General features: G+C 46.9%; 4 pseudogenes; all 4 read right to left on the bottom strand.

Annotated features, from left to right (window-relative positions):
* Nucleotides 1–22,887: 22,887 nt before the first annotated feature.
* On the bottom strand, nucleotides 22,888–44,945 carry LOC147979433 (uncharacterized; annotated as a pseudogene).
* Nucleotides 23,300–41,645, bottom strand: LOC147979434 (protein FAR1-RELATED SEQUENCE 5-like; annotated as a pseudogene).
* Nucleotides 44,946–50,129: 5,184 nt separating the features above from the next.
* Nucleotides 50,130–53,301, bottom strand: LOC147979435 (uncharacterized; annotated as a pseudogene).
* Nucleotides 53,302–69,586: 16,285 nt separating this feature from the next.
* On the bottom strand, nucleotides 69,587–72,795 carry LOC147979436 (uncharacterized; annotated as a pseudogene).
* Between the last annotated feature and the right edge of the window lie 71,384 nt (nucleotides 72,796–144,179).

Here is a 144,179-nt window from a genome sequence, read left to right on the forward strand (position 1 = left end):
GAGTGCTGTAGCATATTTATCTTGATGCATTTAGATGGCTACTTGCTGTTTATCGCAGACCGGTGCCATATTTGTTTTGCTTGCCATTTCCAAACCGTGCATCCGATTCCGGCGATCTTTATATCGATTTCAACCGAAATCACCTCAAATTTCCAGTGGAACTCTTGGATTTCCAATTTGAGGCCAGGTTCAATCATTCTTTGCCAAATCTTGCACATGCATCACATACCGCATCCCGCATAGCATACCATGTTTGCATCTTGTTTGTTTGAGCGTTGCACGTGGTTGATTGTGTTCCTTTTGCTTGTTTATATTGTTTGGGTAGAAGCGGGAGACGAGTTTGCTAACGAGGAGCACGTTGAGTTTGCTTACGAGGATCAAGTCAACTCTGACAACTTTGCAGGCAAGATGATCATACCCTCGAAATCACTTCTATCTTTGCTTGCTAGATGCTCACTCTTTTGCTATGCCTATGCTACGATACCTACCACTTGCTTATCATGCCTCCCAAATTGCCATGTCAAACCTCTAACCCACCATGTCCTAGCAAACCGTTGATTGGCTATGTTACCGCTTTTCTCAACCCCTCTTATAGCGTTGCTAGTTGCAGGTGAAGATTGGAGATTGTTCCTTGTTGGAACATTGTTTATTGTTTGGGATATCACTATATTATCTTGTTATCTTAATGCACCTATATACTTGGTAAAGGGTGGAAGGCTCGGCCTTTTGCCTAGTGTTTTGTTCCACTCATGCCGCCCTAGTTTCCGTCATATCGGTGTTATGTTCCCGGATTTTGCGTTCCTTACGCGGTTGGGTTATAATGGGAACCCCTTGACAGTTCGCCTTGAATAAAACTCCTCCAGCAAGGCCCGACCTTGGTTTTACCATTCGCCACCTAGCCTTTTCCCTTGGGTTTCGCAGACTCAAGGGTCATCTTTATTTTAAACCCCCGGGCCAGTGCTTCTCTAAGTGTTGGTCCAACCCAGAGCACCGTGCGGGGCCGTCCCTTGGCAACTTGGGTTACGTTGGCTCCCGTACGCTTAGCTTATCCGGTGTGCCCTGAGAACGAGATATGTGCAGCTCCTATCGGGATTTGTCGGCACAACGGGTGGTCTTGCTGGACTTGTTTTACCCTTGTCGAGGTTGTCTTGTAGAACCGGGATGCCGAGTCTGATCGGAATGTCTCGGGAGAAGGAATATCCTTCGTTGACTATGAGAGCTTGTGATGGGCTAAGTTGGGACTCCCTTGCAGGGATTTGAACTTTCGAAAGCCGCGCCCACGGTTATGGGCAGATGGGAATTTCTTAATGTCCGGTTGTAGATACCATGAAACTTAACTTAATTAAAATGAATCAACCGCATGTGTAACCGTGATGGTCTCTTCTCGGCGGAGTCCGGGAAGTGAACACGGTGTTGGAGTAATGTTTGACGTAGGTTGTTCTAGGATCACTTATTGATCATAGTTCTTCGTTCGTGGTTTGCCTTCTCTTCTCGCTCTCTTTTGCGAACATGATAGCCACCATATATGCTAGTCGCTTGCTGCAGCTCCACATATTACCTTGCCTTACCTATAATCTTAAATAGTCTTGATCACGAGGGTGCGAGATTGCTGAGTCCCCGTGACTCACATTTTACTTCCAAACCAGATGCACGGACCGATGATTCCGTTCTAGACGATGCGCTTGAGCTCAAGTGGGAGTTCGACGAAGACTCTCACCGTTACTATGTGTCTTTCCCTGATGATCAGTAGTGGTGCCCAGTTGGGGCGATCGGGACCGTGTCACAAGTTGGGGTTGTTCTTTTATTTTGGTACCGTAGTCGGACCATGAGTGTATTGGATGATTGTAATGTTATTCATGTATTTGTGTGACATGGCAAGTGTAAGCCAACTATGTACCTTTTCCCCTATTATCTATTTACATGGGTTGTTGTGAAGATTACCTTACTTGCGACATTGCTTTCAATGTGGTTATGCCTCTAAGTCGTGCTTCGACACGTAGGAGATATAGCCGCATCGAGGGCGTTACAAGTTGGTAATCAGAGCCTTCCTCGACCTTAGGAGCCCTCCTGCTTGATCGAATAGCTGGCGTTGTTGAGTCTAGAAAAATGTTTTGAGTCATTTATGAATTATATATCGGAGAGTTAGGAATTCTTTTTACTCCCCAGTCCCTTCATCGCTCTGGCAAGGCATCCTGACGTAGAGTTTTGACTCTTCTCTTCTCAAATTTCACTAATTTTTTTTTAGGATCACGCGGGTATCTTGGAATCGTTCCGATGGTTTTGTGACAAGAACATTGTTCTTGGTGCCTCCTGTCATTTAGGGGTTGTGGCAGTGTCCCGGGGAGTTGAGCTCCGAGGTGTTGTCGTCACAATTTTATCGTTGCAGTTCTGGAATACCTGAGTTTAGGTTCGCCGACAACCAAAATCTCTTTTATGCAGTTGTTGGTGAGATAACCTCGACGCCACCCAGTACTGGGGTGGGAGTTCGGGAGTATTGCCATAACTTGTATAACAGATGCTTTTCGAAGGTTGAGGTAGACGATTTCCGAAGTTTTTCTCGGTTATGTGTTGAAGGATGGATACAGCTGGATGTAGGATTTGCTAGATTTGGGTGAGATATTATGCTTTCCCTGTATCCCCAACACCTGATTGCATAACCGGAAAGGTTCGGGAGTTTCATAGGTGGGAATTCTTGTAGCTCTAGTTCTTCTTCCACGGATATTTGGTTTGAGATTGGGTGATCCTTACCGAGTATTCGTTCTTGTTCTGTACCTTGTTGTTTTTCTTCTACCTCAATTCTAAGTGGCTTCTCAATTTATGGATATGTGACCATTTCAATTGGAATGCATTCGTTCATTTTGTTCGGATGTGAAGACTATTTGTTGCAATTTCAATCCGTTTGATTCAGCTTCAATATTTGTCTGTCAATGTGCTAATGGATGTCAACCTCTTCAGGATGGCTCCTCCAATGCGCACGACTCCGAATTCTGATCCGCCACCACCACCTCCACCTCCGGAGGCATGGCAAGCTGTGATGGCCGCTACCAATGCAAACACGCAGCTGATCATGCAGCTTCTTCAAGAGCGCAACCAAGGGAACCAGGGCAACAATCAGAATCACTTTGCTACACTCAACCAGTTCCTTGCTAACCAGCCAAAGACCTTGAGCAATTGTGTTGAGGCAACTAACGCTGATGATTGGCTCATGGACTTATGCAAGCATTTCGAGTGCAGTAACGTCAGGCCTGAGGACTTTGTCAAGTTCGCTTCCTTCCAACTCAAAGACCAAGCTGCAGAATGGTTTCAGCAGTACAAAGATTCCATAGGAGGCCGTGTGATTACCTGGGATGAATTCCGTCAAGACTTCAAAGCTCATCATATTCCTCAGAGCGTGGTTGAAAGCAAGCGTGAGGAATTCCTTAACCTGAAGCAAGGCTCTATGTCTGTCTACGAGTACAACAAGATGTTTCAGAAGCTCGCCCGTTTTGCTAAGCAGGACGTCCCTGACGAGAAGAGCATGATATAACAGTTCAGGGGTGGTCTTAGAGAAGAAATCCAGCTAGCTCTTGTCCTCTTTGAGCCCAAGAGGTACGATGAGTTTTACAACATGGCAATGAAGCAAGAGACTGCTCAACTGAAGTGCGATGCTTCCAAGAAGCGATTCAGAGATGCTACTCCTTCTTCCTCAACTCAAGTGGCTAAGCAGCAGAAGTATTGGCTTCCTCCTCCTCCGTTCCATCAGCCTTATCAGCAGAAGAGCAAAGGTGGCAGTGGATCTTCCCACCCACCCAACCCTGGCTTTCAGAACAAGACTTCGTCTCAAGCTCCAAGATCGAGTGCTCCGTATCACCGTCCGCTTTCAGAGGTCACGTGCAACAAGTGCCAACAGAAGGGTCACTATGCCAGCAAATGCTTCAATCAGAGGCGTCTCCCTCCTCCTCCTCCTCCTGTGAGATCGGCAAGTATAGCTGTGGTCAAGCATAACCCCAAGCACGCCAAGGTCAATTTGATGAATGTAGCTCAGGCAGATGACTCGTCAGATGTCATCATGGGTAACTTTCTAGTTAACTCTGTTCCTGCTAAAGTTCTTTTTGACACTGGTGCATCGCATTATTTCATGTCAAGATCATTTGTTTTCAAGCATGACTTCGTTTCGCAAATGTTGGGTAAACCTATGGGAGTGGTTTCTCCGGCTAAGTCTATGAGGGCTACTTCAATAGTCCCAGATGTTTCTATCATGATGGGTGATTTCAAGTTTCTTTCTTCTCCAATGGACCTTGGTAACCCGGATATTGATCTTATTCTTGGAATGGATTGGCTTTCTAAGCACAAGGCTCAACTTGATTGTGCTGCCAGGCAGATTCAATTGACTCATTCGTCTGAGGATGTAATTGTCTTTGCCGCTAATGACGATACCATCCGTCTGTTTTCTCTCAATGAGAAGGGTGAACTGGATGCCATCTCTCAAATTCCAGTCATTTGCGAATATCAAGACATCTTTCCAGAAGAGCTTCCAGGAATGGCTCCGCACTGGTCAGTTGAATTCGTCATCGATCTTGAGCTTGGCACGGAACCTGTTTGCAAACGTCCTTACAAGCTTGGACCTGAAGAGTTGAAGGAGCTGAAGAAGCAACTCAATATTCAAGAGCGAATGGGTCTCATCCGACCTAGTTCTTCTTCGTGGGGTTGTGGAGTTCTTTTTGTGAAGAATAAGGATGGAACAGACCGACTTTGTGTTGACTACCGTCCATTGAACAAGAAGACTATAAAGAACAAGTACCCACTTCCCAACATCAATGAGCTGTTCGAACAACTCAAAGGTGCTCAAGTATTCTCCAAGCTTGATCTCCGTATGGGCTATCACCAGATTCGAATTCGTGAGCAAGATATTCCCAAGACGGCTTTCAGAACAAGCTATGGTTCATACGAATACACTGTCATGTCTTTTGGCCTCGTCAACGCTCCTCCAACTTTCTCTCGCATGATGAACTTCATCTTCAACGCCTACACAAATGACTTCGTCTTGGTCTACCTCGATGACATTCTGGTCTTTTCGAAGAACAAGGAAGATCATGCCAAGCACTTGCATTTGGTGCTCGATAAGCTCAGAGAACATCAGTTCTACGCCAAGTTTTCAAAGTGTGAGTTTTGGCTCGATGAGGTTCTCTATCTTGGGCATATCATCTCTGCCAAGGGCATAGCGGTGAATCCTGAGAAGGTGTCTACAATTGTGAATTGGGAACCACCTCAGAATGTGAAGCAACTCCACAGCTTCCTTGGTATCGCAAGCTACCATCGAAGGTTCGTTGAGAACTTTTCAAAGATCACGAAGCCGCTTTCCAACCTTCTCCAGAAGCACATCAAGTACGTTTGGTCTCCGGAATGTGACATCGCTTTCAACACTTTGAAAGAGAAATTAGTCACTGCTCCAGTTCTGATTCCTCCTGATGAATCCAAACTGTTCGAGGTCTTTTGTGATGCCTCTCTTCAAGGTCTTGGTGCAGTGTTGATGCAAGAGAAGAAAGTTGTGGCTTATACCTCTCGCCAGTTGAAGCCCAACGAGAAGAACTACCCCACTCATGACCTCGAGTTGGCGGCAGTTGTGCATGCTCTTTTGACTTGGAGACATCTCTTATTGGGAAGAAAAGTGGACATCTTCACTGACCACAAGAGTCTCAAGTACATCTTCACTCAGCCTAATCTCAACCTCAGGCAGACTCGTTGGGTCGAAATGATTCAAGAGTATAATCCGAGTATCGAATATACTCCAGGTAAGGCCAATGTGATTGCTGACGCATTGAGCAGGAAGGCTTACTGCAACAGTCTGATTATCAAGCCTTACCAACCCAAGCTTTGTGAAGCATTCCGCAAGCTCAATCTGCAAGTTGTTCCTCAAGGTTTCCTCGCTAACCTTCAAGTCTCTCCTACTTTGGAAGATCAGATTTGTGAGGCTCAACTTCTTGATGCTATGGTGAAGAAGGTGAAGATTGGGATTGCCAAGAGTCAACCCAAGTACAAGTGCTATCGCCTTGATGACAAGGATACTCTCTTCTTCGAGGATCGCATTGTTGTGCCTAAAGGTGACCTTCGTAAAGTCATCATGAACAAGTCTCACAATTCACTCCTCTCCATCCACCCTGGGAGTACGAAGATGTACCAGGACCTCAAGCAGGCTTATTGGTGGACTCGAATGAAGCGCGAGATTGCTCAGTTTGTGAATGAATGTGATGTCTGCAGAAGAGTGAAGGCAGAACACCAATGACCAGTTGGTCTCCTCTAACCTCTTGCCATTCCAGAATGGAAGTTTGACCACATTGAGATGGACTTCGTGACTGGGTTTCCAAAGTCCAAGTGTGGCAATGATGCTATATTTGTTGTCATCGACAAACTCACTAAAGTGGGTCATTTCCTGCCTATCAAAGAGTCTATCCCTGCAGCTCAATTGGCAGAGCTTTATACCTCTTGGATTGTCTCTCTGCACGGCATTCCATAGTTGATCTCTTCAGACCGTGGCAGCATCTTTACCTCCAAGTTTTGGGATTCTTTTCAGAAGGCCATGGGCACCAACATCCATTTCAGCATAGCTTTTCATCCTCAAACTAGCGGTCAAGTCAAGTGTGTCAATCGGATTCTTGAAGATATGCTCAGAGCTTGCACTATCTATTTTGGTATGAAGTGGGAAGATTGTCTTCCATATGCCGAATTCTCTTACAACAACAGTTTTCAAGCAAGTTCGGGCAAGTCCCCATTTGAAATTCTCTATGGCAGGAAGTGCCGTACTCCTCTTAACTGGTCAGAGACCGGTGAACGTCAACTTCTTGGAAATGACTTGATCACAGAGGCAGAGGAAATGTGCAAAGTCATTCGTGATAACCTCAAAGCAACGCAATCGCGCCAGAAGAGCTACTATGATAGTAAGCATCGTGATTTGGCTTTCGAGATCGAAGACCATGTTTACCTCCGCGTCTCTCCAATGAAAGGTACTTGTCGCTTCGGTATCAAAGGGAAGCTTGCCCCTAGATACGTGGGTCCTTTCAAAATCGTCAGCAAGAGAGGCGATCTCGCCTATCAACTCGAGCTTCCTTCAAACTTTGCAAATGTGCACACGTGTTCCATGTCTCTCAGCTCCGCAAGTGCTTCAAGACCCCTGACCGCACCGTCAACTTCGAAGACATTGATCTCCAAGAAGACCTTTCTTATCGCGAGCACCCAGTTGCTATTCTTGAAGAGACTGAACGCAAGACTCGCAATAAGTCAATCAAATTCCTCAAAGTCAAGTGGTCACACCATTCCGACCGTGAAGCTACCTAGGAACGCGAGGATCACCTCCGTTCTGAGTACCCGGCGGTTTTCCAGTCCTAGATCTCGGGACGAGATCCTTTCGTAGTGGTGGAGTGTTGTAACACCCCGGATGTAATTTACCTTATATGTCCTCCAACTCTTGCTGTTTCCGGCCTAAGTTATTTTATTTTCCTCGGGTTTGGGTTTTTGTCTCTATGTGTTGTTGCCTTTGTCATGCATCTCATATCATGTCATCATGTGCATTGCATGTGCATACGTGTTCGTCTCATGCATCCGAGCATTTTCCCCGTTGTCCGTTTTGCATTCCGACGCTCCTATCTCCTCCGGTGCCCCTTTCTACCTCTTTTCGTGTGTGGGGGTTAAACATTTCCGGATTGGGCCGAGACTTGCCAAGCAGCCTTGGTTTACTACTGGTAGACCGCTTGTCAAGTTTCGTGCCATTTGGACTTCGTTTGATACTCCAACGGTTAACCGAGGGACCGAGAAGGCCTTGTTTGTGTTGCAGCCCAACACCCTTCCAATTTGTCCCAAAACCCACCTAAACCCTCTCCATCATCTAGAGCGTTCGATCACGATCGCGTGGCCGAAAACCGTGCTCAATTTGGAGCCTCCTAGCTCCTTCTATGTATAAATAGGTCCTCCCCATTCCAAATCCTGGATCAAACCCTAGTCTCCCCTTCCCCTCGCGCCGCCGGACACTTCCTCCACCGCCCGAGTTCGTCGCCGGCCGCCACGCCTCCTCGCCACCACTGCCCGATGTCGCCGGCCGCCGCTGCCACCATCGCCAAGCGCCGCCGCTAGGGAGCCCGAGCGTGCCGTCCCGGTCTCCTCCGCGCCCCCTCGTCGGATCCGACGTCCTCGACAGCTCCGGCCACCGCCCGTCTTCTCTGGCGAGAGGATCCGTCCACCTCGGTTCGCGTGCCCGCTGGATCAGGATCTAGCTACAGGAAACCCTAGGGGTTGACCTTTTTCCCCTCACTAAGTCTTTTCACGTGCACATTTTTCAGCATTGTTCATCGCATTATAACTTTGCATCCGTAGATCCGTTTCGCGCGTGTAGCATATCAAAATGTTCGACTCAGAGAGTACATCATTTCATCTCATTGCATCATTTTCATTCGAGCTCATCTTGATGCCCGAAATTGTAGCGACCTGACCCGAATGGATCACGTCTACTATGCTACGGTGTCATCCCTGGATCAGTAATGCTGACACCACACAGTACATCGAGGTTTTATAGCAGAGTTGCAATCACACACTTATTACATCGATGGCTCAAAAAGAACTTATTACAATAAATATGGCAGAAGGCCATATAATAAAGATAACAGCGGAAGACTCGGAAGATAAATGGGTCCATCAACTCCAGCGGCATCACTGAGTATAGAACCACGACCTAAACGCACCTCAATCGTCGTCTGAAAAGTCTGCAACATTAACGTTGCAGCCCGAAAATGGGTCAGCACATGGAATATGCTTGCAAAGTAACACATAGAGAGTAATGGAATGAAACAGCTATACTACATGCATATATGGCTGGTGGATAGCTCTATGGTTACAGTTTTGCGTAAAGCCAGTTTTTCCCTACTGCAAAGGAATAAATTTTATTTACTATCATGGTGGTTGTGAAACACTGAGAATGGTTGACAACATTCTCAATCCCAATTAAAAGTAATTAAAACCCAATAACATTAATTAGAAGTAACATGTTGAGATTCACAATGATATTCAAGTACTAGATACTCAAGTTGTCCATAACCGGGGACACGGCTAATCATGATTAGTTTGTTACTCTGTAGAGGTTTGCGCACTTTTCCCCACATGACTCGATCGCCTCCGTTTGTTTTCTCGCACTACATGGTGTTTGAGAAACGGATGACCGAGACATAGTCTTTCAGAAGCACTAGCACCTTACATGTGGGGTAGACCGGTACACCTACATCCCCTACATCTGCTAGTCCACCCCGTAAGAGTTCGCACAACTTAGTCAACTATGCTAGATCCCATAGTAGCATGTGGCTGCACACGGAAGTTTCTAGCATGAATTATCTTATGATCCCTTTGAGCCTGGGTGGCGGTCCGAAAAAAAAACAGGCAAGTCCTGATAGACATCAGGTGCCTCAATCCACCCAGATGTGTGTTTAAGTTGCCACCTTAAATAAACCATTAAAATTATCATCTCACATCTGTCATGGATATCACTCACCCAATCCACGTCTACTAGCATAGCATGGCATAATAAGCAAACGTAGAAGTAACTCCCAAAGGTTTCATAATAATACAGGTAATAGGTACTACCTCATCTACTTCCCATCCCACAATTTAATTAGATCCTAATCATGCAGTGTGGGAGGATTGATCTAATGCAATAAAACATGGGTTGTAGAAAAGGTATGATCAAAGTGTTACTTGCCTTGCTGATGATCCGCGAGTCCTAGGGTTTCGAAGTAACAAGCGGCGCAATCCGGGTAATCTATCGCAGACAAACAACAAGCATACAATAAGTACTCATCTAATGCACAGGTAAAACTCGAACAAGAGATCGAACCAAGTAGTTCAACTTAAGAACTCCGGTTGCAAAGAAAGAACGAAAAACAAACGGCGGAAGAAAACAACTCGGTTCTAGCAAGTTGAAACTAGGTCAAAATTTTACTGTAGCAAAAGCTTGTTCAAGTTGATTAGACGGAACGGCGGTTTCGAGACGAAACTCCAGGCGCTTGAATCACCTGATTCCGATAAACGAGCGAAAAGAAAGACTAGAAAGAAGATTGGATCTGAGATCGCGATCGCGGAATAAATCCGACGAAAAGAAAAAGAAGAATGGTTAAACAAACGGACGTTCGTTAACCTAGAAGAATCCGGTGATCACGTTCGTTAGGACGAACGGTCCGGCGAACGGTCCAAAGCAACTAAATCGGAGAAGAAAACGAATCCGATCTAGGGTTTCGGAGAAGAAAACCGATCAAAAAACCGATCTAGAAAACCGGAACGGTTTAGAGAAGAAAAGAATCGGAATGATTAGAAGAAAACGATCCGAGAAAAAGAATAGATGTAGCGCGGGGCAACCTTGGCGAGGTCTCCGGTGAGGGGCTCCGGCAGGGGCGGCGTTGGGCGGCGGCGGCGGCGTAGGGCGGCGGCGTGGGCAAGGTGCGGCGGCGGCACGGGTGTGGGGCGGCGGCGGTAAGGTGCGGCGGCGACGCGGGGTGTGGGGCGGCGGCGGCAAGGTGCGGCGGCGCGGCGGTGGTGACGCGAGTGTGGGGTGGCGGCGCGGGTGAGGCGGCGCGGCAGCGGTGACGCAGGGCGCGGTGTGATGCGGCGCGGCGGCGGTGCAAGGCGCGGTGTGGAGAAGGGCTTTGATTTGATGTGTTTAGAGGGGGGGTGCTTGGGTATTTATATTGGGGAGGGGAGGGGTTTACTTGGGGTAGAGGACAAGGAATTAGAATAGGAGTAGGAAAGATCTAGAAAATAAACGGAATAAGGAAAAGGGACAAGGGGGCGCCCTAGAATCCTAAAAGGATTCGGTCCTAGCAAGAGGCGGCGGCGGCCGACCGGCTCCTGGCTCGGCGCCTGGCGCCTGGGAGCGCGGCGGTAGGTGGCTTGGCTTGGGCCTTTGGCCCAAGGCGCTGCTCAATTTTTTTTTTAAAATAGTTTCCTCGCGCAGAAAAAAAAACAAAAAGGGATCTAAACGAACTCCGAAAAATCTAAAGTAAATTTTCCCCGACTCCTAAAAATGAGCCGAACAAAATGAACTTTTCTCCGGACCTAAAATGCAATTTTTGAAAACGCGCATTTTTCCCTATCCAAATAAAATGCAAATAAACACCGGAAAGCAAAATTGATCTATTTATTATATCTTCATTTTTCCTAAATTTGGGAAAGTCATATTATTCCCTCTCTCATATATTTTGACACCGGAAAAATTATTGAAGATAAAATAAATAAATCAAATGATCCTATTTTCAAAATTCGAGAGAACTCTCAAATATGAAAATAACGAAATCTCCAACTCTCTCCGAGGGTCCTCGAGTTGCGTGAAATTTCTAGGATCAACCAAAATGCAAGAAAATATGATATGCATATGATCTAGTGTATAACATTCCAAATTGAAAATTTGGGATGTTACAAACCTACCCCCCTTAAGATGAATCTCGCCCTCGAGATTCGGGTTGGCTAGAAAATAGGTGAGGGTGGTCTTTGAGCAAATCTTCTTCTCTCTCCCAGGTGGCTTCATCTTCTAAGTGGTGGTTCCACTGAACTTTGCAAAACTTGATAACCTTGCTGCGAGTAACTCTACTAGCAACATCGAGAATCTTGACTGGCTTCTCCTCATATGTTAGGTCATCCTTTAACTGAATCGCTTCTAATGGCACTGTATCTCTTAGCGGTACCTCCGCCATCTCGGCGTGACATTTCTTCAGCTGAGAAACATGGAATACATCATGAACTCCTGACAGTCCTTCTGGTAGTTCCAACTTATAAGCGACTTCTCCCATACGTTTCACGATCTTAAACGGTCCAACGAACGCGGTGCTAACTTTCCCTTAACTCCAAAGCGCTTAACTCCTCGAAGTGGGGATACTCGAAGGTAAACTCTATCTCCGGTTTCGTAAACTGTCTCCTTGCGTTTAGAATCTGCATAGCTCTTCTGCCTGGACTGGGCTACCTTGAGCCTATCGCGAATCAACTTAACCTTCCGTTCAGACTCCTTAATCAAATCTGGTCCAAAGAATTGACGGTCTCCAACTTCGTTACCGTTGTCATGGAACGAAACTGGTATCTGATACGATACTCCTCGGAACTCCATACAAACAAACGATCCTAGTCATGTATATCTTTGCCAACTTAGCACTGGTGTAAGTGGTCTTAACTGGAATGAAATGTGCTACCTTCGTCAAACGATCAACTACTACCCATACTGAGTCATATCCGGCCTTTGTCCTGGGTAGCCCTGTGATAAAATCCATGCCTATCTTATCCCACTTCCATTCGGGTATCGGCAGTGGTTGTAACAATCCTGCTGGCTTTTGATGCTCTGCCTTTACTCTCTGACATACGTCACAAACTGCTACATACGCGACAATATCCTTCTTCATTCCGGTCCACCAGAATGTTTCCTTCAAATCCAAATACATCTTGGTATTCCCTGGGTGAATCGAATATGGTGAATTATGTGCCTCCTGCAAAATCAACTTCCTGATCTCCGGGTCATTGGGCACATAAACACGGTCCTCAAACCATAGGGTATCGTGCTCATCCTCACGAAATCCCTTTGCTTTTCCTTCGCTCAATTTCTCTTTTATAGCAGCAATCTCTTTGTCAGATTTCTGAGCTTCTCTGATCTTATCCATCAATGTTGATTGAATCTCCAATGCTGCTACATAGCCTCTCGGAACTATTTCCAAACATAGCTTACGAAGGTTTTCTGCTAACTCCTTGGGTATACTTCCCGTCATTATCGTATTGACATGGCTCTTACGGCTCAATGCGTCAGCTACTACATTAGCCTTTCCGGGATGGTAATGCAATCTCATGTCATAATCCTTGATGAGCTCCAACCATCTCCTCTGTCGGAGGTTCAACTCCTTCTGAGTGAAAATGTACTTCAAACTCTTATGATCCGGGTACACCTCACAATGATTTCCAATGAGGAAATGTCTCCACGTCTTCAATGCATGCACTACGGCTGCTAACTCCAAATCATGCGTGGCATAATTCAACTCATGAGGCTTCAGTTGTCGTGATGCATACGAAACAACTCTCCCTTCCTGCATAAGCACTGCTCCAAGTCCTCGACGTGAAGCGTCGCAATACACCTCATAATCCTTGGTCTGATCTGGCAAAATGAATACCAGTGAGGTAACCAAACATTTCTTCAACTCCTGTAAACTAGCCTCACACTCCTCAGTCCATTTGAACTTAGTATCCTTCTTCAACAACTCCGTCATAGGCTTCGCAATTTTTGAGAAATTCTCAATAAATCTCCGGTAGTATCCTGCGAGTCCAAGAAAACTCCGGATCTCTCCAACTGTTGTTGGTGCTTCCCATTCGGTTACGGTCTCAACCTTTGTGGGGTCAACTGCTATACCTTCTCCGGATATAACGTGTCCGAGGAATCCAACTTCCTTCAACCAAAACTCACATTTGCTGAATTTGGCATATAACTGATGTTCCCTTAATTTCTCCAAAACCAAACGCAAATGTTCCTTATGTTCCTCTTCATTCTTTGAATAAATCAGGATGTCATCAATGAACACTATGACGAACTTATCCAAAAACTCCATAAACACTTTGTTCATCAGGTTCATAAAATAGGCAGGTGCGTTAGTCAATCCAAATGACATAACGGTATACTCATACAGTCCATATCTTGTGGTGAATGCTGTCTTAGGTATGTCCTGCTCTCGAATCTTCAACTGATGGTACCCTGATCGCAAATCGATCTTGGAAAACACTTTAGCTCCTTGCAACCGATCAAACAGATCGTTGATCATTGGCAGTGGGTACTTGTTCTTGATGGTTACTTCATTCAATCCCCGATAATCTACAACCATCCTTAATGATCCATCCTTCTGTTCCACTAGAAGTACGGGTGATCCCCAAGGTGAAGAACTTGGGCGAATGTAACCTTTATCCAATAACTCCTTAATCTGATTCTTAATTTCCACCAAATCCTTTGCTGGCATCCGGTACGGTCGCTTCGATATTGGGCCTGTACCTGGCAATAACTCAATCAAAAACTCAATGTCTCTATCCGGTGGCATGCCTGGTAATTCCTCAGGAAATACATCAGGAAAATCCTTTACCACTGGTACTTCCTCCTGCACAACTCCTGATAAGCAATTCACTTGTGTCCTGTTTGGCACATGCCGGGATACATACTTGATCCTTCCTTCTGGTGTGGTAAGCAAAATTGTCTTACTGGCGCAATCGATGTTTCCTCCATACATCGACAGCCAATCCATACCAAGAATCACATCCAGACCTTGGGATTCCAGAATAATTAAATCCGTTGGGAATACATGCCTTCCTATACTCAATGGTACTTGGAAACATCCTTGTCTGGCCATGTATTCTGCTCCTGGCGAGCTTACTAGCATAGGTGTTTTAAGAATCCTAGTGGGCAGGCTATACTTTTCCACAAATCCCCTTGATATGTATGAATGCGATGCACCAGTATCAAAAAGAACGAGTGCAGTAAATGACTTAACCAAAAACTTACCGATTACTGCATCGGGCTGATCTTCAATCTCCTCCACATAAACGTGGTTCACCTGTCCCCTATTGAAAGGGTTCGGCTTCTTCCCAGAGCTTCCATTGCCATTTCCATTCTGGCCTTCAGGACATTCATTGGCATAATGTCCGGTCTTCGAACACTTGAAACAGGTGACTTGACTCAGGTCTCTCTTGGTTGGGGTTGATGGGGTGGTCCGGTTCTGGCCGTTGCTTCCTCCATTCCCATTACCATTCTTGTGGCCATTATGGTTGTGCGAGCTACCTCCTCCATGGGTGTGCTGAAACTTAAATCCCGGTTTAGGGGTAAAACGGGGCTTCTGCTGGGCTCCAGAGTTATACTTCCCCTGTCCATACTTCCTCTTACGGTTCTCAATCTGCTGTTGCTTCCCTTCAATCATGATGGCACGATCTACCAACTCCTGGTAGTTGTTGAAACTCGCTACCATCAACTGCATGCTTAGTTCATCATTCAGTCCTTCCAGAAACTTCTCCTACTTAGCTGCATCCGTAGCAACGTCATCTGGGGCATAACGGGCTAGCTTACTAAACTCTTCCACATACTGGCCAACAGTCCTTCCTCCTTGGCGTAAGTTGCGAAACTCACGCTTCTTTATGGCCATAGCTCCTGCTGAAACATGGGCAGTGCGGAAAGCTTGCTGAAACTGATCCCATGTGACAGTGTCAACTGGGTAAGTGGCTGTGAAATTCTCCCACCATGCTGCCGCGGGTCCGTCAAGCTGGTGTGCGGCAAACTTCACTTTCTCACCATCCGTGCATCCTGCAGTGGTCAACTCCCTTCCTATCTTGCGGAGCCAATCGTCTGCTACTATCGGCTCGGTGCTACTAGAAAACACTGGCGGATTCAGCCTAAGAAAACGGGCTAAGAAAACACTGGCGGATTCAGCCTAAGGAAACGGGCTAAGTGGTCAACAGGTGGTGGTGGTGGTGGGTTGTTGTTGTTCTGCTGGTTTTGAACTAACATCTGCATCAATTGATTCTGCTGCTGGATCAACTGAGTGAGCTCCGGTGGAAATCCATTGTCACGTCTCGGAGGCATCTGAGGGTTTAGAAAAGATGAGAATTAAGAATAGAGGGGGTCTAAAGGGAAAACACTACCCATATGCACATGAGGCAAAAGCACACAATTCACTTCAATCAATCAAACAAGGGCTTACAAACGGTCTAACTATCGCAAAAGTGCTCGACTAAATGTTTACATGGGGGAATACTACTACTATCTAGTGGTCATCTAGAAATTTGAACCGGTGGAAGACTCCATGATATCTGCTCCAGCTTCGTCTTCAAAGTCGGGTTCACTTGGATCCGAATCGGTGTCGTCGATGATGATGTAGTTGTCCGGACATGCGACGTACTCGTCGTCCTCCTGGGATGCTAACTTCCTCTTGAGTTCTTCAATCTCCTGCTTAAGATCGCAATTGTGCCTTGCTAGAGCTACGATCTCGTCCATGTAGTCCTTGCGTGTAGACTTTAGTTCTCCTTCTAGCTCGATGATCCTTGCCTTCGCATTCTTCAACTCTATCATGTCATTGCACATCTGGTTCTCGTGGCGTCGAATGTGCTGGTTTAACTCCTGGATGAAAGATGCAATGGATCTATCCTTCTTGGTACTGACTAACTCCCATTGTTCATCACGGCGTCCGCAAATCTGGTAGATAGTGTCCTTGAGGTCTTCTTGATAAACTTCTCCAATGCGTCCTATGGTGATATGAGCTGCCATGCTCCTTCCTAGACTCCAGGTTGGTGCATTGAAAACACTATCTATGGGTTTCGTGATTGGCGCGAATGTTCTTCCCGGAACGTGAGCTTGAATCTTCCAGCGCTCCTCTTCAGGCAGAGTGGCGTTGAAGGTTCCCGTGAAGCTTGGTAATCCAATGTTCAGGTACTTGGTGACTTCCTTCAGGTGAAATCCAAATGGTGTGCCTTCATCCGGTTGAGCGTACTTAATCTTCGCGTGCGTCATACTAATAGGGTAGAAAAGATGAGGAGTTAGAAAATGAGAAGAGAAGGGTGATCTATGGCTTTAACTTAGTGGTCGTGTCCTACAGTCAGCGTGTGCTCTGATACCATCTCTGTAGCGACCTGACCCGAATGGATCACGTCTACTGTGCTACGGTGTCATCCCTGGATCAGTAATGCTGACACCACACAGTACATCGAGGTTTTATAGCAGAGTTGCCATCACACACTTATTACATCGATGGCTCAAAAAGAACTTATTACAATAAATATGGCAGAAGGCCATATAATAAAGATAACAGCGGAAAACTCGGAAGATAAATGGGTCCATCAACTCCAGCGGCATCACTGAGTATAGAACCACGACCTAAACGCACCTCAATCGTCGTCTGAAAAGTCTGCAACATTAACGTTGCAGCCCGAAAATGGGTCAGCACATGGAATATGCTGGCAAAGTAACACATAGAGAGTAATGGAATGAAACAGCTATACTACATGCATATATGGCTGGTGGATAGCTCTATGGTTACAGTTTTGCGTAAAGCCAATTTTTCCCTACTGCAAAGGAATAAATTTTATTTACTATCATGGTGGTTGTGAAACACTGAGAATGGTTGACAACATTCTCAATCCCAATTAAAAGTAATTAAAACCCAATAACATTAATTAGAAGTAACATGTTGAGATTCACAATGATATTCAAGTACTAGATACTCAAGTTGTCCATAACCGGGGACACGGCTAATCATGATTAGTTTGTTACTCTGCAGAGGTTTGCGCACTTTTCCCCACATGACTCGATCGCCTCCGTTTGTTTTCTCGCACTACATGGTGTTTGAGAAACGGATGACCGAGACATAGTCTTTCAGAAGCACTAGCACCTTACATGTGGGGTAGACCGGTACACCTACATCCCCTACATCTGCTAGTCCACCCCGTAAGAGTTCGCACAACTTAGTCAACTATGCTAGAGCCCATAGTAGCATGTGGCTGCACACGGAAGTTTCTAGCATGAATTATCTTATGATCCCTTTGAGCCTGGGTGGCGGTCCGAAAAAAAACAGGCAAGTCCTGATAGACATCAGGTGCCTCAATCCACCCAGATGTGTGTTTAAGTTGCCACCTTAAATAAACCATTAAAATTATCATCTCACATCTGTCATGGATATCACTCACCCAATCCACGTCTACTAGCATAGCATGGCATAATAAGCAAACGTAGAAGTAACTCCCAAAGGTTTCATAATAATACAGGTAATAGGTACTACCTCATCTACTTCCCATCCCACAATTTAATTAGATCCTAATCATGCAGTGTGGGAGGATTGATCTAATGCAATAAAACATGGGTTGTAGAAAAGGTATGATCAAAGTGTTACTTGCCTTGCTGATGATCCGCGAGTCCTAGGGTTTCGAAGTAACAAGCGGCGCAATCCGGGTAATCTATCGCAGACAAACAACAAGCATACAATAAGTACTCATCTAATGCACAGGTAAAACTCGAACAAGAGATCGAACCAAGTAGTTCAACTTAAGAACTCCGGTTGCAAAGAAAGAACGAAAAACAAACGGCGGAAGAAAACAACTCGGTTCTAGCAAGTTGAAACTAGGTCAAAATTTTACTGTAGCAAAAGCTTGTTCAAGTTGATTAGACGGAATGGCGGTTTCGAGATGAAACTCCAGGCGCTTGAATCATCTGATTCTGATAAACGAGCGAAAAGAAAGACTAGAAAGAAGATCGGATCTGAGATCGCGATCGCGGAATAAATCCGACGAAAAGAAAAAGAAGAACGGTTAAACGAACGGACGTTCGTTAACCTAGAAGAATCCGGTGATCACGTTCGTTAGGACGAACGGTCCGGCGAACGGTCCAAAGCAACTAAATCGGAGATGAAAACGAATCCGATCTAGGGTTTCGGAGAAGAAAACCGATCGAAAAACCGATCTAGAAAACCGGAACGGTTTAGAGAAGAAAAGAATCAGAACGATTAGAAGAAAACGATCCGAGAAAAAGAATAGATGTAGCGCGGGGCAACCTTGGCGAGGTCTCCGGTGAGGGGCTCCGGCGGGGGCGGCGTTGGGCGGTGGCGGCGGCGTGGGCAAGGTGCGGCGGCGGCGCGGGTGTGGGGCGGCGGCGGTAAGGTGCGGCGGCGACGCGGGGTGTGGGGCGGTGGCGGCAAGGTGCGGCGGCGCGGCGGTGGTGGCGCGAGTGTGGGGTGGCGGCGCGGGTGAGGCGGCGCGGCGGCGGTGACGCAGGGCGCGGTGTGATGCGGCGCGGCGGCGGTGCAAGGCGCGGTGTGATGCGGCGCGGCGGCGGTGCAAGGCGCGGTGTGATGCGGCGCGGCGGCGGTGCAAGGCGCGGTGTGGAGGAGGGCTTTGATTTGATGTGTTTAGAGGGGGGGGTGCTTGGGTATTTATATTGGGGAGGGGAGGGGTTTACTTGGGGTAGAGGACAAGGAATTAGAATAGGAGTAGGAAAAATCTAGAAAATAAACGGAATAAGGAAAAGGGACAAGGGGGCGCCCTAGAATCCTAAAAGGATTCGGTCCTAGCAAGAGGCGGCGGCGGCCGACCGGCTCCTGGCTCGGCGCCTGGCGCCTGGGAGCGCGGCGGTAGGTGGCTTGGCTTGGGCCTTTGGCCCAAGGCGCTGCTCAATTTTTTTTTAAATAGTTTCCTCGCGCAGAAAAAAAAACAAAAAGGGATCTAAACGAACTCCAAAAAATCTAAAGTAAATTTTCCCCGACGCCTAAAAATGAGCCGAACAAAATGAACTTTTCTCCGGACCTAAAATGCAATTTTTGAAAACGCGCATTTTTCCCTATCCAAATAAAATGCAAATAAACACTGGAAAGCAAAATTGATCTATTTATTATATCTTCATTTTTCCTAAATTTGGGAAAGTCATATTATTCCCTCTCTCATATATTTTGACACCGGAAAAATTATTGAAGATAAAATAAATAAATCAAATGATCCTATTTTCAAAATTCGAGAGAACTCTCAAATATGAAAATAACGAAATCTCCAACTCTCTCCGAGGGTCCTCGAGTTGCGTGAAATTTCTAGGATCAACCAAAATGCAAGAAAATATGATATGCATATGATCTAGTGTATAACATTCCAAATTGAAAATTTGGGATGTTACAGAAATGCTGTTGGAAGGGGGCTATGTGGTTAAATTGTGAGATCTGTTTCATCAAATAGCTATTTTCATTTTTGCCATGATTAATGTGTGCATGATATGCTTCTGAGCTCTACATGAGTTTTGTTATATGCCATGCCATCTTTACAGAGGTGCTTACAATGTATTTTTTTGATATGTGTGGTGACTAGCACAAGCTTACAAAGTAGTGCATTCGTTAATGCTGATTTCAGGGACTTAGAATTTCTCCAAGTCCTTGTCCTAATTTTGTCATTATGCCATATGTTCATGTTGTTTCCTAGTGATCCGTGCCTATTTTGAGGATGATCAGCAAGGATGATTTGTTAACATTGTGGTGCTCTATCCATCCATGTCTTTGTTTGCATTTATGGAGCACCCTAGCTTGAGTCAATCGAGCTCTATTTTTGCTATTTCTTGAATCCTGGCAGATTGTTGACTTATTAGCGATTTTGCCGAGGATGTTGTTATTGATCCGTGCATGCTATGTTGTTGTTCTTGCCATGTCTAGCTTTTATGATATGTATTCTTGATGGGTGTATGCTTAGTTTGTCATGCCATGCTCTGTAGAGAGTGCATCGAGCTCGTGAACATGCCTACTCGTTAACAGATTTGCATGCTCCAGTTTTTCACTAAGTCTGTAATCTGATTATGTTTTTGCCATGTTCACATGCTTGCAATTGTATTTTCCGATCCCTTTTATCTCAAGGTCACTAAGGGACTTTTGTTAAGTGCTTTGAGTAGCTTCATGTCATGCCTTGCTTTGCCATGTTAAGTTCCTGTAGAATATAGTTTTCATGTTCCAAAGTGTGCTACCCGATGTTAAATTCCAGACTTGTGTTAATTTCACTGTCTGAAACCTGTTATCATTTGCACTTTTGCCATACTTGTTTGAACCTGTTAATGGATGAATTGGCCGTAGCTCAGTGTTCATCTTTTGTCAAGCATCATGAGTGGATCCCTTCCATGTATTGTGTTGTCATGTTTGAGTGCTATAGCATATTTATCTTGATGCATTTAGATGGCTACTTGCTGTTTATCGCAGACCGGTGCCATATTTGTTTTGCTTGCCATTTCCAAACCGTGCATCCGATTCCGGTGATATTTATATCGATTTCAACCGAAATCACCTCACATTTCCAGTGGCACTCTTGGATTTCTAAGTTGAGGCCAGGTTCAATTATTCCTTGCCAAATCTTGCATATGCATCACATCCCGCATCCCGCATAGCATACCATGTTTGCATCTTGTTTGTTTGAGCGTTGCACGTGGTTGATTGTGTTCCTTTTGCTTGTTTGTCTTGTTTGGGTAGAAGCGGGAGATGAGTTCGCTAACGAGGAGCCTGTTGAGTTTGCTTACGAGGATCAAGTCAACTCTGACAACTTTGCAAGCAAGATGATCATACCCTCGAAATCACTTCTATCTTTGCTTGCTAGATGCTCGCTCTTTTGCTATGCCTATGCTACGATATCTACCACTTGCTTATCATGCCTCCCAAATTGCCATGTCAAACCTCTAACCCACCATGTCCTAGCAAACCGTTGATTGGCTATGTTACCGCTTTTCTCAACCCCTCTTATAGCGTTGCTAGTTGCAGGTGAAGATTGGAGATTGTTCCTTGTTGGAACATTGTTTATTGTTTGGGATATCACTATATTATCTTGTTATCTTAATGCACCTATATACTTGGTAAAGGGTGGAAGGCTCGGCCTTTTGCCTAGTGTTTTGTTCCACTCATGCCGCCCTAGTTTCCGTCATATCGGTGTTATGTTCCCGGATTTTGCTTTCCTTACGCGGTTGGGTTATAATGGGAACCCCTTGACAGTTCGCCTTGAATAAAACTCCTCCAGCAAGGCCCGACCTTGGTTTTACCATTCGCCACCTAGCCTTTTCCCTTGGGTTTCGTGGACTCAAGGGTCATCTTTATTTTAAACCCCCGGGCGAGTGCTTCTCTAAGTGTTGGTCCAACCCAGAGCACCGTGCGGGGCCGTCCCTTGGCAACTTGGGTTATGCTGGCTCCCGTACGCTTAGCTTATCCAGTGTGCCCTGAGAACGAGATATGTGCAGCTCCTATCGGGATTTGTCGGCACAGCGGGTGGTCTTACTGGACTTGTTTTACCCTTGTCGAGGTTGTCTTGTCGAACCGGGATGCCGAGTCTGATCGGAATGTCTCGGGAGAAGGAATATCCTTCGTTGACCGTGAGAGCTTGTGATGGGCTAAGTTGGGACTCCCCTGCAGGGATTTGAACTTTCGAAAGCCGTGCCCGCGGTTATGGGCAGATGGGAATTTGTTAATGTCCGGTTGTAGATAACATGAAACTTAACTTAATTAAAATGAATCAACCGCATGTGTAACCGTGATGGTCTCTTCTCGGCGGAGTCCGGGAAGTGAACACGGTGTTGGAGTAATGTATGACGTAGGTTGTTCTAGGATCACTTATTGATCATAGTTCTTCGTTCGTGCTTTGCCTTCTCTTCTCGCTCTCTTTTGCGAACAGGATAACCACCATATATGCTAGTCGCTTGCTGCAGCTCCACATATTACCTTGCCTTACCTATAAGCTTAAATAGTCTTGATCGCGAGGGTGCGAGATTGCTGAGTCCCCGTGACTCACAGTTTACTTCCAAACCAGATGCAGGGACCGATGATTCTGTTCCAGACGATGCGCTTGAGCTCAAGTGGGAGTTCGACGAAGACTCTCGCCGTTACTATGTGTCTTTCCCTGATGATCAGTAGTGGTGCCCAGTTGGGGCGATCGGGACCGTGTCGCAAGTTGGGGTTGTTCTTTTATTTTGGTACCGTAGTCGGACCATGAGTGTATTGGATGATTGTAATGTTATTCATGTATTTGTGTGACGTGGCGAGTGTAAGCCAACTATGTACCTTTTCCCCTATTATCTATTTACATGGGTTGTTGTGAAGATTACCTTACTTGCGACATTGCTTTCAATGCGGTTATGCCTCTAAGTCGTGCTTCGACACATAGGAGATATAGCCGCATCGAGGGCATTACAGTCAGCTAACTGGCGACCTGATCTAAGGTGGACCAGATCCACTTCTGGCGCATCTTCTTTGGGGAAGTGAAGAGACTCGCTATCATCCTCAAACACACCTATAGTGAGAACGTTGAATTCTTCACTAGGCGGAACCTTCATGCGTTTCGCCAGATGCTGATATTTCTTTGGTACGAAGCGCAAAGGAGCGGCATCTTCCATCACTCGGGGTAGTGCATGGCGCTTTGGCCGCTATTCCCTCCAATCATGGGGTTCTTGAGAAGCTGGTACACCGGGCCATCCATCACGGCTGCAGGGAATGTGAGCCTCTCTTTTACGCTGACCCCGGGTCGTGGTCCTATGACCGAGGTACGGGAGGAAGCCTGAAGAGATAATTGGGGTAAATTCATATCCCGATGTAAAAATCATGGCGAAGTATCAAGTGAAAACGCTTGATCAGTAAAAACTGAAAACTATCATCCTAGCCCATCGGATCGAGGACGTACAACAGAGATCGGAGGTGGGAATATGGCCATCCACTTAACAATTCTTTTGCATTTAACCCCCCGTGCTTACGTTCTGTCTTGTGAAAGATTTAGCGAACTAGAAAGAAAAGAAACAAGCAAAAGAATCTCAACCCAGGCGAGGGTGAGACTTGGCGGCGGCTACTGGACTGCGACTTGGAGGCCGGTGCCGCACCCCTAGCGACGGCGACTTGGAGGCCACGGTGGAGCAACGATGCGACCGCGATGCCCCCAGGTGATCTGGCGCATGCTGGCGGTATCCCCACCCAACGGCGACGAGACGGCCACCGAGATGACCCTGGCCAAGGCGACGTCCATGACCCAACGACCTGGCGCTGGCCCAGGCGAGGGAGACCCAGTGGCGGCGGCCGGCGGCGCTGCCTCCATGCGACGGCGACCCAGCAACTTGCTTGCCCTCTGGAGCTGTTGTTTTGCTGTAGATTAAAATCGTTGGTGTTCTTGCTGTGTAGCTGACTGAATGGTGATGTACAGATAAGATAAATCTTTGTTGTTTTACTTCACCTGAAGTGAAAGTGAAAGTGGGTATTCAAAAAACACGTGAGTCGATGTACATACAGAAACATTTGCTCTTGCTACTGTTGTTGTTTTGCTATCCACGTCGATTTGGATGTACATTTAAGTATGAACATGTTGCTACATACTGAAATATTTGGCTGTACAAACAACAGTTTCAAAAAACACTTGAATTAATTTGGATATATACAAGAAATATTTGCTCTTTTGCTACTGCTGTACATACTGAATTTGCAGATTTACAGAATGAATGTGAATTGGTTGCAGAAATATTCCCTTGTTACAAGTGAGGCATGCACTGGTGATTTAACATCTTTTGTCTTTCTAATTTCAGAATTCCGTAAGGCACATGTGCTAAAACCAACAGGATGCAATGTTAACCAATGAACCTCTTGTGCCTTATTATCCTGTCTAAGTCTAACCCTTTTCAGTAAAAGCGAACAGTTGCCAGCCAAAAGATAGCAGCAGGAGGAGTAGGCAGGGGGATCCTGGTAAGCTCAATGCCCTCTATTATCTACAAACCTTTCCCACACTTGACATAAGCAGGCGATGATTTCAACATCACTTGTACACAGTAAACTGGAGCAAACAACTTGCCATGCGAAATATTATTCTTGCATCGCGAAACAAAATTTCTCTCTGGCCATTTTGATGAATCTTCAGACATAAATATTCAGAAATACAATATTCAGACATAAATATTCAACAGAACTACAATATTTGGAAATAAAATAATAATCTCCTAGGAAATATAAGCGGAAAGTTCATGTAAAATCCGTCCAACACATGAGCTTCAATGCAAAGTTGTCGTTTCGAAATGCATCGTGGAGTTGGAACAAGACCCACAGTTTGACATAAACAGATAAGTTTGTGTCTATGTATACATTTTTGAAAGAAAATAAATTGTATGGTCATGAAAAGTACCAGTAGTTTTCTTAGTTATTGTTAGGGCAATTACGGCTATCATGGAAGCCAACTTGCTTACACTTCTTGCACGTTCTAGGCACTTTCTTTTTTTGTCCACCAATATTTTTCTTCCCCTCTCCATCCTTATTTTTCTTCCCTTCTACATCCTTATTTGATGCCCACCCTTGTCTAAGTGCCCCTTAATTCTTTTGCATCTCCCTTTTGTATGGACATCTGTTGGTGGATGAATTTCAACTTGATTAGGCATAGTACAACCAATATATGCCTCAAACTCATCTTGTCTACTAGGATGATTGGCACCAACCCTTTCAGAAACATTTCTTTTCATGTCGACGAGAATGTTTCTTATTGCTTCCAATTCTTCAGGAGAGTGTTCAGCCAACCTAATTGTATCATCCACTGCTTGGTGTATCTCAGAAACCATTTTTCGCTTTGCCAAATCAGAGGAACTACTTTCATTCTCTTCAAGCAAGTTGCCATAGCTATCATATAGTACCCTCCTGTTAACTGTTTTCTTCCACCTATCTAGAATAAAATGGCTAGGTAGCTCATTCATCTTTGCACCTCTCAAAACATGTAGCGACCAGACCTCAAACAGTCTGATCTCTGTGCTCCGGTGTCATCCCTGGATCAGTAATGCTGACACCACACAGTACTCAGAGGATTTATAGCAGAGTAGCAATCACACACTTATTACATCGAGTGTCTCAAAAGAGAACTTATTATAATAAATATGGCTTAAGGCCATCTAATAACGATAACAGCGAAAGGCTTGGAAGATAAGTGAGTCCATCAACTCCAACGGCATCACTGAGTATAGAACCACGACCTAAAAACTCCTTAATCGTCGTCTGAAAAGTCTGCAACATTAACATTGCAGCCCGAGAACGGGTCAGCACATGGAATATGCTGGCAAGGTAACACATAGAGAGTGATGGAATGAAACAACTATACTATATGCATATTTGGCTGGTGGAAAGCTCTATGGTTACAGTTTTTGCGTAAAGCCAATTTTCCCTACTTCAAAGGAATAAATTTAATTACTATCATGGTGGTTGTTAAACATTGAGAATGGTTGACAGCATTCTCAATCCCAATTAAGCATCATCATTTAACAAACCCAACAAAATTAATTTTAGAGTAACATGTTGAGATTCACATGATAATCCAGGTACTAGATACTCAAGATGTCCATAACCGGGGACACGGCTAACCATGATTAGTTTATTACACTCTGCAGAGGTTTGCGCACTTTTCCCCACAAGACTCGACCACCTCCGTTGGATTTCTCGCACTACATGGAGTTTGAGAAACGGATGACCGAGACACAATCTTTCAGAAGCGCTAGCACCTTACGATGGGTAGACCGGTACACCTACTTTCCCCTACATCTGCTAGTCTACCCTGTAAGAGTTCCACGACTTAATCAACTATGCCAGAGCCCATAATGGCTTGTGGCTGCACACGGAAGTTTCTAGTATGAATAATCTCATGATCCCTTTGAGTCTGGGTGGCGGTCCAAAAGAAAAACAGGCAAGTCCTGGAATACCCAGGTGCCTCAATCCACCCAGATGTGTGTTTAGGTTGCCACCTTAGATAAACCATTAATTAACAATCTCACATCTGTCATGGATATCACTCACCCAATCCACGTCTACTAGCATAGCATGGCATAATAAGCAAACGTAGAAATAACTCCCAAAGGTTTGATAATAAACAGGTAATAGGTACTACCTCATCTACTTCCCATCCCACAATTTAATTAGATCCTAATCATGCAATGTGTGAGGATTGATCTAATGCAATAAAACTGGGTTGTAGAAAAAGTATGATCAAAGTGTTACTTGCCTTGCTGATGATCCGCGAAACCTAGAGATTCGAAGTAACAGGCGACGCACTCCGGGTACTCTATCGCAGACAAACAAACAAGCATACAATAAGTACTCATCTAATGCACAGGTAAAACTCAAATAAGAGATTTAACCAGAAGGTTCAATTTAAGAACTCCGGTTGGCAAAAGAAATCAAATCGAACGAAGCAAAGAAAGTTAAACGGCGAAAGAAAACAACTTCGTTCTAGTAATCTAGATCTAAGTCAAATTTTACAGTAGCAAAAACTTGTTTAAGTTGATTATTCGGAAAGAGGGTTTCGAGATGAAATTTCAGGCGCTTGAATCGCCTGATTCCGAAAAACCAGCGAAAAGTTGTAGTAAAACGAAAATCGGATCAGAAATCGCGATCAGAAAATAACCGCGGAAAATCCGACGAAAAAGAAAAACGACGAACAGATTAATCGTTAATTAACCTAATCCGAAAATAATTAAAATAATAAAATAATATTAAAATAAATAAAAAAAATCGAAAATAAAACCGACGAAAATAAAATAATATATATATATATATATATATATATATTTCTTTTCTTTTTTTTAATAAAAATTCGGCACGGAAGTCGAGGCAGCGGCGAACCTCGGGCGGCGTGCAACTCCGGCGAGTCGGCGGCGGGTCCGGCGGGCTAGGGTTTCGGGCGCGGGCGCGGTTATGGGCTGGGGCGCCGGGTGCCTCGCTATTTAAAGGCGCCCCCGGGCGGAGTCCCGCTCGGGTACGGCCCATAGTCGGTTTCGTTTTTTTTATAAATAATTACGCTCGGAAGAAAAATAAAAATAAATGCTAAACGGACTCCAAAAATCATGAAATAAATTTTCCCGGGTTTCTAAAATCAAGCCCGATAAAGTGAACATTTATTTGGGCCCAAAATACAACTTTGAAAAACGCGTATTTTTCCTAAATTAAATAAAAAATACCGAAAAACTCCGAAATAAATCTTATTTGATTTTTTTATTAAATCCTCAATATTTCTATATTTTGGGAAAGTCATTTTATTCCCTCTCTCATATTTTTGTAATAGAAATAATTTATGATAAAATAAATAAAATCCAATGATCCTATTTTCAAAATTTGGGAAACTCAAATATGAAAATAACGAAATCCCCAACTCTCTCCGTGGGTCCTTGAGTTGCTTAGAATTTTCTAGGATCAAAACCCAAAAGCAAATAAAATATGATATGCATGATGATATAATGTATAACATTCCAAATTGGAAATTTGGGATGTTACAAACCTACCCCCCTTAAGATGAATCTCGCCCTCGAGACTCGGGTTGGCTAGAAAATAGGTGAGGGTGGTCCTTGAGCAAATCTTCCTCTCGCTCCCAGGTGGCTTCATCCTCCGTGTGGTGGCTCCACTGAACTTTGCAAAACTTGATAACCTTGCTGCGAGTGACTCGGCTGGCAAACTCGAGAATCTTGACTGGTTTCTCCTCATAGGTCAAATTGTTATCCAACTGAATTGCTTCCAATGGCACTGTGTCTCTCAAAGGTATGTCAGCCATCTCCGCGTGACACTTCTTCAACTGAGAAACATGGAACACATCATGAACTCCTATCATTCCTTCTGGCAATTCCAACTTGTAGGCCACTTCTCCCATACGCTCCAAAACTCGATATGGCCCTACAAATCGTGGCGCTAAATTCCCCTTAACTCCAAAGCGCTTAATCCCTCGAAGTGGGGATACTCGAAGATAAGCTCTGTCTCCGACTTCGTAAACTGTCTCCTTGCGTTTAGAATCTGCGTAGCTCTTCTGCCTGGACTGGGCTACCTTGAGCCTATCGCGAATCAACTTCACCTTCTGTTCAGACTCTTTAATCAGATCTGGTCCAAACAACTGGCAGTCTCCAATTTCGTCCCATGACAACGGTGTCCTGCACCTCCTTCCGTACAAAGCTTTGAAAGGGGCCATCATCAAACTGGTCTGATAGCTATTATTGTAAGAGAACTCTGCATATGGCAAATTATCGTCCCAACTAGATCCATAATCTAGCGCACAAGCTCTCAGCATATCCTCCAAAATCTGATTGACTCTCTCGGTCTGTCCATCTGTCTGCGGATGAAAAGTTGTACTAAATTCTAGCCTAGTACCCAAAGTCTCATGCAACTGCTTCCAGAACTTTGAGGTAAACTGGGTTCCTCTATCTGATACGATACTCCTCGGAACTCCATGCAGACATACGATCCTGGTCATGTATATCTTTGCCAACTTAGCACTGGTGTAAGTGGTCTTTACTGGGATGAAATGAGCTACCTTCGTCAATCGATCAACTACAACCCAAATCGAGTCATAGCCTGAACGAGTCCTTGGTAATCCCGTGATAAAATCCATGCCTAGCTTATCCCACTTCCATTCGGGTATCGGCAATGGTTGCAACAATCCTGCTGGCTTCTGATGCTCTGCCTTTACTCTCTGACATACGTCACAAACTGCTACATACTCCGCAATATCCTTCTTCATTCCGGTCCACCAGAAAATGTCCTTCAAATCTAAATACATCTTGGTATTTCCTGGGTGAATCGAATACGGTGAATCATGTGCCTCTTGCAGAATCAACTTTCTGATCTCCGGGTCATTGGGTACATAAACACGGTCTTCAAACCATAGGGTGTCGTGCTCATCCTCACGAAATCCTTTAGCTTTTCCTTGGCTCATTTTCTCTTTTATAGAAGCAATCTCCTTGTCAGATTTCTGAGCCTCTCTGATTTTATCCATCAATGTTGACTGAATCTCCAATGCTGCCACATAGCCTCTCGGAACTATCTCCAAACCTAGTTCACAAAGATCCTCGGCTAACTCCTTTGGTATTTCTTCCGTCATTAGTGTATTGACATGACTCTTACGGCTCAATGCATCAGCTACTACATTAGCTTTTTCGGGATGGTAATGCAATCTCATATCATAATCCTTGATGAGCTCCAACCATCTCCTTTGTCCGAGGTTCAACTCCTTCTGCGTGAAAATGTACTTCAAACTCTTGTGATCCGTGTACACCTCACAATGATTTCCAATGAGGAAATGTCTCCATGTCTTCAATGCATGCACTACGGCTGCTAACTCCAAATCATGCGTGGCATAATTCAATTCGTGAGGCTTCAGTTGTCGTGAAGCATACGAAACAACTCTTCCTTCCTGCATAAGCACTGCTCCAAATCCTCGACGTGAAGCGTCGCAATACACCTCATAATCCTCGGTTTGATCTGGCAAAATCAACACTGGTGAGGTAACCAAGCGTTTCTTCAACTCCTGGAAACTAGCCTCACACTGCTCAGTCCATATGAACTTGGTATCTTTCTTCAACAACTCCGTCATAGGCTTCGCAATCTTTGAAAAATTCTCAATAAACCTCTGGTAGTATCCTGCGAGTCCAAGAAAACTCCGGATCTCTCCAACTGTTGTTGGGGCTTCCCACTTGGTCACGGTTTCAACTTTAGCGGGATCTACTGCTATACCTTCTCCGGATATAACGTGTCTGAGGAATCCTACTTTCTTCAACCAAAACTCACATTTGCTGAACTTGGCATATAATTGGTGTTCTCTGAGCTTTCCAAGTACCAAACGCAAATGCTCCTTATGCTCCTCTTCATTCTTCGAATAAACCAGGATATCATCAATGAACACTATGACGAACTTATCCAAAAACTCCATAAACACTTTGTTCATCATGTTCATAAAATAGGCAGGTGCGTTAGTCAGTCCAAATGACATAATGGTATACTCATACAGTCCATATCTTGTGGTAAATGTTGTCTTAGGTATGTCCTACTCTCGAATCTTCAACTGATGGTACCCTGATCACAAATCGATCTTGGAAAACACTTTAGCCCCTTGCAATCGATCAAACAGATCATTGATCATTGGTAGCGGTTACTTGTTTTTGATTGTTACTTCGTTCAATCCTCGATAATCAACAACCATTCTTAACGATCCATCCTTCTTCTCCACTAGAAGTACTGGTGATCCCCAAGGCGAAGAACTTGGGCGAATGTAACCTTTATCCAGTAACTCCTTAATCTGCTTCTTAATTTCCACCAAATCCTTTGCGGGCATCCTGTATGGTCTCTTCGATATTGGCCCAGTGCCTGGCAAAAGCTCAATCAAAAACTCAATGTCTCTATCCGGTGGCATCCCTGGCAACTCCTCTGGAAATACGCCAGGAAAATCCTTTACCACTGGTACTTCCTCTTGCACAACTCCCAATAAAGAATTTACTTGTGTCCTGTTTGGCGCATGTCGGGATACATACTTGATCCTTCTTCCTTCTGGCGTTGTGAGAAAAATTGTCTTACTGGCGCAATCGATGTTTCCTCCATACATCGACAGCCAATCCATACCGAGAATTACATCCAAACCTTGGGATTCCAGAATAATTAAATCCGTTGGGAAAACATGCCTTCCTATACTTAATGGCACTTGAAAACATCCTTGACTGGCCATGTACCCTGCTCCTGGCGAGCTTACTAGCATAGGTGTTTTAAGAACCCTAGTGGGCAGGCTATACTTTTCCACAAATCCCCTTGATATGTATGAATGCGATGCACCAGTATCAAAAGAACGAGTGCAGTAAATGACTTCACCAAAAACTTCCCTATTACTGCATCGGGCTGAGCTTCAACCTCCTCCACATTAACGTGGTTCACCTGTCCCCTGTTGAAAGGGTTCGGCTTCTTTCCAGAGCTTCCATTGCCGTTTTGGCCTTCAGGACATTCATTAGCGTAATGTCCGGTCTTGGAACACTTGAAACAGGTGACTTGACTCAGATCTCTCTTGGCTGGGGTTGATGGGGTGTTGCGGTTCTATCCATTTCTCCCTCCATTCCCATTACCATTCTTGGTGCCATTGTGATTGTGCGAGCTACCTACTCCATGGGTATGCTGAAAATGTCCTCCCGGTCTAGGGGTAAAACGTGGCTTCTGCTGAGCTCCTGAATTATACTTTCCTTGTCCATACTTCCTCTTGCGATTCTCAATTTGCTGCTGCTTCCCTTCGATCATAAGAGCATGATCTACCAACTCCTGGTAGTTGTTGAAGGTGGCTACCATCAACTGCATACTCAACTCATCATTCAGTCCTTCCAGGAATTTCTCCTGCTTAGCTGCATCTGTAGCAACGTCATCTGGGGCATAACGTGCTAGCTTACTAAACTCCTCCACATACTGGCCAACCGTCCGTCCTCCTTGGCGCAAGTTACGAAACTCACGCTTCTTCATGGCCATTGCTCCTGCTGAAACATGGGCAGTACGAAAAGCCTGCTAAAACTGGTCCCATGTGACAGTGTCGACTGGGAAGGTGGCTGTGAAATTCTCCCACCATGATGCTGCGGGTCCTTCTAACTGATGTGCGGCAAACTTCACCTTCTCCGCATCTGTGCATCCTGCTGTGGTCAACTCCCTAGCTGTCTTGCGGAGCCAATCATCTGCTACTATCGGCTCGGTGCTACTGGAAAACACTGGCGAATTCAGCCTAAGAAAACGGGCTAAGTGGTCAACAGGTGGTAGTGGTGATGGTGGGTTGTTGTTGTTGTTCCCCTGATTCTGATTCTGAACTAGCAACTGCATCAAGGTGTTCTGCTGCTGGATCAACTGGGTGAGCTCCGGTGGAAAGGAAAATCCGGGGTCACGTCTCGGAGGCATCTGAGGGTTTAGAAAAGATGAGATATAAGAATAGAGGGGGTCTAAAGAGAAAACACTACCCATAGCACATGAGGCAAAAGCAAACAATTCACTTCATTCAATCAAACAAAGGCATACAATCGATCTAGCTATCGCAACAGTGCTCGGAGTACTAAATTTACATGGTGGACTACTACTACTGGTGAGCTGGTCTACTAGAAATATTCTACGGTTGTAGACTCCATGATATCGGCTCCAGCTTCATCAACATAGTCATCATTGCTACTATCTGCTTCCAAGTCGGTGCCGTCGATGATGATGTAGTCTTCCGGGCTAATCTCCTTGGGTTCTTCGTCTTCATCTACTGGTGTCGGGCCTCCCATAAATATTCCAATCTTCTTGATCAGGTCATCATTCTTCTCCACCAATACTTAAATTTCTTCTTCATAATCTTCACGTGTAGCCTTGAGTTCTTCCTCCAGTTCCTTGATTCTAGTCTTAGCCTTCTTCAGATCTATCATGTCGGCGCACATCTGATTCTCCTATCGTCGAATGTGCTGGTTTAACTCCTGGATAAAAGCTGCAATTGATCTATCTTTCCTGGTGCTGATCATCTCCCAGTGTTCATCTCGGCGTCTGCAAATCTGGTAGATAGTATCCTTGAGATCCTTGCGGTAGACTTCTCCAATGCGTCCCATGGCGATGTGAGCTGCCATACTCTTTCCTAGACTCCAAGTTGGTGCATCAAAAGAAAACTCTATGGGCTCAGTGACTGGCATGAACGTCCTTCCTGGAACTTGAACTTGAATCATCCAGCGCTCTTCTTCAGGTGAAGTGGTGTTGTAGATGCTCTTGCAGCTGCACGCATCCTTCTCTTTACTGACTTTGTGAGAACAGGAGTAAACCCTTCCTTTAGTGCAGAAGAGACTTCCCTTTCTTATGACTTAGTTGGGGATGCAGCTGTTGTTTCCAAACTCTTGCTAACTGCAGCCACAAGCGGACCAATAGGCACATCTAGCCAGAGGTCGCCAAAGCGGAGAGTGACAAATTGCTGGACCTGTCCCTCCATACCTTCAAAATAAAGAAAACCATATATTAGTTTTCTTCATCTACTTTTTTCATATGCGTACATAATGTTTTGTGCTTTATGTACTATGGATATATGCGTACATAATGTTTTATGCTTTATGTACTATGGAAATTCATATGTTGTAATCCTATGTTGGAATTCAAAGATGAGGGGAGAAATATGTCCCACTGGGCGTGCCAGAATTTGATGACGGGAAAATGGCGGGCGTGAGACACGCATCCACGTCATTGATACACAGTGAATTTTAAATGCATAAAATAAAAATAGAATCAAACATTGCAGGTACTTTATTTCCAGAACTCTTACATTTACATAAAATTTCTGTCAATTATATCTCCGAAGAGAAAACCCCTGATTAAGAATCCCAACATATCTATTACATAGGATTACATCATATGCCTATTACAAATATACTACAAGAGAAATCCTCCTCGCGGTCGATGATGCAAATACTCCTCCATCATTTCATGTGTGATGTATGTGGATATATTTTCCTGGCATGCAACAATTTGTTCGTGTTCAACCTCATTTATATGTAGATTGGAGATTGATTTTGGCTAGGCCTAATTTTATCCTACATTTGGCACATAGGATATGGGTATGCATTTTCCTTTAGGAATTTTGCACGATATATTTGGTTGGTGGCATGGATATACTTGACATGCCAATTTTAATAAGTTTGCATCATCACATTACTACCATCATTGCGTAGCACTGGTATGGTGCCCACATGTAGCGTAACAGATTGAAGCTTTCTCACACAATCTTGGTCCTTTTTTATGGTGCAAGTGATATATGTCATGTCTTGTTGACTCTGAGCCCAGACAGTATCAAGCCTGATCTGAGTGAAATTTGCTTATGATATTTTTTGTTTGTTTAAAGCCTATGTGGGCTACATGGAGTATGCCTTATCATGTATTTTGTCGACCTCAGCTTCTATCTTGGGGAGTAGCTCGGGTCGAAATCTCCTTTGTGTTTATTTTACTGGGGGAACATCGTCTTGCATGGCAAGTCGGTGCACCGCTACCTCTGGATCCAAGCCTGGCATTTCCTCATAAGTCCAAGCGAAGACATCTTTGTTTGCAGAAAGGAACTTACGATATTGCTCTTTCTTTTCTTTGGACAGACGTGCGCCGATAAAAATCGGTCGAGGATCCTGTAACATCCCAAATTTTCAATTTGGAACGTTATACATTAGATCATCATGCATGTCATATTTCTTTTATCCTAGAAAATCCTAAGCAACTCAAGGACCCACGGAGAGAGTTGGGGATTTCGATATTTACATATTTGAGTTTTCTCAAATTTTGTAAACAAGATCATTTGATTTTATTTATTTTATCATCATTTATTTCTATTAAAAAATATGAGAGAGGGAATAAAATGACTTTCCCAAAATATAGAAATATTGAGGATTTAATAAAAAAATCAAATAAGATTTATTTCGGAGTTTTTCGGTATTTTTAATTGAATTTAGGAAAAGTACGTGTTTTTCAAAGTTGTATTTTGGGCCCAAATAAATGTTCAATTTATCGGGCTTGATTTTAGAAACCCGGGAAAATTTATTTCATGATTTTTGGAGTCCATTTAGTATTTCTTTTTATTTTTCTTCCGAGCGTAATTATTAAAAAAAAAACGAAACCGACTATGGGCCGTACCCGAGAGGGACTCCGCCCGGGGGCGCCTTTATATAGCGAGGCACCCGGCGCCCCAGCCCATAACCGTGCCCGCGCCCGAAACCCTAGCCCGCCGCCGGACCCGCCGCCGACTCGCCGGAGTTGCACGCCGCCCGAGGTTCGCCGCCGCCTCGACTTCCGTGCCGAATTATACTTTCCTTGTCCATACTTCCTCTTGCGGTTCTCAATTTGCTGCTGCTTCCCTTCGATCATAAGAGCATGATCTACCAACTCCTGGTAGTTGTTGAAGGTGGCTACCATCAACTGCATACTCAACTCATCATTCAGTCCTTCCAGGAATTTCTCCTGCTTAGCTGCATCTGTAGCAACGTCATCTGGGGCATAACGTGCTAGCTTACTAAACTCCTCCACATACTGGCCAACCGTCCGTCCTCCTTGGCGCAAGTTACGAAACTCACGCTTCTTCATGGCCATTGCTCCTGCTGAAACATGGGCAGTACGAAAAGCCTGCTAAAACTGGTCCCATATGACAGTGTCGACTGGGAAGGTGGCTGTGAAATTCTCCCACCATGATGCTGCGGGTCCTTCTAACTGATGTGCGGCAAACTTCACCTTCTCCGCATCTGTGCATCCTGCTGTGGTCAACTCCCTAGCTGTCTTGCGGAGCCAATCATCTGCTACTATCGGCTCGGTGCTACTGGAAAACACTGGCGAATTCAGCCTAAGAAAACGGGCTAAGTGGTCAACAGGTGGTAGTGGTGATGGTGGGTTGTTGTTGTTGTTCCCCTGATTCTGATTCTGAACTAGCAACTGCATCAAGGTGTTCTGCTGCTGGATCAACTGGGTGAGCTCCGGTGGAAAGGAAAATCCGGGGTCACGTCTCGGAGGCATCTGAGGGTTTAGAAAAGATGAGATATAAGAATAGAGGGGGTCTAAAGAGAAAACACTACCCATAGCACATGAGGCAAAAGCAAACAATTCACTTCATTCAATCAAACAAAGGCATACAATCGATCTAGCTATCGCAACAGTGCTCGGAGTACTAAATTTACATGGTGGACTACTACTACTGGTGAGCTGGTCTACTAGAAATATTCTACGGTTGTAGACTCCATGATATCGGCTCCAGCTTCATCAACATAGTCATCATTGCTACTATCTGCTTCCAAGTCGGTGCCGTCGATGATGATGTAGTCTTCCGGGCTAATCTCCTTGGGTTCTTCGTCTTCATCTACTGGTGTCGGGCCTCCCATAAATATTCCAATCTTCTTGATCAGGTCATCATTCTTCTCCACCAATACTTAAATTTCTTCTTCATAATCTTCACGTGTAGCCTTGAGTTCTTCCTCCAGTTCCTTGATTCTAGTCTTAGCCTTCTTCAGATCTATCATGTCGGCGCACATCTGATTCTCCTATCGTCGAATGTGCTGGTTTAACTCCTGGATAAAAGCTGCAATTGATCTATCTTTCCTGGTGCTGATCATCTCCCAGTGTTCATCTCGGCGTCTGCAAATCTGGTAGATAGTATCCTTGAGATCCTTGCGGTAGACTTCTCCAATGCGTCCCATGGCGATGTGAGCTGCCATACTCTTTCCTAGACTCCAAGTTGGTGCATCAAAAGAAAACTCTATGGGCTCAGTGACTGGCATGAACGTCCTTCCTGGAACTTGAACTTGAATCATCCAGCGCTCTTCTTCAGGTAAAGTGGTGTTGTAGGTTCCCGTGAAGCTTGGTACTCCTATGTTCAGGTATCTAGTGACTTCCTTCAAGTGGCGTCCAAAGGGTGTATCTTCATCTGGTTGTGTGAACTTGTTCCTTGCATCCGCCATCCTAAAGAGTAGAAAAGATGAGAACTCAGAAGAGAAGAGAGTGAGTAGTGATCTAGGTCTTTTAGCTTAGTGGTCATGTCCTACAGTCAGCGTGTGCTCTGATACCATCTCTGTAGCGACCAGACCTCAAACAGTCTGATCTCTGTGCTCCGGTGTCATCCCTGGATCAGTAATGCTGACACCACACAGTACTCGGAGGATTTATAGCAGAGTAGCAATCACACACTTATTACATCGAGTGTCTCAAAAGAGAACTTATTACATTAAATATAGCTTAAGGCCATCTAATAACGATAACAGCGGAAGGCTTGGAAGATAAGTGAGTCCATCAACTCCAATGGCATCATTGAGTATAGAACCACGACCTAAAAACTCCTTAGTCGTCGTCTGAAAAGTCTGCAACATTAGCGTTGCAGCCCGAGAACGGGTCAGCACATGGAATATGCTGGCAAGGTAACACATAGAGAGTAATGGAATGAAACAACTATACTATATGCATATTTGGCTGGTGGAAAGCTCTATGGTTACAATTTTTGCGTAAAGCCAATTTTTCCCTACTTCAAAGGAATAAATTTAATTACTATCATGGTGGTTGTTAAACATTGAGAATGGTTGACAGCATTCTCAATCCACATTAAGCATCATTATTTAACAAACCCAACAAAATTAACTTTAGAGTAACATGTTGAGATTCACATGATAATCTAGGTACTAGATACTCAATATGTCCATAACCGGGGACACGGCTAACCATGATTAGTTTATTACACTCTGCAGAGGTTTGCGCACTTTTCCCCACAAGACTCGATCGCCTCCGTTGGATTTCTCGCACTACATGGTGTTTGAGAAACGGATGACCGAGACACAGTCTTTCAGAAGCGCTAGCACCTTACGATGGATAGACCGGTACACCTACTTTTCCCTAAATCTTCTAGTCTATCCTGTAAGAGTTCACACGACTTAATCAACTATGCCAGAGCCCATAATGGCTTGTGGCTGCACACGGAAGTTTCTAGTATGAATAATCTCATGATCCCTTTGAGCCTGGGTGGCGGTCCAAAAGAAAAACAGGCAAGTCCTGGAATACCCAGGTGCCTCAATCCACCCAGATGTGTGTTTAGGTTGCCACCTTAGATAAACCATTAATTAACAATCTCACATCTGTCATGGATATCACTCACCCAATCCACGTCTACTAGCATGACATGGCATAATAAGCAAACGTAGAAATAACTCCCAAAGGTTTGATAATAAACAGGTAATAGGTACTACCTCATCTACTTCCCATCCCACAATTTAATTAGATCCTAATCATGCAATGTGTGAGGATTGATCTAATGCAATAAAACTGGGTTGTAGAAAAGGTATGATCAAAGTGTTACTTGCCTTGCTGATGATCCGCGAAACCTAGAGATTCGAAGTAACAGGCGGCGCACTCCGGGTACTCTATCGCAGACAAACAAACAAGCATACAATAAGTACTCATCTAATGCACAGGTAAAACTCAAACAAGAGATTTAACCAGAAGGTTCAACTTAAGAACTCCGGTTGGCAAAAGAAATCAAATCGAACGAAGCAAAGAAAGTCAAACGGTAAAAGAAAACAACTTCGTTCTAGTAATCTGGATCTAAGTCAAATTTTACAGTAGAAATACTTGTTTAAGTTGATTATTCGGAAAGAGGGTTTTGAGACGAAACTCCAGGCGCTTGAATCGCCTGATTCCGATAAACGAGCGAAAAGTTATACTAAAACAAAAATCGGATCAGAAATCGCGATCAGAAAATAACCGCGGAAAATTCGACGAAAAAGAAAAACGACGAACAGATTAATCGTTAATTAACCTAATCTGAAAATAATTAAAATAATAAAATAATATTAAAATAAATAATAAAAATCGAAAATAAAACCGACAAAAAATATATATATATATATTTTCTTTTTTTTTATAAAAATTCGGCATGGAAGTCGAGGCGGCGGCGAACCTCGGGCGGCGTGCAGCTCCGGCGAGTCGGCGGCGGGTCCGGCGGCGGCGGCGGGCTAGGGTTTCGGGCGCGGGCGCGGTTATGGGCTGGGGCGCCGGGTGCCTTGCTATTTAAAAGCGCCCCCGGGCGGAGTACCGCTCGGGTACGGCCCATAGTCGGTTTCTTTTTTTTATAAATAATTACGCTCGGAAGAAAAATAAAAAGAAATACTAAACGGACTCCAAAAATCATGAAATAAATTTTCCTGGGTTTCTAAAATCAAGCCCGATAAAGTGAACATTTATTTGGGCCCAAAATACAACTTTGAAAAACGCGTATTTTTCCTAAATTAAATAAAAAATACCGAAAAACTCCGAAATAAATCTTATTTGATTTTTTTATTAAATCCTCAATATTTTATATTTTGGGAAATTCATTTTATTCCCTCTCTCATATTTTTGTAATAGAAATAATTGATGATAAAATAAATAAAATCCAATGATCCTATTTTCAAAATTTGAGAAACTCAAATATGAAAATAACGAAATCCCCAACTCTCTCCGTGGGTCCTTGAGTTGCTTAGAATTTTCTAGGATCAAAACCCAAAAGCAAATAAAATATGATATGCATGATGATCTAATGTATAACATTCCAAATTGGAAATTTGGGATGTTACAAAACAACAATGATATGTCGGCATGGAATTCCACGTGTCTGAAATAACATGCAAGAGCAATGACCACTCATGGATGTTGTGTTGAATTGAACTTCTCGAGACTTCGAAGAGCGGTCACCACCTATAACCGTGGTTCTCACATCACCTTCCTGTGATATGCTTTCAATCAAGCAATGATCTCTAGCTGCACGCACCTCCTTCTGAAAATATTTGAAAACCTCATGGGTGAAGACCAGACTAGCATGCTTCTCAATCTCCCAAGATGTAATCAATGGAGGCATAGAATTGAGGCACTCATGGTCAGCCTTGAGTTCATTCTGACGTTGTTCTTCTAGGGCTGTACCAATCCTAATCCAAAACTCCACCAAAGCATGTTTGTAGCCAATAAAGTGATTGAAAAACGAGTTAGCACTCTCTGACCTTGAAGTGGTTCTTAGAGTCTCACCCAAAAAAACACCTCTGAAGTAGGCTGGTATCCATGATTCACGAAGTTCGTATCTCCTAGCAAACCATGTGTTTTCCTCAAGCCCAAATTCAGAAATGAATGAAACCATTTTGCCTCAAATTCAGCTGGGTTTTCAGAGCCCCATACACATGAGTTAATTGTACTATAGAAATGTTCATCCTCTCTCAATGGAGGGCCAACCTTTTCTGGAAGCTTTCTCATTATGTGCCACATGCATAACCTATGGATAGTGTTTGGCATTATATGTTCAATTGCAGCCTTCATGCTGTGGTCTTCATCGGTCACTATAAGCCTTGGTGCTGCCCCATCCATTGCTTTCAAGAACGTTTCAAATACCCATTCATATGACTCTATCTTCTCATCTACAATCAAGGCGGCACCATAAAAAATAGATCCCATGTGGTGGTTTATTCCTGTGAATGGGCAAAAAATCATGTTGTACTGGTTGGTGCTATATGTAGAGTCAAAGGACACCATTTCGCCAAACAAAGCATAATTCTTTCTACAAAAAGCATCAGCCCAAAATACATGTGTTAGACAGTTTTTATCATCAAGAACATACTCAAAGAAGAACCCCGGGTTGATTTTCTTCCTCTTCCTGAGGTTGTCAATGAACATTTGAGCATCTGAATCCTTGAAAGTACTTCTCATGTCACGATGATAATTTTGCAGGTCTCTTTTTGTGCACCCCACGAACTCAAATCCACCCTCACCAACACGAAGCAATCGAAATGCCCCAGATGTACCAATGCTAGCTGCATGACATGTGAATAGTGTGCCCTTGGCCTTCTCGCTGACTTTTCTGTTAGACTTGATTAAATGTTGCTTCCTAGGTGTGACAAAATCATGGGTGTGTTCTTCATGAAAATCTGATATTGAGTATTTGCCATCCTTTATATGCTTCAAAGTTATCATGGCCTCACAACCACATCTAGTGATCTTTCTTGCATGTGTTCTTTTCTTCTCTCCGTTCAAATTCGTCCTGGGTTCATCCACCTTCTCTGTTCGGAATCCTGATTTTGAACAAAGAAAACGCCTCCAGACTATCACATTATCTACATTCTTCCTCTGTCCAATTCGAACTGAAAATCCAACATTTTGCGCATAAGCCTTGTAAAACTCCTCGACCTCTTCCATACTATCAAATGGCATTCCTACAGCTGGCTTCAAGTTCTCATCGCATTTGGGTGTACATGATGAACTCTAAAAATTACAACAGCCATTAGTCATACAAGTTAGTAATTGTTAGAGGCATTTGGACTCAGTTGTATGACACTCACACAAACTGGGACGTCCGTGGCTCTTTTTTTGGGTGTCCGGAAGCTATCCAAATTGATGGGAGGAGGATGTATTTCAATGTCATGGCGTACTCCTTCATTGCAATTATGGTTTTGAAAAACCAAATCACCACCAACCTAACAAAAGTCACCATAGCATTAGCATGATCAGTTCGTATCAATGGAGGAAGAAAATAAACCATCAAAAAAAATCATTGCTTACCACGGAGGCCGGCAGAGGACTCGCGCTGCTGGACGGCACCGCCAGAGGGTGTGGAATCACGGCCGACGGAGTGATCGCGCTGCTGGACGGGGCCAACGGAGGACGGGGGATCATGACAGCCGGAGCGCTCGTGTTGCTAGACAGTGCCAACGGAGGACGGGGGATCATGGCCGCCGTAGCGCTCGTGATGCTAGACGGGGCCAACGGAGGACGGGGGATCATGGCCGCCGGAGCGCTCGCGCTACTGGACGGGGCCGACAGTGGGCTGACGATCACGGGCGGCAGAGCGCTCATGCTGCTGGGCGGTGCCGACGGAGGACTAGCACTGGTGTACATGGCCGATGGCGGATGAGGAAGAGGGCTCAAGGACTGAGCCATTGGAGAGCTAGGGCACATGGCGTTCTGCACATGACGAGGCTTCATGGCGGCCGCCAAGTCGCAATCCAGTCGCCGCCGCCTGGGTCGAGATTTGTTTTGCTTTTTTTTTCTAGTTCGCTAAATCTTTCACAAGACAGAACGTAAGCACGAGGGGTTATGTGCAAAAGAATTGTTAAGTGGATAGCCATATTCCCACCTCCGATCTCTGCTGTACATCCTTAATCCGATGGACTAGGGTGATAGTTTTCAGTTTTTACTGATCAAACGTTTTCACTTGATACTTCACCAAAAATCATATCATCATAAGTTGGCCTCATATTTGAAGATGCGCAACTCACCGAGCTATCTTGAAGAGTGGCAACATTTGCTGTAGCCTTCTTTCCTTTCTTTAAGCTTTTGAGGAGATCCGTATCAATGGTCCCCTCATCGATCATTTTCTGTATGATATTCTTCACAACAAAGCAACCTTTGAGTGTATGGCCCAAAATGCGATGGTAGTGACAGAAATTTGGGTCATTAAATTTTCAAGCTTCTTCTGGCCTTTTGGGCTTGGGAAGTTCTATAAGACTCAACTCCTTTAAACCATTAAAAATGTCATCAATTTCTTCTACAGGAAAAGAATACTCCCTGTTTTGTCGCTCGCTGAGAGTTGGCCTCCTACTGACCTGTGCATCTCGCTGCCCTTGATTTCCTATAGGTGCGCTTCTGGGCTGAAACTGAGGTTTTACCGTCGTTGTCTCCATGGCTTGTGCAGACTTGGGTTTCATCGGCAACTTTTCATGCTGACCACCTTTGTCTGTAGGCTTGTTGAACATCGTTTTTGTTCGACGAGCGACAAGCTGCATAAAATTTTCTATATCCGTGGATTTTGAAGCTAACTCTTCAAGCGTGAGGGGCCTCACTCCTTGTAACTGGACATCCACTTATGAGCAGAGATTGTTCATGCACATGCGCACTCCTTCTCCATGTATTTATGAAATCAGCCGCCCTCTCATTGAACCCTTGTTCAGTTTGGGTCAACTCGGTTATGCCCACCGTCCTCTGTGTGCTATAAAACCGCTCGAGGAGTGGGTTTTGCATTTGTTCCCACGTTTTTATAGAGCTTGGAGGCAGCTTGCTGTACCAAGTGAAGGCAGGCCCAGACAATGTCTGTACAAACTGCCTAAGGAGAAGTGCTCCGTTGTTAGCTGTATCCTGACAAGCAGCAAGGAAGTGTGCTATGTGCTCATGGGGAGATCCACTCCCGTTGAACTTACTGAACTGCGGCTGCCTGCAATTTGTTGGAAAAGGAAATAGGTCCACATCAGGTGGGTACGACTTAACATACCCTGGCCGCATCGAGTACTGAGTTTGCATTAATTACGACTTTACCCCTTCAGCATTCATTTTTGGATCGCCTCAAGGTTAAGCCCTGCTCCTCCATGTTGGCTGCTAGCACTTGCGCAAACTTCCCCTTTATTTCCTCTGCTCTGGTTATTGCTCATATGAATTCGAAGGGCTGCTAGCTCGTCTTCCTTTTGCTGAAGTGCTGCCGTAAGGTTGGCTAATTGCTCCTCAACGGGACGAGTTTCATTCGCACCTAGGACTTGTTCTGTATGCTTTGCACCATGGTGAAGTTCTATGTCATTCTCAGAAGGACAAGGAGTGCTATCTGATAGGGGATTGTACGACCTCCCATTGCTTGACCCAAGTTCTTCATGATCTGAACCCTTCTGGCTCCGCGTCGTGCGACGAGGACCTTCTACAACAGTCTTATGTGCCTTCTTCCTCTTGAAGTGTATTGAGGCTGAGGAGGTCTCGCTACTATTGTCTGTCACCCCTTTGACACCAACTGGCATTGCGTTGAATACTTCAAATGAGTTGCCTGAGACCTTCTTACAAGTTGGCCATGGAGCGAGAGTTCTGGTAGTCTTGTTTTTTGTACTTGCCATTTCTTTTGCCCCATTTCCTCCACTGACTTGGCTTGTTGATGGAGAGTTTCTTCCTTGTATTCTGCTATACCCTGAATCAGCTCGTACTGCCATCTCTCTTTGTTTTAGGGCAGCCCGCTTTTTGTGTGCATGAGCAGCCTGCTTCACATACTCTTGTCATCGTGGATTCGCCTTCACAAATTCTTCATATTCTGGCCATTTTGATAGAGTTTCTACACGATGCATGATGGCGCCACCAACATTATCAGCAGAGATAGAGCATCCTAGAAGTATTTCCTTCAGAGCTTGGCAAACATTCTGTGTCATGAAGGCATGGAAGCTAGCATGGCTCCCCCACGGATCCTTGCATTGATCTTCCTTTCTCTATTTCTGATGGGATATGCCACTTGCTTCCGTTGTTGATTGGTCATGTGTGCATCAGTTGCCACTGGGAATCAAGCCATGCACGGTGAGCACTCTGCCGTCGACGGCGACGCCGTGCTGGATGAACTGAGCCTTCAAATGATGGTCTTGGTGCTGGCACCGATTAGGACAAAGGATCTGATATTGTAGCGGTTGGATCCACATGACCAGCTTGGAAGTCATCTGAAGTGAAAAACACCCCCTGCCACTGGAACGAGCGTCTATTGCTTGGCTCACCCTCTAGGCATGGTCCAATGGGATTATAACCCATGGTGGGGAAATATTCAGGTGCATCAACACGAAGTTGGTTTCTTGGACGAGCCGATCCTTCATGTGTGGAAGACTCGGTGTCCTCAGCCATTACACCTTTTCCTTTGTCCGCGGAGCAAGCCCTTTGAGCTGCCCCTACGTTGCTTGGGATAAGCTTATGTGAGCTTTCTCCTGACCCTTCACGTGCGCCCACCCTAAGTTTTGAAGGTGTAAGGGGCACTACGACTTTGGTCGATGTAGTTGAAGGAGATTGTCTTGGCGATGCCACCTTTAGTGATCCCGTCTGTTTTGCAAGAACAGGACACTCTTCGGGTATCATGCGAACAACCTTTGCTGGCACCTCCTGGCTCATGACCTTGGTAGGTGACATCTTTGTGAAACCAGGAGGAATTAAAGTAGATGAAGAAGCTTCGCGTACATGCTGATCCTTAGATGCTCTTGCAGCTGCACGCATCCTTCTCTTTACTGACTTTGTGAGAACAGGAGTAAACCCTTCCTTTAGTGCAGAAGAGACTTCCCTTTCTTATGACTTAGTTGGGGATGCAGCTGTTGTTTCCAAACTCTTGCTAACTGCAGCCACAAGCGGACCAATAGGCACATCTAGCCAGAGGTCGCCAAAGCGGAGAGTGACAAATTGCTGGACCTGTCCCTCCATACCTTCAAAATAAAGAAAACCATATATTAGTTTTCTTCATCTACTTTTTTCATATGCGTACATAATGTTTTGTGCTTTATGTACTATGGATATATGCGTACATAATGTTTTATGCTTTATGTACTATGGAAATTCATATGTTGTAATCCTATGTTGGAATTCAAAGATGAGGGGAGAAATATGTCCCACTGGGCGTGCCAGAATTTGATGACGGGAAAATGGCGGGCGTGAGACACGCATCCACGTCATTGATACACAGTGAATTTTAAATGCATAAAATAAAAATAGAATCAAACATTGCAGGTACTTTATTTCCAGAACTCTTACATTTACATAAAATTTCTGTCAATTATATCTCCGAAGAGAAAACCCCTGATTAAGAATCCCAACATATCTATTACATAGGATTACATCATATGCCTATTACAAATATACTACAAGAGAAATCCTCCTCGCGGTCGATGATGCAAATACTCCTCCATCATTTCATGTGTGATGTATGTGGATATATTTTCCTGGCATGCAACAATTTGTTCGTGTTCAACCTCATTTATATGTAGATTGGAGATTGATTTTGGCTAGGCCTAATTTTATCCTACATTTGGCACATAGGATATGGGTATGCATTTTCCTTTAGGAATTTTGCACGATATATTTGGTTGGTGGCATGGATATACTTGACATGCCAATTTTAATAAGTTTGCATCATCACATTACTACCATCATTGCGTAGCACTGGTATGGTGCCCACATGTAGCGTAACAGATTGAAGCTTTCTCACACAATCTTGGTCCTTTTTTATGGTGCAAGTGATATATGTCATGTCTTGTTGACTCTGAGCCCAGACAGTATCAAGCCTGATCTGAGTGAAATTTGCTTATGATATTTTTTGTTTGTTTAAAGCCTATGTGGGCTACATGGAGTATGCCTTATCATGTATTTTGTCGACCTCAGCTTCTATCTTGGGGAGTAGCTCGGGTCGAAATCTCCTTTGTGTTTATTTTACTGGGGGAACATCGTCTTGCATGGCAAGTCGGTGCACCGCTACCTCTGGATCCAAGCCTGGCATTTCCTCATAAGTCCAAGCGAAGACATCTTTGTTTGCAGAAAGGAACTTACGATATTGCTCTTTCTTTTCTTTGGACAGACGTGCGCCGATAAAAATCGGTCGAGGATCCTGTAACATCCCAAATTTTCAATTTGGAACGTTATACATTAGATCATCATGCATGTCATATTTCTTTTATCCTAGAAAATCCTAAGCAACTCAAGGACCCACGGAGAGAGTTGGGGATTTCGATATTTACATATTTGAGTTTTCTCAAATTTTGTAAACAAGATCATTTGATTTTATTTATTTTATCATCATTTATTTCTATTAAAAAATATGAGAGAGGGAATAAAATGACTTTCCCAAAATATAGAAATATTGAGGATTTAAACAAAAAATCAAATAAGATTTATTTCGGAGTTTTTCGGTATTTTTAATTGAATTTAGGAAAAGTACGTGTTTTTCAAAGTTGTATTTTGGGCCCAAATAAATGTTCAATTTATCGGGCTTGATTTTAGAAACCCGGGAAAATTTATTTCATGATTTTTGGAGTCCATTTAGTATTTCTTTTTATTTTTCTTCCGAGCGTAATTATTAAAAAAAAACGAAACCGACTATGGGCCGTACCCGAGAGGGACTCCGCCCGGGGGCGCCTTTATATAGCGAGGCACCCGGCGCCCCAGCCCATAACCGTGCCCGCGCCCGAAACCCTAGCCCGCCGCCGGACCCGCCGCCGACTCGCCGGAGTTGCACGCCGCCCGAGGTTCGCCGCCGCCTCGACTTCCGTGCCGAATTTTTATAAAAAATATATATATATTTAATATTATTTTAATTATTTTCGGATTAGGTTAATTAATGATTAATCTGTTCGTCATTTTTCTTTTTCGTCGGATTTTCCGCGGTTATTTTCTCATCGCGATTTCTGATCCGATTTTCGTTTTAGTATAACTTTTCGCTCGTTTATCAGAATCAGGCGATTCAAGCGCCTGGAGTTTCTTCTCGAAACCCTCTTTCCGAATAATCAACTTAAACAAGTTTTTGCTACTGTAAAATTTGACTTAGATCCAGATTACTAGAACGAAGTTGTTTTCTTTCGCCGTTTGACTTTCTTTGCTTCGTTCGATTTGATTTCTTTTGCCAACCGAAGTTCTTAAGTTGAACCTTCTGGTTAAATCTCTTATTTGAGTTTTACCTGTGCATTAGATGAGTACTTATTGTATACTTGTTTGTTTGTCTGCGATAGAGTACCCGGAGTGCGCCGCCTGTTACTTCGAATCTCTAGGTTTCGCAGATCATCAGCAAGGCGAGTAACACTTTGATCATACCTTTTCTACAACCCAGTTTTATTGCATTAGATCAATCCTCACACATTGTATGATTAGGATCTAATTAAATTGTGGGATGGGAAGTAGATGAGGTAGTACCTATTACCTGTTTATTATCAAACCTTTGGGAGTTATTTCTACGTTTGCTTATTATGCCATGCCATGCTAGTAGACGTGGATTGGGTGAGTGATATCCATGACAGATGTGAGATTGTTAATTAATGGTTTATCTAAGGTGGCAACCTAAACACACATCTGGGTGGATTGAGGCACCTGGGTATTCCAGGACTTGCCTATTTTTCTTTTGGACCGCCACCCAGGCTCAAAGGGATCATGAGATTATTCATACTAGAAACTTCCGTGTGCAGCCACAAGCCATTATGGGCTCTGGCATAGTTGATTAAGTCGTGCGAACTCTTACAGGGTAGACTAGCAGATGTAGGGGAAAGTAGGTGTACTGGTCTATCCATCGTAAGGTGCTAGCGCTTCTGAAAGACTGTGTCTCGGTTATCCGTTTCTCAAACACCATGTAGTGCGAGAAATCCAACGGAGGCGATCGAGTCTTGTGGGGAAAAGTGCGCAAACCTCTGCAGAGTGTAATAAACTAATCATGGTTAGCCATGTCCCCGGTTATGGACATATTGAGTATCTAGTACCTAGATTATCATGTGAATCTCAACATGTTACTCTAAAGTTAATTTTGTTGGGTTTGTTAAATAATGATGCTTAATTGGGATTGAGAATGCTGTCAACCATTCTCAATGTTTAACAACCACCATGATAGTAATTAAATTTATTCCTTTGAAGTAGGGAAAAATTGGCTTTACGCAAAAACTGTAACCATAGAGCTTTCAACCAGCCAAATATGCATATAGTATAGTTGTTTCATCCCATTACTCTCTATGTGTTACCTTGCCAGCATATTCCATGTGCTGACCCGTTCTCGGGCTGCAACGTTAATGTTGCAGACTTTTCAGACGACGATTAAGGAGTTTTTAGGTCGTGGTTCTATACTTAGTGATGCCGTTGGAGTTGATGGACTCACTTATCTTCCAAGCCTTCCGCTGTTATCGTTATTAGATGGCCTTAAGCCATATTTAATGTAATAAGTTCTCTTTTGAGACACTCGATGTAATAAGTGTGTGATTACTACTCTGCTATAAATCCTCCGAGTACTGTGTGGTGTCAGCATTACTAATCCAGGGATGACACCGGAGCACAGAGATCAGACTGTTTGAGGTCTGGTCGCTACAGATCCTCGGCTGTCCCAATATTTATTTCTTCCAAGTCATCGATAGTTGGCTGATTAGCATCCTCCATTTGTGGGGATGCCTCAGTTGGGTCTACAAATTCAGTCGAGGTCATGCAAACCTCATAGCCCAGCCCATGTCTTTTTTCTTTCAAAGGCTAGCCCTCGTGTAGAGCTTCGAGTTGTTCTCGGGACAACGCCTTTTCAAATGGCGCTCGCTGCCCCCGACCATCGCACAACGACGGGCTAGTGAGAGTATCATATCCCATTCTCTGCATCATATACAAAACTTGGTTATCGTACAGAGAAATAGGCAATGACACATCATCTTTATTTTCCAAGGTGATATGAACCACCTTTTTATTTTTATTTTCACACTCATGCGACTTCTCTTTATCTTGCTCAATTTTATGTTGAACCAAAGGAGGTAAGAGCATAGGCATTTTGGTACCTCTTTTAACAGATGATTTATCGATGACATGGAATATTGGGTCACCCTCTTTCCTTTGGTCACTTGGTATATACTGATAAATCTTTCGGCCAGATGAGGAATCTGCAGCATTTTTTACCATATTTGATTCAGGTACTACTACAGGCCTTGGCTTGTGTACTTTTTCAACGGGCTAAAAGTAGAATTTGGCATCGACGTATAAAGATTCAGCTATGGTGAATGGTCTCTTATCTGCAAATATTCTTATTGTTTCTCCAGATTGCTCTTTGTACTTGACACATTGATGAGTGTAGATGGCACAACCTGATTTTCATGCAACCATGGTCGGCCCAACAGTGCATTGTAAGATGTGGCTGCATCAATCACATGGAATCTCATGTATGTAGATAATGCTTCCATTTTTAGTACCAAGGAAATGGTACCCATGGCCTCTTGACCTAACTGGTTAAAGCCGTGAATGACCACATTTGACCGACTCAAATCCTTAGGGGAATATCCAATCCTTTTCAAAGTACGCAAAGGCAACAAATTTATGGCGGATCCACCACCTATCATTATGCGATTTGTTGGCAAGTCATCAATCTCACCAAACATAAGAAGAGGTCTGTTATGCTTCTTTGCTCCTAACAACATGTCCTCATCCGTGAATGTAATATTTAACACATCATTTAAGTCAGCTTCAGTCTGTGAGACTTCCACTCGATAATCTCCACGAAATGACAATGCTGTAACTAGTGCCTTCGTAAATCCGAGGAAAGAGACAAAGCATCATACACAGAAAAGCATAGCTGGTATTTTCTTCAAATAAGAGATTACATCATACTTGATGACACCTTAGAAGGCGGGTCAAGTGTCTTATTCTCAGTTACATCTTTGTTCCTAGGCTCCTTTCTAGGTGGAGGATGTGGGTCAGCTAACTTGCGACCTGATATGAGGTGAACCTGATCCACTTCTGGCGCATCTTCTTTGGGGAAGTGAAGAGACTCGCTATCATCCTCAAACACACCTATAGTGAGAACATTGAATTCTTCACTAGGCGGAACCTTCATGCGTTCCGCCAGATGCTAATATTTCTTTGGTACGAAGCGCAGAGGAGCGACATCTTCCATCACTCAGGGTAGTACACGGCGTTTCGGCCGCTGTTCCCTCCAATCTTGGGGTTCTTGAGGACCTGGTACACTGGGCCATCCATCACGGCTGCAGGGAATGTGAGCCTCTCTTTTACGCTGACCCTGGGTCGTGGTCCTATGACCGAGGTACGGGAGGAAGCCTGAAGAGATAATTGGGGTAAATTCATATCCTGATGTAAAAATCATATCATCATAAGTTGGCCTCATATTTGAAGATGCGCAACTCACCGAGCTATCTTGAAGAGTGGCAACATTTGCTGTAGCCTTCTTTCCTTTCTTTAAGCTTTTGAGGAGATCCGTATCAATGGACCCCTCATCGATCATTTTCTGTAGGATATTCTTCACAACAAAGCAACCTTTGAGTGTATGGCCTAAAATGCGATAGTAGTGACAGAAATTTGGGTCATTAAATTTTCAAGCTTCTTCTGGCCTTTTGGGCTTGGGAAGTTCTATAAGACTCAACTCCTTTAAACCATTAAAAATGTCATCAATTTCTTCTACAGGAAAAGAATACTCCCTATTTTGTTGCTTGCTGAGAGTTGGCCTCCTACTGACCTGTGCATCTCGCTGCCCTTGATTCCCTATAGGTGCTCTTCTGGGCTGAAACTAAGGTTTTACCGTCGTTGTCTCCATGGCTTGTGCAGACTTGGGTTTCATCGGCAACTTTTCACGCTGACCACCTTTGTCTGTAGGCTTGTTGAACATCGTTTTTGTTCGACGAGCGACAAGCTGCATAAAATTTTCTATATCCGTGGATTTTGAAGCTAACTCTTCAAGCGTGAGGGGCCTCACTCCTTGTAACTGGACATCCACTTATGAGCAGAGATTGTTCATGCACATGCGCACTCCTTCTCCATGTATTTATGAAATCAGCCGCCCTCTCATTGAACCCTTGTTCAGTTTGGGTCAACTCGGTTATGCCCACCGTCCTCTGTGTGCTATAAAACCGCTCGAGGAGTGGGTTTTGCATTTGTTCCCACGTTTTTATAGAGCTTGGAGGCAGCTTGCTGTACCAAGTGAAGGCAGGCCCAGATAATGTCTGTACAAACTGCCTAAGGAGAAGTGCTCCATTGTTAGCTGTATCCTGACAAGCAGCAAGGAAGTGTTCTATGTGCTCATGGGGAGATTCACTCCCGTTGAACTTACTAAACTGCGGCTGCCTGTAATTTGTTGGGAAAGGAACTAGGTCCACATCAGGTGGGTACGGCTTAACATACCCTGGCTGCATCAAGTACTGAGTTTGCATTAATTGCGACTTTACCCCTTCAGCGATCATTCTTTGGATCACCTCAAGGTTAAGCCCTGCTCCTCCCTGTTGGCTGCTAGCACTTGCCCAAACTTCCCCTTCATTTCCTCTGCTCTGGTTATTGCTCATATGAATTCGAAGGGCTGCTAGCTCGTCTTCCTTTTGCTGAAGCGCTACCGTAAGGTTGGCTAATTGCTCCTCAACGGGACGAGTTTCATTCGCAGCTAGGACTTGTTCTGTATGCTTTGCACCATGGTGAAGTTCTATCTCATTCTCAGAAGGACAAGGAGTGCTATCTGATAGGGGATTGTAAGACCTCCCATTGCTTGACCCAAGTTCTTCATGATCTGAACCCTTCTGGCTCCGTGTCATGCGGCGAGGATCTTCTACAACAGTCTTATGTGCCTTCTTCCTCTTGAAGTGTATTGAGGCTGAGGAGGTCTCGCTACTATTGTCTGTCACCCCTTTGACAACAACTGGCATTGCGTTGAATACTTCAAATGAGTTTCCTGAGACCTTCTTACGAGTTGGCCATGGAGCGAGAGTTCTGGTAGTCTTGTTTTTTGTACTTGCCATTTCTTTTGCCCCATTTCCTCCACTGACTTGGCTTGTTGATGGAGAGTTTCTTCCTTGTATTCTGCTATACCCTGAATCAGCTCGTACTGCCATCTCTCTTTGTTTTAGGGCAGCCCGCTTTTTGCGTGCATGAGCAGCCTGCTTCACATACTCTCGTCGTCGTGGATTTGCCTTCACAAATTCTTCATATTCTGGCCATTTTGATAGAGTTTCTACACGACGCATGATGGCACCACCAACATTATCAGCAGAGATAGAGCATCCTGGAAGTATTTCCTTCAGAGCTTGGCAAACATTCTGTGTCATGATGGCATGGAAGCTAGCATGGCTCCCCCACGGATCCTTGCATTGATCTTGCTTTCTCTATTTCTGATGGGATATGCCACTTGCTTCCGTTATTGATTGGTCATGTCTCCATCAGTTGCCACTGGGAATCAAGCCATGCATGATGAGCACTCTGCCGTCGACGGCGACGCCGTGATGGATCAACTGAGCCTTCAAATGATGGTCTTGGTGCTGGCACCGATGAGGACAAAGGATCTGATATTGTAGCGGCTGGATCCACATGACCAGCTTGGAAGTCATCTGAAGTGACAAACACCCCCTGCCACTAGAGCGAGCGTCTATTGCTTGGCTCACCCTCTAGGCATGGTCCAATGGGATTATAGCCCATGGTGGGGGAAAAATTCAGGTGCATCAACACGAAGTTGGTTTCTTGGACTTGCCGATCCTTCATGTGCGGAAGACTCTGTGTCCTCAGCCATTACACCTTTTCCTTTGTTTGCGGAGCAAGCCCTTTGAGCTGCCCCTACGTTGCTTGGTATAAGCTTATGTGAGCTTTCTCCTGACCCTTCACGTGCGCCCACCCTAAGTTTTGAAGGTGTAAGGGGCACTACGACTTTGGTCGATGTAGTTGAAGCAGATTGTCTTGGCGATGCCACCTTTACTGGTCCCGTCTGTTTTGCAAGAACAGGCCACTCTTCGGGTATCATCCGAACAACCTTTGCTGGCACCTCCTAGCTCATGACCTTGGTAGGTGACATCTTCGTGAAACCAGGAGGAACTAAAGTAGATGAAGAAGCTTCGCGTACATGGTGATCCTTAGATGCTCTTGCAGCTGCACGCATCCTTCTATTTGCTGACTTTGTGAGAACAGGAGTAAACCCTTCCTTCAGTGCAGAAGAGACTTCCCTTTCTTATGACTTAGTTGGGGATGCAGCTGTTGTTTCCAAACTCTTGCTAACTGCAGCCACAAGTAGACCAATAGGCACATGTAGCCAGAGGTCGTCAAAGCGGAGAGTGACAAATTGCTGGACCTGTCCCTCCATACCATCAAAATAAAGAAAACCATATATTAGTTCTCTTCATCTACTTTTTTTATATGCGTACATAATGTTTTATGCTTTATGTACTATGGATATATGCGTACATAATGTTTTATGCTTTATGTACTATGGAAATTCATATGTTGTAATCCTATGTTGGAATTCAAAGATGAGGGGAGAAATATGTCCCACTGGGCGTGCCAGAATTTGATGACGGGAAAATGGCGGGCGTGAGACACGCATCCACGTCATTGATACAGAGTGAATTTTAAATGCATAAAATAAAAATAGAATCAAACATTGCAGGTACTTTATTTCCAGAACTCTTACATTTACATAAAAATTCTGTTAATTACATCTCCGAAGAGAAAACCCCTGATTAAGAATTCCAACATATCTATTACATAGGATGACATCATATGCCTATTACAAATATACTACAAGAGAAATCCTCCTCGCGGTCGACGATGCAAATACTCCTCCATCATTTCATGTGTGATGTATGTGGATATATTTTCCCAGCATGCAACAATTTGTTCGTGTTCAACCTCATTTATATGTAGAATGGAGATTGATTTTGGCTAGGCCTAATTTTATCCTACATTTGGCACATAGGATATGGGTATGTATTTTCCTTTAGGAATTTTCCACGATATATTTGGTTGGTGGCATGGATATACTTGACATGCCAATTTTAATAAGTTTTGCATCATCACATTACTACCATCATTGCGTAGCACTGGTATGGTGCCCACATGTAGCGTAATGGATTGAAGCTTTCTGACACAATCTTGGTGCTTTTTTATGGTGCATGTGATATATGTCATGTCTTGTTGACTCTGAGCCCAGACAGTATCAAGCCTGATCTGAGTGAAATTTGCTTATGATATTTTTTGTTTGTTTAAAGCCTATGTGGGCTACATGGAATATGCCTTATCATGTATTTTGTCGACCTCAGCTTCTATCTTGGGGAGTAGCTCGGGTCGAAATCTCCTTTGTGTTTGTTTTACTGGGGGAACATTGTCTTGCACGGCAAGTCGGTGCACCGCTACCTCTGGATCCAAGCCTGGCATTTCCTAATAAGTCCAAGCAAAGACATCTTTGTTTCTGTCGGAGTAAATAGCCATGGGTAGCCTAGCCGGCTTCCCCTGGCCCTTCTGAAAAAATTACGAGCCCATCCGGCTCTTGAGAGACCCAAGACGCGGGGCCGCCTTCCCCTAGTCGGCCGTCGCCTTGGCCGGCTTTCGGAAGGGGCCCCGGCTGTGGCCCTTGTGAAGAAGGCCATGGGAGGGCCGACTTCACGAAGCCAGCCACAAGAAGGCCGACTCCAGGAAGCCGGTTCCCATAAAGAGGTCAAAGACCGTACCCTCGAAACTCGCATCTGCCTAGTGGCAGAGAGACGGGGCGTGGCTACAGTGGAGCTAGCCACCCCCGAACCCCGGAGCACGACTGGCACAGTGTGCCGTACGGGTGGCCTTGACCCGTCCGGCGCGACACTATTGCCATGTCGACCCTGACGCCATCGACGACAGGCCACCAGTGTGGCCCCCAAGGCGGTGGGCCCTTTCGGGTAAAGAGACACCCGAAGGTGGCCATACCACTGCTAGTCGGCCCGAGAGAAAGCCGGCTCCCCACAGCCGGCTTGCCATCAACCTCGAATTAGACGCCCCATTAAGGAGACAAGACGAGGTGAGGCTACAGTGATCGCCCGTCAGGCGGCGGCACTGTAGCCACGCCTCCCACGACAAAGCCTATGTCATCAAGATGAAGCAACAGTAACCAGCCACCGACCCGGCCCTGACCACTAGGGCCTGCCTGTCGGCCAAGGGCCGGCAGGCAGCAGGACCCACCAGTCGGCGGGCCCCAGATACCGGCGCAGAAGCCGGCGAGCACAGTCACAGACGGCTGGGCCCCGCGCCCAGTCGGATTACCATTGTACCCCCGGGGGGTAGGCCTATATAAACCCCCCGGCGCACCCATGCAAAGGGTTTAGCTCCTAGCTAGTTTAGACACCACACGAGGAGAGGAAGAGAGCTAGCCGTGCCCTTCTTCCTCCTCCCACCCGAACAGCTCAAGGAGCATTGTGTAGCTGCTTGTTCACTTAGTTACCATGCGGAGACCCCGCAGAGCAGCAGTAGGGGTGTTATCTCCACGGAGAGCCCCGAAGCTGGGTAAGATTCGCCGGCGTGCATGTCTTCGCCTCATCCCGTTTCCAGGCACCGGCGATGTCTTATTGGCTCCCACAATGATAAGCCACCCGTTGGCATATGTCGCACCCACCACCCGACATTTGGCGCCCACCGTGGGGCCAGGTGCACCGTCGTCCGGAGACCTGTTTTGGACGGGGACCCTTTTTCTCCCTCGCGAGCGTAGCTAGCCCGGCACGCCCGATGGCGCTTGCCACGACGCGCTGCAAGGCGTCACCAGCATCTGCGCGGCGAGCAGCCTCGCCGATCTCCTCGACCAAACCCGCATCTCCGACGAGCTCGCCTCCGATGCGAGCACCGACCACCTCGCCTGCCTCCTCGACCAGCTCCAAGTCTCCAGCGAGCCCGCTGCGAATTTGGAGTCAGTTGGCTCCACCGACCCGATGCCTGTCGACTCCGACACGGCTTCCTACGACACCTTCCCCACCAACGTCGCGGTCTTCAACGACCCGCTTCCTCGGACCGACGGCCGCGATGCTGTCACCACCGAGGTGATGGTCATCGGCCATGGCGGCCCGGCCGACGAGAGCGCCCACGACGCCCCGCACGTGGCGGCCCACGACTTGTCCGTCCCCCTCCCGGCCGACGCCGACGACGAAGCACTGGAGGCTCGCCGCCTCGCCCTCCTCGCGGAGGGCCAGAGGCTGGCTTCCATGAGACGCCTCTCTGAGGCTTACCAACGCGAAGCTGACCACGCCACCTTCGACATGCCGGCTCCGGCTGGGCCCAACCGGGCCGGCGTCGTCAAGCAACGCGGCGCCGTCATCGCCGACACGCTGGGAGTCGACCGCCCAGTCTATGCCACCCCGCTCAAGAACCTGCGCGTCGCCCAGGCGGCCGTAGACGAGTTGGATGGCTTGGAGGCCGAAGAACTCCCCCACATGACCCGGCGCATCAAGCAGCTGATCGACGCGGCCGCGCAGCGGCACGAGGCTGATGCCCGTGCGGGAAGCCCTCCCCCGCGCCGGGATCACGATGCGACGTCCCGGACGCCGACTACGAGCAACACCCGCGCGCGGCGCGAGAAAGAGCCGGCGGCCAGCCGAAGCCAGACCCAAATCTCCATCGAGCGAGACGCGGACGGCCACCCCCGTGCCATGGAGTGGCGAGGCAACCCGCCTCCGCCTCGACCTCGCGGAGAGAGATATCCCACCCCGCTGCCAGTAGCGCATCGGACTCTCAGCGGCCGACTAGGTCGCCGCGAAGGAGTCGGCGAGAACGACGCGCGCCATCGGATCGACCGCCTAGCGCGATCCCTGGCGCTAGAAGAGGAAGACGATGTCGGCCCGCCTTGTTTCGGCCCCCGCATCCGCGACGAGCCTTTCCCCAGAGGGTTCTCGCTCCCAAGAGACACGCCCAAGTACAACGGCTCCGTGAAGCCGGAAGATTGGCTGATCGACTACTCTATGGCAGTCAGCATAGCCAACGGCAACCGGCGCGTTGCCGTGAAGTACGTACCCCTTATGCTGCAAGGCACGGCACGGACCTGGCTCAACAGCCTCAAGCCCCTCAGCATCAACAGCTGGCTAGATTTCACCGAGGCCTTTGTTCGCAACTTCACCAGCACCTACAAGCGGGCTCCCAAGCCCAGGCAGCTCTCCCTGTGCGTACAGGGCGCAGCCGAGTCCACTCGCGATTACCTCATGCGTTGGGACGAGCTCCGCAACTCTTGCGAAGGGGTGCACGAGGTGCAGGCCATCGAATACTTCACCGCCGGGTGCCGAGAGGGTACCCTCCTCAAGCACAAGCTCCTCTGCGACGAGCCGACTACCCTTGACGAGCTTCTGGACATAGCCGACAAGTACGCCACCGCCGACTCTTCGATGAAGACCGAGCTCCGGGTAGATGCGTCCAGGAAAGTACTCAACCCGGCGCCCAAGACGCCGGCTGGGGACTCCGGCCGACGCCCACACCCAAACGATCACAAGCGCAAAGGCCCTGCGCCGCCTCCCGCCAGTCAGCAGGTGGCCACGGTCGAAGACACGCCGCCTGAAGGGCGGCCTGCACCCAAGAAGCCCAAGGGCGGCCGGCCGGCTTGGCAGCCGGCCTTCTCCTACGAGCAAACTCTTGATGCCCCGTGCAAGTTCCATAGCGGCGCGAAGCCATCCAACCACACCACCCGGAAGTGCAATTGGCTCAACCGGATCGCCAAGGGCGAAGGGCTCGCGCCGCCTCCTCCTGGCGGCCCGCCGCCTCCGGCTCCGCCACCCCCGGCCGCTCGGCCCGCAGTCGGAGCCGTGCATGAAGAATTCCCTGACAAGCAAGCAACATACATCATCTTTACCAGCCAGCCTGAAGACCGGCGCGGCAAGCACCGCGAGCACCAAGAGGTCAGCGTGGTCGCTGCTAGTCCAGCCGGACACATGCATTGGTCCGAGAAACCCATCAGCTGGAGCCGGGCCGACCACCCAGAGGTGATGCCGTCTCCCAGCTCTTATGCTTTGGTCCTGGAGGCCACTCTCGCGACGGATAGGCGCGCCGCGCGCTTCTCCCGCGTTCTGATAGACGGCGGGAGCAGCATCAACATCTTGTACCGCGATACCCTGGAGAAGCTAAACGTCAAAACGAAGCAGCTCGTGCCGACTCGGACGGTGTTCCATGGCATCGTCCCCGACCTGTCCTGCGCCCCCATTGGCAAGATCAAGATTGATGTACTCTTTGGAGACAAGGAGCACTTCCGACGGGATGCAGTCTGGTTTGAAGTGGTGGACCTAGAGAGCCCCTACCATGCATTGCATGGCCGACCCACCTTGGCCAAGTTCATGGCGGTTCCCCACTATGCGTACCTCAAGATGAAGATACCGAGTTCCAAGGGCGTCATCACCATAGCCGGCGATTACAAGAAGTCGTCCGAATGCGCCGCCGCCAGCAGCCGGCTGGCCGAATCCCTTGTGATCGCCGAAGAAAAGAAGGTGCTGAACCGGGTCGTGGCCATGGCCGGCAAGCAGCCGACCCTGCCCCCCGACTCCAAGGAGTGTGATGCCCAAGGATCTTTCCAGCCGGCCAAGGAAACCAAGAAGATACCCCTTGACCCCGAGCACCCCGAGAGGTTTGCCGTCATCGGGGCAGGCCTAAACAGCAAATAGGAAGGCAAGCTCGCCGATTTCCTCCGTGAGAATCGGGACATCTTTGCATGGTCCCCCAAGGACATGCCGGGAGTTCCGAAGGATTTCGCTGAGCACAAACTACACGTCCGAGAAGACGCCAAGCCGGTCAAGCAGCCGCTCCACCGACTATCAGAGGAAAAGAGAAGGATTGTGGGGGAGGAGATAGCCCGGCTTCTGGAAGCCGGCTTCATCATGGAAGTTTTCTTTCCAGAGTGGCTTGCCAACCCGGTCCTCGTGCTGAAGAAGAATAACAAATGGCGCATGTGTATAGACTACACCAGCCTCAACAAAGCCTGCCCCAAAGATCCCTTCGCTCTGCCAAGGATTGACCAAGTGATAGACTCCACAGCTGGATGCGAGCTGTTGAGTTTTTTGGATGCTTATTCAGGATATCACCAGATAAAGCTAGACCCGGCCGATCGCCTGAAGACCGCCTTCATCACGCCATTCAGAGCCTTCTGCTACCTGACTATGACATTCGGCTTGAGAAATGCCGGTGCCACTTTTCAGCGTTGCATGCAGAAGTGCCTCCTCAAGCAACTCGGCAGAAACGCCCACGTCTATGTAGATGACATTGTGGTGAAGACGGAGAGGCGCGGCACCTTGCTGGAGGACCTCAAAGAGACATTTGAGAACCTGCGCCGCTTCCAAATCAAGCTCAACCCCGAGAAATGCGTGTTCGGAGTGCCAGCCGGCCAGCTCCTAGGCTTCCTGGTCTCCGAACGCGGCATCGAATGCAACCCGGTAAAGATCAAAGCCATTGAGAGAATGGCGATCCCCACCAAGCTGCGAGAAATCCAGAAGTTCACCGGATGCCTGGCCTCCTTGAACCGCTTCATCAGCCGGCTCGGGGAGAAAGCTCTCCCTCTCTACCGCCTCATGAAGAAAAGCACTCACTTTGAGTGGAACGACCAGGCCGACCAAGCTTTTCACGAACTGAAGAAGATGTTGGCCACCCCGCCTGTCCTTGCGGCGCCGACTGAGAAAGAGCCCATGCTCCTTTACATTGCCGCAACCAGCCGGGTGGTCAGCACCGTCGTTGTAGTCCAACGCCCGGAAGACGGCCGGGCCCAGCCGGTCCAGAGGCCGGTGTATTATTTGAGCGAGGTGCTATCCGCCTCAAAGCAGAACTACCCGCACTACCAGAAGATGTGCTACGACGTGTACCTCACCGCCAAGAAGCTGAAACCCTACTTTCAAGAGCATCCCATCACGGTCGTATGCACCGCCCCGCTGGCCGAGATCATAGGCAGCCGGGATGCATCCGGCTGGGTGGCGAAATGGGCCATCGAACTGGACCCTTATACGATCTTCTACCAGCCCCGCACCGCCATCAAGTCCCAAGCATTGGCCGACTTCCTCGTCGACTGGGCCGAGACCCAGTACCTGCCGCCGGCTCCCGACTCCACCCATTGGCGCATGCACTTTGACGGGTCCAAGATGCGCACCGGCTTGGGAGCCGGCGTCATACTTACCTCTCCAAAGGGTGACAAGCTCAGATACACGCTGCAGATCCACTTCGCCACCTCCAACAACGTAGCCGAGTACGAGGCGCTCATACATGGGCTCCGGCTCGCCAAGGAGCTCGGCATCCGCCGGATCCTGTGTTACGGCGACTCGGACTTGGTGGTTCAGCAATCATCTGGCGACTGGGACGCCAAGGACGCAAACATGGCAAGCTACCGCTTCCTGGTTCAGCAACTCAGCGGATACTTTGAAGGATGCGAGTTCCTCCACGTACCGCGAGCCGACAACGAGCCGGCCGATGCCCTGGCTCGAATAGGCTCCACTCGGCAAGCAATACCAACCGGCGTTGCTCTACAACGCATCCTCAAGCCGTGCATCAAGCCATCTCCAGAATCCCACTCCATCTTCGTGCCGCCTGACCCCGATGTGGCCGGGTTCGGCTCGAAGAACCAAGCAGCCGACCCAGGGACTTCGGCAGTCGGCACGGGGACTGCCGCACCCGGCTCGGGGACTGCGGTAGTCGGCCCGGGGACTGCACCAACACAATAGCCGGCGGCCGACTCCAGCACTTCATCACCCAGCCCGCCCACCCTGGTGGCAGTAGCCACATTGGCAGTAGGAGAAGTCGCAGCCCCGTCATGGGCTCAGACCATCCTCAACTTCCTAGTCAATCAAGAGCTGCCGGCTGACGAAACAGAGGCGAGACAAGTCCAGCGTCGAGCCGGAGCATACACAATCGTCAACAGAGAACTCGTCAAGTGCAGCGTCACAGGAGTCCTCCAACGGTGCGTCGAGCAAGAGAAAGGCATTGCAATCCTCAGAGACATTCACCAAGGAGAATGCGGCCACCACGCGGCTTCAAGATCACTCGTCGCCAAAGCTTTTCGCCATGGCTTTTTCTGGCTGACTGCTCTGGACGACGCCAAAGAGTTAGTTAAACATTGCAAAGGCTACCAACTTTTCAGCTCCAAGCAACACATGCCGGCTTCGGCACTCAAGACCATCCCCCTCACCTGGCCCTTCGCCGTGTGGGGACTGGATATGGTGGGCCCATTCAAGACGGCGCGCGGCGGCATGACACATTTGCTTGTCGCCGTAGACAAATTCACCAAGTGGATCGAAGCAAAGCCGATCAAGAAGCTGAATGGGCCGACTGCGGTGACTTTCATCGCAGACATAACAACTCGGTACGGCGTGCCACACAACATCATCACCGACAACGGCACAAATTTTGCCAAAGGAGCCTTGGCACGATTCTGCGCCGCGCAAGGTATCCGGCTGGACCTAGCGTCTATCGCCCACCCGCAGTCAAACGGCCAGGTCAAGCGAGCCAACGGCCTCATCCTCTCCGGCATCAAGCCCCGCTTGGTCGTACCACTAGAGCGTTCAGGCGGCTGCTGGCTCGATGAGCTGCCGACTGTACTCTGGAGTCTACGCACTACCCCAAACAAGTCAACTGGCTTCACCCCTTTCTTCCTCGTGTACGGTGCCGAGGCGATCATCCCAACCGACATCGAGTTCGACTCGCCTCGGGTAACCATGTACACCGAGGCGGAAGCCAAGGAAGCACGAGAAGACGGCGTCGACCTGCTGGAAGAAGGCCGGCTGTTAGCCCTCAGCCGGTCTGCCATCTACCAGCAGGGTTTGCGCCGCTACCATAGTCGGAAGGTCAGGCCAAGATCTTTCCAAGAAGGCGACCTTGTGCTCCGGCTGATCCAGCGAACAGCCGGCCAGCACAAGCTCGCGGCCCCTTGGAAGGGCCCCTTCGTCATCAGCAGAGCTCTAGGCAACAACTCCTAGTACCTCATCGACGCGCAGAAGCCCAAGGCGCGCAAGAGAGACGACTCCGGCAAGGAGTCGGAACGACCATGGAACGCCAACCTCCTTCGAAGATTTTACAGTTGAAATGCAGTATGTATCACGCTAACTTTTGTACTAAGTATGAGACAAAAGGCCCCCCGAGGAGAGCTCGGGGACCGCCATCTTTTATCTATGAATGAAAACTATCATGCGTATGATCTTGTATTTTCGTTTATTAATTTCGTCCGGCACCGGGCTCGATGAGTCGTCCCGGGGACTGGCCGACTGGAGTTATATTAAGAGTCCTACCCGCGGTCAGACAAGTAGTGTGCCGGCACCCAGGCTTAGCTCTTGCCAAAGTCGCAGTTCGAAGAACCGGCTGTTCGACTGGCAAGAGTCATAAGCCGGAAAGGATGCGCACGCGAAAAAGGGCTAGGGACCAACGAACTTATATAACAAAAGCCGGTTTCCCGCCGACCGACTACCAGGGTAGCCGGCCGGCCGGTTTTCATTCACTTCACTTCAATCCAAGAAAGCTCGAGTACTTGCCTCCCCAGAAAGGGAAGGCGGCAAAGGAAAAAAGCATAAGGATAAGAAGTGCACTCGAATGGAAACCGAACACGCACATAATAATATTTACATAAAAGACCTCCAGAGAGGCCAGCATCCAACATAGTTCGATACACCCCCAGTGGGTGGAATTGCGAATGCCTAAAAATTATTCGAAAGACAAAAGCAGGAACGATAAGGACAGCCGATCAAGCTGGCGGGGCGGCTGACGAGCTGGGCTGGTCGATGGAGACGGTTGCACCGGCTGAAGGAACGGCCGGCTGGCGAACTTTGGCTTGATCACCGCCTCCTACAGAGGGCGCGCTTCCACGCGGCTCGTTGCTGGAGGCACGGTCAGCTTGAGGTCGGCCGGTTGTTCCACTAGCCGGCTGGACGTCTTCACCGTCCACTTCCTCGTCATCCTCGCCCTTGTCGCTGGAAGCGATCTCCTCGGCCGAGTCCTCGCCCACCGCCGGGTTCAGCCCGAACCACTCCTCCGGCTGGGCGACGCCATCATCGTTGATTTCGGGCGGGAAGACACTGGTATCGGTGCACTCGGCGATCGTCGAGGCACGTTGGGCGATGGCCGGCCGCACTTCCTCCAGCTCCGCGTCGGCCTCCAGCCGCCAAGTGCGCAGTTGATCCAGGCTCAGCCCTGGGTACCAGGCGCGAACAAACTCCAGCGCCCTCCCGGCTCCAAGACGGGCCGCCGACGCCTTCCAAGCTTCGAAACGGCCGACTGCGACTTCCAACCAGTCGGCGGTCCAGCTTGGGGTGCGGGGGATCGCTTCGCCGGGCCAGAGGGCGGCCAGCACCTGCGCCCCGGCACGTTGAAGCCGGTGGAGCATCCGGTGGGCCGGCTGCAACCACGCCTGGACGGCAATGAGCTGCTCCTCCAACGTCCGATTTGCATCCGGCGCAATACTAACTCTCGCCTGATGATGCACCTCGCGATGAGCCTCGATGGCTTGGGCGGCGAGGACGGAGTAGCCGGGAAAGTAGTCTGCACAAGAAAAACGGGCAGCAACACAAGTCAGAACAGAACTCCAGGCGGCCAGCAGGCGGATGAAGGGCGAGAAAGGCGGCTTACCATCGATCAAGTCTTCGATGCGGCCGTAGCCTTCTTCCAGCGCCTGACGCGTCTCGGCCCAGCTCGCTGCCTCGATATCAAGCTCCGCCTTCACGGCGGCCTCGGCGTCCCGCGCCTTCTGCAGGGCCGCCTTGTGGCTCTCCTCCTGGTCGGCCAATTTCTTGGCCAGGCGGTCGCGCTCTTGGACTAAAGCGGCGTACTCCGCGTCCTTGGTGCGGAGGGCGGCCCACGCCTCGCCGAGCTCCTTCCTCAGGACGGCGTTGGCCCCTGCAAGAGCAAAGGACGAAGAGAAAAAACCAATAAGGGAAAGGTCGTCAAGGAAGATCCGACCCGACTGCTCAGCAGTCGGCCCGAATCTCGGGGACTACACCCAGTGGGTGCGCTGACGCGCCCCCACAGGAAACAGATAAGAACAAGTACTTACTTCGGCTGTTGGCCAAGTCATCGGTCCGCCGGCCCAGCTCCTGAGCCTGGGAGTTGAAGGCGGCAGCACGAGAGTTGTGATAATCCTGAAGTTCAGACAGAAAACAGAGGTAAGATGGTCGTCAAGAAAGATCCGACCCGACTGCTCTGTAGTCGGCCCGGATCTCGGGGACTACACCCAGTGGGTGCACTGACGCACCCCCACGGAAGAAATCAGAAGACCAGAGCGGTCAAAGGGCGAAAAACTTACCCGGATGGCGGCCCGCGTCAACAAGAATTCCTGAGTATATTGCTGCAGGAGGGTGGCCTGAGCCTGCAGCCGGCTCCGAACCCCTTGGCCCGCCACATTCAGCTCGCCAGTCCCTCCGCTGGGAGTCCACCCGGACGTGGCAGAGCTGGCCGCCTCCAAGGCTTCTGCCGACTGGCCGGCACCCGTAGCTTGGCGCGTTTCCGGCGGGGCGGCATTTCCTCTTGCGCGCTGGTGCGTCGCCGGCTGTATTTCAAGGCCGGCTCCGGCTTCGGGCACGCCCCCGGCCGGCTCCTCTGGCACCGCCGACGACTGGCCGCCTTGGCCCGCTCCTGCCGGCGGCATCTTCCCCGCGAAGACCTTGAAGAGCTCCTCCCTTCGCACCAGCGGCTGATCTTGGGTGATCTCCTCCGCCAAGGGCAGCGGGGTGTCCGGGGCCACGGTGCGGAGGGGGATGGCGAGCAGCGGAGGCTGGCTGCGCGTGCCCTCCACCTCCGTTTCCACGGTCGCCCGCTCCGCCGGAGCCTTGACTGCTGCGTCCGCTCGCTCCTTCGCCGCCCGAGCGGCCTCCCGCTCCGCTGCCTCCCTCTCCTCCCGCGCCTTGCGAGCATTCCGCTCCGTGGCTTCCATGAGGTCGGCGCGGGGGTCCACACGGCGGGAACCTGACGATCCGACACCCGGCCCGACCACAGAGCCGCCTGAGCCCCGCTCAAGGGAAAGCGGCACCCTGCTCAGTAAGTGGAGAAGGGTCAGAACAAAAGAAGACAACAAAAAACAGGCACACAAGCAACCGAATACTTACGATGAGACCTCCTGGGGCTGCTTCACCGCCTTCCGGAAGCGGGCCGCCTTCGCGGCCGCCTCGTCTCACTTCGTCGCCGCGGCGGAGGCCTTCGACTTCTTCGGCCGACTGCCGAAGAGGGGTAATGTGGCTCGGCGTTTTTGTACGCCGCCACCGGCAGCCGGCGCGGCGGACGAGCTCGCGCTGTGACGGTCGGCTGGCGGCTGGCGGCGCGGGACTTCTTCGACCTCGGCGTCATCCGGCCAGTCGGCGAAACTGGCGGAGAGCCCTGTGCCTCCGGGCTCGGCGACGTCTGCCGTGGCGGCGTCTTCCATGGCGGCCGCCCCCAGGTCCGGGTCGTCGATGTCGTCCTCCGCACGGTCGGGGGCGTACTGGCGTTCGATCCCTGCCGCCCCAGCTGGCGGCGAAAGAAGGGGGTTCTGCTAAAGAAAGACTCGACTGGATAGAAGCCGGCCGTCCTAAAGCCGGATGATGATAGAAAGAAGATAGAGAGAAAGACTTACCACGGGCGGAGGATTGGCGCGAGAATACGGCACCTTGCCATATAGCTAGTCGCCAGCGAGCTTGAGGTTGGCAATGTAGTTGACCATGAGCGCCACCTCAGCTTGGGGCATTTCCCATGTGCTCAGCCGGCATGGGTCGAAGTGGCCACTCATCTGGCACATCATGTGGGGCCGGGTTTGGAGAGGAAGAATCCGGCGCTCCACGAAGGCGGCCACCAAGTCGGCTCCGCGCAGACCTTTCGACTGGATCATTACCCGAAGCCGGGCGATGGCGGCGTTCCCAGCCGGAGACAGGGACCTGGATCGGTAGCCCCAAGACGGCTGCCTCCCAGCCGGCGGGCCGGCTATGTAGGCCGGCAGATTGACGTGGTCTCCTTGCGGGGCGACGTTCTTCACGTAGAAGTATGATTTTTGCCAGAGCTTCACCGAATGAATCAGAGGGATGTGCGGGAAAGGGTTGCTCTCGCCTGACCTCTTCATGTTGATGAAGGCCCCGCAGGGGGCGGGCACGCCGGCGATGACAGTGCCGAGCTTGTTCTGGAAGAGCTCCGCCCCGAGCTCCAGCGTGGGCAGCACTCCCAAGAAGCCCTCGCAGAGGGAGACGAAGGCCGATAGCAGCATCACCGCGTTGGGCGTGAGGTGATGCGGCTGGAGGTGGTAGAACTCGAGGAACGAGCGCATGAATCCACTCGCCGGAAGGCTGAAGCCGCGCAGATAATGCGTGCGGAAGACGACCCGCTCGCCTTCCTCCGGCGCTGGCAATATTTCCTTCTCCGGCGCCAGACGGACCTGCACGAGGCTGGCGTCGGGCAGGCGCCAGGTTCGGCGGAGGAACTCTATGTGATCGTCGTGGACGTTGGAGCCGTCCCACGAGCTCGATAGTGCCATGGACATGATGGTATGGAGGTGCTGCGACGGGAGGCTGCGTTGGCTGCGAGAGGAAGAAGAAGGAGAAAGAAGACGAGGAGGGACGGGGAGCGAGCGAACCTCTGCCTCTCCCCCTCCTCCTCCTGCTTGTAGGCTCGTGCGCCGGAGCCGAGGAGGCGCGGCGTGGGGGATCATGGGGATCGATCGTGCCCACTCCCCCCACGCCCCGCGTTTATTACGCACTAAAGACAAAGCTGAAACTGCCACAGGAGGGCGAGCAGTCCCCCTGGGCCGCAGAAGATCAGCGCTCGGGCCGAGGCCAGGGAGTGGCGGGCCCGGGCCTGCGGCGGCGTCCGGTCGCGCGCGTGCGCGGGCAGGCCTTCGTCGCCACGTGGCCACCGGGGGGCCTGCGGTCGGCGCGCGGGTCAACCAAGAGAGCACTCTGAAATCGGCCAACAACAGCAAAAGCCGGCTCCTTAGGGTAAGAAGCTGACCAAGCTTCTCGCCCTACTGCCTGCCTCGAAGCTCGCTCAACTTCGGGGACTACTGTCGGAGTAAATAGCCATGGGTAGCCTAGCCGGCTTCCCCTGGCCCTTCTGAAAAAATTACGAGCCCATCCGGCTCTCGAGAGACCCAAGACGCGGGGCCGCCTTCCCCTAGTCGGCCGTCGCCTTGGCCGGCTTTCGGAAGGGGCCCCGGCTTTGGCCCTTGTGAAGAAGGCCATGGGAGGGCCGACTTCACGAAGCCGGCCACAAGAAGGCCGACTCCAGGAAGCCGGCTCCCATAAAGAGGTCAAAGACCGTACCCTCGAAACTCGCATCTGCCTAGTGGCAGAGAGACGGGGCGTGGCTACAGTGGATCTAGCCACCCCCGAATCCCGGAGCACGACTGGCACAGTGTGCCATACCACTGCTAGTCGGCCCGAGAGAAAGCCGGCTCCCCACAGCCGGCTTGCCATCAACCTCGAAGGAGACGCCCCATTAAGGAGACAAGACAAGGTGAGGCTACAGTGATCGCCCGTCAGGCGGCGGCACTGTAGCCACGCCTCCCACGACAAAGCCTATGTCATCAAGATGAAGCAACAGTAACCAGCCGCCGACCCGGCCCTGACCACTGGGGCCTGCCTGTCAGCCAAGGGCCGGCAGGTAGCAGGACCCACCAGTCGGCGGGCCCCAGATACCGGCGCAGAAGCCGGCGAGCACAGTCACAGACGGCTGGGCCCCGCGCCCAGTCGGATTACCATTGTACCCCCGGGGGTAGGCCTATATAAACCCCCCGGCGCACCCATGCAAAGGGTTCAGCTCCTAGCTAGTTTAGACACCACACGAGGAGAGGAAGAGAGCTAGCCGTGCCCTTCTTCCTCCTCCCACCCGAACAGCTCAAGGAGCATTGTGTAGCTGCTTGTTCACTTAGTTACCATGCGGAGACCCCGCAGAGCAGCAGTAGGGGTGTTATCTCCACGGAGAGCCCCGAAGCTGGGTAAGATTTGCCGGCGTGCATGTCTTCGCCTCATCCCGTTTCCAGGCACCGGTGATGTCTTATTGGCTCCCACAATGATAAGCCACCCGTTGGCATATGTCGCACCCACCACCCGACAGTTTGCAGAAAGGAACTTACGATATTCCTCTTTCTTTTCTTTGGACAGACATGCGCCAATAAAAATCGGTCGAGGATCCTCGGCTGTCCCAATATTTATTTATTCCAAGTCATCGATAGTTGGCTGATTACCATCCTCCATTTGTGGGGATGCCTCAGTTGGGTCTACCAATTCAGTCGAGGTCATGCAAACCTCATAGCCCAGCCCATGTCTTTTTTCTTTCAAAGGCTAGCCCTCGTGTAGAGCTTCGAGTTGTTCTCGGGACAACGCCTTTTCAAATGGCGCCCGCTGCCCCCGACCATCGCACAATGACGGGCCAGTGAGAGTATCATATCCCATTCTCTGCATCATATACAAAACTCGGTTATCGTACAGAGAAATAGGCAATGACTCATCATCTTTATTTTCCAAGGTGATATGAACCACTTTTTTATTTTTATTTTCACACTCATGCGACTTCTCTTTATCTTGCTCAATTTTATGTTGAATCAAAGGAGGTAAGAGCATAGGCATTTTGGTACCTCTTTTAATAGATGATTTATCGATGACATGGAATATTCGGTCACCCTCTTTCCTTTGGTCACTTGGTATATACTGATAAATCTTTCGGCCAGATGAGGATTCTGCAGCATTTTTCTTTACCATATTTGATTTAGGTACTACTACAGGCCTTGGCTTGTGTACTTTTTCAACGGGCTAAAAGTAGAATTTGGCATCGGCATAAAAAGATTCAGCTACGGTGAATGGTCTCTTATCTACAAATATTCTCATTGTTTCTCCAGATTGCTCTTTGTACTTGCTACATTGATGGAGTGTAGATGGCACAACCTGATTTTCATGCAACCATGGTCGGCCCAACAGTGCATTGTAAGATGTGGCTGCATCATTCACATGGAATCTCACGTATATAGATAACACTTCCATTTTTAGTACCAAGGAAGTGGTACCCATGGCCTCTTGACCTAACTGGTTAAAGCCGTGAATGACCACATTTGACCGACTCAAATCCTTAGGGGAATATCCAATCCTTTTCAAAGTACGTAGAGGCAACAAATTGATGGCGGATCCACCATCTATCATTATGCGATTTGTTGGCAAGTCATCAATCTCACCAAACATAAAAAGAGGTCTGTTATGCTTCTTTGCTCCTAACAACATGTCCTCTTCCGTGAATGTTTAACACATCATTTAATTCAGCTTCAGTCTGTGAGACTTCCACTCTATAATCTCCAGGAAATGACAATGCTGTAACTAGTGCCTTACGTAAATCCGAGGAAAGAAACAAAGCATCATACACAGAAAAGCATAGATGGTATTTTCTTCAAATTAGAGATTACATCGTACTTGACAACACCTTAGAAGGCGGGTCAAGTGTCTCATTCTTAGTTACATCTTTGTTCCTAGGCTCCTTTCTAGGTGGAGGATGTGGGTCAGCTAACTGGCGACCTGATCTAAGGTGGACCTGATCCACTTGTGGCGCATCTTCTTTGGGGAAGTGAAGAGACTCGCTATCATCCTCAAACACACCTATAGTGAGAACGTTGAATTCTTCACTAGGCGGAACCTTCATGCGTTTCGCCAGATGCCGATATTTCTTTGGTACGAAGCGCAGAGGAGCGACATCTTCCATCACTCGGGGTAGTACACGGTGTTTCGGCAGCTGTTCCCTCCAATCTTGGGGTTCTTGAGAAGCTGGTACACTGGGCCATCCATCACGGCTGCAGGGAATGTGAGCCTCTCTTTTATGCTGACCCTAGGTCGTGGTCCTATGATCGAGGTACGGGAGGAAGCCTGAAGAGATAATTGGGGTAAATTCATATCCTGATGTAAAAATCATATCATCATAAGTTGGCCTCATATTTGAAGATGCGCAACTCACCGAGCTATCTTGAAGAGTGGCAACATTTGCTGTAGCCATCTTCTTTCCTTTCTTTAAGCTTTTGAGGAGATCCGTATCAATGGTCCCCTCATCGATCATTTTCTGTATGATATTCTTCACAACAAAGCAACCTTTGAGTGTATGGCCCAAAATGCGATGGTAGTGACAGAAATTTGGGTCATTAAATATTCAAGCTTCTTCTGGCCTTTTGGGCTTGGGAAGTTCTATAAGAATCAACTCCTTTAAACCATTAAAAACGTCATTAATTTCTTCTACAGGAAAAGAATACTCCCTGTTTTGTCGCTCGCTGAGAGTTGGCCTCCTACTGACCCGTGCATCTCGCTGCCCTTGATTCCCTATAGGTGCTCTTCTGGGCTGAAACTGAGGTTTTACCATCGTTATCTCCATGGCTTGTGCAGACTTGGGTTTCATCGGCGACTTTTCACGTTGACCACCTTTGTCTGTAGGCTTGTTGAACATCGTTTTTGTTCGACAAGCGACAAGCTGCATAAAATTTTCTATATCCGTAGATTTTGAAGCTAACTCTTCAAACGTGAGGGGCCTCACTCCTTGTAACTGGACATCCACTTCTGAGCGGAGATTGTTCATGCACATGCGCACTACTTCTGGCTCAGTGATTGGCTGTGGGCAATGAAGACTTAGGTTTCTCCATGTATTTATGGCCGCCCTCTCGTTGAACCCTTGTTCAGTTTGGGTCAACTCGGTTATGCCCACCGTCCTCTGTGTGCTATAAAACCGCTCGAGGAATGAGTTTTGCATTTGTTCCCACGTTTTTATAGAGCTTGGAGGCAGCTTGCTGTACCAAGTGAAGGCAGGCCCAGACAATGTCCGTACAAACTGCCTAAGGAGAAGTGCTCCGTTGTTAGCTGTATCCTAAGAAGCAGCAAGGAAGTGTGCTATGTGCTCATGGGGAGATCCACTCCCGTTGAACTTACTAAACTGCGGCTGCATGTAATTTGTTGGGAAAGGAACTAGGTCCACATCAGGTGGGTACGGCTTAACATACCCTGGCTGCATCGAGTACTGAGTTTGCATTAATTGCGACTTTACCCCTTCAGCGATCATTCTTTGGATCGCCTCAAGGTTAAGCCCGGCTCCTCCATGTTGGCTGCTAGCACTTGCGCAAACTTCCCCTTCATTTCCTCTGCTCTGGTTATTGCTCATATGAATTCGAAGGGCTGCTAGCTCGTCTTCCTTTTGCCGAAGCGCTGCCGTAAGGTTGGCTAATTGCTCCTCAACGGGACGAGTTTCATTCGTAGCTAGGACTTGTTCTTTATGCTTTGCACCATGGTGAAGTTCTATCTCATTCTCAGAAGGACAAGGAGTGCTATTTGATAGGGGATTGTAAGACCTCCCATTGCTTGACCCAAGTTCTTCATGATCTGAACCCTTCTGGCTCCGCGTCATGTGGTGAGGACCTTCTACAACAGTCTTATGTGCCTTCTTCCTCTTGAAGTGTATTGAGGCTGAGGAGGTCTCGCTACTATTGTCTGTCACCCCTTTGACACCAACTGGCATTGCGTTGAATACTTCAAATGAGTTGCCTGAGACCTTCTTACGAGTTGGCCATGGAGCGAGAGTTCTGGTAGTCTTGTTTTTTGTACTTGCCATTTCTTTTGCCCCATTTCCTCCACTGACTTGGCTTGTTGATGGAGAGTTTCTTCCTTGTATTCTTCTATACCCTGAATCAGCTCATACTGCCATCTCTCTTTGTTTTAGGGCAGCCCGCTTTTTGCGTGCATGAGCAGCCTGCTTCACATACTCTTGTCGTCGTGGATTTGCCTTCACAAATTCTTCATATTCTAGCCATTTTGATGGAGTTTCTACACGATGCATGATGGTGCCACCAACATTATCAGCAGAGATAGAGCATCCTAGAAGTATTTCCTTCAGAGCTTGGCAAACATTCTGTGTCATGATGGCATGGAAGCTAGCATGGCTCCCCCATGGATCTTTGCATTGATCTTCCTTTCTCTATTTCTGATGGGATATGCCACTTGCTTCCGTTGTTGATTGGTCATGTCTGCATCAGTTGCCACTGGGAATCAAGCCATGCACGGTGAGCACTCTGCCATCAACGGCGACGCCATGCTGGATCAACTGAGCCTTCAAATGATGGTCTTGGTGCTGGCACCGATGAGGACAAAGGATATGATATTGTAGCGGTTGGATCCACATGACCAGCTTGGAAGTCATCTGAAGTGAAAAACACCCCCTGCCACTAGAGCGAGCGTCTATTGCTTGGCTCACCCTCTAGGCATGGTCCAATGGGATTATAACCCATGGTGGGGAAAAATTCAGGTGCATCAACACGAAGTTGGTTTCTTGGACGAGCCGATCCTTCATGTGCGGAAGACTCGGTTTCCTCAGCCATTACACCTTTTCCTTTGTCCACGGAGCAAGCCCTTTGAGCTGCCCCTACGTTGCTTGGGATAAGCTTATGTGAGCTTTCTCCTGACCCTTCATGTGCGCCCACCCTAAGTTTTGAAGGTGTAAGGGGCACTGCGACTTTGGTCGATGTAGTTGAAGCAGATTGTCTTGGCGATGCCACCTTTAGTGATCCCGTCTGTTTTTCAAGAACAGGCCACTCTTCGGGTATCATGCGAACAACCTTTGCTGGCACCTCCTGGCCCATGACCTTGGTAGGTGACATCTTTGTGAAACCAGGAGGAACTAAAGTAGATGAAGAAGCTTCGCATACATGGTGATCCTTAGATGCTCTTGCAGCTGCACGCATCCTTCTCTTTGCTGACTTTGTGAGAACAGGAGTAAACCCTTCCTTCAGTGCAGTAGAGACTTCCCTTTCTTATGACTTAGTTGGGGATGCAGCTGTTGTTTCCAAACTCTTGCTAACTACAGCCACAAGCGGACCAATAGGCACATCTAGCTAGAGGTCGCCAAAGCGGAGAGTGACAAATTGCAGGACCTGTCCCTCCATACCTTCAAAATAAAGAAAACCATATATTAGTTTTCTTCATCTACTTTTTTTATATGCGTACATAATGTTTTATGCTTTATGTACTATGGATATATTCGTACATAATGTTTTATGCTTTATGTACTATGGAAATTCATATGTTGTAATCCTATGTTGGAATTCAAAGATGAGGGGAGAAATATGTCCCACTAGGCATGTCAGAATCTGATGACGGGAAAATGGCGGGCATGAGACATGCATCCACGTCATTGATATAGAGTGAATTTTAAATGCATAAAATAAAAATAGAATCAAACATTGCAGGTACTTTATTTCCAAAACTCTTACATTTACATAAAAATTCTGTCAATTACATCTCCGAAGAGAAAACCCCTGATTAAGAATTCCAACATATCTATTACATAGGATTACATCATATGCCTATTACAAATATACTACAAGAGAAATCCTCCTCGCGGTCGACGATGCAAATACTCCTCCATCATTTCATGTGTGATGTATGTGGATATATTTTCCTGGCATGCAACAATTTGTTTGTGTTCAACCTCATTTATATGTAGAATGGAGATTGATTTTGGCTAGGCCTAATTTTATCCTACATTTGGCACATAGGATATGGGTATGTATTTTCCTTTAGGAATTTTGCACGATATATTTGGTTGGTGGCATGGATATACTTGACATGCCAATTTTAATAAGTTTTGCATCATCACATTACTACCATCATTGTGTAGCACTGGTATGGTGCCCACATGTAGCGTAACGGATTGAAGCTTTCTGACACAATCTTGGTGCTTTTTTATGGTGCATGTGATATATGTTATTTCTTGTTGACTTTGAGCCGAGACAGTATCAAGCCTGATCTGAGTGAAATTTGCTTATGATATTTTTTGTTTGTTTAAAGCCTATGTGGGCTACATGGAATATGCCTTATCATGTATTTTTTATGACTTTTGTATGCATATGTGGATGTGGAGTGAATCTATTTTTTATTAAGTTCTGTTTTACCCGTATTACTACTAACAACGCGTAGCACTAAGATAATGCCCGCGTGCAGTGTAACCAAGCAAAGGTTTGTGGAGCCATTATGGTATTGCATGAGTTATATGACATCTATCATTTTTGTTTATGTTTGTACCTTACATGGTATTAGCACTAACTCCACATAGCGTCATTTCATTGGCGCTAGTGTGTAGCATAACCCAAGTAAAGTGAGTTTGTGATATCTTTTTGTGATGATGCTAATAGTTTAGGCACTTATAGCATCGGAGCAAGTTTGCAACATCTTTTATATGACTTTGTCCAAAATAAATGGCATGAATGTTTTATTTACATTTATCTTACTTGTATTACTACTAACGCGGCGTAACACATATATCATGTCCGCGCGTAGCGTAACCAAGTAAGATTGGTTTTTATGATGCAACACATTTTGTAATTCATCTCGCATGATTTAGATCTTTGGTTGTGTAACATGAACACATTTTTTAATTAAGTCTTGCCCTGCTCGTATTACTACTAACCCCGCGTGGCATTAAGATAATGCCCGCTTGCAGCGTAACCAAGTGAGGGAATATATTTTTGTGCTCTTGTTTGTATTGCAACTAGCGTGACACATAATGCCCGTAGCGCAACCAAATAAGAGATTATCATGAGTTCAATTTAGCGCGTTCGTAATTTAATTCCAACTTAGTCATATCCATTTTTTATGATGACAAAATTAAGGCAATTTTTATGAGGTTTTCGCACCTATGACACTCTCTTGATTTGTATCCATGTATAGAGACCAAACCAAGGAACGAGGTGTTCATCTTGGCTTGTATCGCTAAAGGGACCGAACCAAGACAGAGATCAATGGGACGAAGTGCACGCAACATTTAAAGGAACCGTTCTTACAAGAACCATGCATGCTCCTTGACTCGTACCGCGATGGCCAAGCCAAAGGCGAATATTTGGGGTAGATATAACATGCTCCTTGCTTTGTACCGCGATGGCCGAACCAAGGATAAAATTTTGGGATGGATGCAACATACTCTTTAGTCTGTACCAAAATGGCCAAATCAAAGGCAAAATTTTGAGATAGATTAAACATACACCTTAGTCTGTACTGCAATGGCCGGACTAAGGGCAAGAATTTTGGGGAGATGAAATATGCTCCTTGATTTGTACCGCGATGGCCGAACCAAGAACAAGAATTTTTGAAAGATGAAACATGCCCCTTGATTTGTACCGTGATGGCCGGACCAAGGGCTAGAGATTTAGGAGAAGAAGAAGAAAAAAGCTCCCTGGCCTGTACCACAATGGCCAAACCAGGGGCTAGAGGAGAGCTATTGAATCTCACCTTTCAAACCTCCTGCACGCCTGCCTCCTTCTCTCCTTTTGTGCTACTGTGTGTGTATGATTTTTGGCAGAGGAAAATGAACGAACTCCGGGCCGACCCTAGAGCAGTGCATCTGCCTGATATATATAGGGGAGGGTGTGGAGCACTGGCCTTTGGAGGCTGCCGCGCGCACCAAGGAGTCAGCCTGCACGTCGCTGTCGTGCAGGACATGGGAGCAGGAGTCATGGCTGAATGGTAGAACGTGGGTAGACTTGGTCTCCGGAGTTGATTGATGGGACTTCGGCGGGAGCGCACAAGGCCCTCTGGCCCAATTAGTTTAGTGAATTTCCTTAATCAAGCTTTATCTAGAGAAGGGCCCTGCTACAAGGCACGTATGGGGTCCTTACTTTGATTATTTAATCGGAGCAACTTTTGCATATGCATGGTGACTGCGTTGATTTGCTCAAAAGAAATTAATTATTGGCTGTGAGGGCCATACGTTCATGCATGTACGCTGCCTAGCCTGCATGCATTAGCACATAACACATGCTCGTGCTAGCTAAAGATTTAATTGATGCTAAATTTTCTTTAGTCACCTATTATATTGTGTATGCATTTTGTTAATATGCCGTGATATTTTGATGGCCAATGCCGACAGCGCGACGCCCGTGGGTGTTGTTCCTCCTTCCCGCAGGGTCATCATGGTACTCTCCGGCCTTGTCCATCTTCGAGTTTTGTCTTTGGGTGAAAGCCTTTTGTGCTGCCGTAGCAGGGTCGGCTGATGGCGTTGTTCCTGGGTCGCTTTTCCCTCGTGGTCGTCATCTTGAAGACTAGTTCCCCTTTGCGCTTTCCCTAGGGTGGACATGCAGAGTTGGTCGCAGGTAATCCTCTTGGTCCCGACGGTCTAGTGTGTCAATGGGTGCGCCTATGTTTGTTTCTCACTACGATAGAGAAGTCGGAGCTGCGCACAGCGGGGCCCCCGCGACAACGATGATTCCATAAGGGCGGTTTCAGCGGATGGTGCTCTTCGGAGATTGCGATGGACTAGGTCGTGGCGAGGATTGCAACTTTCTCTTGCAATGTACATCAACAAAGTTGGAGCTGCCTGTCGTCGATGTCTTGGTTGATTGAGTTGTTGATTGATTTCTTTAAATTAATTCTTTTCATTATCCAACTGTACTGGCCAAACACTCTGCCAAGCAAGAGGCTTTGGAAAGGTAGAAAGTGTGGTTTGACGTCTCTCACTATGCTCACCTGAGTATTAGTGACGTGCTATCTGGATACATCAGTCATGTGCATTCCAGCCGTGACTCTGAAATTGAGATGGTCAAACAGCTGCAACTGAAATATGAGGTTTGCTCTCCGGCTTTCTTTAGCTTATATATGCTCTGGCAGCCCCCAAGTCTCCGGATTATGATGAACCTGAATGATCTGTAGACTTATGATATAGGTTGATGCTCTGTCTTAGATTTTCCCTAAATGCAGCAGATTAGCATAAATTTCACCTGTAGTCCCCAAGGGCCGGCTTAATTCATCATGAATGAGTCGGTACTTGACTTCATAACTATCTTGAATTAGTCCAAACAAATGTTGTTATCCGGCTCAGGATGAAAAAACTTTCTTAATATCATGCATTAGCCCCCAAGTGCCAAGCGTTGTTACATGTAAAACACTTGGGACTTTAACCATAGAAGAGTCATTTTTGCATTAGAAAATTGCTTTGGCAGACATTAGCCCCCAAGTGCCAAGTGGTGTTGCATAGCAAAGTACTTGGGACTTTAATCATTATGACCTTTATTGGAATAAATTTTTGACACACCTGTGCATGTCTTGTAGACCGCCATCACTAAATTGGGTTCTCAATTGACTGATGCAAAGACCCGGCTGGCGGCTCAAGAGACTGAGATAAGGAATGCCGACTCCAAACTCCAATTGAGCCTATCTGTAGCAGAGAAACTGAAGACCAGTTTTGATGTGGAGAAAAAATCTTGGGCTGATGAAAAAATCTTGCTGATACAGCGTGCTGAGACAGCCGAGGCGGCTCTCAAAGAGGTTATCGTGGAACTCACCGGTTTAAAGAACCGTGTGTCTTAGATGGTCTCTGCAATCTTTGGTAAGTCATTGTATTATTTACTTAAACTCTATTTTTGCCAGAAATCTAAGCCGCCTGCTTAACCTTTTTGAAATACTCATAGGTCCACGGAGCAGCAAGCTAAGCCAAAATAGCTTGACAAAACTCAAGGCGGTTTACACCTTGATGGAACAACTGTACATTGGAGCTCAGCGGGCACTTGCCATTATTTCCCCAGCCAACCAAGGACCAAACCTCTTGAGTGATGTTTTGAAGAAGTTATCTATCTTACCCGCCAGATTCCAAGAGGTCAAGCGGTCGTGTGCAAGAGCTGGAGCGCTAACTGCTCTAAGTCGCTCCAAAGTCTGGGTGCCGAAGCTAGACCCGGCGGATGTAGCCAAGGGGTATCCCAGTTTTAAGGAAGATGGGACTCCGTTTGATCAAGAAGACTTTGCTACTTGTGTCAGGGGAGTTCGTCCTCAGGCTACCATCCTGGGCGACGAGACCAATATTGATAAGTATCAACCGGGTTTTGATGTTGAGAATAAAAAGATGGTGACTCCTTCATATAAAGTGATAGATCTCATCCCGCTGGTTCGCCAACACACCTTTGTCCCAGAAATTGACCCGACTGGTCTAATTGATGATGAAGCTGAATTTGTTGCTCTTCATGGCTTTGATTGGTCCAAGCCTAGTTTCCAACCAGTGGAGGAAAATGAACCGGCAAGGGAGGAGTCGTAACCATCCAAATAATCCGGCTAAGATTTGATGAACCAGCCTTAGCTTGACATCTGCTTAGGAGAAAAAACAATTTGAACCTTTTGGGCTTCGAACGCCTTGTAATAGGTTAGCTTGAAACTGCATGTTCTGCCTATGCCGTCGTGCATATCATACTGTGCATGACATTTTATCCGTCATGTCAATATATGCTTTATATCTTTTATCACATCTGTAGTGTTTTAAATATGTTCCTGTATGTAAAAGATGAAAAATTGTCCTGGTGGTTTGTCGCTGGACGGGTCAAAACACCCAATACATAACTATGAAATTACCATAACGGAATAATCAGGGCCAGACGTAAAGATAGATAAGGCTGGAAAGCCTGTGATTAAAGAAAACACTGATAAGTCTGTTTATGAACGACAATATCATACCTGTGTTCTTTGATTCTGGACTGCCGGCTTATGTGACCCGGACGGTAAGGGTGACAACCCAATCTTTTTAGAAGTTAATACTTCCATATGTCTGATGACTGTCATACATTGGCAACTTATTGTCAAAGAAACAAGCCGGTTTAAATTAAAACCATACGTACAGTTAGATTCTAGACAACAAAAACCAGTAAAACAAAAGAACCTCTTTCAAACAATGTAAATCAATCAACAAGAAAAATTTGGAGGCTTCTGATTCGAATACGATCAATAAACGGGTCCAAAGGGGTTAAGCTAGGATTCAGATATGACCATGTAGCCCCTAGTGGCTTTGGCGTTGCGCCGATCAAGAGGGTACCGACAGCTATGTTCTCTTTGGTTCGAATACGACCTATGTTTGAATGGGAAGCCCCCAAATGACCTTGAGAGGTTTTTAACAACCCTGATTCGAATATGATCCAAGTCGGACTCAAAAGGGGTTAAGCTATGATTCAGATACAATCAAGAAGCCCCCTAGCGAGTTTGGCTTTGCGCCGATCAAGAGGGTTACGACAGCTATGTTCTCTTTGGTTCAAATACGACCTATGTTTGAACAGGAAGCCCCCTAGTGACCATGAGGTTTTAACGGCTAGGTTCGAATACGATCATGAGCCGGACCAAGAGGGTTAAGCTAGATTCGAATACGATCAGCCTCCACTTGGTCGTCTTATACTTGAGATAACAAAGATTTGTGATCATTAAAGCAAAAAGGACAGAGGTCCTGCTTTATTTATTTATCATAATATATACAACGTCAAAGTATGTACATTATGAGAGCCGGTGGCTCAAGTGTAGTAAGCCCGAAGTTGAGCAATATTCCACGGCCGGTGGGTCTCTTCCTCTGACTTACGTGAGTCTTTGTGCTCTCGTACATCGATAAGGTAGTATGACCCGTTATTCAAGTTCTTGCTGACCACAAAGGGTCCTTCCCAAGGTGGGGATAGCTTGTGTGCATCAGACTGATCCTGGATGAGCCAGAGCACCAAATCACCTTCTTGAAAGGTTCTTGACTTAACCCGGCGGCTATGATAACGGCGCAGGTCCTGTTGGTATATCGCTGAGTGGGCTACTGCTAAGTCATGCTCTTCATCCAATAAATCAAGCGCATCTTGACGGGCTTGTTCGTTATCAGCTTCAACGTAAGCCGCCACTCGGGGCGAGTCATGACGGATGTCACTAGGCAGGACTGCCTCTGCTCCATAGACCATGAAGAAAGGCGTATAACCCGTTGATATGTTAGGGGTAGTATTGATACTCCACATCATAGAGGGTAACTCTTCCACCCAACAACCCGGAGTCCGTTGTAAAGGGGACCATAAGCCGGGGTTTTTGACCTTTCACGATTTCCTGATTATCTCTTTCAGCTTGACCATTGGATTGGGGGTGAGCTACTGATGAAACATCAAGCCGTGTATGTTCCCGTTGACAGAACTATTCCATAGCTCCTTGGGACAGGTTGGTGCCATTGTCAGTAATAATGCTGTGTGGAAAACCAAAACGAAAGATCACTTTCTTCATGAATTGAACCGCCGTAGCCGCATCACACTTACTGACCGGCTCTGCCTCAACCCATTTTGTGAACTTGTCCACTGCCACCAAAAGGTGCGTCTTTTTATCTTTGGATCTTTTGAAAGGTCCAACCATATCAAGCCCCTAGACTACAAATGGCCAAGTAATTGTAATCATGCGCAATTCCTGAGCCGGCACGTGCGCCCGTTGTGCGAATTTTTGACACCCATCGCACCTACTGACCAGATCCTCCGCATCGGCGTGAGCCATTAGCCAGTAAAAACCATGACGGAAAGCTTTGGCCACAAGAGACTTTGAACCGGCATGATGGCCACAATCTCCTTCATGGATCTCACGAAGAATTTCTTGACCTTCTTCAGGGGAGACACAATGTTGAAACGCTCCGGTGACACTGCGATGATACAACTCACCATTGGAAATTGTCATTGACTTGGACCATCGGGTTATCTGTCTAGCCAAGGTCTCATCCTCCGGCAACTCGCCCTGGGTCATATAAGCCAAATACGGCACTGTCCAATTTGGAATGACATGAAGAGCCGCCACCAATTGTGCTTCCGGGTCTGGAATAGCCAAGTCTTCCTCTATAGGCAACTTGACAGAAGGGTTATGCAGAACATCTAAAAAAGTGTTAGGCGGCACCGGCTTACGCTGAGATCCCAACCAGCTTAAAGCATCAGCTGCCTCGTTCTTTCTGCAGTCAATGTGCTCCACTTGATAACCCTTGAAGTGTCCAGCAACATCGTCAACCTCACGGCGATAAGCCGCCATGAGAGGATCCTTGGTATCCCAATTGCCTGATACTTGCTGAGCCACCAAATCTGAGTCGCCAAGGCACCATACCCGGCTCAAACTCATTTCTTTAGCCATTCGAAGACCATGGAGTAAAGCCTCATACTCAGATGCGTTGTTAGTACAAGGAGACATCAACCGCAACACATAACAAAACTTTTCACCTTGAGGGGAAGTTAAAGCAACTCCATCCCCTGAGCCCTCCAATTGCATGGACCCATCAAAATGAATCGTCCAATATGTGTTGTCTGGCTTCTCTTCAGGTATTTGCGACTCTGTCCAATCGTTAATGAAATCCACCAGTGCTTGAGATTTGATGGCTGTACGTGGTACGTACTTTAAACCGTGAGACCCAAGTTCAATGGCCCACTTGGCGACTTGTCCCGTGGCTTCTCTATTTTGAATAATATCTCCTAAAGGAGCAGAGCTAACCACAATGATAGGATGACCCTGAAAGTAATGCTTAACCTTCCGGCTCGCCGTGAATACCCCATAAACGAGTTTCTGCCAATGTGGGTATCTCTGTTTGGACTCAATGAGCACCTCACTGACATAGTAAACCGGCCGCTGAACTGGACATTCCTTACCAGCCTCTTTGCGCTCTACAACAATGGCCACACTGACAGCACATGTGTTAGCGGCCATATATAACAACAGTGGCTCCTTATCCACGGGAGCAGCAAGAACCGGCGGCTCAGTGAGCTGTCTCTTCAGATCTTCAAAGGCAGAGTTAGCAGCATCACTCCAGACAAAATCATCCGTCTTCTTCATCATTTGATATAACGGCATAGCCTTCTCCCCTAACCGGCTTATGAACCGGTTTAAAGCCGCGACATGACCCGCCAGCCGCTGAACGTCATTGACGCACGCCGGCTTAGCCAAAGACGTAATCGCCTTGATTTTCTCTGGGTTAGCCTCAATGCCTCTGTCAGACACCAAGAAACCCAAAAGCTTGCCTGATGGTACTCCAAAAACGCACTTGGCCGGGTTGAGCATCATCTTGTAGACCCGGTGTAACGCCCCGTATATAACCCGCCATATTTGTATTCCAACTCTTGCCATTTTTGGCACTAAATTATGATATTCCCTCGTGGTTGAGTTTTGTCTTCGTTTTGCATTTTGTCCATGTCATGCATCTCATATCATGTCATCATGTGCACCGCATTTGCATACGTGTTCGTCTTAGGCATCCCAGCTTTTTCCCTGTTGTCCATTTTGCATTCCGGCGCTCCTATGTCCTCCGGTGTCCCCTTTTGCCTCTTTTCGTGTGCGGGTGTCAAACATTCTCGGACTGGACCGAGATTTGCCAAGAGGCCTTGGTATGCCACCGGTAAACCGCCTGTCAAGTTTCATGCCATTTGGAGTCCGTTTGATACTCCAACGGTTAACCAAGGAACCGTAAAGGCCTCGTGTGTGTTGCAGCCCAACACCCCTCCAAAGTGGCCCAAAACCCCTCCATCCTCTCGGCCGTTCGATCACAATCGCGTGGCCGAAAACCGCACCTCATTTGGACTCTCCTAGCTCCCTCTATCTATAAATAGGTGCACCCCTCCGAAACTCGCGGTCCAGAAACCCTAGCCCCGCTCCTCCGTGCCGCCGGACACGTCCGCTCCGGCCGGACGCGTCCGCCCACCATCGCCCGGCCAACCACAGGCTGCCACGTGGCCCTGGCCGCCGCCGGCCCGCTCGGGCCCGAGGCCGGCCCTACCTCACCGCCGACCGGGCCCGCGCCCCGTGCCTCCCCGCGCCTCGCCCCGCCGCCGAGCAACCGCCATGCGCCACCTCTTCCTCGCCGACTCCGGCCGCCGCGCGCCGCCCATCCTCATCGCTACAGACCGCCGCCGCCGCCCGGCGACCTGGTTCCCTCGTTGCCCCGCGCCCGCCGGCGAGCTCCTCCGCCTCCCCGCGCTGGGATCCGGCCGGATCCGGCGAGATCCGGCCCGGATCCGCCATCTCCGGCGAGCCCCGCCTCCTTCCCCGCCATCTCCGGTGAGCCCTGCGCCGACGAGCCTCGGTTCCCGTGCCCCGTTGACTTTTACCTCGAGGTTGAATTTCCACTAAGTCCCCAGTTTCTAATATTTTCTAGACATGTTCATGGCATCATATCTCGTCATCCGTAGCTCTGTTTTGGGCGTGTAATATATCAAATTGTTCGTCTGGATGTGCTCTTCATTTTGTTCCATTGCACCATGCTTGTTTGAGTCCATCTTAATGCCCTAAATGCTGTTGCAAGAGTGCTATGTAATGTTAGTTTCTGTTTCTTATCAGATTATGGACATTTGTCATTTTTGCCATGATTGTTGTGTGCCTCCTATGAACTTGAGCCCTACATGTATTTTGGGCTATGCCATGCCATCTTTACAGGGGTGTATGCCATGTATTTTTGTGATCAATGTGGTGACTAGCACAAGCATTCAAAGTAGCTCTCGTGATGCTGCTGATTTCAGGGACTTAGAATTCTTCTAAGTCATTTCCCTGATGTTATTTTTATGCCATGTATTCATGTTGCTACATAGTGCCCCACTTCACTGCCGCCGCTGCCGAAGCCCGCAGGGCCCGCGGAAGGCACTCCCGGCCCGGATCGGGCGCCGCCGCCCCGCGCGGGACCCCGCCACCTTGCGCCTCCCTTCCTCTGCCGCCCGAGTCGCCGGCCGTCTGCGCCGCTACCCGCCGGCCGCCGGCTCCCTCACTCCGGCCACCGGCTCCCTCACTCCGGCCCCTCCTTCCCCAGCTCCGGCGAAGTCTCCGTTGAATATCGGGAAGCGTGCACCAGATCTGGATTGGATCCAAAATATCTAGGGTTGACCCCTTTTTCTCACTAAGTCTTTTCCTGCATATATTTTCTAGGCATGTTCATCGCATCATATCTCATCATCCGTAGCTCCGTTTTGCGCGTGTGATATATCAAATTGTTCGTCTGGATGTGCTCTTCATTTCATTCCATTGCACCATGCTTCTTTGAGTCCATCTTGATGCCTAAAATGATGTTGCAAGAGTGCTATAAAATGTTAGTTTCTGTTTCTTAACAGATTATGAGCTTTTGTCATTTTGCCATGTTTAATGTGTACCTCCTATGAACTTGAGCCCTACATGTGTTTTGGGCTATGCCATGCCATCTTTACAGGGGTGTATGCCATGTATTTTTGTGATCAATGTGGTGACTAGCACAAGCATGCAAAGTAGCCCTTGTGATGTTGCTAATTTCAGGGACTTAGAATTCTTCTAAGTCATTTCCCTGATGTTATTTTTATGCCATGTATTCATGTTGCTATAGAGTGATCCATGCCTCTTTTGAGCATGTCCAATAAGTATGATTTTGAGATACTGTTATGTTATATCCATCCATGTCTTTGTTTGCAATTATGGAGTACCCTAGCATGACTCAATATTGCTCTACTTTTGCTATAAAATGTCCCTAGCAGATTGTTGAGGTGTTAATCAATTTTACCAAGGTTGTTATAGTTGATCCATGCATGCTATGAGATTGTTCTTGTCATGGTTAGCTTCTTGAACATGTATTCTTGCTGGGTGTATGCTTAGTTTATCATGCAAAGCCTTGTGGTGAGTGCATCGAGCTTGCAAACATGCCTACGTAACTCTGTTTTTGCCATCTCCAGTTTTTCTGCTAAGTCTGAATCTGTTAACGAAACTTGCTATGTTTACATGGGTGCCATCATATTTTCTGATCCTTTTTTGGCTTATGGTCAGTAAGGGCCTTTTGTTATATGCTTTGAGTAGTTTCATGCCATGCCTTGCTTTTCCATGATATATTCCTGTAGCTTGTTGTTATCTTGCTCTAAACATTGCTTCCTCATGTTAATTCCTGGCATGTTATTTTCACTAAGTCTGTGATCCTATTATCTTTTGCACTTTTGCCATGTTTGTTTGAGCCTGCTATTGTGTGATTTAGCCATAGCTCAGTGTTCATCTTTTGTCAAGCATCTTGAGTGGATAACTGCGATGTGCTTTTTTGTTATGTTAGAGTGCAGTAGCTTAGTTTCTTATTGCATTTTAGATGGCATCGTGCTGTTAATCGCAGAATAGTGCCATTATTGTTTTGCTTGCCATTTGCAAACCGTGCATCCGATTCCGGTGATCTTTATATCGATTTCAACCGAAATCAACTCATCTTTCGAGCGGCACTCTTGGTTTGCCAAGTTTAGGCCTGGTTCAACCTTTTCCTTCCGGAGCACGCATATGCATTGCATATCACATCCCGCATATCATGCCATGTTTTGCATCATGTCACTTGCGCATTGCACCGTGGTTGATTGTGTTTCCCTTGCTTGTGTTCTTGCCTTGGGTTAGAGCCAGGAGATGAGTACGTGATTAAGGAACCCGTTGAGTACGTTTATGAGTATCAAGCTTACGTCAACTCGGAGAACTTTGCAGGCAAGATGACCATACCCTCGAAATCACTTCTATCTTTGCTTGCTAGTTGCTCGCTCTTTTGCTATGCCTATGCCGCGATACCTACCACATGCTTTTCATGCCTCCCATATTGCCATGTCAAACCTCTAACCCACCTTGTCCTAGCAAACCATTGTTTGGCTATGTTACTGCTTTGCTCAGCCCCTCTTATAGCGTTGCTAGTTGCAGGTGAAGATTGGAGTTTGTTCCTTGTTGGAACATGTTTATTGTTGGGATATCATTATTATATCTTGTTTACTTTAATGCATCTATATACTTGGTAAAGGGTGGAAGGCTCGGCCTTATGCCTGGTGTTTTGTTTCACTCTTGCCGCCCTAGTTTCCGTCATACCGATGTTATGTTCCTTGATTTTGCGTTCCTTATGCGGTTGGGTTATAATGGGAACCCCTTGACAGTTCGCCTTGAATAAAACTCCTCCAGCAAGGCCCAACCTTGGTTTTACCATTTTCCACCATGCCTTTTTCCCTTGGGTTCCGTGGACTCAAGGGTCATCTTTATTTTAAACCCCCGGGCCAGTGCTCCTCTAAGTGTTGGTCCAACCTGTCAGCAGCCGGTGGCCACCAGGGGCAACTCTGGGTTGGCCTACCAGAATCTTGGACAATCCAGTGTGCCCTGAAAACGAGATATGTGCAGCTCCTATCGGGATTTGTCAGCACATTCGGGCGGCTTTGCTGGTCTTGTTTTACCATTATCGAGATGTCTTGTAACCGGGATTCTGAGTCTGATCGGGCCGTCCTGGGAGAAGGAATATCCTTCATTTACCGTGAGAGCTTGTGATGAGCTAAGTTGGGACACCCCTGCAGGGTTTGAACTTTTGAAAGTCGTGCCCACGGTTATGGGCAGATGGGAATTTGTTAATGTCCGGTTGTGAAAACCTGACACTTAACTTAATTAAAATGGATCAATAGAGTGTGTAGCCGTGATGGTCTCTTTTCGGCGGAGTCCGGGAAGAGAACACGGTCTCGGGTTATGCTTGAGCGTAAGTATTTCTAGGATCACTTCTTGATCATAGATTCTCGAACGTGCTTTGCCTTCTCTTCTCGCTCTCATTTGCGTAAGGTAGCCACCATATATGCTAGTGCTTGCTGCAGCTCCACCTCACATACATTTTATCTACCCATAAGCTTAAATAGTCTTGATCGCAAGGGTGTGAGATTGCTGAGTCCCCGTGACTCACAGATTACTTCCAAAACCAGATGCAGGTGCCGATGATACTATTCCAGGCGATGCGACTGAACTCAAGTGGGAGTTCGACGAGGACTCAAGACGTTACTACGTTCCCTTTCCAAACGATCAGTAGTGGAGCCCAGTTGGGGCGATCGAGGATCTTACGCATTTGGGGTTGTCTTTGTTTTGGTTCCGTAGACGGACCTTGATTGTATCTGGATGATGTAATGCTATATTTATGTATTGTGTGAAGTGGCGATTGTAAGCCAACTCTGTACCTCTTTCTTATTCAGTACATGGGATGTGTAAATATTACCCCTCTTGCGACATGCCTACAATGCGGTTATGCCTCTAAGTCGTGCTCCGGCACATGGGAGATATAGCCGCATTGTGGGTGTTACAAGTTGGTATCAAAGCCTTCCCCGACTTAGGAGCCCCCTGCTTGATCGAATCGCTGGCGTTGTTGAGTCTAGAAAAATGTTTTGAGTCTTTTAGGATTATATATTTATCGGAGAGTAGGATTCTTTTTACTCCTCAGTCCCTTCGTCACTCTGGTGAGGCATCCTGACGTAGAGTTTTGACTCTTCTCTTCTCAAATTTCACTAAATTTTTTTTAGGATCACGCGGGTATCTTGGAATCGTTCCGATGGTTTTGTGACGAGAATGTTGTTCTTGGTGCCTCCTGACATTTAGGGGTTGTGGCAGTGTCCCGGGGAGTTGAGCTTCAAGGTGTTATCATCACAATTTTATCATTGCAGTTCTGGAATACCTGAGTTTCGCCGACATCAAAAATCTCTTTTATGCAGTTGTTGGTGAGATAACCTCGACGCCACCCAGTACTGGGGCGAGAGTTCGGGAGTATTGCCATAACTCGTATAACAGATGCTTTTCGAAGGTTGAGGTAAATGATTTCCGAAGGTTTCTTGGTTATGTGTTGAAGGATGGATACAACTGGATCTAGGATTTGCTAGTTTTGGGTGAGATATTATGCTTCCCCTATATCCCCAACACCTGGTTGCATAACCGGAAAGTTTTAGGAGTTTCATAGGTGGGAATTCATGTAGCTCTAGTATTTCTTCCGCAGATATTTGGTTTGTGATTGGGTAATCCTTAGCAAGTATTTGTTCATGTCTGTACCTGGTTGTTTATTCATCTACCTCTATCGAAGTGGCTTCTCAATTTATGGAAGTGTGACCATTTAATTTGGAATTCATTCGTTCATTCTTGTTCGAATGTTAAGGCTATATGTTGCAATTTCTATCCATTTGATTCAGCTTGAATATATGTCTGTCAAGATGCTAACAGATGTCACCCTCTTTAGGATGGCTCCTCCAACGCATCAGAATTCGGAACCACCTCCACCTCCGGAGGCATCGCAAGCTGTGATGGCCGCTACCAACGCCAACACGCAGCTGATTATGCAACTCTTACAAGAGCGCAACCAAGGAAATCAAGGCCATGGCAACAATCAAACTCAGTTTGCTACCCTCAACCAGTTCCTCGCAAACCAGTCGAAGACCTTCAGTAACTGTGTCGAGGCCACAGACGCTGATGATTGGCTCGTGGATATCTGCAAACATTTTGAGTGCAGCAACGTCAGGCCTGAGGACTTTGTCAAGTTTGCTTCGTTCCAACTCAAAGACCAAGCTGCTGAGTGGTATCAACAATACAAAGATTCTAGAGGAGGTCGTGTGATTACCTGGGATGATTTCCGCCAAGACTTCAGAGCTCACCACATTCCTCAGAGTGTTGTTGAGAGCAAGCGTGAGGAGTTCCGCAATCTGAAGCAAGGCAGCTTGTCTGTTTACCAATACAACATCATGTTCTAGAAGCTCGCTCGCTTCGCCAAGCAAGACGTCCCTGGCGAGAAGAGCATGATTTATCAGTTCAGAGGTGGCCTCAGAGAATATCTGCAACTAGCTCTTGTGCGTTTTGAGCCGAAAAAGTATGATGAGTTCTACAACATGGCATTAAAGCAAGAGGCCGCTCAGCTAAAGTGCGATGCTTCCAAGAAGAGAGTCAGGGATGCAACTCCTTCTTCTTCTTCTTCAACTCAAGTGGAAGCTAAGCAGCAAAAGTACTGGTTGCCTCCTCCTCCGTTCCGTCAGCCTTATCAACAGAGGAGCAAAGGTGGCAATGGATCTTCCCACCCACCCAACCCAGGCTTTCAGAACAAAACTTCGTCTCATGCTCCAAGGTCAAGTGCTCCGTATCACCGGCCGCTTTCAGAGGTCACGTGCAACAAGTGATAGCATAAGGGTCACTATGCAAACAAATGCTTCAACCAGAGGCATCTTCCACCTCCTCCTCCTATGAGATCTGCCAGCAATGCAGTGGTCAAGCATAATCCCAAGTTTGCAAAGGTCAACTTGATGAACGCAGCTCAGGCAGAGGACTCTTCAGAAGTGATCATGGGTATCCTTCCTGTTAATGATATTCCTGCAAAAGTTCTTTTTGACACTGGTGCATCGCATTGTTTCATCTCAAGACCATTTGCATCTAAGCATGAGTTGGTTTTCCAAGTTTTGCCTAGTCCGTTAGCAGTTGTCTCACCGGGTAAACGCATGAATGCTAACTCCATGGTTCCGGATGTTACTATCAATATGGGCGACTATAAGTTTCTGTCTTCTCCATTGGTCCTTGGTAACTCGGATATTGATCTAATTCTCGGCATGGAATGGCTTTCTAAGCACAAGGCTCAACTTGATTGTGCTGCCAGGTAGATTCAATTGACACACTCGTTTGAGGATGTGATTATCTTTGCCGCTCGTGATGATACCATTCGACTGTTTTCTCTCAATGAGAAGGGCGTGTTGAATTCCATCTCTTAGATTCCGGTTGTTTGTGAATATCAAGACCTCTTTCCAGAAGAGCTTCCAGGAATGCCTCCTCACCGGCCAGTTGAATTCGTCATTGATCTTGAACCTGGCACGGAACCTGTTTGCAAACGTCCTTACAAGCTTGGACCAGAAGAATTGAAGGAGCTGAAGAAACAACTCGATATACAAGAGCGTATAGGTCTGATCCGACCAAGTTCTTCTCCATGGGGTTGTGGTGTTCTTTTTGTCAAGAAGAAGGATGGAACGGACCGACTTTTTGTCGACTACCGTCCATTGAACAAGAAGACCATAAAGAACAAGTACCCACTTCCCAACATCAATGAGCTTTTCGAACAACTCAAAGGTGCTCAAGTATTCTCCAAGCTTGACCTTCGTATGGGCTATCATCAGATTTGCATTCGTGAACAAGACATCCCCAAGACAACGTTAGAACAAGCTATGGTTCTTATGAATACACTGTCATGTCTTTCGGCCTTGTCAATGCTCCTCCAACATTCTCTCGCATGATGAACTTCATCTTCAACCCTTACACAAATGACTTCGTCTTGGTCTATCTTGATGACATTTTGGTCTTTTCCAAGAACAAAGAGGATCATGCCAAGCACTTGAGATTGGTGTTGGACAAACTCAGAGAACATCAGTTCTATGCGAAGTTTTCAAAGTGCGAGTTTTGGCTCGATGAGGTTCTCTACCTTGGGCATATCATCTCCGCCAAGGGCATAGATGTTAATCCTGAGAAGGTGTCTGCAATTTTGAATTGGGAACCGCCTCAGAATGTGAAGCAACTCCACAGCTTCCTTGGGCTCGCAAGCTATTGTCGAAGGTTCATTGAAAATTTCTCTAAGATCATGAAGCCTTTTTCCAACCTCCTCCAGAAGCATGTGAAGTATGTCTAGACGCCTGAATGTGACATCGCTTCCAACACCCTCAAAGAGAAGTTAGTCATAGCTCCAGTTCTGACTCCTCCGGATGAATCAAAACCATTCGAGGTTTTCTGTGATGCTTCCCTGCAAGGTCTCGGTGCTGTGTTGATGCAAGAGAAGAAAGTTGTCGCCTATACCTCTCGCCAGTTGAAGCCAAACGAAAAGAACTACCCCACTCATGACCTCGAGTTGGCGGCAGTTGTCCATGCTCTTTTAACTTGGAGACATCTCTTGTTGGGAAGAAAAGTGGACATCTTCACTGATCATAAGAGCCTCAAGTACATCTTCACTCAGCCCAACCTCAACCTCAGGCAGACTCGTTGGGTCGAGATGATTCAAGAGTATAATCCGAGTATTGAATATACTCCAGGCAAGGCCAATGTCATTGCTGACGCTTTGAGCAGGAAGGCTTATTGCAACAGTTTGATTCTCAAGCCCTTCCAACCGGATCTTTGTGAAGCTTTCCGCAAACTTAATCTCCAAGTTGTTCCTCAAGGATTCCTTGCCAACCACCAAGTCTCTCCTACTTTGGAAGATCAAATTCGTGAGGCTCAACTTCTTGATGCTATGGTGAGAAGGTGAAGATTGGGATTGCCAAGAGCCAACCCAAGTACAAGTGCTATTGCCTTGATGACAAAGATACTCTTTTCTTCGAGGATTGCATTATTGTTCCTAAGGGTGACCTTCGTAAAGTCATTATGAACGAGGCTCACAATTCACTCCTGTCTATTCATCCTGGAAGTACAAAGATGTACCATGACCTCAAGCAGTCGTATTGGTGGACTCGAATGAAGCGCGAGATTGCTCAGTTCGTGAATGAATGTGATGTCTGCAGAAGAGTGAAAGCAGAACACCAACGACCAGCTGGTCTCCTCCAACCTCTTGCCATTCCAGAATGGAAGTTTGACCATATTGAGATGGACTTCGTGACTGGATTTCCCAAGTCCAAACGTGGCAATGATGCTATCTTCATTGTCATCAACAAGCTCACTAAAGTGGCTCATTTTGTTCATATCAAAGAATCTATCACAACAGCTCAGTTGGCAGAGCTATATACCTCCAGGATTGTCTCTTTGCACGGCATTCCGCAGTTGATATCTTCAGATCGTTGAAGCATCTTCACTTCTAAGTTCTGGGATTCTTTTCAGAAGGCCATGGGCACCAACATTCGCTTCAGCCCAGCGTTTCACCCTCAAAGTAGTGGACAAGTCGAGCGAGTCAACCAAATTCTTGAAGATATGCTCAGGGCATGTGTCATTTCTTTCGGTATGAAGTGGGAAGATTGTCTTCCATATGCCGAATTCTCCTACAACAACAGCTTCCAAGCGAGTTCGGTCAAGGCCCCATTCAAGATTCTTTATGGCACAAAGTGTCGTACTCCTCTTAATTGGTCAGAGACTGGTGAACGCCAACTTCTTGGAAATGACTTGATCACAGAGGCTGAAGAAATGTGCAAAGTCATTCGTGAAAATCTCAAAGCCGCGCAATCGCGTCAGAAGAGTTACTATGATAGCAAGCATCTTGACTTGGCTTTCGAGATTGGAGACCATGTCTACCTCCGCGTCTCTCCAATGAAAGGTACTCATCGCTTCGGTATCAAAGGGAAGCTTGCCCCTAGATACGTGGGTCCTTTCAAGATCATTTGCAAAAGAGGCGATCTCGCCTATCAACTTGAGCTTCCATCCAACTTTGCAAATGTGCACGACGTGTTTCACGTGTCTCAGCTTCGCAAGTGTTTCAAGACTCCTGATTGCACCATCAACTTCGAAGAGATTGATCTCCAAGAAGACCTATCTTATCATGAGCATCCCGTTGCTATTCTTGAAGAAACCGAGTGCAAGACTCACAACAAGTCTATCAAATTCCTGAAAGTGAAGTGGTCACATCATTCCGACCATGAAGCCACCTGGGAACGCGAGGACCACCTCCATTCCGAATATCCGGAGTTTTTCCAGTCCTAGATCTTGGGACGAGATCCTTTCATAGTGGTGGAGCGTTGTAACTCCCCGTATGTAACTTGCCATATTTGTATTCCAACTCTTGCCATTTTCGGCACTAAATTATGATATTCCCTCATGGTTGGGTTTTGTCTTTGTTTTGCATTTTGTCCATGTCATGCATCTCATATCATGTCATCATGTGCATCGCATTTGCATACGTGTTTGTCTCAGGCATCCGAGCTTTTTCCCCGTTGTCCGTTTTGCATTCCGGCGCTCCTACGTCCTCCGGTGTCCCCTTTTGCCTCTTTTCGTGTGCGGGTGTTAAACATTCTCGGACTGGACCGAGATTTGCCAAGCGGCCTTGGTATGCTACCGGTAGACTGGCTGTCAAGTTTCGTGCCATTTGGAGTCCGTTTGATACTCCAACAGTTAACCGAGGAATCGTAAAGGCCTCATGTGTGTTGCATCCCAACACCCCTCCAAAGTGGCCCAAAACCCCCTCCATCCTCTCGGCCGTTCGATCACGATCGCGTGGCCGAAAACCGCACCTCATTTGGACTCTCCTAGCTCCCTCTATCTATAAATAGGTGCACCCCTCCAAAATTCACGGTCCAGAAACCCTAGCCCCGCTCCTTCGCGCCGCCGGACACGTCCGCTCCGGCCGGACGCGTCCGCCCACCGCCGCCCAGCCAACCGCAGGCTGCCACGTGGCCCTGGCCACCGCCGGCCTGCTCTGGCCCGAGGCCGGCCCACCCTCACCGCTGACCGGGTCCGCGCCCCGCGCCTCGCCCCGCGCCGAGCAACCGCCGTGCGCCGCCTCTTCCTCGCCGACTCCGGCCGCCGCGCGCTGCCCATCCTCATCGCCACCGGCCGCCGCCCGGCGATCCGGTTCCCTCGTCGCCCTGTGCCCGTCGGCGACCTCCTCCGCCTCCCCGCGCCGGGATCCGGCCGGATCCGGCGAGATCCGGCCCGGATCCGCCATCTCCGGCGAGCCCCGCCTCCTTCCCCGCCATCTCCGGCGAGCCCCAGTTCCCGTGCCCCGTTGACTTTTACCTCCAGTTTGAATTTCCACTAAGTCCCCAGTTTCTAATATTTTCTAGACATGTTCATGGCATCATATCTCATCATCCGCAGCTCCGTTTTGGGCGTGTAATATATCAAATTGTTCGTCTGGATGTGATCTTCATTTTGTTCCATTGCACCATGCTTGTTTGAGTCCATCTTGATGCCCTAAATGCTGTTGCAAGAGTGCTATGTAATGTTAGTTTCTGTTTCTTATCAGATTATGGACATTTGTCATTTTTGCCATGATTGTTGTGTGCCTCCTATGAACTTGAGCCCTACATGTGTTTTGGGCTATGCCATGCCATCTTTACAGGGGTGTATGCCATGTATTTTTGTGATCAATGTGGTGACTAGCACAAGAATGCAAAGTAGCTCTCGTGATGCTGCTGATTTCAGGGACTTAGAATTCTTCTAAGTCATTTCCCTGATGTTATTTTTATGCCATGTATTCATGTTGCTTTTTTGATTCCATCTTGATGCCTAAAATGCAGTTGCAAGAGTGCTATAAAATGTTAGTTTCTGTTTCTTAACAGATTATGAGCTTTTGTCATTTTTTCCATGTTTAATGTCTGCCTCCTATGAACTTGAGCGCTACATGTGTTTTGGGCTATGCCATGCCATATTTACAGGGGTGTATGCCATGTGTTTTTGTGATCAATGTGGTGACTAGCACAAGCATGCAAATTAGCCCTCGTGATGTTGCTGATTTCTGGGACTTAGAATTCTTCTAAGTCATTTCCCTGATGTTATTTTGATGCCATGTATTCATGTTGCTACAGAGTGATCCATGGCTTTTTTGAGGATGTTCAGCAAGGATGATTTTGAGATATTGTTATGTTCTATCCATCCATTTCTTTGTTTGCAATTATGGAGTAACCTAGCATGACTCAATATTGCTGTACTTTTGCTATAAAATGTTCCTGGCAGATTGTTTACATGTTATTCAATTTTGCCAAGGCTGTTGTAGTTGATCCATGCATTCTATGAGGTTGTTCTTGCCATGTTTAGCTTCTTGATCATGTCTTCTTGCTGGGTGTATGCTTAGTTTGTCATGCAATGTCTTGTGGTGAGTGCATGGAGCTCGCAAACATGCCTACGTAACTCTGTTTTTGCCATGTCCAGTTTTTCTGCTAAGTCTGAATCTATTAACGAAACTTGCTATGTTTACATGGGTGCCATCATATTTTCTGATCCTTTTTGGCTTATGGTCAGTAAGGGACTTTTGTTATATGCTTTGAGTAGTTTCATGCCATGCCTTTCTTTGCCATGATATATTCCTGTAGCTTGTTGTTATCTTTCTCTAAACATTGCTTCCTGATGTTAATTCCTGGCATGTTGTTATTTTCACTAAGTCTGTGATCCTGTTATCTTTTCACTTTTGCCATGCTTGTTTGAGCCTTCTATTGTGTGATTTAGCCATAGCTCAGTGTTCATCTTTTGTCAAGCATCTTGAGTGGATCACTGCCATGTGCTTTGTTGTTATGTTCGAGTGCAGTAGCTTAGTTTCTTGTTGCATTTTAGATGGCATCGTGCTGTTAATCGCAGAATAGTGCCACTATTGTTTTGCTTGCCATTTGCAAACCGTGCATCCGATTCCGGTGATCTTTATATCGTTTTCGACCGAAATCAACTCATCTTTCCAGAGGCACTCTTGGTTTGTCAAGTTGAGTCCTAGTTCAACCTTTTCCTTCCGAAGCACGCATATGCATTGCATATCACATCCCGCATATCATGCCATGTTTTGCATCATGTCGCTTGCGCGTTGCACCGTGGTTGATTGTGTTTCCCTTGCTTGTGTTCTTGCCTTGTGTTAGAGCCGAGAGAAGAGTGCGTGATCGAGGAACCCGTTGAGTACGCTTACGAGGATCAAGCTTACGTCAACTCGGAGAACTTTGCGGGCAAGATGACCATACCCTCGAAATCACTTCTATCTTTGCTTGCTAGTTGCTCGCTCTTTTGCTATGCCTATGCCGCGATACCTACCACATGCTTTTCATGCCTCCCATATTGCCATGTCAAACCTCTAACCCACCTTGTCCTAGCAAACCGTTGTTTGGCTATGTTACCGCTTTGCTCAACCCCTCTTATAGCGTTGCTAGTTGTAGGTGAAGATTGGAGTTTGTTCCTTGTTGGAACATGTTTATTGTTGGGATATAATTATTATATCTTGTTTACTTTAATTCATCTATATACTTGGTAAAGGGTGGAAGGCTCGGCCTTGTCCCTGGTGTTTCGTTCCATTCTTGCCGCCGTAGTTTTCGTCATACCAGTGTTATGTTCCTTGATTTTGCGTTCCTTATGCGGTTGGGTTATAATGGGAAACCCTTGATAGTTCTCCTTGAATAAAACTCCTGTAGCAAGGACCAACCTTGGTTTTACCATTTTCCACCTAGCCTTTTTCCCTTGGGTTCCGCGGACTCAAGGGTCATCTTTATTTTAAACCCCCGGGCCAGTGCTCCTCTGAGTGTTGGTCCAACCTGTCAGCAGTCGGTGGCCACCAGGGGCAACTCTGGGTTGGCCTACCGGAATCTCGGACAATCCGGTGTGCCCTGAGAACAAGATATGTGCAGCTCCTATCGGGATTTGTCAGCACATTCAGGTGGCTTTGCTGGTCTTGTTTTACCATTGTCGAGATGTCTTGTAACCGGGATTCCGAGTCTGATTGGGCCGTCCTGGGAGAAGGAATATCCTTCATTGACCGTGAGAGCTTGTGATGGGCTAAGTTGGGACACCCCTACAGGGTTTTGAACTTTCGAAAGCCGTGCCCGCGGTTATGGGCAGATGGGAATTTGTTAATGTCCGGTTGTAGAAAACCTGACACTTAACTTAATTAAAATGGATCAACAGAGTGTGTAGCCGTGATGGTCTCTTTTCGACGGAGTCCGGGAAGAGAACATAGTCTCGGGTTATGCTTGAACGTAAGTATTTCTAGGATCACTTCTTGATCATAGATTCTCGAACGTGCTTTGCCTTCTCTTCTCGCTCTCATTTGCGTAAGGTAGCCACCATATATGCTAGTGCTTGCTGCAGCTCCACCTCACATACCTTTTATCTACCCATAAGCTTAAATAGTCTTGATCGCGAGGGTGTGAGATTGCTGAGTCCCCGTGACTCACATATTACTTCCAAAACCAAATGCAGGTGCCGATGATACTATTCCAGGCGATGCGACTGAACTCAAGTGGGAGTTCGACGAGGATTCAAGACGTTACTAAGTTTTCTTTCCATTCGATCAGTAGTGGAGCCCAGTTGGGGCGATCGGGGATCTTACGCATTTGGGGTAGTCGGACCTTGATTGTATCTGGATGATGTAATGCTATATTTATGTATTGTGTGAAGTGACGATTGTAAGCCAACTCTGTACCTCTTTCTTATTCAGTACATGGGATGTGTAAAGATTACCCCTCTTGCGACATGCCTACAATGCGGTTATGCCTCTAAGTCGTGCTCCGACACGTGGGAGATATAGCCGCACCGTGGGTGTTACACCCGGAGGTTATCAAAGGTTTCCTTCAGATCATCTACCAAGGTTTCTTTCTATCTGGATTTCACCACTATATCGTCCACATAAGACAGTTCTGCACACACCGCTGATAACTCGCCTGGGCACTCTTAAGCCCAAAGGGCATGGACACGTAGCAGAAGGCTCCAAACGAGGTAATGAAAGCCGCCTTCTCCTAGTCCTTAACTGCCATCTTGATCTAATGATATCCAGAATAAGCGTCCAAAAAACTCAAATGCTCACAACCCGCCGTAGCATCAATGATTTGATCAATATGAGGGAGGGCAAAAGGATCAGCCGGACAAGCCTTGTTTAAATCTGTGTAATCCACACACATACGCCAGGTGCCGTTCTTTTTTAGCACAAGCACCGGGTTAGCCAACCACTCTGGATGAAAAACTTCAATAATGAACCCGACTGCCAAAAGCCGGGCCACCTCTTCTCCAATAGCCTTGCGCCTTTCCTCGTTAAACCGCCGGAGAAACTGCCTGACCGGCTTAAACTTTGGATCAATATTGAGAGTGTGCTTAGCGAGTTCTGTCGGTACACCCGGCATGTCAGAAGGCTTCCATGCAAAGATGTCCCGGTTCTCACGGATGAACTCGATGAGCGCGCTTTCCTATTTGGGATCCAAATTAGCCCTAATAATAAATTGTTTGGATGAGTCCCCAGGCACAAAATCAATCATCTTGGTATCATTAGCTGACTTAAACTTCAGCGCCGGCTCATGCTCCGTAGTTGGCTTCTTCAAGGATGTCATGTCCGCCGGGTCAACATTGTCTTTGTAGAACTTTAACTCCTCTGTTGCGCAAACATATTCTGCGTAAGCAGCATCGCCTTCCTCACACTCCAAGGCTATTTTCCGGCTTCCATGTACTGTGATAGTACCTTTATAACCCGACATGTTGAGCTGCAGATAAACATAACACGGTCGCTCCATGAATTTTGCATAAGCTGGTCGCCCAAACATGGCGTGATATGGGCTCTTGATTTTAACCACCTCAAAGGTTAATTTCTCAGCCCTGGAATCATGTTCATCTCCAAAAGCTACCTCCAGCTCAATCTTACCCACTGGATATGCCAACTTACCAGGCACCACTCCATGAAAAACAATGTTGGACGTCTTAAGACTTTTGTCAGTCAACCCCATGCGACGGAATGTCTCATAATAGAGGATGTTGATGCTACTGCCTCCGTCCATGAGCACTTTAGTGAATTTATATCCACCAACCTAAGGCGCCACCACCAAAGCCAAATGACCTGGATTGTCAACCCAGGGCAGCTGATCCTCCGTACTCCACAGAATAGGTTGCTTAGACCATCTCAAATAACGAGGAACCGCCGACTCAACAACGTTGACCGCTCTCTTATGAAGTTTCTGGTCCCTTTTGCATAAGCTGGTGGTGAACACATGATACTGCCTACTACTTAGCTGCTTTGGGTTACTCTGAAACTTGGATTGCTGCTGCTGCTAACCTCCTTGGCCAGATTGCTGATTATAACCACCTTGATTACCTTGAGGGCCCTAGCCATGAAAACCGCCACCGCCTGAATTGCCGCCCGGGCCATGAAAGCTGCCACCGCCTGAGCCGCTGCCAGGTCCATGATTACCATCGAACATGTTATAATTCTTGAAAGCCTTCATGATCATACAGTTTTTTCATATATGGGTGACCGGCTTCTCTCGGGTGCCATGTCTTGGATAGGGTTCATTTAGCAACTGCTCGAGGGTGGGACCTGGCCCGCCTGACTGAGGAGGTGGCCTCCCCTTACGCCGTTGATTGTTGCCCTGTGCATTGGTGTTAGCCACAAACTCCAGACTGCCGTTAGCCTTACGTTTATTATTACCTCCTTGATTTGCCGGGTTATGCTGGTGACCTTTGCCGTTTCCGTTCTTCTTTCCCTTCCTTGTCTTCTCTTCATCAAACACGGGATCTTTGGTACTATCAGAGTCGGCGTATTTGACCAGAGCCGCCATCAGCTAGCCCATGTCATTGCAATCACGCTTGAGCCGCCCCAGCTTCTGTTTCAGAGGTTCAAAATGGCAATTTTTCTCCAACATTAAGACCGCGGAGCCGGCATCCATCTTATCAGATGAATGTATTATTTCCTTCACCCGGCGCACCCAATGGGTCATGGATTCACCTTCCTCTTGCTTGCAATTAGTAAAGTCCACAATCGACATGGGTTGCTTGCATGTATCTTTGAAGTTTTGAATAAACCAGGCCTTTAACTCGGCCCATGAGCCGATGGAATTGGTGGCAACCCCTTCAACCAAGTGCGAGCTGTTCCATCCAACATCATGGTGAAGTACTTGGCCATCGCTGCGTCACTGACCTCCAGCAATTCCATTGCCGTCTCATAACTTTCGATCCATGCCCCGGGTTGTAAGTCAGCTGTGTAATTAGGCACCTTCCGAGGCCCCTTGAAATCCTTTGGTAAACATTCATTATGTAGAGCCGACACGAAGAAAGGGACACCTCCTGTCCTTGTGGCCACACCTGCTTCAACAGAGGTCGTTGGATAAACCGGAAAAGCTTGGTGAGCTGCCTGCTCAGCTACCTATTGAACCGCCCGCTCGGCCTCTTGGCGGATCCTATCCTGGTCAACCAAGTTAAGAGCTCTATCACGCTCCGGGTCATGCCTGCATGGTTGGTCATGGCGCTGGGCCTTGCTTGACATGGCCGCTGAATCCATATGCATGTTGTAGCTCGGGCTCCGGCTCGGGCGAGGGGTTGAATGAATCCTGTCTCGACTATGAGAGTATGACTCTTGCTGTCTAGAGCCATCTAAAGAAGTTCCCTGACCCTTCGTGTTTCGATCGCCGTCGGAGAGTCGCCTTCCATGGGGAGAGTCGCCAAACATGCCGATGCAGCAATCTGATTCTCCAGAGGGCTAGGAAAATGACCCGATGGTGTTGGTGTATAACAAGGCGGAGCAGTATTCACACGAGGGGGTTCCATAGCCCGCGGCTGACCCGATGCCCCAGCCCCGGGTGTTTTAATCCGGTTTGCCTCTGGCTGGTTACTGGGACCGGCTCCGGGTGTGTGGAAGAGGTTCCTAGGATCGTAAGTCAGAGGCAGACGTGATTGAGCCTTCTGGTGCCTTCTCCTCATGACCTTGTTTGATGCATCCAGATCCATCGCAAGCCGAAAAGCCTCTGATTGAAGTTGCTGAGCCCGAGCATCCAAAGCCGCCCGCTCTGCAGCCATCCTGACGTCCTCCACCGCCAAGTTTTCCTTGGCTTGTGCTACCTCCCCGCGTAACCGTGCCACCTCCGCATCATGCTGAGCCTTATCCGCCGGTTCGACCACGACGGTCAATAGGGCCGTCATCCTATCCATGAGATCCATCAGCACCTGAGCCGGCGAGCGCGCGGGGTCTCCTGACCCGGCCGCCGCCGACCTGGTGGTTATTGCTGCCGCAGCCGTAGAGTTTTGAGCGGGCTGTGTACCAGTCATGAAGATCCCGCTATGTTCGGCGGCTCAAAGGGGTCCAGAATACTGCTGCCATCGGAACAACCCCTAAGCCCGCCATCTTGTAGTTGATACAATGAATCTGTCTCACCTGTGGACGACTCACCGTCAAAGTAGACGGCCGTCTCACCGCCGTCCATAGACTCTTTAAGAAAACTCCCCTCCATGGATGCAACCCACGAAGGCACGCCTCACGGTGGGCTGAGTCCGGGAGGGCCTCGCATGCTGAGCTGTCTCGATGAGGTCGGTGCAGATATCCGTCTCAGGGCCCGGCTCGCCGATCCGGCCGATGAAGACGTGGATTCCGCCGAAGGGGACCCGATACCCGTACTCAATTGAGCCGGCGTCGGGCCCCCAGCCTGCATCGTCGATGTAGAGCTTGCCGCGATGACTCTCGGTCATCTGGCCCACAGCGTATCCCTTGAGCCCTTCAAAGCCGCCCTTCAAGAACTCAAATCCACCGTGCGCTGGCCCCACGGTGGGTGCCAACTGTCGTGGAATTGTCACGACAGATGTCCTAGAGAAAGGACTTAGTCGTGGAGCCATCACAACTAGGAAGCTTAAAGGGGTTAATAGGGACAAAGGACACGAGAGGTTTATACTGGTTCGGCACCTTGTGGTGAAGGTAAAAGTCTGATACGTCTCCAACGTATCTACTTTTCCAAACACTTTTTCCCTTGTTTTGGACTCTAACTTGCATGATTTGAATGGAACTAACCCGGACTGACGCTGTTTTCAGCAGAACTGCCATGGTGTTATTTATGTGCAGGATCAAACGTTCTCGGAATGACCTGAAACTTCACGGAGAAACTTTTCAGAAAATAAGAAAAATACCTGCCAAAGATGAAGGCCAGGGGCCCACCGTCTTGCCACGAGGGTGGGGGGCGCGCCTACCCCCTAGGGCGCGCCCCCTACCTTGTGGGCCCCCTGTTGCGTCTCCGACTCCAACTCCACCTCCATATATTGAGTTTTGATGAGAAAAAAATCAAAGATAAGAAATCATCACGTTTAATGATACGGAGCCGCCGCCAAGCCCTAAAACCTCTCGGGAGGGCTGACCTGGAGTCCGTCCGGGGCTCCGGAGAGGGGGATTCGTCACCGTCGTCATCATCAACCATCCTCCATCACCAATTTCATGATGCTTACCATCCCGCGTGAGTAATTCCATCATAGGCCTGCTGGACGGTGATGGGTTGGATGAGATTTATCATGTAATCGAGTTAGTTTTGTTAGGGTTTGATCCCTAGTATCCACTATGTTCTGAGATTGATGTTGCTATGACTTTGCTATGCTTAATGCTTGTCACTACGGCCCGAGTGCCAAGATTTTAGATCTGAACCTATTATGTTTTCATCAATATATGAGAGTTCTTGATCCTATCTTGCAAGTCTATAGTCACCTATTATGTCTTATGATCCGTTAACCCCGAAGTGACAATAATCGGGATACTTACCGGTGATGACTGTAGTTGGAGGAATTCATGTATTCACTATGTGCTAATGCTTTGTTCCGGTTCTCTATTAAAAGGAGGCCTTAATATCCGTTAGTTTCCATTAGGACCCCGCTGCCACGAGAGGGTAGGACAAAATATGTCATGCAAGCTCTTTTCCATAAGCACGTATGACTATATTCGGAATACATGCCTACATTACATTGACGAATTGGAGCTAGTTCTGTGTCACCCTATGTTATGATTGTTACATGATGAACCGCATCCGGCATAATTATCCATCATTGATCTGATGCCTACGAGCTTTCCATATACTGGTTTACGCTTATTTACTTTCCCGTTGCTATTGTTACAATCACTACATAATACCAAAAATATTACTTTGCTTTCATTACTCTTTTGTTACCGTTACCACCACTATTGTATTACTTTGCTACTAAACACTTTGCTGCAGATACTAAGTTTCCAGGTGTGGTTGAATTGACAACTCAGCTGCTAATACTTGAGAATATTCTTTGGCTCCCCTTGTATCGAATCAATAAATTTGGGTTGAATACTCTACCCTCGAAAGCTGTTGCGATCCCTATACTTGTGGGTTATCAAGACTAATTTTTGGCGCCGTTGCCGGGGAGCATAGCTCTATTCTTTGAGTCACTTGGGATATATATCTGCTTATCATTATGAAGAATTTGAGAGATCCAAAAACCAAGATCTATCCCTGAACTACGAGGGGAGGTAAGGAACTGCCACCTAGCTCTGCACTTGATTCACCTTCTGTTCTGAGTAAGCTTGCGACACCTACACCTGCTTCTGCTATTCGTTCTAATATGTCGCATGTTATTGATGATGCCACTTCTGCTATGCATGATACTTATGATGAAACTACCGCTATGCCTGATACTACTGTGCCACTTAGTGCTTTCCTTGATGAACAACTTGCTAGGGCTAGAGAAATTGAAAATATTGAATCTGATGATACTCATGAAAGTGATGATGAAGAACCACTTGCTATTCCTAAGGGTTATGTATTTGATCAAGATGCTTCTTTAGCTATTTTAGCTTGCAGAAATAGAACTGAACTTAAAAAATTATTAGCTAAATGGAGTAAGCAACCTCTAAATGATAGAATGAAACCTGACCCTGCTTTTGCTACTTCACCTATCTTTGTTACTGATAAGGATTATGAATTCTGTGTTGATCCTGATATAATTACTTTGGTTGAATCTGATCCTTTTCATGGTTATGAATCTAAAACTTTTGTGGCACATCTTACTAAATTGAATGATATAGCTACCCTGTTCACTGAAGATGAGAGAACTCGTTACTTTTATATCCTTAAAATATTTCCGTTCTCATTAAAGGGTGATGCTAAGATATGGTTTAAATCTCTTGATCCTGGTTGTGTGCGTAGTCCCCAGGATATGATTTATTACTTCTCTGCCAAATATTTCCCTGCTCATAAGAAACAAGCTGCTTTAAGGGATATATATAATTTTGTGCAAATTGAAGAAGAGAGTCTCCCACAAGCTCGGGGGAGGCTTCTCCAATTACTTAATGCTTTGCCTGACCATCCTCTTAAGAAAAATGAAATACTTGATATCTTTTATAATGGACTAACCTATGCCTCCAGAGATTACCTGGATAGTTGTGCTGGTTCTGTTTTCAGGTAAAGAACACCAGATGAAGCCGAAATTCTATTGAATAATATGTTGACAAATGAAAATTATTGGACACCTCCGGAGCCAATTCCTGAGCCTATTCCTGAACCAACTCCGAAGAAGAGGGGTATTCTATTTCTCAGTCCTGAAGATATGCAAGAGGCAAAGAAATCTATGAAAGAAAAGGGTATTAAAGCTGAAGATGTTAAGAATTTACCTCCTATTGAAGAAATACATGGTCTTAATTTACCACCTGTTGAAGAAACATATAATCTTAATCCTTTACCTATCGAAGAAACTCGTGGTCTTGATAACCCGACACAGGTAGTAAAGGTAAATTCTCTCTATAGATATGATAAAGCTATAATCCCATTTACTAAAATTGCTAGCCCATGCTTAGATGAGTTTGATAGATTTATGGCTAAGCAAGAAGATTTTAATGCTTATTTTGGTAGACAATTAAAATACAATTCAAATATGCTTGAACACTTGGGTGATTATATGGCTAATGTAAAAGGTGAACTTAAACTTATTAGTAAACATGCTTCTATGGTTACCACTCAAGTAGAACAAGTACTTAAAGCTCAAAATGATTTGCTCAATGAATTGAATAGTAAAGATAATGATAATGCTGTTAGAGTGGCTACTAGAACTGGTAGAATGACTCAGGAACCTTTGTATCCTGAAGGCCACCCTAAGAGAATTGAGCAAGATTCTCAGAGAAATAATATAGATGTACCTAGTTCTTCTAAAAAGAAGAAAAAGAAAAATTATAGGACTTTGCATGCTTCTAGTGATCCTATTGTTGAAACACCTGAGAATATAAATGATATTTCTATTTCTGATGCTGAAACACAATCTGGTAATGAACCAGAAACTAGTGATAATGTTAATAATAATGTCCATGATGATGCTCAACCTAGTAATGATAATGATATAGAAATTGAACCCGTTGTTGATCTTGATAACCCACAATCGAAGAATCAACGTTATGATAAGAAAGATTTTGTTGCTAGGAAACATGGTAAAGAAAGAGAGCCCTGGGTTCAGAAACCCATGCCTTTTCCTCCCAAACCATCCAAGAAAAAGGATGATGAGGATTTTGAGCGCTTTGCTGAAATGATTAGACCTATCTTTTTTGCATATGCGATTAACTGATATGCTCAAAACCAATCCTTATGCTAAGTATATGAAAGATATTATTACAAATAAAAGAAAGATACCGGAAGCTGAAATTTCCACCATGCTTGCTAATTATACTTTTAAGGGTGGAGTACCAAAGAAACTTGGAGATCCAGGTGTACCCACTATACCATGCTCCATTAAAAGAAACTATGTTAAAAACTGCTTTATTTGATCTTGGAGCCGGTGTTAGTGTTATGCCTCTCTCTTTATATCGTAGACTTGATTTGAATAAGTTGACACCTACTGAAATATCTTTGCAAATGGCTGATAAATCAACTGCTATACCTGTCGGTATTTGTGAGGATGTGCCTGTTGTGGTTGCAAACATTACTATTTTAACGGACTTTGTTATTCTTGATATTCCCGAGGACGATAGTATGTCTATTATTCTTGGAAGACCTTTTCTTAATACTGTAGGGGCTGTTATTGATTGCAACAAAGGCAATGTCACTTTTCATGTTAATGGTAATGAGCATACGGTACACTTTCCGAGGAAACAACCTCAAGTTCATAGTATCAACTCTATTGGAAAAATTCCATCAATTATATTTGGAGGTTTTGAATTTCCTCTACCTACTGTCAAGAAGAAATATGATATTCTTATTATTGGGGATGTGCATATCCCCGTTGAGGTAACCTAGTGTTATTCGAAATTTCTCCGGTTTCATGTTAATCGGAATGAGTTTGTTAACAAGACTTGATCAACCTTGTTAGTGGATTCCTTTTGACAAGCATGATATGGATGAAACTAGAAGCACAACCTTCTGTACCCTCTCTATACTTTCTGTTATTTAGTTGAAATAAAGTAAAATAAATAATTTTCTGTCTGTTATCTGATTATCCGAGCAATATAAAAATACCTCGAAAATAAAAGTTCTCCAAATTCCCTGAAAATTAAATATGTTTTTTTCTAGAATATTTGAGGATTTATGGAACAAAGAACACACCAGGGGGCCAACCACCTTGCCACGAGGGTGGAGGGTGAGCCCACCCCCCTAGGGCGCGCCCCCCTGCCTCGTGGGCCCACGGTGGCCCTCCTCCACTTATTCCTGCACCATCCTCTTCTTCTTCCTCCCACAAACACGAAAAACCAACTCAAGAACGAGTTCCAGCCCTCTTTGCTGCCATTTTCGATCTCCTTGCTCAAAGCACCTCTCAGAAAACTGCTTGGGGAGATTGTTCCTTGGTATGTGACTCCTCCATTGGTCCAATTAGTTTTTGTTCTAGTGCTTTATTCATTGCAATTTTTTACTGCTTAGGTGACCCTGTTCTTGAGCTTGCATGTCAAATTTATACGGTCAAAAGTAGTTTTGATGCATGATATAGGCCCTAGGCACTTGTAGGAGTAGTTGCTATCAATATTATTGACTTTGGTCTACTTTTATTTTGAAGTTACTAAAAATTTTCAGAATTTTTCAGAGGAAGAAATATGCTTAGGAAAATGTTCCAAGGTGGTTCTTCAAGGAAGCAAGGACCCAGGCTTGAATGCGTGATGCTGACGAAGAGCCACTAAGAGACGCTCCAGTGCGTCCTTGTGAGTGGCCTTCTGAAAATTTTATGGATCGAGCGGGAATTAAAGAAGAATTTAACGCATATTTGCGTAATGCCGGTCTTGAGGACTTTGAGGTAGACAAATGCCCCCAGTATCATGATCTCACAAGCTCTTTTGTGAGGAGGTTTGAGTATTCATGTTCGAGTAATTCTCCTTCAGTCATGTTTGATCTTTATGACAAATCTTATACCATGGACTTAGAGGATTTTACCACTGCATGCAAACTTCCACAATGGGGTAGTATAAGGGATCCTCGTAAATCTGAATTTAGAGATTTCCTTGCTGATATAACTGTGGGAGGATCTAGAGATATTACACAAGCTACCATAGGGAGCAGTCATTTTCCTGCCATACATTATTTTGCTCTCTTCATAGGCAGATGCATAAATGGTAAAGATGAAGCATGTCACATGTGTGTCCCTGACCTCAGTATTCTTAGGAGTGCTGTGTTAGGAGACTAATCATATAATTTGGGAGCCATTATTGCACGTAGGTTGCATCTTAATAGACGTAATGGAGATTTCTTTGGTGGAATTTATGCAACCCGCGTAGCTAATTTTCTTGGTATAGATGTGCACGAAGATGATATTGAATTACTTCCCGCCTATCTAGATTTTAATGCTATGGTTCACCACCAGTTTGTCAAGAGGAACGAATCACCTCTTCAGTATCGACTAATCTTTGACAGACGCCGTGTTGTCCGTATTACTCTCCCTGCTCCTGCTTTCCTTGATTATCAGGCAAGAGGAGGATATACTATTACCAGAGAGGAGGTAGATGAGTATGAGAGGAGAGAGGAGGCTGCTCGTCGCCACGCTTCAGCTCAGCAGGCGATAGCCGCTGCATCACAGTACGACCCCAACTATTATTATGGATATCCGCCAGGCCAGCCGTGGCCATAGACCAACTTAGGACAAAAGCCTAAGCTTGGGGGAGTACGTATTTCTCACCGACATTACATTTATGTTCACACACAATCATTGCTAGATGTCAGTGTTCATACTTTTTCATTGTATCATCCATGCTAGTTTATTTCCTTTTATGCTTTCTTCTTCTGTGTTTAATAAACCTTAAGAAAAAACCAAAAAAATTAGTTGTAGCTTTTAATTAATTTACTTTCCATGCTTGTAGTAGTAATTAAAAAGAAAACCCAAAAAGATTTCCTATTCTTCTTTTGCTTGTTGTGAGCTTTCCCGTGTAAATAGTTTTATTTCTTTTCTTTTCTTTGGGGGTCAGTAGGAGAAGACCATGATTAAATTGTTGAAGTGGCCCTTATATGCTTTATTGTTGATTTAACCAAGAGCCCATATTGCTTTGTCTTCTCCTGTTTATTGAATGCTCGCAGATTCCAACTTAGTCCATTGCACGTGCACTCTTATTATTATTCACATCATTTGGTCATGCAAGTGAAAGGCAATTATGATGATATATGATGGACTGACTGAGATGAGAAAAGCTGGTATGAACTCGACCTCTTTTCTTTTTGTAAATATGATGAGTTCATCGTTCTTGATTCAGCTTGTTATGAATAAACATGTTTGCAATGACAACTAGATATCATAGTTTCTTGTGCCATGCTTGATTAGCTATGAGTTATAATGGTTTACCTTGCGTGCCAACATGCTATTAAAATGGTTATGATGTGGTATTATAGGGTGGTATCCTGCTCTGAATGATTTAAGTGACTTGACTTGGCACATGTTCACGCATGTAGTTGAAAAAAAATCAACATAGCCTTCACGATATTTATGTTCATGGTTGATTATATCCTACTCATGCTTGAATTCAGTGTTGATTAATTTTAATGCATGTTCATGACTGTTGTCGCTCTCCAGCTGGTCGCTTCCTAGTATTTTGCTAGCCTTCACCTGTACTAAGCGGGAATACTGCTTGTGCATCCAAACTCCTTAAACCACAAAGTTATTCCACATGAGTCCACTATACCTACCTATATACGGTATCTCCTGTCGTTCCAAGTAAATTTGTATGTGCTAAACTCTAAACCTTCAAATAAATATCCTGTTTTGTATGCTCTAATAGCTCATGTATCAACTAGGGCTGTCTGTATCTTCCATGTTAGGCGGGTTATTCTCAAGAGGAGTGGACTCCCCTCCTCACTCACAAGATAAATGGCTGGTCACCGGGATGCCCAATCCCATGCTTTATGCAAACTAAATCAAAATAAATGCAAACAAAACTCCCCTGGGACTCTTGTTAGTTGGAGGCACTCGTTGTTTCGAGCAAGCCATGGATTGATGCTTGTGGTGGAAGGGGGAGCATAAAATTTACCATTCTCTTTGGGAACCGCCTATAATGTGTGTAGCATGGAAGATATCGCCATCTCTTGGTTGTTATGTTGACAATGAAAGTATACCGCTCAAAATATTATTCACCTCTATTTCAAAACCGAGCTCTGGCACCTCTACAAATCCCTGCTTCCCTCTGCGAAGGGCCTATCTATTTACTTTTATGCTGAGTCATCATCCTCTTATCAAAAAGCACCAGTTGGAGAGCACCGCTGTCATTTGCATTCATTACTGTTAGTTTACATTGAGTATGACTTGACTGGATCTCTTTTACCATGAATTACAATGTCTAGTCAGTCCTTGGTCTTTAAAGATGCTCTGCATTTATGTTTTGCGGTCTCAGAAAGGGCTAGCGAGATACCACCTTGTTATATCATATTATGATTGTTTTGAAAAGTGTTGTCATCCGAGTTTTATTATTATGGCTTGCTAGTTGATTATGCTATTGATGTGAGTAAACTTGAGACCTATGCATTATTGCAAATGTGGTTAGTTATAATCTCTGCTGAAAATTTGAATGTTGGCTTTATATATTTACAACAACAAGAGCAAACAGAGTTTGTAAAAGTTTTTTCTTTATCCCTTTCAGTTTGTCAACTGAATTTCTTGAGGACAAGCAAAGGATTAAGCTTGGGGGAGTTGATACGTATCCAATGTATCTACTTTTCCAAACACTTTTGCCCTTGTTTTGGACTCTAACTTGCATGATTTGAATGGAACTAACCCGGACTGACGCTGTTTTCAGCAGAACTACCATGGTGTTATTTATGTGCAGGATCAAACGTTCTCAGAATGACGTGAAACTTCACGGAGACACTTTTCAGAAAATAAGAAAAATACCTGCCAGAGATGAAGGCCAGGGGGCCCACTGTCTTGCCACGAGGGTGGGGGCGCCCCCCCCCTAGGGCACGCCCCCTACCTCGTGGGCCCCCTGTTGTGTCTCCGACTCCAACTCCACCTCCATATATTTAGTTTCGATGAGAAAAAATCAGAGATAAGAAATCATCGCGTTTAACGATACAGAGCCGCCGCCAAGCCCTAAAACCTCTCGGGAGGGCTGATATGGAGTCCGTTCGGGGCTCCGGAGAGGGGGATTTGTCATCATCGTCATCATCAACCATCCTCCATCACCAATTTCATGATGCTCACCGCTGTGCGTGAGTAATTCCATCGTAGGCTTGCTGGACGGTGATGGCTTGGATGAGATTTATCATGTAATCGAGTTAGTTTTGTTAGGGTTTGATCCCTAGTATCCACTATGTTCTGAGATTGATGTTGCTATGACTTTGCTATGCTTAATGCTTGTCACTAGGGCCCGAGTGCCATGATTTCAGATCTGAACCTATTATGTTTTCATCAATATATGAGAGTTCTTGATCCTATCTTGCAAGTCTATAGTCACCTATTATGTGTTATGATCCGTTAACCCCGAAGTGACAATAATCGGGATACTTACCGGTGATGACCGTAGTTTGAGGAGTTCATGTATTCACTATGTGCTAATGCTTTGTTCCGGTTCTCTATTAAAAGGAGGCCTTAATATCCCTTAGTTTCCATTAGGACCCCGCTGCCACGGGAGGGTAGGACAAAAGATGTCATGCAAGTTCTTTTCCATAAGCACGTATGACTATATTCGGAATACATGCCTACATTACATTGAGGAATTGGAGCTAGTTCTGTGTCACCCTATGTTATGATTGTTACATGATGAACCGCATCCGGCATAATTATCCATCATTGATCCGATGCCTACGAGCTTTCCATATACTGGTTTACGCTTATTTACTTTCCGGTTGCTATTGTTACAATCACTACATAATACCAAAAATATTACTTCGCTTTCATTACTCTTTTGTTACCGTTACCACCACTATCGTATTACTTTGCTACTAAACACTTTGCTGCAGATACTAAGTTTCCAGGTGTGGTTGAATTGACAACTCAGCTGCTAATAGTTGAGAATATTCTTTGGCTCCCCTTCTGTCAAATCAATAAATTAGGGTTGAATACTCTACCCTCGAAAGCTGCTGCGATCCCCTATACTTGTGGGTTATCAAAGCCTTGTCCAGTTGTTGTGGTATTGCTAGCTTTCGATTACCAAGGAGCGAATATGCTTGCTTGACTCTCGATCTGTTGTTTCTTGCCCTGAACTGCCGCCGGGTCGTCCCCTTATATACACGGGTTGACGCCCTACAGCCTATGGAGTCCCGGCCGGCTCATACAACGTGTCCGGCTCGGTGACAACTCTTACGTGCCTTACTTTACAAGTTTTATTCATACATGGCGGTTTATACTTACGGGCCTTAAGCCGCCTCTGGGATTGGGCCTATTATAAGCCTTATTGTAAACCATCACCCTGCATACTCTTCAGGCTTCACTTAAGTAACCCGCCATTGTGGTTAACCCGGCCCCTCCTGGGCGGGTCATATCTGATACTAATATCCCCAACCGATTTTGCTATGGTGGAAGAAGGATTTGAGTGGAAAGCAACTTGGGGAAGTCTAGAAATCAAGGTTCAAATTGCAGGAATGAAAACTCTCGATCTCCAAACATGAGTAGGTGGTTCTCTCTCAGGAAATAAATGGTGGAAGTGTAGGCACGTTCTAACGGCTCTCCTGAATGAGGAAGAAGGGGTTGAAGGGTATATATAGCCTCTAGACAAAATCCAACACACTTTTGACCTATCTCGGTGGCACCGAGCAGAAAACTCGGTGGCATCGATCTGTGTAAAATTGTGAACGTTAGGAATCTCGATGGGACCGAGGGGAAGAACTCAATGGACTAATGTGCAAGGGCTTAGGGAAAACCTCATCTCGGTGGCACCGATCGCATCATCTTGATGGGACCAAAGTGAAATAATAAGGTAACCGAGAATTGATCGAGCCATCTCAGTGAGACCGATTGCAACATCTCGGTGGGACCGATATAATTGCAACAAGCAACAGAGAGCTGGCAAGGCCATCTCGATGGGACTGAGGTCCATATCAGTGAAACCGAATTGTTAGGGTTTGGCAGTGGCTAAGTCCAGATGAACTCGGCGGCTCCGGGTAGGAATATCGGTGTGGCCGAGTTGGAAATTAGGGTTTGGACATATTTGGATAGAGAAAGTGGCTGAGGGTTTTGGCGCAATATCACTAAGCACTTGAGAAAATAGATCATTAAGCAACACCTCATTCCCTTTTAATAGTAGTGGCTTTCCTATGGACTCAATGTGATCTTGGATCACTTAAAAAATGTGGAGTCTTGAGTTTTTGCCAATCCTTGTCCTTGGCATTTTCACTTAAACAAAATTGTGGAGTCTTGAGTTTTTGCCAATCCTTGTCCTTGGCATTTTGAGGGTTCCACATCTCTAGTCCATGCCATGCCAATCATTGAACACCCTAAAATATTTATCTTAAATGGACATTAGTTCAATGAGATATAGGTTGTTATGAATTACCAAAACCACCCGAGGATTAGTTGCACTTTCAATCTCCCCCTTTTTGGTAATTGATGACAACATAGAGATCAAAGCTTTGACAAATGATTAAATGAATGAAATACATCATCGCTCTAAGAAGTATGTGATAAGAAAGAGCCCCCCTAAATTTGTGCATTACTAAAAATTTGCATTTGAATGCAAATGCACAATCGATTAGGATCACGGGTCACTCTTCCATACCACATACAACTTGGTGGAGCGCACAAAATGATATGAATGAAATAGTATGCATGCATCACCAAAGACATAAGTGAGTGGTCATACCCAAATAATGATAGAGATAAGCATTAAGAATCACATGAAGCATAGTATGATCAATCACACATAACCAACATAGTATCTCACACACATAACAAACAAAGTAGCACAAATCAAATGGAAATAGTAGCAAGAACTCAAGAAAAACCAACAAGCAAAAGCGAGACACTCTCTCTCGAAGCCTAATGATCTATACAAAGTCTCCCCCTTTGGAAACAAGTACCAAAAAGTTTGAATAGGTATAGGGCTATACGTTTTTCTAGGCACGGTCCTCGGCAGCTCATGAAGGCGACTTCTGGCTGGTGGCTCCGGTGTGCGTAGATGGCGTGGAGAGAAATGCATCCGCAAAGGCTTCAACTGATGTCTGTTGGGTTGGTGGACTAGACTAGAGGTGGCACAGTAGCGGTGGCAGCATGTGCAGAGTGAGTGGTCCTCGTGTCTGCATCAGGCACTGCAGCAGACCTGGGTGCCCCAGGCACTGTCTGGAACCTGTTAGTCCTCGGTAAGTCATCTCCACTGTCCTCTGTAGTGGCTCTAGCAGCATCAGCATCTTCCTTCAGCTTTTTCACAACTGACTGAACCTCAGTGATCTTCACATCAAGACCATATATGTTAGCTTCAACCACCCGCTCTAAGCTCTCCTGGTTCTTGGTGAGGTTGGACAAACTTCGCTCAATCCTCAGGGTAGCTTCCAGCAGGTAAGTCATCTGGTCATTCTTTGTCTTGAGGTTGGCTATGGGAGCATTGGGTGCAGATGCCTCTGTGCTGCTCTTGCTGCTGCAGCTACCTGTATCTCCTCTTGAGCTTGAGAAGATGAGGGAGGTGAAGGCTCCATCACTACAACATTGTCCTCAAACTCAGGCTGCAATGGGAGATACTCAAGATCAAGTAGATAAGTGCCAGTTCCAACCTTGGAGTTTATGAGTAACTGGATGTGCATAGCAAATCCACATGATCTCTTCTGGTCAGCTGCGGTTCTCTTGATTGTCTCAACTCTCAGACTCATAACTTTGAACTTTTGTGGAGTGTCAAACAAATGTAGCAAGTTGATGGAGTGGCCACAGACCATCTTGTCATCTCTAGACTTGGGCAAAAGAGTGTGCCCCAAGATAGTGTTAGTGGTGGCCAAACCAGCAGGCAAATGCTTCACTGAACCAAGCTTATGTGTGTCAAGATCTTTCTTGGGAATAGTCTTGTACATGTTTTCCATAGAGTTATGATCCATCCTGGTCTTGCCATAGACATCAATGTTATTTTCCTCTTCCTTTGGGGCACAAAGAAGTTCAACCCACTCAGATATGGTTAACTGTTATTTGGATCCCTCAGTTATCCATATAGTTCTGCCATCTGGATAGAAATGTGCTGTGGAATAGAATTGCATGATCATCTCATCATTACATTTGGCGAGCTTCTTCCCAACAAATGCATCAACTCCTGCAAGCTTGAATCTCTCATGTACATGGGGAGACTGATCCTCATTGGCATTAATGTACTTCTAGTCTACCCACTTCACGTCACTAACTGTGGGCTTATTATCAAGCAGAACAGTCTCATAGAAATCCTGTTGCTCTCGTGTGTGAAAGCGATAGTCACAGGCAGTCCTCCTCCTGACAGAATATGGATCAAACATCCTCCACTGTCTTAGACCTTTGTCTTTCCCGAGCATCATGTTTTGTGCTACTGGATGAGAGTTTTCATGGTCTGGAATCTTTGGCTTCAACTTCCTGAGCACTAGTGGCTCATCATCAATTCCAGCCTCAGGCACTAGGGCCTTGTTCTTTTCACTAGCAGTTCCTGGTAGACCTCTTAGGTGCTGGAGCTTTGGGCTTGGAGGGAGCAACAAACTTCATAGCATCTAACATAAGCTTTTAAGTCTTTGTTGGAGGTGCATCAGCAGTTGGTTCCTCCTCTTCCTCATCATCATGATCATCAGCAACCATGGAGAGTTTGCCAATAACACGAGCAATTGTCTTCCTTGGCCTTTTCTTCTTCTTGCCTGCATCAGCCTCTACATCACTAGGGTCCTCAAGTGTGAATGTCATGGTTTCTTTGGGAGCTGTGGCTTTGTCTGCCTTGGAGATTGGGACCTTCCTCACAACCAATCTCTCCTTGGCACTGCCTGATGGCCTGGTGCTGGCTGATGTGCCATACTCCTTGGCAAGCACCTTCTTCTTCTTTGGGGTCACTTCCTCAGGCTGGAAGTCCTCATCCTTTGTGCCGAGCCCTTGGTTTTCCTTGTTGTCTTGGCAGCCTTAGGCAAATTTCTAGGAGTGCTCCTACTACCTTCATCAAAACTTTTAGCTAGACTTGATCCCTCACTGAGATCCTCATGCTGCTCAGATATATTCCGGCTATCACTGGCACTAGACATCTTGCAAGCAGACCCTGTGAATAGATATGTATGGGTAGAGTAGATGAGTCATCACAAAAGGCAGATGATTTTAAAAAAATGAGTTCAAATCTAAGTTCTAAGTTTTCACATAATGCATTTAAGATCTATCGAGTTGGTCATTTCGGAAGCACTCAACAGAACGAAAACGCTCCATTTCAGTCACACCGAGATGTGGTTCGGTGTCTTCGCGTTGCTAGGGTTTCACTGAAACTTTACTTTAGGTCTCACCGATTAGCACTTCTCGGTGGCACCGAGACATACTAGTGCAATGGCCAGAGCCAAATCGATGACTCCAAAAATTCCTAACTGGCCAGTCCAAGATGCTTTCGATGCTAACCTAAACCTAAAATCTTTCCTTAAAACTAATCTACGGAATCAATCTGGTGGATAGAAGAGTTTCATTCATAGCAAGATACATGACAAATCCCTAGTGCATTGAATCGGAGAAAATGAAGCATGGCGGGGTCGAATCTCACCCTAACTTGGTGGAGATCCTCTACGGCACCAATGGCGGGGAAGATTCCATTGACGGTGATGAATTACAGCGGTGAGAGCATGCCAGAGACAAGGGCGAAAATTTGAAGATGAAGGCGATGACATCAACGGGGTGCGGGGGTGTTCGCATATGAACACGTCACCGTGTACCTCCAACACCGAGTGTGATGCACCGCAGCTCACGTCGAAGCAGACCCATCTGGAAGCGCGGTACGCAAGCAATCTGGTGGGTGCTTTTGTAGACCAGAAACCCCACACACCCGGGAGGGACCCCGCCAGGGCGCGCGGTGGCTATGGGCTGCCCTAGGTCAGCCTGCCGCTCCTAGGGCCTCGAGTTCTCCGCCCTACAACAAGAAGAACGGGCAAAGAACGAGGAAGAAGAAGAACTAGGGTTAAGGAGAAAAGATAAAAGATAAAAAGTGGTAGATGATATGTTCGATTGTGTGTTGTTCAATTCGCTGTCACCCCTTAGGTATATAAGAGGCGTATGGAAATTCACGTTCAAAACCCTAGTTTGGGTCCAACTCGAAATTCGAACTTTCCAAAACTGTTTGATTTACAACCTGGCTGCACCTTGCGGGTCACGTTTGAGGTAGTAAACGACCTTGGATGGAAACGAGCCCAAAAGCAATCTTGACTGTTTCGATGAGACAAACAACTTTCGTGTTGAACGTTTTTTGACCAGAGGCCATCTTGAGGTTTTTTTCTGTTTTCTGAAGTCTGCGGCAGAGAAATACGAAACCCGGACGAACATCCCTAGAGTGTCCGACCATCCTCAGAGAAATCGAAAACCCGGATGGTTATCCCTGGAGTGTGCGGCCATCCTGATGCAGCCGCGCATATTTGGCTCCAACTTTTGCATATGACCCCAGATTAAGAAGATGTTTATATCAAAATCGACCGCTTCGACAATACGCACAAATTTCATGTTCAAACTTTTTCCATCCGAGGCCATCTTAATTGGCTTTCAAGCCATTCTAATCTGGTGTCAACATGATCATCTCTGAACTTGTCATAACTTTTGCATCTGAGCTCCGTTTTAAACCATCTTCATATCCATCCTGATCTTCTCGAAGAGAGCCATCCCATGGTGACTTTCAATAATAAGTTTGAATTAATCTTGACATAGCTTCAAGCTACTTTTTATGATTGTGCCACTTTTGAGCTTCAACACATGCCCCCTTGTTTTTTGGCAAAGCTAGCATGCTGAAAAATAACTTGTACCGTGTTGCTTCTAAGGGCGATGTCAACACTCCATCGGCCATTTATATGCTTAGGGTGATAATTATATATCGGCCATTTTTTTTGAATCCCTGATGCAAACTTGGGCGAAACCTTCTCAACTTCATTAACAATTTGATGATAAAGTTTCATAGATATGTATCTCAAGGTCATCCTCCGAACCATATTGTTCACCCTTTTGCTAGGATTTTGTAGATGATCAACAATTAACTTTCTCCAATCCTTACTTTCGCTTGCATAAAAATTTCATTAGTGGCGGAAGCTGTGGACTTCGGTTCGGCCTTACCTATGTTGAAGAGACTAAGCATCGGCTGTTGAGAGAAATGCAATACACCATGATTAATATAGTAGCCAGATGCTTGCTATGCCAACTCTTTCGAATTGTCATGTCAAAATATATGAACAATTTTAAAGCAACCCATGGTAAATTTTGCATCTAGACATACCCCAAGATAAACTATAAGTGATTGTCAAAACATGATAACCCTTGGACATTTGTTGCACTACTCATAACGAATCACCGAAAGCCTCAATATGTATAGCACCTATAGCAAGTAAAAGATTCAATCCGAATAACAGTGCATATTCGGCTTTGATTAATTGTGCAAAAAAATATTCTAAGCGGCATGAGGCTTCAAAAGTAGTACCATAAGGAGGTATATAAACAACACCAACACTTTGGCCATTGCTACAAATTGAACCATCAAAACATATTCTCCATAGTACTAGAAAGACAAGGCTAATATCAATATTATGCATGTCATTAATCCGATGTTCAGTAATAAAATCAGCTATGATTTGGCCTCTTATAGATCTCTAAGTTGCATAAGCCAAATCATTTCCAAACAAAATATAACCCCGCTAGCCAAGTTTGCAACTATGAATTGGTCTATGCAACATATATTCAATGACATCGGTCATGATGTCTCAACTCCATTCAATCATAATATAGGTATACATTTAAATTTCCATGAACACGTACCTTGTCTCGGTCTCCAATCGAACTAAGGACGATGTTAGAATACTACACCGACCATGCATTAGCATACTCTTAGGACAATAGTTAAATATCGGTCATTACCATGTAAACTTCATTCAAAGCACATATAGCCAAAAGAAACAAATGAAATGACAAATCAAGTATTTGGGCCCTTTGGATCAACAACAAACTTGTAGCTAATCAAATGTATAGTGATTTGGTAATACCCTTTCATATTGTAAGAAATTATATTGCAACCATGGATCATTATAAGCCCATTGAGGGTAACCAATCATACCCGATGACGAATTCCATGGAATAGGTATTAATGACATAGTTGAAGAATATGGATAATGTGTGAAGATGTTAAAACCTTCGGCTTGGTCCTTCATAGTTTTCACTCTTTTCCTTCTTCACCTTTGCCGCACTAGTGTAATGGAAGCTTGCACATAATTATTATTTTGATTACTTCCTTTGGGACCCATGTCATATTCCTTTCCTCAAGTTCTTGTGCACTAAGTTTTTGTAATTTATTATTTTGCCAATATGATAAGCCGAGTGGGCACCTCGGCAGCGATTTTGTTTGAAGCAATGGCAACTCTTGTTTTACTTTGTGCACTATCAACTTCTTCTCTTCAGATTTGGCACTTGATTGACTTACCTCATTAACTTTAGTAGCCAATGTCAACACTTTAATTGGGTCCTTTTCATTTGAGACCAAATCTGAAGTAGCACTCTTACGACCATCTTTTTTAACACGGTAAGCTTGCTTGACCACCTCTTCCTTATTCCTTGAGCTCCGGACCAATTCCTTATGATTGAAATGGTTTTTGGCGTCTGATTGTTCATCAAATGTTGATCTTTTTGGAGCTGCATATTGTTGGTTAGATGGTCTAAAATAAGATGGAGAATGTGCCCGTGTCTCATACCTGTCCCATGGTGGATATGGATCTACATGAGAATAGGGAGGCATCCACGACTTTGGCATTGGCGGCCCAAAGTAAGGATATGAATATGCTGCATTGATATTCCCACTTTACCAATACCGATCCTTGGATTTTCGTTTAGGGGGTGATCTTGTCGCTTTTGAATTACTTGGCCGATAAGAAATTTTCTCCTCATTTATCTTCTGATATTTTTCCAATAGTTGCGCGAAAGTGGCTTTCAGCCTTTTACCTTTGTGCTTACCTTGGCCTTTGCTTGCATCGATCTTTGGATTTTCTTGTTGCCCCCTAGTATTTGGCGTCTTCATTGCAACTTTGATGGAATTTTTTCCCACAATAACATTATCATTGTGCTCTTGAACAACTTTCTTACTTGAAAGCTTGATCCCAATATCTGTAGTTTTTACCTTCTTATCATTTAATGAATCAACTTGAAGAAGCCAATGCAACTATTTTTTTCCATCAAGACAAATTGGAATAGATTGGTCATCCTTTGGTGTTTCAACAAATCTCAATCTTCCTTTATCAATGGCCGATTTAACTATTTGACGAAACATATTGCAATCCTCAAAATTATGTTTGAATGAATGATGCAACCTACAATACATTCATCCTTGAATTGATGGCTTGACATGGTGATCAAGAATTCTTATGTAATTATTGTTCAACAACAAATCAAATATTTGATCACACATGACTTAATTGAAGGTAAACCTTTTATTTTCTAGTCGATCTTGCTGTGAGAACGGTTTTGGATTTAAGCAAGCGAATGGTTTAGATTTTGCATCACCCCATTCGGCTATGCATTGTGTTTTGCACTCTATCTCCGATGTCTTTGGGTAAGATATTATACCAGCAAGTTTTCCTTAACAAAATTTAACCTTGCATTTAAATTTCTAAAACGAAAATATTTAGAACATACCTGTCTCAATTGAGATCAAGTGCAAGCCAAGTACAATTAGATATGAACTTTAGATAAAGCAACGGGGAAAGCTTTGGCTGCAACAATAAGTCATTATCTGTCTTTATAAATGGCGCAATGGGTTGACCGATATGTTCTATAATTTTTTATTACTAACTAGTAAATTACCCTTCTTCATTGGTCTTTCAAAATTATTTATGAGGATTTTTCTAATAGATGCATCAGCAATAAAGTTCTGACCAAATATGAAAATAGGTAAATTACTTGCTAAACGTACCTCTTCAAATATGTTGGGAGAGCATGATGGTGGTGTGACTTGAACAATATCTTGCTCCGCCTTTGGATGGCTGCCCAATGCCTCTTTATCATTTTTTCTTGATTTCGTGCATCATAAGATTGAAGATTTTTGTTAGCCGAACATTGTTCAGCTACTTGTTCTTGTCCTTGAAGTTCATCAATTTCTATGGCACAAAACTCATAGGGGATGAAGAAGGTTCCATTAACTTCAGAAAAATCAAGCATGGTTGTTTTGCCATGCTTTCCATGCCCTTTCTCAATACTACTTGCCTCTTTGGATTTGATGGATTCAGAATATATACTACTTGATTTGGCTTTTTCTATCGAAGCACTTACATGTTCTGGATCATCCTTCTTTTCATTGATACTACCAATTGGCAATGCTTCTTTTATCTGAGCCAATTCTTTTTCTATTTGTTTCTGGCGGCAAGCGGCAAAATTGGCTTTAAGCTTTTTCTCAATTTCAGCCCACTCCGTATATGGTTTCCCCCCAATTTTTTTGATTCTTACGGCAATGACACATGGGTGTTGCCGAAACTTTGCAATTGTGTAGGGGGTGTATAATATGATGTACTACTAGGTGACGGCATATGCATTGTTGGAAAACCATATTTTTGCTCACCAATTTAACCAATTGGCGAAGATTCATCTTCTTGCAAAACTCTAGCTATTATTGCATTATAATCAGGAACTAACCCCTTATCATGTTCTTCAAGGGAAAAAGCACTAATCTTATTATTTAGGGATATATATGATGAGGACATCAATACCATTTTTACACCCACAGCCCCTGCTGCTACACATACTGGACCAATTACTAGAGCTCGCGCACGCCAATTGAATTATCAGGTACTTTCGTTTCTTGGTAACGATTCTAATGTTCATGAGAATATGATGCTGCCTAAATTGGATACATTTGTTTTGCTTACAAATGAAGGGCCTAGTTTGGACAAGAAAGATGAACCTTGGAGCAAGTTCAAGCATGGAGATGATGGCATGCGCAAGAGGATCAAGAACGGAGTTACAAGTGATGATTTCAGGACTTTGAAGCCACCATAAGGAGTGCATGAAGCCTTGGACGAAATATACAAGATGCCACTTCATAAATTTCGTCCAGAGGATATTCTAGGTGCTGCGTCACCTTATTATTGGGCCAGGCCCATGTATTTTCGAAATACTTAAGTATAGGCTGTATTTTTAGAGTCCGTATGTGTGGGGAAACAAGAGTTAGGGTTGGTTTCAGACCCCTCCTCCGGGGGCCACAAAATTCCCCCCTCTTCCTCCATATGTACAGCCCTTAGGGCATCGTTTAGACTGGGTTTTGTTTAGATTAAAAGTTCGCCATAGCCGCAACTTCGTGTACTTCATTTGTGTCCAACGACCAGACCAAGACGTCACAGAACCCCACCTTGATCAATAAATATTTCATCTTTTATTCAGAGTATCCAGATTGCAATCTCAGTTTCTTGCTTGTTCTTCGTTTTCTCACAGGAACTAGACCCTCGTGGTCAGGTTGATCATGCTCCGGCGTGGTCAATAACCCTCGGAAGTTGGTTTAGCGATTGCTAAGGCGCAACATCTTCACACGTTCGTAGTCAGATTGTCAAAGTCGACTCCCATAGAAAACAATATCTATATGATCGAAACATCGGGACACCTTCGCCTCTATCAAGTGGTATCAGATTTCTAGGTTGCTTGGTGAGATTTTACAGTTTTTCATAGTTTAGATCCAGTCTGTTCTTCATACCTACAGTCCATGAAAAAAGCCAAACAAAAAATTAGGGTTAGCTCATCATATCTGAACCAATCTGAGCCTTTGCATAGTCTTTTCAGTATTTTGCTTTGTTGAATTTGCGGTTGCATCGTCGTGTCTAGTTGCTGGTCTTAGAGTCTAGTCTTTTAGAGTTTCGAGTTCTGGTCATAAGTTGTCACGCCGCCGCCGCACCATCATCATCGCCCCTGCCATCTACCACCACCGCTTATCCGCCATCAATCCATCTCCATATACCATCACCAATCCGTATCCATATACCACCACCAATCCTTATCCATATACCACCACCAATCCGAATCCATATACCACCACCGCTGCCATATCCTACCACCATATATCCACCACCAATCCGAGTTCCTTTCATATTAGGTTTGTTTTCGAGGTCCGTCTAATTTCTGATTCGTGTTTCCTTGCCTGAGTAGGTTTCGAAAAAAAGTCTAGAGACCCTCGGGCAGTTTTTAGGCCAAAATTTTCATAGGCAATTTTTTCCCTATCCTATTTTTAGGATTTTCTGAGTCTTTTCAGCCACGTGCCATCATAGTGATTTTTTGTTGCACTTTGTTGTCGTCGCTGCCCTGATTTCTGAAAAAAGTCAATTTTTTTTCGTGTCCATCCTGTCAGTTTGACGAGGGAAGAGTTTTGAGACACTCGCCATTATAGTGATTTTTCGAAAAAAGAGGAGCGCCAAAAAAACATAGCAAAAAAAACGTTCCAGAGTGTGCTTTTCCCTTGTTTACGTGCAGCGTCATGATTTTGTTAGTGTTCTAGGCTCGCATCTCTAGCACGGTCTAGCCTAGGACCTGCACAGTACCGTCGTTGAGCGTTTATTCAACTTTGCATCTCGGAATTGATTATTGCTGACCCTTTTTTCTACCATATTATAAGCCTTCCCAGCTCCACATACATCTACGTCATGCGTTTGATTTTCCCTAGTAATCGCTCTATCCAAGCTTTGAGAGTTTTGACTACGACGGTTGCCAATCACCGCCTGCTGCTGGGTAAGAACTGGTAAGAATTTGAGATTTGCTTGATGGATTTGTGACACCCAACACCACCTCTTGTTAGTAGTCTGTAGGATCATATTCTTGTGTGTTTCTATTGCTGCTAACCATGGCAGGATGACAAGCCGATGAGACTGACTGGGAGAACATGACGAATAATGAATGAGTTGCATGATAAATGTCAGCAAATGATGAGTGGACAGGTGCAAGATGTGCTAAACAGATTTGAAGAGGCCATGGAGAAGATAGATGGCATGGAGAAGACGTTCGAAACAAAGCTCGATAACAAGTTTAAAGAATTGCTCGCCGTCTTCCACCACCACCACCGGCTGCCCCTAACGCACCTCTATAACAACAACAACAACAACAACAACAACAACAACAACAACAACAACGTCGCTTTCCAAATCAAGTGGGACGAGCACAACGCATTCCCGTTGACCCTGGGCAAAATTCTGGTGCCGCGGTTGATGCTTCTGTCGCTCCTGCTGCTACTGCAGAGGTGGAGGACCATTACGAGGATGAGGTTGATCAAAATCAGAACTACATGAAACCACCAGCACCACCACCACCAGGTCGTCCTCAAGTATATCATCGCAACGTAGGGCTGCACCACCATATGAGGTACGAGATCATGACCATCTTCCTAAACTGAAATTGAATATTCCACCATTTGAGGGTAGATATGTTCCTGATATATATCTTACTTGGGAGTTAGAAACTGAAAAACGTTTTACATGTTTACAATATCCTGAGGAGAGATGTGTTCCTGCTGCTGTTTGTGCTTTCACTAGCTTCGCATGTGTTTGGTGGTCTGAACATTGTCGGATTTTGGGTTCCGGCAGACCCTTGAGGTTCGAACACTGGGGTGCGCGCGGAGATTTCGCCTTCTACCTACCTGCACCCTTCCGCCTTGCTAAGATCTAAGCTATGGAAAGAACAGCACAAGAGACACAGGGTTTATACTGGTTCGGGCCACCGTTGTGGTGTAATACCCTACTCCAGTGTGTGGTGTGGTGGATTGCCTCTTGGGCTGGTGATGATGAGCAATACAAGGAAGAACAGCCTCGCGAGGGTCTGTTCTTGGCTGGGGGGATGAACTGCTAGGAGGAGTTCAGTCACCCTTCTGTCTCTCTCTCTTCTTGATTCTCTCTCCGATTTCCATCATAGCTAGTTTCTCTCTTGGCTTCTAGATTCTCCCTTCTTGATTCCGATTTCCATCCTCCTACCCTGGGGGTGGCTAGTCCTATTTATAGGCAAAGGCCCTGGGCCTCTTCCCAAATATTGAGCGGGAAGGGCGCCAACAATTGGCCATTTTGAAGGGGAACATCTGGTACACTTATCCTGACTAAAGTTGGTCCTCGCCTGCCAAAGGCTCTGGTGGTGACACTGGCTTGGGCTCCACAATGACTTCCTCCCTGCCGTTGGACTGGTCTTGGTCTCATTGCACCGAACGGGTGACTTTGCTTGATGCTCTCGCCTGCACTTGCTCCCTTTGCACCAAAGAGGAAAGGAGGACACTGCACGGGCTGGCGCCCGCCTGGCACCCTTGGTCGTCATGGCTTGTGTCACGGGCACCTGGTGAGGTACCCCGCCTTGATCTCTCCGCCTCCTCGCGAGCCAGCCTGACGAGGCCGTGCCTGAGGAAGCTCCGTGTCGTCCGCCCCGCAAGGCTTGGCCCCTCGCGAGGGTCTTGGGTCTGTGTTGATGAAGATGGGCCGTGCTGGGCCCCCCTTTGAGCCACGCCGCAGGCCGCAGGCAGGCAAGTCTAGGGACCCCCGTTCCCAGAACACCGACAGTAGCCCCCGGGCCCAAGGCGCGCCCGGACTTGGCCGTGCAGGGAGGCGAAAGGGCAAGGGCGAAGCGCCATGGGCCCTAACAGCCTGCGGCCTTGGGCGCCGCGTGGCGGTTGATTGGACGTGAGCGTCTCCACTTCCCCACGGCGCCTCGGCAACTGCACGGATTGGACAAGTCCCTGCATGCAAAGTGGGTCATGATTACCTGCGATCGTGGAGGTCGGCGGTTGGCCTTCGCCGGCCATAAGTACGGAACGGCGCACGCCCTTCCAGTCCATCCCTTCTTGCTTCTCCTTCTTCCCGGTCCTTGCTCCATCTTGCTGCGATGGCTCCGATCCACCGGTTCTCGACGGCAGTGAAGGGAAAGGCTCCCCGAGAGGAACCAGACCCGCTCCCACCGAAGAAACGGCTCGCCGTCCGCGGCCGGGACGAGGGGGCCCATCAGGTGGTGTCGATGCCCTGGTGCGAGCGGCCACCGCCGGGGTTCCCGCTTCCCTTGTACGCCCACATCGAGGGCTCTGAAGGAGTCGATGCCGATCGCCACGGTCGGCGCCGCCATCGGCGCCAACGGGTCACGAAGGTGTGGGTCGTCCCCCTGGGGTCCACACCGAGGGCTCCTCCCGAGAGTTCGTGCTCCACGCCGCCATGCCTCCTTAGTCTTGGATTCGCCTTCCTCCCTTCTTCGCCTCCATCATCCCACAGGGAGAACTCCTAGAGCTTTGGCTGCAGCACGCCGGCTGCAGCACCCTCGCGACTGAGGCAGAGGTCACGGTCGTTGCCCCGGGCGAGGTCTTCATGACTCGAGGCTAGAGCGAAATCTCCTGGGTTTGCAGGACAAGAGGCGCCTTCGTGATCCACTTGGAGTACGACGGTGCTTCGGTGATGTTCTTCAAGGTCTTCGATGCGAACGGGCGCCGGCTGGAGTGCTGCCCCGGGAGAGGTGGTCGGGACCCTGCTACGGCGAGGACTGGGCCCGCCGACCGCTCCCTTGGCGGCTGCTCAGGCGGCGGAGGCGTCGGAGGGTCCAGCGACTCCGGCGAGCTCTTCGCGACTCCGGAGACGAGCGATGACAGCTACGAGCCCCCGAGCCGGCGCCGCTCCTGGAGCAGGGCGGGCTCGTCAGGCCGTCACCGACTCTGATCTGGATGGGGTTGGTGCCGGTGCTTGACGGCCCGCTGTTGACGATGGTGTCTTTCGCAGGGGCACGTGTAGTTAGCATCCTTTTAGGATCTGTTCCCTGCAAGGAATCAAAGACGCGTCCCGTGAGAGCTTGTAAGGTGCCTGTGATCCTGTTTGTTAATATAACCCTTGTCGTAGAATTGTGCGAGTTTCTCATTCCGTCTTAGCTCAGTCCTCCCTTTCGAACCTCACGAGGGCTTGGTGCTCTGCGCCGACAGGTCCCAGTCCCAAGGCGGCTTCATCCGTCGCTGGTATGCCAGGTCGCGATGCCGTGGTCAAGGCCAGGAGGTGAGCGACCCAGGGTCCGGTAAGAGCCCCTGAGTCGTGATGCTCAGGAGGTCCCCTTTGGCGCTCAAGCAGCCGTCGTTCAGTGAGAAAGGAGAGCGGTGTCGCTAACACGGGATTGCATTAGGTGCGGGGATGGTGCCACGGTAGCTGGTGCTTCCGGGTGGTGACTTATCTCGAGAATCAGGGACCGCTCTCTGGTGTGTCGCCGGGTCCGTGCATTGGTAGGCGCGAGGTTGCTCGGCGAGGTCCTCGCGTGTCCCTCCCCTCTCGCCTTTGCTCCCCTTTCTGCTCTACGTCCTTGGGTCCCGGCCCTCGAGTGAGTCTCAGCCGTCGCTGGTATGCCAGGTTGCGATGCCGTGGACAAGGCCAGAGGGTGAGGGCTGGAGAGCCAGTAGGAGCCCTGAGTCGCGATGCTCAGGCACCCCCCCCCCCTTGAATGTGCAAGCGGTTCGCGCGGATGAGAGTGAAGGAGACACCGCAAGGGCCTCGCCTAACGCAGCTCATTTAGGAGATCCTGTAGACCCATCATAGAAAGAACGAGGGGTTGCCATGACAATTGACAGTCGGCCGTTGGTTGCTTCCGAGGGGCGATGAGGCACTGAAGGCTTGACGAGGTGGCGCCATGCGGGGCTGCCGCGGCCAGAGCTCAGCCATTCAGATTTGTCGGTGTTGTAGGGACGGACCCATGCGCAAGCGTCGTGCCGTTTGGGAGCAGCTCCGTCAGTTGGCGTGAGTTGAGCGAGCAACTAGGTCAAACACATTAGACGCGAAGGAGTGGATTCATTCAAATAGATGCTGGGAAGGCGGACATCACTGGGTCAGGCCCGAGCGACTTGGGGATGATGCAGCCCGTGGGGCGCCCCCAACAAAGTAAGCTAACAACATGAAATAAAAGGGATACATGCCGCAGGGACGGACCCACGCGGCCTGGGAATAATGCAGCCCTGGGGGGCGCTCCCAGCTGGAAATGAAACTTGAAAGATGTCACCTGATGATGTTGAGGACGAAGGAGTGTTGGTGTAGCAGACTCGGTGGGCTGCGGAAGCCGATCCTCACGAGCCCCCAGCCCAGGGGCCTCGGGAGGCTCCGGAGGCGCTGGTGGCTCCTCGCGGACCATCTCCATCTCCACCAGGGCTGTGAAATGCCTTGCCTCTTGAGCCTCCATGATACCCCTCATGAGGCGCTGGTACGTGGCAGCCGCGTTCGGCAAGCCGTAAGGCATGCGAACGTAGCTGTGGGGTGGACCTTCGCAGCACCCCACTCGCGAGGGCCAGAGGCGCTCCAGAGAGGCGACTCGATTGAGCCCTGGTATGTCGATGCAGACGCGCAGCCCACCATCCTCGCCTGGATGGGTAGCCACAGCTGGTAGGCGGCGGCCGCCTTTCATGACTCTTGACTCCTGTAGCTCCTGAATGGCCTTGTTGACGAACTCCTGAGGGTCTGGCTCTCCTTGCCTTACTCCTTCTTAAGGGAAACGTGCTTCGAAACACGCCTGCATGTGGTGCCCAAGCGCCTCCCTCGTGACCTTAGCCAGGTCGGTGGCCCTCCAGGGGAGAGCCCCCGAGCCCTGCCTGAGGAGGGCGCCGGGCGCGCTTTCCTATGCGATGGAAGGAGGTTCCCCCTGGGCAGGCGCGGGCCCTGAGGGGCCTGCCTCCTGAGGGGCCGGGCCGGACGATGTCTTCTTCTTCTTGGGGGTGGTCTCGGGAAGGCTCCTGCTTCCGCGATCCGAGTCTTCCAGTGACGCGGCCTGAAAGGCTCGTTCCAGGGAACACACCGCGTCCTTCTCTTCACAGGGCACCGTGATGACTCCGCCACTTCCTGGCATCTTGAGGACGTTGTAGCCGTGGTGAGTTACGGCCATGAACTTGGCCAGCGCTGGGTACCCAAGGATGGCGTTGTACGGCAGGCGAATGTGAGCGACGTCGAAGTCGATGAGCTCTGTGCGGTAGTTGTCGCGTGCCCCGAAGGTGACAGGGAGGCGGACCTGCCCAATCGGGACCGTGGAGCCGTCGGTGACTCTGGAGAAAGGCTTGGTTGGCTGAAACTGGTTGTAGGGCACTTGGAGATTGTTGAATGTTTCCACGAATAGGACGTTGAGCCCTGCCCCGCCATCGATGAGGGTCCTGGTGACCACCACGTTGCTGATGATTGGGGCACAAAGCATCGGGAGGACTCCGGCTGTAGCCGCACACTTGAGCTGATCTGCTGAGCTGAACATGATGACGCACACCGACCACCCGAGAGGGCACGTGGCTTCGAGCTTGGGGAGGACTGCATTCACTTCGCGGGCGAACTGCTTGAAGATGCGTTGAGAGGCTGGGGCTTGAGCCCCGCCCAGGATGCAGGCGATCGCGCGCGGCTCCTGGAAGCCTCCAGCCCCCTCGTCCTGATGGCGGTCCTCGTTTCTCCTTGGCTGCGGCGGCAGCGGAGGGAGGCCTGCATTGCCTTGCGGGCGATCCTCGCGAGGCTGATCCCTCCAGTCTCCCTCGCGAGGCGGGTCTTGCCAGCGATCCTCGCGAGGTTGATCGCGCCACCCTTGGCACGGGCCGCGGTCTTCCCAGCGTCCTGCGTTCCTTCCTCCTTCTCGATCGTAGCCCCGGTCACCGCGGTCGGGGCGACGGCCGATCCTTCCTTCTCGCAGGGCTCGGAGCTCTTGACATTCGTTGGTGTTGTGGGTGTGGAGGTCGTGGTACACACAGTACCGATTGCCCTTGGGAGATTCGGGCTGATCTCTGCCCCGCTTGGTGTCTAGTTCTGCCGCGAGCACGGCAGCCCCTTTGCGCTTCATATCCTTGGCCTTGGGCTTCTTCTCTTCTGGGTCTGCGGCAGGCAGCTCGAGGAGGGAGAGACGCCCTTCCTCAGCCCTGGCGCACTTGGTTGCCAAGTTGAACAGCTCCAAGGAAGTGCACAGGTCTTCATGCATCGCCAGCTCCTCCTTCATCTTGACATCGCGCACGCCGTCAGAGAAGGCTGAGATGATGGCCTCCTCGGTCTCCTTGGGAATCTTGAGGCGTGCGTTGTTGAAGCACTGGATGTACTTCTGCAGGGTCTCTCCGGGTTGTTGCTTGATGCGGCGCATGTCGCTCACGGCGGGTGGCCGGTCGTGAGTACCTTGGAAGTTGGCGATGAAGCGGGTGCGCATCTCGTCCCAGGAGGAGATCATGCCTGGAGGCAGGTTCAGGAGCCAGGTGCGGGCCCTGTCCTTGAGCGCCATGGGAAACCAGTTCGCCATGACCTTCTCGTCTCCGTTGGCAGCTTCGATGCCCAGCTCATAGAGCTGGAGGAACTCCGCAGGGTCGGCCGTACCATCGTAACGAGGAGGCAGGTCTGGCTTGAACTTGCTGGGCCAAGCGACACTGCGTAGCTCGGTGGTGAAGGCACGGCAGCCTGCTGTGGCCACGGGAGGCCTTGGGTGACGTTGAGCTTGGTCTTGCATGTCCCCACGCGCTGCAGCTGGGAGCAGCGCGGGGTCTTGACGCACGGGAGCAGGAGCATGGTCGTGACGTGCTGGAGCAGGGAGCGCCCGGGCAGCTTCTTGCGGGCGAGGGACTTCTTGGCAGCTCTGCTCTTGCCGCGCTGGCACCTGACGGAGCGGGTTCCGCCCAGGGGCCACGCGCCTTGGAGCCATGGCGCCTTCTTGAGGAGGAGGCGGCTGGGGCGCCGCCGGAGCTTCGTCGCCCGCGCGGGGCGGGGTGCGGTGCAGCGGAACGGATGGCGCAGGAGAGCCCTCTGCGGCGCGGACGAGCTCGGCGACGCGGTAGAGCCATTCTTCGTAGACGTCGTCGACGGGATGGTAGCGCAGGAGCTCGTTTGCCGCGATGAGCGCAGCTCGAGCCTCCATGGGTGCGCGGAGCGTGCGGGGCGAAGAACCAGCTGGGGTGAGCGAGGGAGTAGCGGTGCGGCCGTCTTGCCGCACGGACGGATGCTGAGACGACGCTTGCTGCTCGTCCCCCGCCGGGCCGGTGGCGGCGTTGACGGCAGGTGACGGGGAACGGCGAGGACGCCCGCCGACAGGAGCCGTCTGGGCGACGCGGGAAGTGAGAGCGGCCCGGCGCTCGACACGGGCCCGACGAGCGTCAGACATGGACGCGATGGTCGGAGGAGAACGGGGTGGTGGAAGAAGAATTCCGGTGCACCCCTACCTGGCGCGCCAAATGTCGGATTTCGGGTTCCGGCAGACCCTTGATGTTCGAACACTGGGGTGCGCACGGAGATTTCTCCTTCTACCTACTTGCACCCTTCCGCCTCGCTATGATCTAAGCTATGGAAAGAACAGCACAAGAGACACAGGGTTTATACTGGTTCGTGCCACCGTTGTGGTGTAATACCCTACTCCAGTGTGTGGTGTGGTGGATTGCCTCTTGGGCTGGTGATGATGAGCAATACAAGGAAGAACAGCCTCGCGAGGGTCTGTTCTTGGCTGGGGGGATGAACTGCTAGGAGGAGTTCAGTAACCCTTCTCTCTCTCTCTCTCTCTTCTCGATTCTCTCTCCGATTTCCATCATAGCTAGTTTCTCTCTTGGCTTCTAGATTCTCCCTTCTTGATTCCGATTTACATCCTCCTACACTGGGGGTGGCTAGTCCTATTTATAGGCAAAGGCCCTGGGCCTCTTCCCAAATATTGAGCGGGAAGGGTGCCAACAATTGGCCATTTTGAAGGGGAACATCTGGTACACTTATCCTGACTAAAGTTGGTCCTCGCTTGCCAAAGGCTCTCGTGGTGACGCTGGCTTGGGCTCCACAATGACTTCCTCCCTGCCGTTGGACTGGTCTTGGTCTCGTTGCACCGAAACGGGTGCCTTTGCTTGATGCTCTCGCCTGCGCTTGCTCCCTTTGCACCAAAGAGGAAAGGAGGACACTGCGCGGGCTGGCGCCCGCCTGGAACCCTTGGTCGTCATGGCTTGCGTCACGGGCACCTCATGAGGTACCACGCCTTGATCTCTCCGCCTCCTCGCGAGCCAGCCTGACGAGGTCGTGCCTGAGGAAGCTCCGTGTCGTCCGCCCCGCGAGGCTTGGCCCCTCGCGAGGGTCTTGGGTCTGTGTTGATGAAGATGGGCCGTGCTGGGCCCCCCTTTGAGCCACGCCACAGGCCGCAGGCAGGCAAGTCTGGGGACCCCCGTTCCCATAACGCTGACAAACATTGTAGATTATATCCTATTCCAACTACTTGGGCTACTTTGAAAACTGCTATGCGTACTCGTTGGGTTCCACCATATTATCAACGTGAATTACTTCAAAAATTGTAGCGTTTAAGACAAGGGAAAAATTCTTTAGAAGAATATTATCAGGAATTACAAACTGGCATGATTAGATGTGGTATTGTTGAGGAGAATGAAGCTATGCTTGCATGTTTTATGGGTGGATTAAATAGAGAGATTCAAACCATTCTAGAGTATAAGGAGTATACTAATATCACTCGTTTATTCCATCTTGCTCGTAAAGCTGAATGTGAAGTGCAGGATCGACAGGCATTGGCGCGAACTAACTTTTCTTCAGGTCGATCTTCATCATGGACACCACGTGCATCCTCTACTTCTAGTACCCCAGCACCTCCATTAGGTGCCACCTCTAGCCGTGATACAAGAAAGCAGGCACAACCACCACTATCTGCCAAGAGTACACCTGCCGGGCCTACGCAGAGCTCTTCTTCTTCCTTGGCATCAACATGGCACATAAGTGATATTATTTGTCGTCGTTGTAAGGGAAGAGGACATTTTGCGAGAGAATGCAAGTCTCAGCGTGTGACGATTGCTACTGAGGATGGTGGGTATGAGTTCGCTAGTGACTATGATGAGGAGACTTTGGCTCTTATTACACATGAAGAACATGTTGGGATCTATGGTAGGGTGCGTCGACCGCAAATTAAAATTTCCTATGCGCAGAACAACCAAGAGCATGTTACGGGAGATGGATCACAGTTCGTTACCACTAGACGCGCAGTGCCGTGCAACGGAAGAAGAGTTGGGGTAGCGCGTCCGCATGGATCGTCTCCTCCTCGTCCGATCTCCCTCGTACAGCCGGTGGTCGGTTCTCACGTACAGGTTCGCCGGAGCGGCGCAAGTGCACCGCCTCTAATGGTATCCGCGCGTGCAGGAGGAACGTCGTGCGGCGGACTGCTAGGTCCGATCACACAACTGGCGGGTGTGGAGGTGTCTATTCACAACACATGCAAACCCTAGTGACAGCGCCGAAGCGATCAACCGCGTGAGTGTGCGGCACCTCCACTATATATAGGCATCCGTCACGGGCTCAACACTTGGGTCTCGCACGGACCCTAAAGCCCATAAGTCTACTCGGCCATAATCCGAATACAGTTCGGAGATCCGACCTCGTAGGTTCCTTCCCTTAAGCGCGCGACCCCTTAGGTTCAAGTCGGCTTGGTCGCAGTTCGGATCACCTCCGAACTGCACGGTTGGTAGCAGCCTCTAGCAAGGCATACCGAACACCAAGCAGACTATGAAGCTGGTTAGCGAACCTGTACATCATACTTCCATTCCTTTTGCCACACGATACATGTTGTCGAGCTCAAGGCGAGACTGTCATCCTTGTGCTAGCCCGACCTCTTTCTCATTCCAGTGATGCCGACCAGAAACCGGATTATCTCATAATCCTTGTCGCATGGCCATGCTTATCCTGGTCGCATCACACGAGGGGCCCAGAGTATATCTCTCCTGATCGGAGGGGCAAATCCCATCTTGCTCGACCACGTCTCGCAGCATGGTTCTGGACAAACCCGAAACCAACCTTTATAACTACCCAGTTATGGAGTAGCGTTTGGTCGGCCCAAAGCAAGTCTGTCACCATCCCGAGTACATGCGTCAGCTCAGGTCTTAGGACATAGAACATATGTTGTACTAGAGACTCACAGATGACATATCGCTGCTTCTCATAGTTGGGTCTGTCCGACTTGGACCTTATCTCGACTCGGATGCGACTACGTCGAATCCGACCAGATCCTTCCAAGTCCATATTATCCGGTTAGCATCCAATGCTCCATGGCTAGTGAGACCAAGCCATCGACCGTGTCATATGCTAGTCTAGTTGGCTGCGTGTCCACACAGCCCTTTTTACTAGGGACCTTTTAGGACAGTCATCAAACAATGCATAGTCCCACAAACAAGTCACGTACTTGCTGATACACATCATTGATAATGTCCAAGGACTATCTTTATTCATAAACACATAGGAAATATCATCATACATGATTGCCTCTAGGGCATATTTCCAACAGAACACGGTGGAGATGATTCTGATCATGAGACGCAATATATGGCTGCTGAAGATGCTGACAGGTATGAATGTTTAGTTGCTCAATGTGTTTTGAGTGTGCAGGTTACACAAGCTGAGCAAAATCAAAGGCACAATTTGTTCCATACAAAGGGAGTTGTGAAGGAACGTTCTGTTCGCGTCATCATAGATGGAGGGACCTGCAACAACTTGGCTAGCATGGAGATGGTGGAGAAGCTATCTCTCACCACAAGACCACATCCACATCCTTACTACATCCAATGGTTCAACAACAACGACAAGGTTTAATGTAACACGTACTGTTCATGTGCATTTTAGTATCTCTACATATGCTGATTATGTTGATTGTGATGTGGTACCTATGCAAGCATGTTCCTTATTACTTGGTAGACCATGAAAATTTGATAAAAATTCTGTACACCATGGTAGAAACAATCAGTATACTCTTGTTCATAAGGACAAAAATATTACTTTGCTTCCTATGACACCTGATTCCATTTTGAAAGATGATATTAATAGAGCTAATAAATTAAAATAGGAGCAAAATAAGAGTGAAAATCATATTGTGGCAAAAGAATTTGAGCAACACATAAAGCCTAATAATAAACCATCTAATGTTGCTTCGGAAATTAAATTGAAAAGTGCATGTTTACTTGCCACCAAATCTGATATTGATGATGTAGATTTTAGAAAATATGTTTGCTATGCTTTTGTGTGCAAAGAGGCATTATTTTCATTCGAGGACGTGCCTTCCTCTTTGCCTCCTGCTGTCACTAACATTTTGCAGGATTTCGCTGACGTCTTTCCACAAGCGTGCCACCGGGATTACCACCTATTCGAGGGATTGAACATCAAATTGACTTAATTCCCGGTGCATCATTACCCAACCATGCACCATACCGTACCAATCCATAGGAGACGAAGGAGATTATGCGTCAAGTACAAGAGCTGCTCGACAAAGGTTATATACATGAATCTCTTAGTCCTTGTGCTGTTCCTATTATACTAGTGCCTAAAAAGGATGGTACATCGCGTATGTGTGTTGATTGTAAAGTCATTAATAATATTACTATTCGTTATCGTCATCCTATTCCTAGGCTAGATGATATGCTTGATGAATTGAGTGGCTCTACAATATTCTCCAAAGTTGATTTGCGTAGTGGATACCATCAAATTCGTATGAAATTGGGAGATGGATGGAAAACAACACTTAAAACTAAGTTTGGATGATATGAGTGGTTAGTCATGCCTTTTGGGTTAACTAACGCACCTAGTACTTTCATGAGATTAATGAACGAAGTTTTACGTGTTTTCATTGGACGATTTGTGGTAGTTTACTTTGATGAGATATTGATTTATAGCAAATCTTTGGAGGAACATTTGGAACATTTACGTGCTGTTTTTATTTCTCTACGTGATGCACGTTTGTTTGGTAACCTTGGAAAGTGCACCTTTTGCACCCACCGAGTATCTTTTCTTGGCTATGTTGTTACTCCACAGGGAATTGAAGTTGATAAAGCTAAGATTGAAGCTATTGAGAGTTGGCCGCAGCCCAAAACAGTCACACAAGTGAGGAGTTCCCTTGGCCTCGCTGGTTTCTATAGGCGTTTTGTGAGAGATTTCAGCACCGCTGCTGCACCTCTCAATGAGCTTACAAAGAAGGATGTGCCTTTTGTTTGGGGTACCGCACAGGAAGAAGCCTTCATGGTATTGAAAGATAAGTTGACACATGCTCCTTTACACCAACTTCCTGATTTTAATAAGACCTTTGAGCTTGAATGTGATGCTAGTGGAATTGGATTAGGAGGTGTGTTATTACAAGATGGCAAACCTGTTGCATACTTTTCTGAAAATTGAGTGGGCCTAGTCTGAACTATTCTACTTATGATAAAGAATTATATGCTCTTGTTCGGACCTTAGAAACATGGCAACATTATTTATGACCCAAGGAATTTGTTATACATTCTGATCATGAATCTTTGAAACACATTAAAAGTCAAGCAAAACTGAATCGTAGACATGCTAAATGGGTTGAATTCATTGAGACTTTCCCTTATGTCATTAAACACAAGAAGGGTAAAGAAAATGTTATTGCTGATGCATTGTCTCGTCGTTATACTATGCTTTCACAACTTGACTTTAAAATATTTGGTTTGGAGACCATCAAAGATCAATATGTGCATGATGCTGAATTTAAAGATGTATTGCAGAATTGTAAGGAAGGGAGAACTTGGAACAAGTTCGTTCTTAACGATGGATTTGTGTTTCGTGCTAACATGCTATGCATTCCAGCTAGCTCCGTTCGTCTTTTGTTGTTGCAGGAGGTGCATGGAGGAGGATTAATGGGACACTTTGGCGTCAGGAAGACAGAGGATATACTTGCTACACATTTCTTTTGGCCAAAGATGAGACGGGATGTTGAGAATTTGGTTGCTCGCTGCACTACATGTCAAAAAGCTAAGTCACGACTCAATCCTCATGGTTTATATATGCCTTTGCCTGTACCTAGTGTTCCTTGGGAGGATATATCTATGGACTTTGTTTTAGGTTTACCTCGAACAAAGAAGGGGAGGGATAACATATTTGTTGTCATGGATAGGTTCTCGAAAATGGCACACTTTATACCATGTCATAAAAGCGATGATGCTATTAATGTTGCTGATTTGTTCTTTCGTGAAATTATTCGCTTGCATGGTGTGCCAAATACTATTGTTTGAGATCATGATACTAAATTCCTTAGCCACTTTTGGAGATGTTTACGGGCTAAGTTGGGGACCAAACTGCTTTTTAGTACTACTTGTCATCCCCAAACTGAAGTAGTCAATAGAACATTGTCTACTATGCTTAGGGCTGTTTTGAAGAATAATAAGAAAATGTGGGAAGAATGTTTGCCTCATATTGAATTTGCTTATAATCGTTCATTGCATTCTACTACTAAGATGTGCCCTTTTGAAATTGTGTATGGTTTCCTACCTCGTGCACCTATTGATTTGTTGCCTCTTCCATCTTCGGAGAAGGTTAATTTTGATGCTAAAGAACATGCTGAATTGATTTTAAAAATGCATGAGTTAACTAAGGAAAACATTGAGCGTATGAATGCTAAATATAAACTTGCTGGAGATAAGGGTAGAAAACATGTTGTGTTTGCAACCGGAGATCTTGTTTGGTTACATTTGCGTAAGGATAGATTGCCTAATTTGCGCAAATAAACTTGAGCTGCCAGCAGATTTTGGGGTTAGTCCCACTTTTAACATTGCAGATTTGAAGCCTTATTTGGGTGAGGAGGATGAGCTTTGATCGAGGACGACTTCATTTCAAGAAGGGGAGGATGATGAAGACATCAATACCATTGTTACACCCACAGCCCCTGCTGCTATACATACTGGACCAATTACTAGAGCTCGCGCACGCCAATTGAATTATCAGGTACTTTCATTTCTTGGTAACGGTTCTAATGTTCATGAGAATATGATGCTGCCTAAATTGGATACATTTGTTTTGCTTACAAATTAAGGGCCTAGTTTGGACAAGAAAGATGAACCTTGGAGCAAGTTCAAGCATGGATATAATGGCATGCGCAAGAGGATCAAGAACGGAGTTACAAGTGATGATTTCAGGACTTTGAAGCCACCATAAGGAGTGCATGAAGCCTTGGACGAAATATACAAGATGCCACTTCATAAATTTCGTCTAGAGGCTATTCTAGGTGCTGCGTCACCTTAATATTTGGCCAGGCCCATGTATTTTCGAAATACTTAACTATATGCTGTTTTTGGAGTCCGTATGTGTGGGGAAACAAGAGTTAGGGTTGGTTTCGGACCCCTCCTCCAGGGGCCACGAAATTCCCCCCCTCTTCCTCCATATATACAGCCCTTAGGGCGTCGCTTAGATTTTGGGTTTTGTTTAGATTAAAAGTTCGCCATAGCTGTAACTTCACGTATTTCGTTTGTGTCCAACGACCAGACCAAGACGTCACAGAACCCCACCTTGATCAATAAAGATATCATCTTTTATTGACAATATCCAGATTGCAATCTCATTTTCTTGCTTGTTCTTTGTTTGCTCGTAGGAAATAGACCCTCGTGGTCAGGTTGATCGTGCTCTGGCGTGGTCAATAACCCTCGGAAGTTGGTTTAGCGGTTGGTAAGGCGCAACGTCTTCGCACGTTTGTAGTCGGATCGTCAAAGTCGACTCCCACAGAAAATGATATCTCTCTCATCGAAACATCCAGACACCTTCACCTCTATCAATATCCCTTTTTAATTTAGTCACTTCCCATTTTGTAAGGGATTGCTCCACAATACTTTTAGATTCTTTCGGCCATGAGGTGTTGCTGAAATTATGCAATTGCGTAGAGGAGGCATTATATGGTACAATATTAGATAATGGCATGTTGTCACGCCCAATATGCGACTCTATCCTAAAGGAAGTCGAGGGTCCCACCAAGGATAGAACCGCATATTGACACACTTTTGAAAGGTGGATATCATTACATCGTACCATAACATAATAGTTGGGGATACATACAAGGCATACAAATGCCACATGAATACATCAACATCATACATGAGAACAACATCCAACTAGTGATGAAACACAAACAAAAACTCAAACGACATCCACCCTGCTAGCCCAGGCTGCCGACCAGCAACCTAACCCAAGATCGACGACGAAGAAGAAGAACTCCAAGACAAGTAAACATCACTCTCACGTCATGATCATCGCATTACCTGTGTCTGCAACTGTTGGTGTAGTAAACTGTGAGCCACGAGGACTCAGCAATCCCATTACCATGGGTATCAAGACTAGCAAAGCTTAATGGGTATGAAAATGGATAAGTGGTGAGGTTGCAACAAGCGACTAAACATAGTATGATGGCTAACTTACGTATACCGGAGTAACATGAGAAACTACGCAATAGTTGCAAACTAGTAATGATTAATAAGTGATCATGAACTACTTATGTTCAAACATAACCCAACCGTTTTCTCCTCTCAAACTTCTCCGAAAAGAGACAGTCACGGTTACGCACGCGGTTGGTGTATTTTAATTGAGTTTACTTCAAGTACTCTACAACCGGATATTAACAAATTCCCATCCGCCACATAACTGCGGGCACGGCTCTCGAAAGTTTAAACCCTACAGGGCTATCCCAACTTAGCCCATGACAAGCTCACGATCCGCAAAGACAATCCTCCATCGCGGGACCCTCCGATCAGACTCGGAATCCCGATGCACAAGACATTTCGACAATGGTAAAACAAGTCTAGCAAGACCACCCGGTGTGTCGATACCCCGATAGGAGCTGCATGTATCTCGTTCTCAGGACAACACTGTCTATGCTAAGTGGACGATAGACAAATACCTCGAGTTGCCCCAAGGCGGCACTGCCGACTGCTAGGTAGGTGGACCAACACTCATGTGGAGCACTGGCCCGAGGGTTGATTAAGGGACCTCGGGGGCCGGCAAGTCCCTATGCAAGTTTTAGTTGTTATTAGGCAAATGGTAAATCCAATGTTGGGCCTTGCTAGAAGAGTTTTATTCAAAGCGGACTGTCAAGAGGGGCCCATAAACCCTCACCGTGTTAGGGATGCAAAATCAAGGAACATAACACCGGTATGACGGAAACTAGGGCGGCAAGAGTGAAACAAAACACCAGGCAAAAGGCCGAGCCTTCCACCCTTCACCAAGTATATAGATGCATTAATTAAATAAGAGATATTGTGATATCCTATGATATCCATGTCCCAACATGGAACAACCCGCAACTAGTAACGCTATAAGATGGGCTGAGCAAAGCAGTAACATAGCCAAACAATGGTTTGGTAGGAAGGGTGAAAAGGTTGGAGGCTATCATGGCAATTTGGGAGGCTTGATAAACAAGTGGTAGGTAGCGCAACATAGTGATAGCATCGAGACAACTAGCATAGCAAAGATAGTAGTGAGATCCAAGGTGACGGTCATCTTGCCTGAAATCCCGCTAGGAAGAAGAATGAGTCCATGAAGAAGACGATCCCACATAGTCGAACGAATCCACACAATCGCCACAAAACAGGAACTATCGAGAAGGGGCACAACCAGAAAGAAGCAAACAACACAGTAAACACACAACACATATCATGACATGATGCTCAACCAAGTAGGATGCATGACAAGGCTACATGATGCTACTCATGGCAAGAGATGATGCAGACCAGAACAACACATCAAATCAAGTTTAAATGAGGCCGGGAACAACATATATCAATTCCGGTAAGTCCTCATATGCAAATTTTGAAATTGGTCCTGATCTGATTAAAACACAATGTTGAAGTTGTTAAACAACAAGTGAACGAATCCACGGTTTTCTAGTCAAGTTACATATAAAGTTCATATAATTCGGAGATATGACCTAGAAGATATGAGCAAAACAAGTTAAACATGGCATTGATGCAAAAGCGAGCAAAACAACATCACGAACACTCCAAAACAAGGATGCAACAAGGTAACATGAAACTACATACAAACCAAGCAAGTTCTATGTAGAGCATGCTCCAAACGGAGCAACGGTTCTACACATACACTCAACACAAGTTTCAAACACAATCTGCCCAAAACAGCAACTAAGCACTTTACAACCAAGGTAACAAATGCTACATGAAACATATGGACACAAACTTGATATGCACTCCAACTATAGACAACATGCTTCAAATAGCATTAAGGTTCAGGTTCATAGGCATCAAGATTAATCCAAGATGATCAATGCAAAAAAGCAATTTGATAACAGAGCATATGCATGAGCAGAGTTTATACGATGGCATGTTGGAGGCAAGAAATAATTAAGCTACAGTGCAAGAACATGGAAAGCAAAAGCATGGCATTCTAGTACATATCATGGAGCTCAAAACACACAACATGGCATAACCATACGAGCAACAGGTTCATGGGAATCATCAAGAAAATACACAAACATGATATAAGCTGATTTTTAGACTTCGAGGAAATCTGGCAATGCAAAACAATAACATTATGATGCTGACTTTGGAGGCACATAAGAGCAGGCATATCAACTTTAGTAATCATGAAAAAGACATGGGCATATAGTAGACATGATATACTTCAACTTAGTCCATGGGCACAAGCCCATATGATGCATGGAGTAATTACTATGATTCTTACAAAATGGAACATGCTGTTAACAGGATGACAGATTTAGCATGATGGCAACTTGAGAGCAAGAAAGAGACAAACTACAACAAGTTATTTGACAACCAAGGGAATGGCATGAAAGTACACATAAAAAAGATCAAATAACATCAAGGCATCATATACGCATGGCTCATGCACTAGTGGGAACCATCAAGACAAGTTTGAATGTTGTAACAGTTTCAGCAAGTGTAAAACAACAACATCAGCGTAGCATATTTGCAAGCTTGGAACAGAGCTCATATGAAGTCTAAAATTATCAAACTTGGCATGTGGACAAAGTACTCATAGCATACGTCAATTGATGCAATTGGAGCATCTCCAAGAAAGGCATAGATTAATTAATAACAAGCTCACAACATGGAATCATGAAGTTAACAGAAAACTGGAACATCATTTAGGCATGTTCATGGCGATGAAAACATATGCTACAGGACATATATGAGGCATCAAATGGCATGGCATGATAGAGCATAACACGGACATCAAAACATGTCAACTAGGAATCTCTAGATTATGCATGGAATTGATGGTAGCATCAAGTTAACATGGCAACATAATGTAACAGTTAGAGACTTAGCGAAAATCACTAAGTCTTAGAAAACAACAAGCATCAAATAGCACACTTTGCAAGCTTGTGCTAGTCACACAGGGCACATAAAAATACATGAATTGCACCACTGTAAAGATGGCATGAAGATGCTCCTAAAACATGTTGACATGATGCTCAAAAGCTAAACACACAAAATGTATGAAAAAGACAAATCAGCAAGCTATAACAGTTTTCAACAGGTTATATCATTTAGCATTTTTGCAACTATGATTAAGGCATCAATATAAATAGTAACATGCATGCAAAAGATACCACCATGTAGAGCATCAAGAGATGAACAAGCACATATCAAGATCATATCATACGGACACACATGCGCAGAGTTATGAGCCTCACGAGTATGCAATATGATGCTGGCTCTCAGGGACTTAGACGAAAATGACCAAGTTCGGAATGAGCGTTAGATAACTAAATGACACACAGGGTGAGGGATTGGAGGGGGATGCTCACATTGGGCCCGTGGGCCGGCTCGAGGAAGTTTGCGGTTCGAGGAGGCCGGTCTGGTTCGCCCGATCCACATGAACCGGCTGGCCTCGGCAGTTTGGGCGGTTCGGTCCAATTGGACCGGACGAGGGTCAATGCGGGCGACGGTGGTGGAGACTGGCAACAACGGCTAGCTTCTCAGGGTGCAGCATTGAGGGAGATCGGCGAAGGCACCGGAGGGGGCTGGACGACGATGGTGAAGGAGGCGGCGGCGAGGGGAAGCGGCAAGGCGGCGGCGGCGCTCGCTCCGGTGACGGGCGGCGAGGCGCGCAGGGGCGGTGATGGAGGCGAGGAGCGGGGCGCGCAGGGGTGACGTGCAGTGGAGGCGCTGGCACGGGGCGCGGTCGGTGACGAAAGGGGTGGTGACGACGGTGTTGATCAGGCGGCAGCGGAGGTCGCCAGCGAGCAGTGTCCCTCGGGCGCCCGCGGGAGGCTGCGACGCGCGACCCGGGCCAGGAGGGCCGCAGATGGGCCTCGCGGGCCCAGGCAGTGGAGACGGCAGCGGGGTGACGTGTCGTGATGTGGTTGGCTGCGGGGCGGTGGCTGGACATGTCCGGCGGTAGAGTGGACATGTCCGACGCGCGGAGAAGGAAGAGGCTAGGGTTTGGATCCGAAATTGGAGGGGGAGGTGCCTATTGTAGAGGGAGCTAGGAGAGGCCTATTGAGGAGTGGTTTTCGCCTACACGATCGTGATCCAACGGCGGAGAGCATAGAGGGGGTTTAGATGGGCTAGTGGGCTGTTATGGAAGGGTGCTGGGCTGCAAAGAGAGAGGGGTTTCGCGGTTACACGGTTAACCATTGAGGCATCAAACGACCTCCAAATGGAATGAAATTTGATAGGCGGTCTACCGGTGATATACCAAGGCCACTCGACAAATGTTGGCCCATTCCGAGAACGTTTTTCTCCCGCCCACGAAACAAGGTCTGGAAGGTGCATCAGGTGCATGTGAGAGTGTCAGATGCCGAAACGGACAACAGAGAGAACTGGGAGACCCGGTCGGATGCAAGTTTTGAAAAACATGCAGATGAAATGCACATGATGACATGGCAAAGTGCAACACGCAAGCGAATGACATGGCAACGACAACGAATAACTGGAAGACACCTGGCGCATCGGACCCGGGGCGTTACACATGTGCACTCTTGGAAAATTTTCACTTATTCAGCTACGACCATGAAGGTGTAGAGACGAATAATGAGCATCTATAGTTGTATACGGTGCCAAAAATTTACTAAACATGAGGTGTAGCATATGATGGTTGAGAGTAACTGGCCGAATAGCTAGTAGTAGCACGGGCAATTCTCTCATTCATCGGCATGGTTGGATTAGTATATTGCACATTAGTTGCCGATGAATGAAAGGGTGAAACACTGTCTTGCATGGCATTGGAAATTTTAACATGAGGTGTTTTAAATTTATTAACCGCACTCACCATGTTGTTCATTGGCATAACGATTTGTGGGGTTGCCCAAGCATGAGAGTTGGGATACATATGGTGCATGTTACTAGTATCATAAGAAGTTAAAGCATGTAAATTACTTTGAATCGGCCTTTGCACGTAGTTAGATGCATGATTGAAAAAACTAGGGCTGGCCGATAGAGTATACTCATTGAATGATCTAGTAACACCATATGAATTATTTGCATCTATAGTAGGGAATTGGGTATTCATATTACATTTGTAGATTGCAAACCCTAGATGACGATCTCTATGTAGCAAGAACGGGCTGGAGACCGTTCAAAGCTTCGTCCCCAGCGGATTCGCCAAAAAGTGTGTTCGCACATGAACACGTCACTATGTACCCTCGACACCGGGGGTGATGCACCGCAGCTCATGTCGAAGGAGACCCGTCCGGAAGCGCAGTGAGTAGGCAATCCGGCGGGCGCTTTCATAGACCCGAAACCTCACACACCCGGGAGGGACCCTGTCAGGGCATGCGGTGGCTATGAGCTGCCATAGGTCGACCTGATCGCCCCTAGGGCCTCGAGGTTCACTACCCTGCAAATGAAGGACGAATGAAGAACGAGAAGAAGAAGAACAAGGGAGAGATAAGAAAGTAAAGGTAAAAAAATGGTAGATGATATGTTGAATTATCTGTTGTTCAATCGGCCATCACCCCTTAGGTATATAAGAGGCGGATGGACTTCCCGTGCAAGGAAAGGTTAGAATTAATGTTCAAAACCCTAGTTTGGGTCCAACTCAAAATCTAAACTTTCCAAAACTGTTCGGTTTACATCCTAGTTGAACCTTGCGGGTCACGTTTGTGGCAGTAAACGACCTCAGAAGAAAACAAGCCCAAAAGCAATCTTGACCGTTTCGACGAGATGAACAACTTTCATGTTGAATATTTTTTGACCAGAGGCCATCTTGAGGGGGTTTTCGGCTGTTTTCCGAAGTCGACAGAGAAATCCAATACCCGGATGAACATCCCCGGAGTGTCCGGTCATCCTCAGAAAAATCCAAAACCTGGATGGTTATCCCCGGAGTGTCCGGCCATCCTCATGCAGCCGCACATATTCGGCTCTAACTTTTGCATATAACCTTGGATTTAGATGATTTTTATATCGAAATCAACCGCTTCAACGAGACACACAACTTTCATGTTGAAACTTTTTCGATCCGAGGCCATCTTAATTGGATTTCAAGCCATTCTTTAATGTGGTGTCAACATGAGCATCTCTGAACTTGTCATAACTTTTGCATCCGAGCTCTGTTTTAGACCATCTTCATATCCATCTTGATCTTCTCAAAGAGAGCCATCACATGGTAACTTTCAATAATAAGTTTGAATTAATCTTGACATAGCTTCAAGCTACTTTTTATAAATATGGCTAGGGCCTCTATAAATAGGGCTAGCCACCACCGTAGTCAGGGCGTCTCATGTGAGAGGATCCAGACCATCCACACACACACACACAAAAGCTCATCGAGCTCAAGAACACCTCTCCTTAGGAGGCTGTTCATCCCTTGTACTTGTTCATCCTCAGCCTACAAGGCAATCCACCACACCACACCGGAGTAGGGTATTACACCACAATGGTGGCCCGAACCAGTATAAATCCTTGTGTCCCTTGTTCTTCGGGCTCGGTGTCGGGACCCCGATTCCAAGTCACATCGATCTACCCGGTAACACCTCATATCACTTTGCGGCCTCACGCATGGTATTCCCATGGGTGTCGCCTTACCCTGGCCCAGGAACGTTTGCGCCTTTTGGCTCACGTATATGATTGTGTCGCTAGCATCCATATGACAGAGAACCCGGTCCGACATGGCTAGTCGTGAACCCAAAGCGGCACTAACCTATGGGGACAGGCATACATGATTCACATCAAGCATGTCGGTCAGTAGCGTGTGAATCCGGGCTGTAGCACTGGGCTAACAGGACTCCGGGGAACCTGGGCTGTAGC

The sequence above is a fragment of the Triticum urartu genome, chromosome 3A, assembly GCF_056163025.1.
Source record: "Triticum urartu cultivar PI428250 chromosome 3A, HENAU_Tu73, whole genome shotgun sequence".
Taxonomy (NCBI): Eukaryota; Viridiplantae; Streptophyta; class Magnoliopsida; order Poales; family Poaceae; genus Triticum; species Triticum urartu.